The sequence below is a fragment of the Ictalurus furcatus genome, chromosome 5, assembly GCF_023375685.1.
Source record: "Ictalurus furcatus strain D&B chromosome 5, Billie_1.0, whole genome shotgun sequence".
In the NCBI taxonomy this organism is placed as follows: Eukaryota; Metazoa; Chordata; class Actinopteri; order Siluriformes; family Ictaluridae; genus Ictalurus; species Ictalurus furcatus.
Window position 1 is genome coordinate 20,523,581 of NC_071259.1, and position 126,139 is coordinate 20,649,719.

Sequence of the window (126,139 nt, forward strand, 5' to 3'; positions counted from 1 at the left end):
AGTGTGGACCTTGAAATTTGAAGGCTCTGGAGAGATTCTGTATGGAGGAATGGCCTCAGATGCCTTGCCATGTATTCTCCAGCCTCATCAGGCATTGTAGGAGAAGATTATCTTGCTGTTATCTTGGCAAAGAGTAGCACAAAGTATTGACTAAAAGGGTGTCAATAATTGTGGCACACATATATTTGTGCAGACTTTTTATATACACTGTACAGTACATGTTCCTTCTGTATCTTGGAATTCTAAAACACAGTAAATGATACTCCACTGACCAGTTGTGAATTACAATTGACTAGGTGGTTTATCAACACTGTTTGCATAAGCAGGTAAAGTGCCATAATTACTCTATAATGTTTATTTAACCCTTTCCATTTTATTTGTTCAAGTAGTTTTCATTGGGATCATTTTACTCTTGTTTGAGTAAATTTGTAAGCGCAAAAATATCTTTTTTTGACCATTGCCCATTTTTTTCCTGCTAGAATCTAAGTTTTTTTTTTTTTTTTTTTTTCGTATGGCTGAATCCGAAAATGGAGTTGAGCATATAGTCCACATCACAGCATCTAGAACACTATTATAATTATACCCTATTTAGTGAGCATATGTAGTGAATATAAAGACATGTGGCTTAGATAAAACACATTACTCTGTGATGGTGAACTGAAGATGATTGAATTACTGTGGGCAAATTCATTTTAAAAAATCAATCTGATTTAAAGTTTATAATAAAATTATATAATTTATAATTTATAATAAAATTATATCACCTTCTAGTTGTTTTTCTTACATAAGAGCATGATACAAATTTCACTATGACTGTGTTATCTGTGGCATAATTAATATACAAATGCATTCAAATACTAAATCTTTTTTGCAGTTATTATTCTGTATAATGAGGAGCGCACTACTTTTTTAAGAGACTTTTTTTTAAAAAGCCATGGTTGTGTGTTGTTGATGACCCAAGACGGATGGTAATACCAGGTTTGAAAAGGATCTTTAAATAAGCTGTGCTCTCACTTACTCCTTCAGATTTGTTCCCTCACTGAGCCACCCTCCCGCTGTCTAGTCACTGCTGTAACATCTCTGTGCAGTCGTTATCCGAGGCCAACCTGTCAGGCTCTTATAGAACCGCTCATAAAGAAAGGACAAATAGGTTTGGGAAAAAATTCTATTTAAAAGTCATTCTGAAAACACACAACACAATCAGATGTTTGCATTTTAAATCACTGTTTTGTGCCACAGGTAGTGCTCAGGCTGAGCTGATCTGTCGGCTGGTAAAAGACTGTCTTGAACCCCATCACAGGCTTCTTGTATTTCAGTGAGTCAGCACACACATGTTAACAGGTTTTATAGGACACTTATTTCTGATGTTTGCATAACATTCCACATAATTTAAAATAAATTTAGCAAATTACCTCTTTCCAGGATGGCACTTGTGGGTTCCTGGAACGAGGGTATTTTGTCAGTCATCCATGACTTGCTGGATTCAAAGGTAAGTTCTAATTATTTTCATTTAGGCCAATTCCACCGTGAAGCACATTAAATATGTTTATATTGAAATATTTGTGATTGTGCTTAGTGGATTTGCTGAGTGAAACCATAATGGTCTACTCAGAATTTAATCATAAAATTTTTGCACATTCGAAAATCACATGTTAATTACAGTATACAGTGGTGCTTGAAAGTTTGTGAACCCTTTTGAATTTTCTATATATCTGCATAAATGTGACCTAAAACTTCATCAGATTTTCACACAAGTCCAAAAAGTATCCCGAGATCACAATGAAACAAATGAGACCTAAATATTATACTTGGTTGTTTATTTATTGAGAACAATTATTTAATATTACATATCTGTGAGTGGCAAAAGTATGTGAACCACTAGGATTAGCAGTTAATTTTAAGGGGACATTAGAGTCAGGTGTTTTCAATTAATGGGATGACCATCAGGTGTGAGCGAGCACCCTGTTTTATTTAAAGAACAGGGCTCGAACAAAGTCTGATCTTCACAACACGTTTGTGGAAGTGTATCATGGCACAAACAAAGGAGATTTCTGAGGATTTCAGAAAAAGAGTTGGTGATGCTCATCAGGCTGGAAAAGGTTACAAAACCTTCTCTAAAGAGTTTGGACTCCACCAGTCCACATTCAGACAGATTGTGTATAAATGGAGGAAATTCAAGACCACTGTTACCCTCCCCAGGAATGGTCGACCAACAAAGATCACTCCAAGAGCAAGACATGTAATAGTCTATGAGGTCACAAATGAACTCCTTGTAACCTCTAAGCAACTAAATACTTCTGTCACATTGGCTAATGTTAATGTTCATGATTCCACCATCAGGAGAACACTGAACAATTGTGTGTATAGCAGGGTTGCAAGGAAAAAGCCACTGCTCTCCAAAACGAACATTAATGCCCATCTTCAGTTTGCTAAAGATCTGTTTTGCGGATGGATGAGACCAAAATAGAATTTTTGGATTAAATGAGAAGTGTTAGGTTTGAAGAAAGGAAAACACTGCATTCCAGCATGAGAACCTTATGTCATCTGTGAAACATGGTGGTGGTGGTATCATGGTTTGGGCCTGTTTTGCTGCATCTGGGCCAGGACAACTTCCCATCATTAATGGAACAATGAATTCTGAATTACACCAGTGAATTCTAAATGGAAAATGTCTAGACATCTGTTCATGAACTGAATTTCAAGAGAAAGTTGGTCAAGTTGTTCTACCAAAGAATGGTTAAAGAAGAATAAAGTTAATGTTTTGGAATGGCCAAGTCAAAGTCCTGACCTTAATCAAATAGAAATGTTCTGGAAGGACCTGAAGCAAGCAGTTCATGTGAGGGAACCCACCCCCCCCCCCCCCCCCCCCCCCCCCCATCCCAACATCCTAGAGTTAAAGCTGTTCTGTACTGAGGAATGAGCTAAAATACCTCCAAGCTGATGTGCAGGACTGATCAACAGTTACCGGAAACTATGTAATATGTAATATTGGATCATTTTCCTCAATAAATAAATGACCAAGTATAATATTTTTGTCTCTTTTGTTTAATTGGTTTCTCTTTGTCTACTTTGAGGACTTGTGTGAAAATCTGATGGTGAATATATACAGTATATATAATGATATGCAAATAATTCAGGTTGGATTTTTCCACTTTAAATCCACTATCAGCTTATGATTGGTTGTTATCTTTAATTTTCTTCCTAGTACTTTCCCTTTATAATGATGTTTGTTTTATGAGCATATATTGTCTTTTGGTTACTTCTCACTTTCTAAAGATTGAGCTGAGTGAAGAGATTTTTTCGCTATTCACTTATCATCTGAGCAGTCAGGCTCCACACTTCGCCAAGTCTATGAAGTTCGCCAAGATGACGCTCACTGTCCTGACGAAGTTCCAGTCTCATGTGAGTCAAATAATAATGGACCTATTTACTCAAGTCTAAAGACCGTGGTGTTCTTGTGTTGGTTTGTTGTTTTTTAATATCATATCACATTATTATCCTTGTAGGTGTGCTTTTCATGATTAATTTGAACATCTACAGTGTTTATTCTATATGTAAAACATTGTTGCTCTGTATATTTGATTGCATTTAATTAAATAATAATGGTGAATGAGAAATTGTGACATAAATGATTACTCATTAAACACAAAATGGTCACTAGTGCAGCCCATTTTAAGAAATATTAATTCGGCCAATTAAAATGATTATATTAATATTTCTCTGCTTCTGCTGTGTTTCTCTTTCAGGTGAATGCTGCCTGTCAACACACACTGTCCTGCTGTATTTCATTTAATGAGACATTCCTGAAGAAGTCCCTCCAAGCTGCTTTAAAGTGCATTTGTCATTAATGTATATTATATAGTTTTGTTAAAAATTAAGAAAAGGGATTTTATAGGGATCTATTTGTAATTGTAATAATAAGTGTAACTATATAAACATGTTGCCTTACTTCATAATGGCACTGAGGTGTGCATGTTTATCTATTTCTGTTTTGTACATTATAAGATTGTCTCTGTAAAATAACTATATTTTTATTAAATGAACATTCAAAATTATTAAAACATTTTTTAAAAATACTTGCACTGTATATGGGACATTTATTAAAAAAAAAAAAAAAACAGAAGGATTCTAATGCAAAAGTAACTTATAAACACTGGTGGAAGGACTGTGACTATTGGGGACCCTCAGCTGAATTAATGTATAGACAACATGCTTGCTAAATATGAGAGAGGTCAGAAATGGTCAGATGATTGTAGAGGCCTCTTTGTGTATATATCTGATGTCATAGTTATACTGAAAGATATTTATAGTATGTGAATTTGTATAAAGGCAGCATGAGATCCATTCAGCCATCTTGCCTTCAGTGGAGACCACCCTGTGTTCATGGATTTCAGCTGTTTTGGAAAGCCATTTTTGCATTTATATGCTTGTCCAATACAATATATCCAATAAGACTCTAGTTTTTGGGGGACTTTGAGCAAAGTATGTATGCTGTTTGAGTTTAGTATTAGTTCAAATAGTTAAGAGAACACTGATTTTGTTTTGGATAAAGACTCTAGGTAAAACTAGATAAGACTCTATTTTTTGGGGGGCGGGGGCGGGGGGGGGGGGGGGCAGAGAACCCAGAGAACCCAGAGAAAACCCACACGGACATGGGAAGGACATGTACTGAAACTCTACGCAGACAGTAATCCGAGCTCAGGATAAAACCAGGGACTGTGGAGCTGTGAGGTGGCAACAATACCTGCTGTGTCACTGTGCCACCCTGTAGATGTAGCTGTACTTCACAATAACACTGAGCTGTACATGTACTGTACAGATACTGCAAAACTTTACTTGCTCTGTTCTTTATTATTATTATTATTATTATTATTATTATAAGCTTAATTTAAATGATTAAACAATTGTAGATAAAAAAATAACTTATTTTGTAAATACCGTACATTTACAAGAGCTACATTTTTATGTATTTGATACAAATACAAAAGCATTTTAATGGCGGATTTAATCATTTAGAATAGCAACACTCAAAGATTAATAATGTGTATAATACGTACAGCATAATATTCGTATTATAAAATGACCTTTTTTGGCCACAACAAACATGGACGCTTCGGCAGTCCGTGTTTGAACATTGGACGCGTATAATCATCGTCACTTCCTGCCGTCCTTCCTTTTTCGAGCTCCGTGTGGCTGGGGAAGACGAGCTGAAATGAGGTACGGTAAAAAGCGAGTTAAAAACTTATTCAATTGGTTTAGTTTTACTTTTCAAACGCAAATGTTTAGACTGAGTAATAGACATGTGTTGTATTTTGGTGGTTGTGCTGCCAAAGAGGCTTCAGGAAATTTACAAAACTCAGTTTTTATGTTGCACCTTTGGTGAACTACCGGCTCCTCGTAATTTAAACCAGCGCTCAAAATCTTAATCCAGTGAAATCTAGGCACTATCCGACTTTAAGATAATAATATACATGTTTATCTTCACACAACATATATTTAACATATATTTGGTTACTATATTGGGTTGTCTAAGACTACGTTTAGTATTATTTTAGCATTAGTAGCATAGATCGCGCCGATTGAGTTGTTACAGCAGTCACCATCTGGCACAACAACCGAATCGGTGTGTTTTTTCCCCTCTGTGGTAGGAACTGTAACTTTATTTTTCATTTTTAAACACCGTTGAGATATTTGTGTTTTAATTCCAGTAAAGTCTCAAGAGATACGTTGTACGAGGCTGTTCGGGAGGTCCAGGCTGGCTCCATTTCCAAGAGGAGAAAGTGAGAATCTGATATTTATATCTTTTTAGTACCTTTCTGTTGTTTTACAGTAACATTGAATGTGTAGTTTCTTTACTGAAGTTACAATGTACAATCTCAAGTGTTTAATTACTTGATTGTTGCATCATGGCATGAATGCCTTGCAATAAGTGTAATCCATGTAATATCGTTTGTCTCTGAATATTACATGACTATTAACCATCCTTAATTGTTCAGGTTTCTGGAAACTGTGGAGCTGCAGATCAGCTTGAAGAACTATGATCCCCAGAAGGACAAGCGTTTCTCAGGCACTGTCAGGTTCGGACCTTTACTGTTTCACCCAACCTTCTCTCAGCCTGCACCCTACCCTGCCTGGGTGTGCCAATAAATTATATAACATGTATTTATATGTACGTATCTTAATAAAATCATGCTCATCCTGAAGGTGAGCTTAATTACTCAGGTAGGCTAGTAGTAGGCTTGGAGAAGAGCCCTGGGTAGTCTGCCTACATCCCAGAGCTGGGCTGTTAAAGCAGACGGACCCCTACCCTGGGTCTTAAAACATGAGGGGAGGCTGATGGGTTGGGCATTGTGTGTGTGCTTTCATCCCTAAGCCGACCATTTAATTATGACCGTGCTTTCGGCACCGTACACCAGACAACGTGGTATGGGTAAGACTCCAGTTCTGCATCACTTGGCCTGCAAGCATTTGCTGCTCTTTGTGGTATCAGTGGGTTTGTTCCTTTTGTTCTTGACAGGCTGAAGACCACTCCACGTCCCAAATTCTCAGTGTGTGTTCTCGGTGACCAGCAGCATTGCGATGAAGCCAAGGCTGCCGAAATCCCCCACATGGACATTGAGGCACTCAAAAAGCTCAACAAGAACAAGAAGATGGTCAAGAAACTGGGTATTTCTTTTTATTTCTTTATTTTTTTTTCTAATGTTATTTTCTTTCTAAATACATAATTTGCATATAATTTAAATGGTTAAATAGAACAGGTGTTCACCGTAATATTTTTGATTTAATGGTTAGTAAATCAGAGTGACCGCAAACAAAACCTTTTTAAAAATACGAGTGATGTGGCATACTGCAACCTCTCCAGCATGCTTCTCCGTTCATATCGGATACGTCTTAAAAGCGGCATGTGGGCAATGGATTGAGCATTCATCCCCGTGGATTCTTGTAATATGTTCACGATACACTGTAAAACTGTAGTGCTGCATATTACTGCAAGTGATACATCGAACCCGAGTTCAGCAATGCCTTTATTTGATATTTACAAAATTGTTGAACACACAAATATGAACAGCAATTGAGCTACTTTAGTATGGGGTGTCTTATGGTATTGGTCATTTTGTGGTTTGAAGCTGCTGCATGGCCTCCCTGCTCATGTTTGGTTGGTGGGCATTTCTGTGAGGTTTCACATGATTAAGTGCAGCGGCATGGCAATGTTTGGGTTCAGCGACTTGTGAAGTTTGCATTTGCGTGGTGAGCCAGGTTTTGTTGAGCTGTGACAATCATGAACTTGCAAAGTTGCAAGTGGGTTTGTTGTGGACATGAATTGTCCTGCACAATCACAGTATTGAACGATCAGTGTCCTGGTGTTGCTACTTCAACACAACTAGGTGATTTTAGAAGCTTAATAGACTTACAAATCATGGTTAGGTTGATTAAAACTTGCCTGTGCTCCACAGCGAAGAAATACGATGCCTTCCTGGCTTCTGAGTCCCTGATTAAGCAGATCCCTCGTATACTGGGCCCTGGTCTGAACAAAGCCGGAAAGTTCCCCTCTCTGCTCACCCACAACGAGAACCTGAATACCAAGGTGGATGAGGTCAAATCCACAATCAAATTCCAGATGAAAAAGGTACAATTTGTTTGTAGAACTGTTAAATGTAGTGATTGTCTATGAATTCCTTGATGTAAACTGTATGTTAATGTCTTTGTGTATGTGATTTGCTCAGGTGCTGTGTCTGGCTGTGGCAGTGGGCCATGTAAGGATGTCTGAGGATGAGCTGGTGTACAACATTCATCTTGCTGTTAACTTCTTGGTGTCTCTGCTGAAGAAGAACTGGCAGAATGTCAGAGCCCTCTACATCAAGAGCAGCATGGGAAAGCCTCAGCGTCTCTATTAGGGATTCTGTCTTGTACCTTTTCAATAATAAATGTGGAGTGATCCAAGATCTGTTTTGTCTGTCTTCTCTCTTGCTCTTTATTGAAACAACTTAGGAAATTCTCTAATCAAGTCATGGTTGTGTCATTAATAATGTTCTTCTTGAGTCAAAAATGTATATAAAGTCACTGTCTAGTCATGGTAGATGCCTGAAAAATCATCAAAGGAGACTGATATTAGTGAGGTCTGGGAAAAGACTAAAATTATTTGAGGCACTTAAGGTAATATAGGCTGCTCTTTTAAATGTGATTCTTGTACAGATGAATCTCAAAATTAGAATATTGTGGAAAAGTAATTTTTTTTTCTCTAATTTGAAAAATTGGAACTTAAATATATTCTAGATCCATTACACATAAAGTGAAATGTTTAAAGCCTTTTTTTTATTATTTTAATCTTGATTATGGCTTACAGCTCATTAAAATCAAAAATCCAGTATCTCAAAATATTGGGAGCAGGGAAAATGCTAAAATATGTAGAATGTGGGGTACCCAGGACCTGGGTTGGGAACCTGTGAGAACAAGTGAACTCGACCCATGCCATCAAAATATCCCTGGTCACATAACAGCTGCTCACTGTCAATTATTCAGACCTGTACTGTTGTTTTCATGAAGGATGACTTATTTGACCATGTTACTTGCTTAGGGATAATGTGGATCCCTGGTATCAGAGTAAAACACAGTCAGTTGGAACTAAGAGTGGTCTATTTGGCAATAAAATTATTTTGTTGCTCTTATACAGTCCCACTATGTGTTGGTCCACAAAGATAACGTAATGGTAAGATACATCAATCACTAGGGTGGCACAAATTCAGATCATGCTCTCTGCCTTAAACTAAAGCTCCTCAGGTGGTCCCTCTCACAGTTAGCCCCACTGAGTGCACTTTGCTTGGCAGGAGAGCACAATGTTGCAGCAGACATGCTGATGAAAGCGCATGTGCCTGGGAGAGTGGAAACCCATATCTAGAAAAAGTTTGACAGGGCACAGTTGGGCTTCTTCATCAATGTTGTTATCCCTGGTAGAGCTGAACAGTCTGCTAGATCAGAACACACAATGAACCACAACTGTCCTTATTGTCTACAGCATGTTTTTCTACCTCTATTACTGATTCTCCCTACACTGCACAGAATTAATCTCTCAGAACACAATGTCCTGTTTGTGCCTTAGTTTTCACTGCTGCTGTCACTTGTCACCTTGGCAGCTTCCTCCCTGAATACATCTGTGGTCCCAAATGGGAGGAATGGTTTGGCTCCATTAGCCTGGTTACTTGAACAAATAAGTTTGGTCCTTTGGAGTGAAGAGCAGGTTGAGAACCATGATCATGAATGCTTGAGCCCCCAGTAGACTTCTTTGAGTGGTGTGCACTCCAATCATCTTGATTTAATGCACTGCCCAGTTCCTAGAGTACTAACCTTCAAGGACTGCTAGACAGTGGAAAGTCCCCAACTGTGTTGTATATTCTGTATGTGGCAACATTACGGATATCACAGCACCGTGGATGGGGTCATAAACTGGTCACAGCCTTTCTGAAGGGAGCAAGGCTTATCTCAGACACCACCTCAAGAGCCCAGTGTGGGATCTGTTTGTACTGAAGTCCCTTACGTCCCTGCCTTCTGAGTGCATACAGGATGCCAGCCTGCATCTTTTAAAGTTTGTTTTTACATCATTTCTGCAAAAAGAGTAGGACAACTATGGCAACTGGCAATTGGCTTGCATGTGTTGGTGTCCATTCATTCTCACAGCCCTTTGCAGTTATCTGGTGTTCATGGAACCATAGATGCTCTGCTTGTATTAAATGCAAATTTCTTGCCTGAAATTATATTTGCATATCTATGATGAGTCAAATTGTTTGTTGATGTTTCCCCTCAATCTAGCCATCTGTTCTAGACACTACTATGACGGTAAATGGAATTAACTGTGGTTACTGGCCACATTGATGCTCATCTTTATCCCCTAACAAGATTACATAGTTTGTCACGGTGTGAAGCAATAGATGGGATGGCCAGAAAGCACAGATGGACCTGGTAAGAGCCACAAATCTTATTTCTCAAGCTTGGGTTTCTTCTGTGTTCTAGCAGTTAATTATTCCTTGCATACTGACCATTTTTACCATGTCTCTAAAATAATTGCTAAAAGAACTTCCTGCACCTTGCGGATTTGGCAATTCAAAGTCAGAAGACTCTTGCGTTCAGTATGACAGTCAGAAAGGTCCAAGTAAAAGTTGAACACGAGTTTACAGATAAGTTGATTTGAATACATTTTGTAAGTGTGCTCTACTGTTCCCTCTGTCTAATTACTTCATATTAAAATGTCTTCAAATTTGTTTCAATTGTCACAGGAGACAAATGGAGACCAACACAGTTACAACAATCAAAGAGCAGTGGACAGTGAAGAAGAAGGTAAATGTGGCTATAGATCTTAAAATGGTATATGCAGGGTAAATTTTTATAGTGAAGATGCATACTGCTTATAGAGGAGAACTGCATTTCTTGTCTCGGGAACAAACATTACATACATTGCAGGGTCCAGACGAGAAGACTGGAATGAATGGTCCATTATAGAGAGCCATGGGCCAAATAGGTGATATTAGACCCATCATGCATAATGTACAGAACAACACAAAATCACACACGTCATCATAAAATACTCTGAATCCCCATGTTTTATATGATTTACAACCTCAGAGGGTTCGATTCCTGTCTCCACCCTCTATGCATGTTTGCATGTTCTCGCTGTGCTTCAGGGGTTTCCATGTCCAGTCACAAGATATGTGCTGTAGGCTGATTGGCATTTCCAAATAGTAGTGTGGGAATGTGTATGTGAGTGTGCCCTGCATTGGATTGGCATCCTGTCCAGGGTGTACCCCACCCTGTGATAGGCTCCAGGTTCCCCTAAAGGATAAGCAGTATAGAAAATCAATGGATGGATGGATGTGTGAATGGGTGTGTGAGTAAGTGTGTGTGTGTGTGTGTGTGTGTGTGTGTGTGTGTGTGTGTGTGTGTGTGTGTGTGTGTGTGTGTGTGTGTGTGTGTGTGTGTGTGTGTGTGTGTGTGTGTGTGTGTGTGTGAGTGATTGTGCCCTGCGATGGGTTGGCAACCTGTCCAGGGTGTCCCCCGCTTCGTGCCCCGAGTTCTCTGGAACAGGCTCCAGGCTCCCTGCGACCCTGTATAGGATAAGCGGTACAGAAAGGGGATTTATGGATGGAATTGCTGCATAGAGCACTAATGAATGAAATGAATTAAATAATATAAGGGGTGGGGTGGAAAGGTTGACCTATCATTGGATGAAGATAACGTAGAAAACAAGTATTGGCACTTTACATATTTTTTCATCAAATAAGTGTAATCCATGTATATCCCATATAATAAAGATGGCAATGTTTTATACAAGAGTCACGTTTATCGGTTGCAGTTGTTTGTGTGGTAGGAGATGGTGAAATGATGAGCAATCTTGATAGAGTATATTTTATTATAAATAACATTCCATACATATTAAGTTGTTAGTACACAAATATATATTATAGTGAGGAATTGCCGCTTTAGGACATCTGAATAAGGAAAATATCTGCACTCATAAAATCTAGCAGGCAGTTTATAAAACAGGGACATAGTACCAAATGGCATAGCAGCACCTAACAAGAATATTGTAAATGTAGAAACAATAAAACCTGTAAGAAAAGGACTGAGATTAATCTTAGAAGAGTAAAAACAACATAAATATTATATTAAAGCATAATGTATTACTTTACATAATTGGGGATCCAAAATACTAGGGTATAAAAAACTGTGTACCAGACACAAGCATATACTTCAAAATGTACTTTTCATGAGACTATTTTTTTTAGAAATAGTAACTGTACAGATGGACCAATAATAATAAATAATAATAATAATAATATAATCACTGAGAATTTGGCATGATGCCTTACGATTAAGTAATTCTTAGACTTGAATTTCAGTCAGTGTTTAAGTGATGAAGGGCTCTGCACTTGGTGAAAATCGGTGCCACATCAATTTGGCTCAGCTTCACCTTTTACTCAGAATCAGCATTTTACTCTCAGACAGCATCAGAGTCCATTGGCTCAATAAATAGACTTAAAAAAGATATGTATTAATGACATGTATAGAACAAAGATGGTGAAAGATGCTTCTGCATTTTAGCTGACTGTGGTCTAGACCTGGCTTACGATCTCGCAGTCTTCTTCTTCATACCACTGCAAAGGAGTTCCATCATGATCTCGCTGTAGGATCACTTTCTGAGGAGTCTGCAAAAGAACCAGAACAACAATGTATCAGACACAGCTTTGTGCATTCTTTTTCTTCTTCTTATTATTATTATTAGAAACAAATATTAGTTATTAATTCATACTACTTTCCTCAGTTATTTTATCTATTTATGATCAGTTCAGCACATGCAACGTGTATAATACAACAATTAAATTCTTTACCTGTCTCCGAGACTGGATCTGGTGGTAGGGTGGTGGCTCTTGATCTGGTGAGCATTTAACATGCATAGACCCTTGTCGTTCCAGTGGCTGAAGCTTAATTTCTCCCACATTGTTCCTCGCATGCCATGCCCTGAGGTCATTTGTGACGACATCTCGAGGAAGCAGCCTGCTAGGATGATTGGGATACTCCTTCAATGAAGGTGTGCGAGCCGGCCTATGGTATGGTGGAGGGGGTTTAACTATACGCTTAGGTGAAGTCACATCTACCTGCTGCTTATTTGTATTTGTGGAGGTCAAAGCCAGGTTCAGCCTTCTCATATCTCTCTCTGGCAGCATCCTGTCATGGTTATTATCTTGACAGGGGCTGGTGACAGTTGGTTTGTTTATTTGTTTGCTCACAGTGTGGTTGTTTTTGGGAAGGATGTTGGTGCTGGAGTGCTGGACTTGGGACTTGTTTTGAGCGATGCGGTGGAAACCGTAAGGAGGTGGGAGGGATTTGGCTACCTCAGATGTTAACTCATGGCTGGATGAGCTGCTGTAGGAGGATATGGAGTGCTCTGAGCTGCTGTCCTCTGAGCTGCACTGATACAGACGCTGCACTGAGTAAGCCAAGGCAAAGTCAGTGACTCGGCGACGTGGGAGCTTCGTCCTTCCACGGCTCAGATCTAAGCTCGGTTTGCTTACTTCTGGCTTGGTTCTGGGAAACCTGTTGTAAACATCATAACATCATCTAACTGCATCAGATACTTTAAAAATCCTAATTATGACCTATTTAATAATCATAAATAGGTAATAGGTCATTTAGAACTTATATGAAATATGTAAGATATACCTTTAGTATGCCACATGAATGTGCTTATCCTATCTGTTAACACTAACATCTTCTATTTCTATTATTATATTCATCAATAAAGCTAAACTCCAAACGCAGTATATATAACAGTATATTGTATATCGGTGGTAATCTTTATTAGCATTATGCTCTACTCATATAGATGATGTTCACACTTCTTGATGCAATACCTCATGCAATATTTGTAAAACTTGAATATTCTGAAAGAACAAACATCAAACAAAAATGTTGTTGTTTTTTTTTTTTTTTTTACAATGTTTAACAACTGAATGCGGAGAATGATCCTCTATATGAGCTGATATAAAAATGATCCCCTGAAATGTTTCCCTTACCAAATATTATGCTCTTTGGCAATGGGTAATTGAAAGCACATTCAAAAATATTGAATTCTGTATTTACAGTATACTTTAAATTTGTCATTGTGTTCTGCCCAGGAGTTAATCTGGGATTTAGAAGGTGGGGCGAGGCCTGCTTATATTATAGGCACCAGCACTGTGGGAACAGCAATGTTCAGTTTATGGATTATTATACAGAGCTTTCAGCATTGACGTAATAGAAAAGAGATTGAAACGAATATTTATGTTTCTGTATTAAGAGCTTAATTGAACTACAAATGGGTAGCCAGACCTTAGGTTTTGACCTTAAGTCTGATTCTTTCAATATCTGATTATTGTCTACAAGAAAATGACAAAATAACCACATTTTTTTTCTTAATTTTGATTATATGTACATAGAGATGTAATAACTGCCTTGACTGAAGGGATATATTTTTCTATAAAGGAGTGTGAAACCACATTACTGTGTAGTATGATTCAAATTTCCATCAAATTCTACCACTGAAACTCAGCTATGCTTAGTGTTCACATAAGCCAAAAGTGTGGGGGCTTAGCCGTCTTTTGCACGCAATTTAATCCTTTGTTCTCTTCCACACCAAATACAGGTTCAGGTACATTTCTGTCTGAAAATTATTCAACTAAACACACAGCTTGAAATTATTTTGAATATTGGAGTCCAAAACCCATATAATAAAATTTGCTGGATTCTAAATCTGTGGCATTTGGATCGGCTCAGACTGGATTACCTGAAGGACTGGGAGATGTGGCGGCGCAGTGGTAGGTCCGGGGTGGAGGGAGCGCTGTTGGAGTTATTGTTGCGCATTGCCAGGCTTTTGAACACAAACTGGGGAGCAGGAGGAATGTCATCGAGTCTCTGGTCTATCGAGGATCCGGTTGGACTGCTGCTGACACACACATAGTGTCATAAATCACACTCATTCTACAGTGTATGCTAAACCGATTGACCTATTGATTTTTGTCTTTATGGAAACATTAGTGACCCTGGCTGTGATTTCATCATCAATAGCCTGATGCAAGCTAATTGATTTAATTATTAATTAATTACTATTAATAAGGTCCAAAAACATACAAAAGCCTACATGGGAAATTAATGAATTACTAATTAACGACACTAGTAAAGGCCCTTAGAAACAAGATTCAGCAAAATGTTTCATTAAAATGGTCAGATTATATGTTTGTCATGTGATCAGCCACAAGGATGCAAATTGACCATAAAACAATGGTGCACTTATAGTTTTGTACTTAAAAAGTATTTATATGTTTAACAGAAATTTAAAAAATGATTATCGTCTTTCCTAAAGACTTAAATCACTTGAATGACTAAGTTAGTAAATTTTCCATAGCTTTACCTTGACCTGCTGCTGCTGGCAGAGGGAAGCTTCTTCTGTTTCTGATATGGCTGATCTAGACTGGATTCTCTCCATGGCATGTTTTGGATGGGTGATCGCTTGTATTCCAGGCTGAAGCTGGAACCTTCATGTTTTGCTCCATGACAAGGCAAGAGGGTCAGCACATGCTGGAAACCAGTCACAGAGTCCAAAGCCATTGGGGACATTGGGCCTGGCTCTAAATCTGTGACAGAAAAATGCCTTCATTTAGATTGAAAATGTTTAAATTTAAATTTCAGTTATATGAGTTGCATAAAAGGATGTGGCCTTCACCATCATCATGGGCAGCGGCATCAGACAGCGAACTGTCATCAGACATACAGAGGTCTGGAAATCAGAACAAAAGTAATTCTGTTAAAAAGTTCATTGCTAAATTATGTATAACTATGCACTCAGAAATATACTTTAATGTGTTCCCGGCACATTACAGGCATTATAGATTCATACCATGTTCATTATTCTGCAGTTAAAAGCTTGTTGAATAATTATTTTTGACATAACTCCCTATTGGTCAATTCAAAATTCATACATAAATAAACAAATTAAATAAAATAAATAAGGTGAAATGGTTTTGTGGCAGCTTTCCCCTTACCCTAAATGTAATCAATCAACTAAGATGTGTCGGTGTCTGAGAACTAATGTAGCTAAAAGGTGATGGAAGTCAGTCTCACCTGACACTCAAGATATCCACTGTTGCTGCCTAACAATGATATCTGAAGCATGTATATACAGAATTTGTTATGTGTTTATTACTTGTTAGCTATAGTAGTGTTGTTGCTCCAGTGCAAAACTAAAGAAGCGAAAGCAAGACACCAGATATGTCTTTGCGGATTGACTATATTTTGTGAAATATCAAGTTCACAAAACATTTCTCCAAAATGGCAATTCAAAACGAAACTGAAATGTTAACCAGAATCTCAACAAAGTGCCCACCCACAGTGTGTCGCAAGTTTACAGCAAATCTTATGATTGTAAATGCAATAAAAATGTCCATTACACATCTACACTGATATTGTGAAGTTTCCATCATAATAATAATAATAATAATAATAATAATAATAATATCACACATAATAATATTGGGGGCTTACCTCTCTGCCTGGAGGAACGGCAGGTCTTTGGTGAAACACAGCTGTGGTTAATGCAGTGTTTTATCACAGCTTCCTGGAGCTCCTTCATTTTCTTTTCCTCACGTTTGCATTGTTGCAGTCGACTCTTCCTCACTGGCTTACTGATGTGTTCCTCAAGGGACAGCCTTCGGGCTGCTTCGTATATCTGCCTCTGGAGGGCCAAATCAGCCTCAAGTGAATGCAACTCTGATTCCTAAATGGAGCCCATTCAAAGTAAGAGCAAGCAAAGTGTGTTAAAGGGTATTTTATAAATAGTTTGTCATCTGAATGAATATCTGAGTACTAAACTAAATAAAATCAAATCTGGCAGCATACTTGACCACAGTGGTTTTGCTTATATAAAAAAATGTGTCCAGTCATGAAGGAAATATCAGCTTTGGTTCCTGTACCTCTCCATCTCCATGGGGAAGCAACCCTTCATCCAGTTTAAAGGATGCTCCAACGCGTCGCCTGATCTGTGGTGGTTTCTCGTTCGGCAGCAAAGGATAGTCAGATGACAGCTTTCCAGTAAGTTCCTTTAAAAAAATAAAACAAATTTATTTATTTTTTGTTTAAAAATACATTACATTTACAGCATTTGGCAGACACCCTTATCCAGAGCGACTTACATTTCTCTCATTTATACAACTGAGCAATTGAGGGTTAAGGGCCTTGCCCAAGGGCACAATAGAGGTAGCTTGGCAGTGTTGGGGCTTGAATTCCTGACCTTCTGATCAGTCACCCAGAGCCTTTAACCACTGAGCCACCATTGCCCAATACATTAAATTTAAACAAGAACAAAGTCAGCAATCTCTAGCTTAAGGTGTATTGGCTATCAGTCATTGAGCAGATGTTTACGCTGTACAAAGGGATTTTTATGGTGGAATACTTACTAAATCTTGAAATTGGCCCTATGTGAACAAGAAACACCCAGACTATCTTGCAAAAAAGCATCTGTTTCACAACTGCCCACTGCTGACTCGCTCTAATGACTCCATTGAAGAACAAAAGAAAGCTCACCAAAGGCACAGTGCTGCACCCTGACTAGTTGATTGGTTCAAAGACTCACATGAAGCAACTCTTAAAATCTTCAATCACATCAACTACATTTTTGCACTTGTAAGGCCTTTTTCTTCTTCTACAGTGTTTATGACGCACACTAATTGTGTAATCAACTCACATGGAATCTTTTATTTATAATGGTTTGAGATATCGCAAATTACAAATGAACTGAATTCCCATCATCCATTAGTGAGAGTGGTTTATGTAACAGTCTACAGAATATTACTCACTGCCTCTCTGATGCACAGTTTCTTTAGCTCCAGAAGACACAGCTCCAGTCTGTCCTCCAGAGCCTGGTGCTTAAGCCTCATGGCCCGTGTGTGAGTGCTGAGGTCCTTCACAGGAGACGTAGGGCTGTCTGGACCTGCACAAGTGAGCACAATGCATTTATTATGAGAAGTTTTCCTTCAGGCCTAATGAGACTTTCTTTTCTCATGGACCTTTGCTTCTATATATGAGGTACATCTGTGCATAAATGAGGTGCTAAAACTCTGTTGATGTTAAGCTAAGTAAAACGAATTAAACGAACAGGCAGAGATCTTGCAGAATGTAAAGTGATATGTTAATGTGAAACTGAGAAACTTGGTGAATAACTTCTACATTGGGTATAGAATCAGTCCTCCAAAATATTGTTAATACCTTTATATTTCAATAAAAGTTCTTAATCAGGATGCCAGTCATACATTTCGGTTTTAAAGTTTACATCTGATGTTGACAGTACTACAGAATTGAATGCACACTGTTCATGCAGATGTGTCCATCAATACTATTCAAATTTTGCAGATAAATAAACAATTTCTGCAGCATTTCACAATGTAGTTTTAAGTGCTTACCAGAATGTAAAATGATTCCACTGTCTGAGTCACTGATTTCTTCCTTGCAGTCCATGTTTTCTGCTTTGAGATAAGTTGTTCCAGAGTCTCTGTCGATAAGAAACACAGCATGAAATCCAAGTCTATTTCCTGTTTTCAACATGTACACCTTGTTATCATATTGCTCTCAGTGTAGGAACCACTTGTTATTTGTCAACCAAATTTGTGGCATGTGATATGCATAGCCTACCCTTCTTATGCAAATGGTGAGCACAGTGGCTCCTAAGAATCTACCCAACAACTGAGGCTAGAGAAAGTGCAACTGGTCTCTTTCTGCATATCCACCCATCCTTTAGTTGACATAAAGCCCACACCTCCTCCACTGCTTTAATGTCTCACAACACAATAGAAACACACCCCATGATTGACCGTGCACATGTGCCAGGGCTTATTCTCTATACAGCTCCATGGCGACCTGTCCCACTGCAGGCATATGTGCGTGTGTGTGTGTGCATGCACATGCGCTGATGTGGTGATGGAGTGTGGGGGTGAATGTGTTTGGAAAACTAAACACCCCGTAAGAAAACAGATGGCTATAGGAGCGCTCCCCCTCCCGGAGCCTGCACCTGTCGTCCCCCACACCAAAAAAACTTCTTTTTCAGCTATAAAGTTGAACAATGTCTGAGGTCTGACTCTGCCTCAGGGAGAGGGTGCTATTATTTCCATTAAGGCCTCTCTTATTTCAAGGATCACAACATATTTCTTATAACAAGCTTTCGTGGATCTTAAATAGTCAGAAGTATAAAGAGGTCTGATTTTGTAACATATTTATTCCTGCATGATTTCGATTGACCCAATTTGATTAAACTGAACATCAATAAATACCTCCCTCATACTGTCACATGTCTGTAAGACTGTAGACTAACCTTTAATAACCTTGAAATAGATGAAAAGTCCTTTTCATATCCAGAAAATGATCTTACACTGTCTCATGTCCAGTCAAAGCTAGGTCACCCAAAAACAAGTTTTGAATTGTTTCCAAATCAACAGCGTAACACACTTTTGAGACCAGATATTATGTTGATATAAAGATATTATTTTGATTTCCTGAAGTAGCCTCTTCCTGAATGACTTACGTTGAACAGGATGCTATTGTAGGATCCCTTATAGCTTTATGATCATTCAGGCCCAGAACTCATATAGGCATTTGCAGCTTTGCACAGAATGAATGTAAGAAAAGACCAGCCTGCAACTTATGTAGTGCAAATCCTGAACTCCTTTATCAAAACAGCAGTGTGGCCAATTTGCTGAGAAAACAGTATTCATTGGTAGAATATGCCTCAACCTAAGAATGCAGAGTATACAATTATTTCTCTATTCTCTCTTTTTAGCTGTGTGTGAGAATGTGCTAAGAACAGTGGGATGAATACTGTCAATGCAACATACTATTCAGACCACTGCAACCTCTCAAAAAATGCATACTATATTTATACTACACTCCACCCCACCCTGAAAATATGACTTAATGTCTGTCTAGTTAGTCACCAAATTGCCCTAAATGAACAAACAGGACATAGCAGTGATCTGCTCATCTGAAGCAAAATGCTGTGGTGTAGTGACCCACCCATCCTCATATCTCATTGAAGCATAACAAAGAGACATCACAGGAAACGGGTGTTTATGGAATGTAGGCTGTGTTGTCTCCTCCGGCTTTTCCACCATGCTTTACTTGTGGAGCTGCGATCTTTTGGATTGCATCCAATGCCATATTCATTACCACTGTGGTTAGGGTTTGGAATTCCCAAAGTAGGCTAGATGTTGGAAAGTCTGAGGGGAGACTTGAACCTGAACCAGCATGTATGCACAGCCTGTAATTAATGGGGTGCTGAATTGCGTACATGCTGATGTTATGGGAGAGGTAAAATGACTTTACAGTATGACTTTTTTCTGTGTCTGGTGAAAATCCCTAAACTACTTAAACCAAAAATGATGTGTCCAGAACAGATTTGGTAGAAAGAGGACAGAACAGGAAGACACAGAATTGTACTGAATTAGATGTTCCATTCAGTGCTGATTAAAAAAAATATATTAGGCAAGAATTAAGCCTCGTATGATACTCTCTTTAAGCAATAAATAATGCAAAGTGCAAGTCCTTTTGTTTAACTGAAGTTCTTACTCCAGTGCTGCTTTACATATTGCTCTTAACCAGTGTACTTCTTGTTTACGACAAGCCAAATTATATTACTGTGTCAAAGAATACAAAGGATGTTCCATATTATTTTCCTTAGATTGCCTGTGTAATAAAACATTTAGGTCAGCACACACCAGGAAATACTAACAAAACTGTCATTAACATAATAGCTGTGATGATTTAATCAATTGTATATCCCTGCATTCAACAGGCCCTGTGAAAATAGGCGACCTAATCAAGCTTATGAATGCAACATCTGCTGCATTGTTCTGCTTACTGTAAACACATGGTAATCGGGCCTCTTAATTGTATTTGAAAATAGTAAACATATATGTAGTAGAAAAATAGGCTGTTCTCTAAAATGCACAAAGTTTATCTTCCAAAAAGACTTGTCTCTTTGAACAACCAAGCTGGATTTTTGTAGGTTATATTACTTATAACATAATGAACATTTGATTTTTGTTGTTGTTTTCTTACAAGGATCAGAGGGCACCATCATCATCATCATCATCATCATCATTATTATTATTATTATTATTATTAACTTGGCATTAGGCCTACTGCTGTGATACAGTTCACAATATCTTAACGATTTCACAATTGCACGTTATTAATAATAAATATAGACAGAATAAGTCTAAACATAAATGATTAAAGATGCTGATTATTGATAATGGTAGATATTATTATTGCAGTAGTTACAGATTACAAGTAAAAAAAAAAATCTAACAGCTGATATCAAATATCTATCTATAACTTCTACTCAGTCATACCTTTTTTAATGTTCACTCCGAGATGGGTCTGTAAATGAACTTGTCAACTTTTTAATTCATTAGCACAGACGCTCAGCAGGATACACTCATACACTCACACACACCCACAAGCGCACACACAGGCGCACACACAGGCACTCCGGTGTAAATGCTGGTGAGATGCTGGACCTACTCAAAAGACACTACTGCCTCTGGGCCGTACCATTTCATTTCGAAGCAGGGGGAGTCAAAATAAATAAGACGCGACTCTTGATGATAATTGACTATCAAAAACCATACTAAAGCAGACCTGATTAATTTTGGACAACTAAAATAGGTAGGTGAGAAATTTGTTTTTGTATATAGTTGGTTCAGAATTAAAAAAAAAATTAGATCTGTCTCACCTCCGTACTCCCCCTAATCATCCTAACAGAGTCCCTGTCCCTGTGAATACACACGCTTTTCTGTTGTGTTGTTAGCTTGAATAGAGCAAGCGGGAAGAAAGCGGACACAAAAGAGCTAAACAAGAGGCGAGTGCCTCAGACAGCTGACGAATAGTTCTGTAGAGCTGATGAAGTGGATCCATGATGACAAAGAAAATAACTTTATTGTGTCGCCCCCTTCCTCCAACAAAACTCTTTTCAAACACTGCTGCCAATATTTCACAAAGTCACGTTAACCTGTAGCAAAACAACAACAAAACAAGAAACACTTTCAGTATAATCTTCATGGAAGGCATCAAGTTTCGCACTCCATTTGTTGGTTTTATGGTCTCGTCCGGTCGGCAGATGGTCAGCTCTCTTTGCCCGTATCATTCCCTGAATTGAAAGATCAGCTAATGAAACGAGGCTTGATTTCCATGTGAAAAGCAGCGGGGAGTCCGCAGGGAGCTCTTTATCGGTGAAGGCATTAGAGCGTCTTCCACCTGTGAATGTACTGGCAGCTTGCGACAAAAATCACGCAATGCAACAACAACACGACGAAAAGTAACCCTGTCCCCGACCCGAGACAGCATGCTGTGCACAGTTCAGAGCAGTGATACAGGAAATCTATTGTCACAAGTGTGTGTGACACGGGGCAGTGTCTGCCTTTAAGTGGAATGGTGCAAACCTCATGGGTTGGATCTGGTGCACTGCCAAATTCCTGTCATCCTGACTTCTTCAGAGACTAACTAACTCAGTCCCACAGTCTTAGAAAAAAGAAACCATGAAGTTTTTTTCTCTCAAGGAATGGTTAAGGGTTTCTGAAAAGTTCTTGAAAAAATGTCCTACGTGGAATTTTTTTCTGAAATAGAAATACTAATTTGTGGGGTTCTAAATATAACTTGCAGGCCATGGTGGTCACCTGGTTAGCACGTTTGCCTCACACTTCCAGGGTTGGGGGTTCTAATCCCAGCTCAGTCCTGTGTTTGTGTGCTTTTCTCTGGGTACTGCAGTTTCCTCCCCTGCTCCAAAAACCAGAGCTGCCAAGACGGCTTATAATGCACAACTTTGGCCTATTTTTTCTGAAATCAAAAATCACAGGTTGTGGGTTGTGGTTTTTTGGGCTTGTTTTTTTTTTTTTTAAAAAAAAAAAAAACAGTTGCTTGTTTGGAAAATCTGACAAACAACTTGGTTTTTTTTTGTTTTTGTTTTTTTACATTTATGGTCACTATTTTCCCCAATGCGCTGACCGTGTCTGCTCACAGCCTCACAATAATATCAGTGCTGTTGTGTATTTAGCCCCTCCCACAATTATTACATTTTATAACACAAAAGCAAGCATAACATACTCATATATACTAATAGTAGATATGGTTATAATGTAATCTCCTTTTTCATTTCTCCAATCATATTCTGCTCACAGGTGATCAGGCATGGGTGGATAGTGCCTGTCCTCCCTATAAGCTTTGTTGCCATTTGTTTATTTATTTATTAAATAAATTCTGTTTTTGCTTTTCAAACTACTGGTGGTTTCAGTTTAATATGTTGCAGGCTCATTTATTGAGTCTGTTTACATTGAGGCTGTAACAGGCTATAACAAAATTGAGCTTGTTTTTGAAGCTGTTGCTTATTTGTCTTGTGAGAGTTGGAAACACTGCCAAAGACGTGTTGTAGGCTGATTGGCAATTCCAAATTGTCTGTAGTGTGTGACTGTGTCTACGATTGTACCCTGCGATGGTTGACACCCCATCCAGGGTGTCCCCCACCTCGTGACCCGAGCACCCAGGGTTAGGCTCCACGCACCCCTGCGACCCTGTGTAGGATAAGTGGTATGGAAAATGGATGAATGGATGGATAAATACAACTTTATATATTTCTCCCAGAGGACAACCAAAGAACCTTTAAGGTTTCAAGATTTAACAATTTTTTAAAAGTGTAATTGATCAATGTTTTGTGCTCTGTTAGATGAAGAAACCACTACAATATGCAGCACAGAAGAAAGATTGGCTAAATGGTTATGTACTTATATATAACCTCATATAACCTCTATTTATATTATCTTATCTGTCTAATGCTGTAATATAATACAATAACTATAATACAAATGAACATAAAACCATAATTAAACGAACAGAAAATGTAACTGCGATTCTTAGTACTGGGATTCGTATTAATAAGTTTGCTGAAATTGAAAATGTAATGGGGAAAGTTACACAGAGATCATCTGAAGTTTGAATATGTTTTTCATTGTAAAGTAAAAATAAAAAAACAAAAGAAAACCTAAAACATTGATGTACTTTATATAATTTTACAATTCTACAATTACATTCAATAAACAAACAATACTTTAACTTTATTTAGTATTACACCCACATGGATTGGTGTGTCATGTGTCTGTAATTACATTCAAGGCACATATGTTATATGGCCAAAAGTATGTGGACACCTGACCACAAGTTTGCCACAAAGTTGGAAACACACAACTGTTCTACATGTTTTTGTATGCTATAACATTAAGATTTCCTTTCACTGGAACTAAGGAGTCTAAACATGTTCCAGCAGGACAATGCCCCATGCACAAAGTGAGGTCTATGAAGGCATGATTTACCAAAGCTGGAGTGGAAGAATTCGAGTGACCTACACAAAGCCATTACCTCAACCACACTGAACACTTTTAGGATGAACTGGAACACTGACAGCACACCAGGCCTTCTTGCTGGACATTAGTGCCCAACGTCTTGCGCTCTTGTAGTTGATTGAGCACAAATCCCCACAGCCATGGACCAAAATCAATAGTGGAAAGCCTTCCCAGAAGAGTGGGGGCCGTTACAGCGGCAAAGGGGTTGACCAATGTTCAGTGGTCAGGTGTCCACATACTTTTGACCCTATTGTTTTGTCTGTGTCCATATGTGAGCTACACAATATATATACATATGTTGTTGTTTTTTTTTGTTTTGTTTTGTTTTTTTTAGAAATTTTGCAAACTAAGCAGCTTTATTCTTTAAGTTTAACACAGTAGTTCTTACATTTCCAGTGGAAATGGAAGCCATATATTGTCCTATTATTTTGTACTGATACTTGTATACATATATCCCAGTCTTTCCTTGACCAGCACAAACTAACAGATATTCCTTACATGTTCTATTGCTGCTCAGGTCTAACAAGTGTGTACATTATCATTGCTACTGTGCAATGGAGTTTTTGGTTTCCTCTACTGTAGTGTCTAATGGTTACCATATTGTCTACTGTATAGTATAGTCTATTGTCTTTATCCAATTTTGCACTGTCTGGCATTGTGTTAACGTCTGATGTTTTATTATGTTGCCCTGTGTTTATTGTAGCACTGTGATTCTGAGAACTATATTTCATTCCAAACGTTACATCTGTATGTGATGAGAGAAACGATGATAAATGCCTACTTGACCTGACCTCTGACCCTCTCGCTGTTTCATCTCTAACATGTCATACTGTCATAATGAGATTGGTGGGGAATTGTGGAATGGGGAGGGGAAAAAATTATTAAGTAGACATATAACTTTTATATTATAATATTTATTTAATTTGATATATTTATAATATTTATAAGTATTTATTATAATACTTGTAATTTTTTTATGTTAAAACCCTGAAACCAACTTATACTTGTACAAATGTTAAAAATGACTATAACCACTTCTTTTGAACAAGTGCAGTCTTTGTAAAATTTATACAAGTAAAATCAAATTTGTGAAAGTTTTATTTATTTCAGGGTTTTAACATCTGAAAATATTCAACCACTTATAATTGAATATCAAACTGTGTAATTTTATGGAAGGTTTCTAACTATTATACAGAAATTCCATATCTAAGTACTGCTCCGAAATTCTCAAAGTTTAATGCAAGAGCAACAGTGAAAAGTAAAAAAATAAATAAATAGAAATCCAAAAAACCTGCATGTACAATATATGAAATGCATAGTGTCCCATGACAAGCCACATTGTCCCATATTTGTTTTCAATATATCACTGACTAAAATATCACTGCCATGACAGTCTCTGTTCCTACAGCACACACATCATCAAGCAGATTTTAGTTCCCATTTCAGCACATTTTCCTACAGAAACCCCCTAAATACCACTCACTCAACACATGCCATTGTTTGTTTCAGTGTGCCTGATGGTGAAGCCACAGGGTTTCACAGATGATGTTTCTTCAATGTGGCTATTAACATGGGTTGCATTCATTGCTTGCAATCCCATTACACCACCCAAGATTAACCTGGAATGAAATCCCAGATTAACTGCTCCCTGTCAACAGTTAGGTGTAGTCATACAACAAACAAAATAGATTCCTGAACTCCTGATTCTGCTTGGCAAATATAGAGATGTAAAAATAGCAAAGACAACTGTATAGGATACAGTCTATTGCTAAAAATCTTGTAGGGCCTTGACATTTGTCAAAATTCATGGCAGGAGGGCTGTGTTGAGAAGCATACAGTATCTGTTCATTTAAGTGGAGTCATGATGAATATTGAACTACAACTGGGGTTCTTCTATGGTTTTATCAAATTGTTAAATATGGCACTTTTAGTTATTTTGTCAGGTATTATGTATTTTGTTCCAATGATTTCCAATGATTTCCTTTCCCTGTTACCATTTCCATTCTAGTTCTGAATTAACATTATGAAGATAATGAAATTAAAAAATAAAGATGTTTATTATTATTAATTATTTTTTTCATTTATTTATGAAATTTTATCTATCACATATGCTCACTGAAAAATTTAGTCATGCCATATGATTTTTATTTATTTACATTTTGGCTGGATTGTTTGTGTAAAGATTTTGTGACTAGGGCAAAATGGGGGATTGCATTTTCATTTTCATTTATTGTCTTAACTACAATATAAAAGTTTGGCTGGGTTTCCACGCTCATAGAATGAGGAGCATGAATGCGAATTTCTCTTCCTTGTAGGACCTTGGACACTAACATTTTAGGCTGCAGTGAAAAGTTAAATTCAAAAGGTTTATATGTCGACAAAAACAACAACCCTGAACTTATCACTAAAGATCAACCGATTCGATTTTTTTGTGAAAGACATTTATTTCCTATCAAAGATCAAAGCTAGTCAGCTTTTAAAGCAACAAGATTTCAGAATATAATAGTTTGTTTTAAACAACCAATTGGAATCAGTATTAGTCTAGATATTGTTCTGCATGTTGTCATAATTTCGTCGTTTAGACCGCACACTGATCACAAGGGGGCACTATTAATTTTTTTTTGCTAGTTCAACCGAGTGCTATAAAACGCCGCTGACCCGGAAACGAACTCCTATTGCGTGAGTGTTGTTGGCTGAGTGTGTTGTGTTTGAGTGATGAGTGTTTGTTATGGTTGAATGTTTATATGAATGTGTTTGTGTGTGAATGCTTAAGTAGTTGTATCTTTAAAAATCTACACCATGATCTTATTTGATCTGATCCGTGTTGCTGCTTTGCTCGGATTCAGAAATGATGAGAAGATACTCGTTAGCCCGCTGTGGCGATGAGCGTTTGGGATTTTTATAGCCGCATAGCAGCTTCAGGGCACCGCAATGGAGATTGTGGTTAGAAATGATGAATTGATCAGATATACTAGTGCCGGGGAGATTCTGGAGGTTTTCCTCCAGCATTTCCTCTCCGGTCTATGAGTATAGAGGCGATTCTGATCTTCACCAAAACTCTTTCCAGCAGCTGTGTGTCCGGAGCTAGCTTGGGCTAAACTGTGTCTTGCACTAGCTAGCTAGAATATATTATACGTGTATTACTTTCGGTTCAAAATTTTAAAAAATGACTAGTGGAAAGTTTATTTTTCGTTTATTTCTTTGGATTACGGCAGTGTGTGCATGTATATGTATTTATTTATTTATTCATTTTATATCCCAGAAGTTGCTAGTTTACTGTAAACGAGTCCGAATGAAAAGGATGTAGCTTGGGCGCTAAATTGAATAAAAGCCGCCATCCTGCTTCCTGGAGTAGCCTCGGTTTGTAGAAGCGTCATGGTGAGACACTGAAAAGAAAACAAACAGAAACCGATTAATTCACTACTAAAAATCAGCGACACGTGCACTACGAGGCAACAAAACGACCGTGTAAGTGTTTCATACAGCTGTAGAAATGTTTGGCTGGTCCTGTCGGATTTTTACTTAAATAAATCCAACCAAAGATGTAGGGAAATAGTAGGTGTAACTGTTAACTGGTACATAGTCAGTTCTAAGTGACAAAGTCTGTTGTAAAATTTTATTCGATATTCTAAATGAAACCGGTTCAGACTGGGACCTTAACTCTGAGATGGCGGTCTCAGCTATGACCTGTTCAATAAGCTACATTTTCACGCCCGTGATTCTATGGAAGTCCGTCTCCCCCACGGAGGAAGAAGTCCAATAAAGCGTAACTACAGGAGCGCCCCCCCCCGGAGGTTTTATCTCACCATTCAGACCTTTTTTTCTTCTTCTTCCTTCTCACAATTTAGACATCCGCTTGATGCAGTACCTGAAATGTGACTAAGCATCTGGCACACTTATTTATTTTACGCGTACACAGTCGTACGCATAGCCTTTCAAACTGTACTCCATTTGACCTATATGCGTATACAGGCGGTCGACGCATGCGCATTACGGCAACTTGCACTACCCCTCCTGGCCTACAAGTCAGTACAGAGCAGTAAAGCAGGACTTCTGGCGTGAAGGACGAGGAAGAATCACAACACCACGAAGAGCAATGCTTGGACAATCTCTTGCCACTATCAGCACCTATATACAAATCCTTGTACTCTTTAAGGCTAGAATTATAGAAATGCGGGTAATTTCTAACCTGCACTCGTTTCCGTCTCTTCCGTTTAGTCTTCAACTACGTTGAGAATCAACGGTTCTGGGTTGCCACCTTGTGGAACAACTAAATAGTGCAACAACAAAAAAATTAAATGCGCCTGCGCGACCTGCCTATACAAAGTAGAAAAATCTGGCGACGCACGTACTCTGCTGATGACGAAATTTGCGTCACGCACACTTTACGCAGTTCCTAGCGTGCGCGTAAAAAGTGAAGCATAATTTCTGCCTGCGCTAGGGTCCGGCTTGTCTTGATTAACTGATGAGTTCAGACTGTTTATAGCTTATTTATAGAGATGATTTAAGACTTTGTCTATTCATAATTTTTGGGAGGCAACTCGCTAAATGTTAAGTGGATGATAAATTACGAGGAGGGAAAAGTCAGAATTACGAGATTTTAATTTAAAATTGCGGGAGTTAGTTTTTTTTCTTCTTCCTCGCGTCAGTGGACGAAACGGACTTCCACATAGTCCCATAATGAATTGGAGATGTTTCTTACCGATCGCTCCTTCAGTGTTATAAATGGAAGCTTTCTGGGGGTTTACCCACACTCTTATGTTCATATTGTTATCATCATATTTTGGAGCATCATCACTGGTACCCCTGGAATTAAATTAAAGAAAATTTCATGGTAAAACAATGCCTGGTATTTCTTTTATTAATAATAATAAGTTTGCAATGCTTGGGATCCTCACCCCCAGTCTTTCATCAGAGTCTCTCTCTGTAACACAGTTTCATTCTTATTCAGGAGGAAATCCAGGTGGTTATCATAGGCAGCACTGAGATGGAAATCCAGGCTGTCTTTTGGGGCCTTAAATGCGAAATACACGTTATGCCCGTGTAAATCACGTGAGTGATCTTTGTATAAAAATCAGAATAGTGTTCAACATGGATTAAGATCAGCTCACCTCTTTATGATACAGAGCACTTCTCCTCATGCTGGATACAGTGGGGTTGTCGTTTAAGCGGCTCCAAGGCTCCTCATTTTGAGCGATATGTGTGGGCTTTGTAAAGGCCTGTTTCTGTACATTATCAACAAAAAGCTTCAGTTGCATTTATTACGGAAGAAAATAAAACGCAGTTTAGTTTTATTAAAGGAGGGCGTAAAAAGTTTACCTGGCATGGTTTACGTCTGGTAAAAGTGTGGTCATTTTCGTTTTTGGGAAAAGGGAAAGGGTCTCGAGCTCGCGGCATTACTGCAGTTGTTCTGAAAAACTTAACAGTTTTGCGTTGTCATGCCAACCGTTGCTGTGAGAAACAACAAACCTCAACAGTGCCGCTCTGTGGTTGAGTGCTTCACTATCCACTTTATTATTATTATTATTATTATTATTATTATTATTATTATTTTAAAGGATAAATCCTCTATCCTGCTGGTACTAAAGGTTACAAAACCAGACATAAAAAAGTTATAGACATTAAGACAGTAGTCTAGGTGATTCCACTACTACCATTACAAACCATCAGCTAACCATTAAAACCATCACCAAATGGTTTACGTTATGCAGTAGGGGATGTTAAGGTCCGTAATAGTATCCACTAGACTTAACATGCCACCAACAGAAGGCAAGAAGTTACCAGTAGAGACCCACAAGGACCATTACAGTTTCCATTAAAACTGATACAATTCCCATTATAATCATTAACATTCAGCAGTTAATTTTTATTTCACAGGTCTTGCACATGTATAGAAATACTGAGGATATTGCACATGTACATATAAAAACAGAACTCAAGCATATGTACATACACACACATCTGTTTTATTGTTTCTTTTGTATAGGTATTTATGGAAATGATTTTCTTTATTTCTTTGATGTTACTCATCCTACTTGTTCTGCTGTGTGAATTGGAATTTCCCCTATGGGGGATCAATAAAGGTACATCTTATCTTAAATCTATTACAAATTTTATCAGGGTTTTTTCTATTGTTTGTTTTTCTTCAGCAGGGATGTTGATAATATTAGTTATTAACTTTCTATTCTTTTGCAAAGACTGCGTTTGATATGAACTTTCCTACTCCTGTAGAAACCTATATGGGAAATCAGGGTGGTTTTCCAGAAAGCTGATGTAACAAACATTAAATTTCTGAGTGAATATGATATACGTCCTGAGTTACAGGTCCCAGCAAATTACAATTTTGAATTGGTTGCTGTTCAAAACGCGATCTTGGTGATTTTGACCGTGGCATGGTTGTTGGTGCCAGACATGCTGAGTTAAGACTTTCAGAAATCCCTATTTCAGATTTTCAGCAGAGCACAGCAGTGTCTTGAAACATTCAGTGAGCAGGAGTTCTGTGGTTAGAAACACCTGTTGATGAGATGGGTCAGAAGAGGGAGGGCAAGACTGGTTTGAGCTGACCGGAAGGCTATGGTAATGCAAATAACCACTCTCTACAACCATGGTGTGCAGAAAAACATCTCAGAATGCACAGAAAATGTCAAACCTTTAGTCAGATGGGCAGGACTGTTTCTGAACATTTGGGGGGCCCCACCAACACCAATCATATTATTTTATAAGCAAGAATAAACTGAATTAATACTTCATTCCCTTCATTAATGTCTTTCCTTATCCAAGATAATTATGTATGTATTGTCTTTGGAATTGTTATGTTTTATTGTTACTGTATATATTTAATCTGTACTTGGGTAATACAGTCCAAAATTGCAATAATCTGCTTAGTGTCACACTAAAATTCTTCCTACTTGTTAAATTTGGCTAACATGACTGGGATGAAACGACCTAGTTATATATAGTCAAGTTGAATTTGGTTTAAAAATACACTTGCATCACTTTTAGTTGGTTCCAACAGTGACAATGCCCTGAAACATTTCTTTATAGCACCTGAAAAATGAACATCAGGCTACTTAGCATGGTGAAAAGTTTTAAATCAGGAAAATAATTTCTTTACTGGTTGTGATCATTTGAGTTGCTATAGATCTGAAAATAACAATGTTTTGACCACCAAAATGGTGATTATCTTTAAAGTCAGAAGACTATTGTTGTTGTAGCTAGTAATAATGAGCTAGCAACTTAACGTTGGTTTGCCTAATGCTCTTAGTCTACCTAAGGGGTGTCTGATCTTGTCCACAAAGGGCCAGTGTGGGTGTACGTTTTCATTCCAATCAAGCAGAAGCCAAAATGATTGGATACCCCTGGTCTAGATACTAGCCATATTTTGCAGACAATATTCAAAAGCAATTGCACTTCCTATTTGTGGACGCCTAAATTGACTCGTATTTGTGGTGAAATCTCAGTATGTTCGATTACTTCCGCCGATCATAGAGTGCTATGCTACTACAGGAACACTACTCACCAAAACCAGCCAAAACAACCACAGCTAACTTTGATGATGCTTGTTTGCTTTATATGGATATATGTATTTATGTTTACTTAATATCATAATGACATGTAAATGTATGAAAGTATAATTTCAAAGACGGGAGGACAGCACTTCTAGCCACCACTGCTATATTCCGCGGTGTACAACTTCTGCCCAGTTTAATGCTTTCCTCAGTTTCCACATGTTTCCCAAAGACAAGGAAATAGACAATTTTACAGTTACAAACCAGACAACAGTGTGTAGGCGACATCTCCAAAGTACAGACCTGATCAAGCCTCCAGCTGGACGCAGACGTCAGAAGAACGGAGCTGTTCCGGTGCTTTTTCATTGGAACAACTTCACTCTTCCAGCACCATGGACCGGAGTTTGAGGAGATAACCCTCAGCAGCAAGTTCTGTTTGGAGAGGTTTGCTGCCTCAGATTAGGACATTACGTTTTACACAAGGTAAACTGACAACATCAACAGTGTTTGTCACATTAATATAAAATTACTAGGGCTGTCAACAACTAGCAGTGCACTGTGCTTTCAAGAATAGATGGAAATGAAGGTAAATAAACTTCAAAATGTTTGACTGTCTAGATGATGGAGTTATGAGTGGATGTGTGGTCCAGTTTCTGTTCTTGTTAAATTACTTATTCTGTAAAAGCTGACATTAGACTTTTTATTCTGTTTTTAATAATTTTTTTAATTTACTTGTGCATTTTTATTCAGAAACTTGTTTGCATATTTTTGATTGCAACTTTGGGCAAATCCAGCAAAGAACGAATAAACTTCGATGACTTTGCCATGATCCCGTTTTCCTCCGCTTTAAATCTCCCGTACTGGAAACTGAAGAACGGCCTTGTGTCAAACGCTGAAGTTACGCCTATTCAAATGAAACTGCAAATGGTGTATTAGCGTTTGCATTTTCATTTACACGAACATACAGTGTCTGTCAAATTTCCAGTGGAAACGCAAAGTCCATGTGCAATTGCGTTTCTCATGTGGTGGCTTGGTGGTTAAGGCTCTGGGTTACTGATCGGAAAGTCGGGGGTTCAAGTCCCAGCACTGCCAAGCTGCCACTGTTGGGCCCTAGAACAAGGCCCTTTACCCCCTCTGCTCCAGGGGTGCTGTATCACGGCTGACCCTGTGCTCTGACCCCTGCTCTAACATGCGAAGAAAAAATTTCACTGTGCATATTTATATGTGATCAATAAACACTCGTCTGCGTTATGAGCCTGTCATATTGAAATAACAATAGCAATACCCCATTTGCTATTTCATTTCCTCAGTGTGGCATAACGGAGCCTGATAATATTCAAACAGTGTCGCAAATCCCTTTGCATGTGCATTTCCCACGCCTTGCACAGAAACCCGCCAACCAGTGTTGGGGGTGGGAGTATACTACAGGGCATGTTTGTATTTGGAAGTGATGTCACTCACAGTCGACTGCATTTTAGACTGGCTCGCTGTCACCGGAGATTCATTGCACATTCGAGATTCTCTCTTCTATTTCTCGAACAATAAACACACAGAAAGTGTGGAACAAGAACCAAGTACAACTGAATACATTTGTAACTTTTCTCCCATTAAATCCCCCTGAAGGTAATCTCTCAGAAACGCAACTCAACAGCGCTTTATAGTAATGGAGTCAGTAATGGACCATCTAAAAATTGCATGACCTGGGCAACTGTGTAAAGACATTAAACTTCAAAAAATCTATCACTAGGTATTATTTAAATAATAAAAGTATGAAATTTTATTGGTTTAAACCAAAAACCATGCGATGTCCATACCAGTGGGTTAAAACAAAAATCTTCACTTTGTCCACAGGCTTTACTCACCCCAAAATGGCCTCCCCGAATGTGCTTGCTTGAACGTGGTGTCCCTGAGGCTCTTAAAAATGATGTTAGGTTACTAAATTCCAGATTAATGTTGAATTCACTCAAAATTATTTATTGACTCTGAGTACAGTTAAAACTCAATATTATGTGTCACAAATATAGCTTCGAATTAAGTCAATTTAAAAACAACTTTTTCAGCAAAATGTTTACTTTAATGAGCCATTAAATGTGTTTATATATTTATTTATTTTTAATCAAAGAAATCATTGCTAGCTAGCTAACTAGCATCAGGTATTAAAGCACTCTCTTTTTTATCCTCCACACAAACATCCTTATCTTCCCTTCACAAATCCTGTTCCTACAGAAGACATTCTGTGCCTGCGTAAACATTAAAATGTATGTAAAGGATTATTGTTATTATTCTAAGGTGTAAATCACAGTTTAATCATGTTTAGCTGGTTAGCATTCCCACAAGGAAGCTGACGTTAAAAAAAAAAAATCTGGTGAAAATCTAGTTTAGAGAATAATGTTTTAGTCATTTAGTTGTCCTCTTTTCTGCTAGTTTTCAAGTCTTGAGTTTAGTTACGAGTCTTGGCTTAGGATAGAGTAAAACTGGCTCATAGTTAGTTTTCTTGTGTGTGTGTGTGTGTGTGTGTGTGTGTGTGTGTGTGTGTGTGTGTGATTGCACTGCTGTTGCTTACCTGGAAGCATGAAAATGGTTTAGCAAACTAGTACTGTTGCCTAAATTCAGCACTCACATGGGCTCTAATTCATTAGATGCGTTTTGTCCAGCAATAATAATTCTCTTGCATCATCACTGAGATTTCCCATTTTCAAATTACATGTAAGTTTCTTCTAAGTATTGAAGCTATTCAAGTTAATATTAGTCTCTTGCTAGGGCTGGTTCTGTTTCATCATTTTTGGGATTATCACCATATCCACAGTATTTCAAAATCCATGTTGTGGCACTGCATCATACCGGTATTCACTATACCTCTCAGTCCTATTATAAACCTTGAAAGATTTGTGGAGCCATCATCATCATCATCACCAGGAACTTCATTAGCAAGGTTAGTGTTAGTGCAATCACTAAAGCTCCCACTCCGCACCAACGTTGCATCAAACATGAATAAACAGAATGAAACGTCTCTGTTAGTGAGGCATGTGTACTGTACTCACCTTGAGTGTCTGTCCATCTTATAATTAAAAAACATAGGATAGTAACACAAATGTCACTTAAGGCAACAAAACACTTGAAACACAAGCATAGTATCAAAGGAGTGAGTAACAAAAAGTTAATTTGGGTGATCAGAACACTTAATGCAAGCATATGTCGATTATGTAAAAGTTTTATAAAAGTCCATCAGCTATAATTGGTAAGAAAGAACAGAGGCAGTGTGATTGTCACCTTCTTTCTGTTTATTTTTTATTTATGTTTTACTGTAGCTTATGATGTACAGTGGGGGAAATAAGTATTGGATTAGCAACACTTTTTTTCAGTAAATATATTTCCAATGAGGCTATTCACATGAAATGTTCACCAGACATCAGTATTAACTCAAGAACTCTGTAAATTTAAAGAATTCACAACATTAAAGTCCATAAATAAAGTGGAATGACACAGATGTTCCTTCTTGATGGCCTTTTCATAGACCATCAACTAACCCAGCTAATATTAATTTGCACAGATAGGGGGTATGATTACTTATGGATTTCAGCTGGTTCCTAGCCTTACCTTGCCTTGGAGAACTGCTTCTCCTTAGCGTGTTCAATAAATTTTTCCTGTGTCATTCCTCTTTATTACACATAACTTTATTTATGGACTTTAATGTTGTGAATTCTTTATATTTCCAGATTTCCTGAGTTAATACTGATGTCTGGTGAAAATGTCATGTGAATAGCCTCATTGGAAATATATTTACTGAAGAAAATGTTGAGTGGACTTATCCCCACTGTATCAGGGTCTTCATTTGATTACTCAGGTTGTAGTTCTCTGCCTCCACCTCTGAAACCGGATCCACAGCCCTCTGGTGTTGCTCCTCAGTTTCTGCCAGGGAGTCTTAAAGTACAACAGTTAAGCCTTGTATATTTCTGTAAAAGGACAAAATGTCCCCAAAAAATTAGTAAGCACACACACACACACACACACACACACACACACACACACACACACACACACACACAGAGTTCACAATAGCAGTCATGGTTTCATGAAAAGGAAGTTTACCTTCAGTAATTCCTCTTTTTCCATCAGAGTCTGCTTCATCTCATTGTTCTTCATCTCAAGCTCCTAAATACAGACAATAAAATAAAAAAAATGTCCCTAAAATGTGAGTAAACAAGCACACACCCACATACACACAGAGTTCACAATAGAAGTCATGGCTTCATGAAAAGGAAGTTTACCTTCAGAGTCTTCATCATCTCATCGTTCACCACCTCAAGGATGCTGTTAGCCTCCTGCACTCGCTCAAACTCCTAAAACACACACAAAATACGATTAAATTCGAGTGCTTAATGCTTAAACATAAATAAAATCCTCATGTTATTACTATAGGAGCTGCTTAATGCAAGGACTTTTCTCATGTTCGTTAGTGCTTCACACTCCCTGTGAGTCTCAGTGAGTATGTTCCCTATGTTCTGCACTGTTCTGCGCAGTGTTTCCACTTGGTCTTTCAGGTCAGACTTCTCCACCTCCAGCTGAGCAATGGTCTCCACAGCCTTCTGGTGTTTCTTCTCAGCTTTCGCCATGGAGCTTTGAAAGTACAACAGTGAAGGCTTATTGGATTTATTTACTTCTACACACACATTCAGACACTTTTAGAAACAGTGGGAAAAATGACAAAACGTCACCAAAATATGAGTAAACAAGCACGCACACATACAGACACACAGTTCACAATAGCAGTCGCAGTTTCATGAGAAGGAAAGTTTACCTTCAGTAACTCTGTTATGTGCATCAGACTCTTCTTCATCTTATCGTTCTTCATCTGATACTCCTAAAACACACACATGGGGCAAAAGATTTTCACACCTGCAATGGGCCACTTCTATTAATTATTAAAATCTAGCAAACTTGAAAATTCTATTTAAATTTTAATTCAATGAAACTCATCATGCAGCAGAAACATGAAAAGTCCTCATATTATTTCTAAAGGACACTTTTTTTTTTTACGTTTTCTCACGTACATTCATTAGATCAATAGACACCCTGCATGTCTCAGTGAGCAGGTTCCCATTGTCCTGCACTGTCTCTTGCAGTGTCTTGACCTGGTTGGTCAGGTTCGCCTTATTCACCTCCAGCTGAGCAATGGATGCCTCAGCCTTCTGGTGTTTCTCTTCAGCTTCAGCCAATGAGACCTAAAAAAGTACAACGATTAAGGCTTATTTCCTTTATTTACTTCTTACAAAGTTTACAATAGCAGTCATGCTTTCATGAAAAGGAAAGTTTACCTTCAGTAACTCCTTGTGCATCAGAGTCTCCTTCATCTCATTGTTCTCCTTCTGGAGGATGATGTGAGCCTCCCGCAGTCACCCATACTCCTAAAACACACACATGGGGCAAAAGATGATTAAATTCGAGTGCTTCATGCTTAAACATAAATAAAATCCTCATGTTATTACTATAGGAGCTGATTAATGCAAGATTTTTCTTGCTTACATCTGTTAGCTCATCACACTCCCTGTGAATCTCAGTGAGCATGTTCCCCATGTTCTGCACTTTTTCTTCTAGTTTGGTCCTGGTTGGTCAGGTTCGCCTTCTCCACCTCCAGCTGAGCAATGGACTCCTCAGCCTTCTGGTGTGTCTCCTCAAGTTTCGACATATAACTCTAAAAGTACAACAATTAAGGCTTATTTACTTCTGCACACATTCAGACACTTTTATGGTTTGGAAAAATAAAAAATTATTCGGACAGTAAACACTAAAGTTGTGCCCTAAATGCCGTACTATACACTTACACTATGCATATGTACTACCGTCTAGTGCAGAATTTCCACGGACCCCCTAGTGTTCACTTTGGCTGAGCTGACGATCGTTCATTGATGAATTTATTTTAAATTTGTGCAGCCCTAGATTACACACACACACACACACACACACATATACACAGCGTCCCTCAATGGTCGGAGGATGCTTTGCGTGTACAGACTGGGAAGTCTTTGAGGGAGAGCTTGATGAGCAGACTTCAGTTATCACTTATTACATTAAATTCTGTATTGATTCCTTCATACCAGTAAAGACTACCAGAACATACCCAAATTCAAAACCATGGATCAACTCATCAATAAAATCTCTTTTCAACAAAAGAAAACTTGTCTTTAAGCAGAAGGACTTTGCTGGTCTCAAAATCCAACACCAGGACATCAAAACTGAAATATTTAAGGCTAAAAAGAAGTATAAAAACAAATTGGAGCAGGACTTTGCAAATATGAACACCAAACAGGCTTTTCAGCAAGTCAGGGCTCTTACTGGACAAGCCATTAAACAGACTGTTTCTGTAACAGATCCCACCACCTTTGCTGCTGATCTTAATATTTTCTATGCCTGTTTTGATACTTCTGATTTTTCAGCAGAGTGTGATAGCCTTTTGGATTCTTTGCCTTCTCAAGAGCTGGATTATGAGTCCCTTCTAACTAAGCAGGATGTCTACTTCCAGCTTATTAGGTGCAAACTGAATAAGGCTCCCGGGCCAGATGGAATTCCAGGTCGGGCCTTGAAAAACTGTGCTCTGGAGTTAACCCCCATTCTTCATACTCTTTTATTTCGATCACTTTGTAATTCAACAATACCAGTCACATGGAAAACATCAGTTGTTATTCCTGTTCCCAAAAAATCTCATCCAACAGAATTAAATCACTACAGGCCAGTGTTATTAACTTCGATCATAATGAAATGCTTTGAGAAAATGGTTCAAAACATTATGCTTCCATATGTTTCACCCTTTTTGGATTGGTTCCAATTTGCATATAAGTGGAAGTGAGGTACAGAGGATGCAGTGGCTTGTCTCTTGCACTGTATTCCTGGAAATTATGCCAGACTTCTTTTCATTGACTTTAGTTCCGCTTTTAACTCAATTCAGTGTCATCAGTTAATCAGTAAACTACAGTGTCTGCAAGTTCCATCACCACTAGTACACTGGATTTATAATTTCCTTTCTAAAAGACCACAAGTGGTAAAGGTGGACAATGCATTATTGCCCATTATTGTTCTCAACACTGGCGCCCCCTCAGGGGTGTGTAGTTAGTCCATTTCTTTATATTCTCTATACAAATGACTGTCAGAATCCAGTCACCACCACTCATTACTTTAAATATGCAGACGATACTGCCATTCTTGCATTGCTTAATAAGGACAATGATTCTTTTTTGGACTATTAACGCTCCATGGTACATTTTTGATAACTTTCTCCAGCTTAATATCACAAAGACTAAGGAACTGATTTTTAGCTCTTCCACAACACTGACGCATCCTTCCAGAATTATCATTAACGGAGAGATGGTTGAAAGGGTGGAGCATTTCAAATATCTGGGCATTACATTGGATAAACATCTCAACTTCAATCAGCACACTCTAGGTATTTACAAGTGCTGTCAACAGAGACTTACAGTTATTCATAAACTTAAATATCTGTCTGTTCAGCCTAGTCTGCTTCTTCTTCTGTATCGAAGTATTATTGAGCCGGTTTTTATGTATGGTGCCATTTGTTTTTTCCATATGCTAACAGCTACCAATAGAACAAACTCTTGAAGATAACTAATTTAGCGAGAAAAATTATTGGCATTCCCACGCCTAATTTATCAGACTGTGTCATTTCATATATGCTCCAGAAGGTACATAAAATTTTAAATGATCCAGACCACTCACTTTATCAATATTTCAACCGCCTACTGTCTGGCCGCAGGTATAGTCTACCCAGTGCAGAAAGACCAGCTATGGTAGGAGTTTTGTTCCTATGGCTATACAAGCGTTAAACACATAGGTAATCAGCCATTGTGATGCCATCTTATGCCCTGGCATTTGTTGTATGATCCTGATGTTTTTCTTTTATCTTTCCTCTATGCTTGTGATTGTTTATGATGGTTTATATGTATGGTGTTGTTGTGTTTATGTTTTTCTACACACCCACGGTGGAAACAAATTTCTTCTTTGAGGACAAATATATCATCCATCCATCCATCCATCCTCCCTCACAGGCCTAAAACACAGCCATGGGGCAAAAGAGGTTAAAAATCGAGAACTTAATGTTCACTGCAAGTTGGTCCAACACCATTCTTATTATGCCATGATGATAACAATAATAATAAACCTGATAATATATAATTAACCTCATGATATAATACATTACATAACTATTATCCCTAAGAGGTTCATGGTATGGAATGGTAGCTGTTTAAGTCTGTTATTGTGTTTGCGTGACAGTTGATTCATTTAATATTATTTTCTCTGTTTTAAAAAAAAAATGTATTTAAATTCTCGTATTTTGTCTAATTTTACAATAAGTTTTCCATGTGTTTGATGTGATCTTGATTAAATTAATTAATTAATTAATATATATAATGTATCATTTATTTTTTTATTTATTTATTGATTTGCACTGCTCTTAAGGCAAGACACAACAAGTGAATAGGTTTTTTTTTTTTTTTTAAACAATCTTAATTAATCTTGTACAGTTGACAACTGATATAGGGAATGATGTAATGTGTAGGGAAACAGGGGGCTCCACGTGGGTTAAAGGTGGGTTATTGTGGAACAGCAGCAGGGTGTTATGGAGGCTCCTGCATGGGCTGGACATGGGCAGTAACAATGTGTTAAAACTATTTTAGGACACACTTTATCCACAGATTCAAAACTCTTAATAAACAAACAAACATATGGTACAGTCACACATTATAGTAAAGTTGAGGCTTATTGTTAATTGTTACACAGTAATTTGAACTGAAGCTTTTTTTTCCTTATGCGTTGATGTTTTTCTCACCACCAATAACAGTGTCTGTGTAGATCTTATGATGAAAGGATAATAATAAAAGTATCTTTTTTTTTTCATTTAATTTTAACAGGGTACCTGCAGGTATCAGCACCTCAAATTCAAAACTTTTTAATACAATATTCAAGACATTTTCAAAAAATGTAAGACCTGCATGTCACTTCAGTCATGTTACATGATACATCAGCTATAATGGATTGTGTTCATGCATATACATCCATTTCTGGATGTAAGTAAACTATAGCAGGGTAAACTTCTCTAGAGGTAGATGGGAAACCATCGCAAATATCATTTTTGCATTACCATTTACTCCAACAGTGAAAGAAAAAAAAATCCAGTATTTCCTTCGCATGACTTTCCAAGAGAGGAATAAAAAACTATAGAGAGATGGATTAAGGCAGTCAGAAGAGAAAAAAATGTCAAATTTACCATCTCTCCCTCAGCAGCTGTATTAGAAACCCCCTCGCAGCAGTGTTTACCAGTTTAATTGTAATTTAATGCCAGGGCAATGTAACAAGTAGTGTTATAAATGTACAGAAATTTTTATAAAGGGATATATATATATATATATATATATATATATATATATATATATATATATATATATATATATATATATATATATATAAACCTTTGCTATTTTGTAATACTACTGTTGCATTGAATAACACTCAATAATAATGATAATAAATTTTTAATTGATGTACAAATAGTAATGCAACAATAGTAATATATTTCTGACTTAATTCACTTTTATGCGTTAGACCTTGTGGCGTTTATTTTGGTGGAAAACTGCAGGAAGTCTTCCTTTTAGTTGGCAACAGTTTGTTAAAATTCCCTTCTCATTACCGATCAGGTGAAATGCTGTAAAACTCTGCTCACAAAAATGTCTAAGATTACGCTAACATAAAACCAAAGTGAATCTGGTGCTTGTCGTGTCTAAATGCAGGTTATAAGTGACTCAAACTCCCAGCACAGACAGAGAGGACATTGGTGTGGAGCGTGGTTCACTGTGGATCGAGCCGCTCTAAAACACTGAGGAGCCGCATACACACTCAGAGAGTAACACAATCACACAGGTTTACCATCTCATACAGCAACGGGCCAAAATAACATCCAGATCTGCTTTATGGTGTCGGTTCAGTTGCATTTATAAGACCTTTGAAATGTGAATTTAAGACATTTTAATGCTAATTAAGGCCATTGTTTTAAATTAAGTAATTTAAGACTTTTTAAGGGCCCGTGGAAACCCTGATTTAATGTAAAGTTAATTAGAAGCAATGGAACAGTACCTAGATTTTGAAGTTGTTAGCACTTAAAAGTATTGATCTAAATGAGCTTAAAATGCATAGTGGGGTACAAAAAAACCACACAGTATTTCAAGTAAAAATTTTGCTGAGGAAAATAATAAATTTGGATATTTACAACTATTGTATTTTAGATCATATTGCTTAAACTTGCACTATATTTGTAAGTAAATCCAGCACATAATTTTTTACATTATAATGCTGTAAGTTTTTGTTCTGTAATATGTTCGTCATGATGTTATAATTTAATATAAAATTTACATTTGCTTTCTACCTAACAATTCATTTGTAATCTTATTTCATGATTAACACGTTTTCAATTTTTAAAAAAAACAAAAACATGCCATCTCATTTTAGAATAAAATCAAGTGCTGCTGAGTATAAAAAGAGGTAATAAACATAAGGAAATGTTTCAGTTAAAACTGTATTTGGGTCCAAAGATTGATGGATACAACCAGTGAGCATGTTTCTTATGATTTTCCTGTGTTTTTCTTTTATTTTTGTGAGGATTACAAATGCACTTTTCACAAAGGCAGGGAACTCATGACTAATTTAAACATCTAATGAATGATTTGGTTTTATCTTTTGCAATCTACGCGTACAGTACTACTTTGTTCTTATCTTTCTAAACGTTTTGAGTCTTCAGCAGAGTAACAGTTTAAATAGTTCTAAACCTCAACAGCAAGGAACACTTTCTTTTGTTGATAGGGTCTGACGGTGTTTCTGTATTCAGTCTGTGGTCAGCAAGGATTCCTTAAATAAACAGAGTCAAGAAGAACTCTTTGCCCTGGTCCACTCTTATTTAGTCCCACATTTCTTTGTTGATTACAACAGGTCTTAAACGATATGTTTAAAATGGGAATTGCAGTCTATGGAAGTTAGTTAGCCACCAACTTTTTCCAGTTCAATTACATCAATAAGTGAAAGAAAGTGGACAAATGGACTAAATGAATTTAATTAGCATTAGTTTCTTATCTGTATTTTGTCCATATCTCCTATTCTGCTTTTTTCTTTTTATGTTTTTCTACTCCAGATAGATATGAATCCTTCATGATTGCTGTATCGTCATGGTCTTCTGATGTTAGTTATGCTACACTGTAAAAAATTTTTTTGCTCACTCAACTTAACTTATTGAGTTGTCTTTTTGTTTGACTCAGTTAAGTTGTATTTATGTAAAATAAGTAATTTCAACTTAAAAAGTTTTGTTGACATAATTAAATAATCAACCCAACTACTCGTTTCAAGTAATGCAGACTTCCCAAGTTCAATTGAAATACTGTTATAAAAGTAAGGTGAACTTAACTTTTTCAAGTTTTGTGTACTAAAATTCGAGTTCATTTAACTTAATGTGGCTTGTTTTCTTAACTTACATTAGCAAGTTCAACCAAATAAATAACCCATTTTCCATATGAAAGACTATCAATTGTTTCCCTTATAATTTTACAAATGTAAACATAAGTCAAACAGGTTCAAATATCCAGAGCCAGTATTTCTTTTAACAATTCAAGCAAAAGGTTAAAAATGTAATATTGTGGAAATATCAATCTGAGTAAACAAATATCTATCGCAATTCTCAAAATAAACAGAAAAAGCAAGAAGAAATCTGTTTTTGCATAACAAAACTTAACATGTTAAGTTGACTGAAAAACTAAAAAAAAAAAACAAAACAACAATTTGTTGTGTCAACTTAAAAATTTACTTGGGAAGAACTAAAACTAAAACTCTAAAAAACTAAACTTTTTTTACAGTGAACTAATTTTGTCACATAAATTGCAGTTTCTATTCTTTCCACACCACAACTGGGACCAGTACAACTACCTCATGTATGAACACCAAATGGCAGTAAGGTGTGCTTTTTTTGGCCTAAGTAACTGTATTGCTTATAGCAAGAAACAGCCTTACAGGAGGGCTACAACACTATCAGGTTCCACACCTGTCAGCCAAAAAGTGGAATCTGAGGCTACAGTAGACACAGGTTCATCAAAACAGGACAGTTGAAGACTAGAAAAGTAGAAGTTGCTAGTGCCCATAGATTTTGGCACAACAGGATGACATTAATAAAAACGTAGCCTTAAGCAAAATTAAGTTGCGAGACTATCACACTTAACAGGACATTAGTGAATTTTTAGCATGACCCCATAATAGGTAGTTGAAAGTTGACATCAGTCATCTGGCATAGAGCCTAGCAGTTCATTTTGAACAGTTTTAGACATACATGTGCTTATACAGTCCATGTGTTTCTTGTGTGCACACCAAACACAGTAGAGCTAATATTAGGCTGGTTTCTGCAAAATGTCCAGCCCAACTAATCGCGACAGCCACACGAAAGACTTGGGGAAAAAACTAGCCCAAACAATTCAGTATTGGCAAAGGGTGACATGTTTCTTCTTTTTTCACAATCTTTGTGTGGAAAACATGGCCACCGTGGCACGCACGTGTTTCTCATGAAAATACATTATCCACTTATCCTATAAATAAATAAATAAATATATATATATATATATATATATATATATATATATATATATATATATATATATATATATATATACAGAAATGGTTATGTACATCATAAACATACAGTCTGCATTTCATTAGATTACTTATGTTTATTTGCTATAAAACAGGATCTGAGTGGCTACAGAGCATTTGTAAACTTGCCCAGTCTCCTCCCCCTAGCATGGGGCAGCATACTTTTTACCCCAGTAGGCCTCTATTAGCACTTGTTGACCATTAGGTGTAATAATAACTCTATGGAGCTAAATGGGGCACTGAGCACTCTGTCCTATGATTACACATCTGGAACGATGAGCAAATCAGTGCAACATCGGCTTATAACTGACAAATAGCACCATTTTGAAAATCATCGGTCACTCAAAAGATAATTAGCATTTCAGCTGAATTTAAAACAGAAGGCGCTGTGAATGAGGACTTTATGAAGATGAATATTTTAATGTTCTGTTGTCGGATGTGAACCTGTATCTGTATGATCTTACGCACTGAGCTGCTGCATGATTGGCTGATTGGATAATTGCATGAATGAGCAGGGGTCCATGGGTTCCTATTAAAGTGTTCGGTGAATGTATATCCATATAATGATGTTTTGTAGCCCGTTGTATTCCTCATGAAAAAGACTTTTTTCACGACTTCCCAAGTACTGTATGTTCAGTTTAAACAGTTCATTAACTGCATGAAAACAGGAATCGTGAATGAGAGATGTATTTGGCAAGAAAATATAAAAAACAAAAACTGTGAAAATCTATGTCTGTGTCTTGAAAGGATTCCCGTTAAATCCCATGCCTTTCCAGGCTTTTCAGATCTGCACATGAAGTCTCTCTCTCTCTGTAGTGTGTGTGTGTGTTTTGGGGGTTTAGGCTGTGAAGCAGTATGTCACAGCGGGCGAGGCGCTAATAAAGCGCGCGCGCGGCAGCTCCAGAGTCAAAGCAACAGCTGTCACTCTGACAGGACGCTCTTTTCTTTCTCACTCACCAGATTTTCTGTTCACACACCGTTATTTCAATGCAACGATGTTACTGAAACGTTTACATTTTACAGTTATGTCACAGTGCAGCTTGTCTGCTCCGAGACTATTTTTAATACTCCTGTTATTAGATGCGCTGGAAGCGAGGGAGCTGCCCAGCTGCAAAGAGGTAAGAGCTCTACATGACAACTAAAAGTTCAACAGTGAAGTTTTTAATGTCTTTGGAACTATTTCTCTGAGTTATTCTCAGTTGCAAACTTAGCTACAGGCATATAGGACCATATGTTTGGTGATGGATTGCTGTCACGCCTGGAATCTAGTTCAGAAACCGAAGTATCGCGATACATCCTTTAAACCGTAACATCTCGGTGTATGTCTCCTTCTTCTGGTCGTTTCCTCTTTAAATATAAGACTGATATTATAATAATGATGCGAATAAGCGCCTAGGTATGATATTAATTGTTTAATTTTATATGTTACAGTTGTTATAGCCTACAGAAACAAAAGGTTTTGACTTCTTGATCAAGTTCTCCCCTGTTCACTTTCCCAATCCGTATATTTTATAAACAAAAAAGGTAAAGGGAAAATTTGAACTATTATTACTGTTTCCTTGATGGGCTGAGACTGCTCTTTCACTCTGTCTCTATCTCTCTCACTCTGTCCATCTGTAATGTTACCCTATTGTCAATACACTTATGCCCTGCTGAAAACAAACAAACAATAGAAACCATCACAGAAATTCTAATGGTTTCCACTACAAACACCATTACAAACCATCAGCTAACCATTAAAAGCATTACCATTATTGGTCCTTAATGGTATCCACTAGAGATAACATGCCATCAATAGAAGGCAACAAATTACCAGTAGAAACCCAAATGAACCATTAGAGTTTCCTTTAAAACCAATACAATTCCCATTATAACCATTAAAACCATTACAAATTCGAGGCGGATTTCTATTGTTTTTTTTGGTTTTTTTTTTTTTTTTTGGGGGGGGGGGGTATTTCAGCAGGGCTATGATCTAAGATATGTATTATTTGGTGCTAGGGATCATGTCCTGACACAACTTGTGTATATGTATGTTCAGAAAAATCCAAGTTGGAATATCAGCACACTTTAGGTATTTACAAGTGCTGTCAACATAGACTGACAGTTATTTGTAAACTTAAACATCTGTCTGTTCAGCCTAATCATTGAGCCAGTTCTTATGTATGGTGCCATTTGTTTCTTTCATATGCTAACAGTTACCAATGAGAACAAACTCATAATTATAACTAATTTAGCAAGAAAAATTATTGGTATTCCTACCCCTAATTTATCAGACTGTGGCATTATATATATATGGATATATGAAGGTACATAACATTTAAATGATCCAGACCATCCACTTTATCAGTATTTCATCCCCCTTTCTTCTGGCAGCAGGTATAGACTACCCATATGCAGAAAGGCCAGCTATGGTAGGAGTTTTGATCCTATGGCCATACGAGCATTAAACACATAGGTAATCAACCACTGTGAAGCCATCTTATGCTCTGGCACTCGTTGTATGATCCTGTTTTTTTTTTTTCTTCTCCCCTCAATGTCTGTGATTGTTTTGATGGTTAATATGTATGGTGTTGTTGTGTTTATGTTTTCTATGCACCCATGGTGGAAAACATTAACTCTTGGAGGACAAATAAACTATCTATCTATCTATCTATCTATCTATCTATCTATCTATCTAATATTCCAACTTTTGAAGGTCTTTTTGTTGTAAGTATGTACAATGTAGCCCATGTAAGTACAAACTCATGTCTAATTTACATGCTTATGGGAAAAGGGTTAAATATAGACCCTTAGAGGTACTTAATTGTCCCTTCAGGTAAACCTTTAAAGGTAGAACCCTACAACTGAGTATCAGCAATGTGATCCAAGTAGAAGTTCTTTGACGTAAGAACACATCACTACTCTAAGAACCTGTAACAGTATCTTTCGTTAAGAATGCAAAGCTAAAAATCCTAAGAATGACAAAGGTATAGCAGATTGGCTGCATGTAGAATTTTTCTGTAGTGTCATGAAAACTTGAAAACATATGAACTTAAAATTATCCCACACAGTGTCACATTTGTGCTGTGCATCCTATTAAAGTATTGTTTTGGTGCTAAGGATCTTATCCTGACACAACTTGTGTATATGTATGTTCAAAAAGTCCTCTGGTCTTATGAAACAGCTGCAACTGTACTGGATATTCAACATGCCATTTTCTTGTTTCCTAATTACTTGCATAATTGATAGGTGGTTGTTCTAGCAGAAGTCATGAATATGCACAGAAAAGCACAAAAAGAGTTGATGTTGACTCACACCTGTTTCTAGAATAACACTGATGTGAGTTTAGCTCGCTGTTCCCTACTTTTAAAATACTGTATAAACTGTATATAATGTCTGTTTAGAAAATATGATATATAAATTATGTGGCAACATGGGAATTGGACCATACCAGTTATTTTTCTTCAGCTGTCATGTTCACATGCTGCAGTTACTTCAACTATTGTTTACTTAGACAGTAAAACTGTTGTTTACTTAGTGAGTTGATCATATGCAAAGAGAGGGCAAATATCATAAAGGATAAGTTTTAAAGGGTTGTGGGATAAATGTCAATGTAATGTGAACGAACAAAAATTGATACAGCAATTTTTATGTTTGGATCAATGATGCATCCATGTCCATGCATCTATGAGCAAATGCTGAAACTGACCTAATTTTACATTTAGGACGAATTTATAAGCAGCCATAACTGAGTTAAACTGAGTTAAGTGAGTAGTGTGTATGAGTAGTGTGAAAACTGGCAGCCTGAGGATCTTATCAGAAGATGATAAGAATACAGGTTTCATTTCAACCTGTGTGAAATTGACATCTGGTGAAACAGTTACATTGTGATTTGACACTATTTCCTGTAAGCCCTGTTAAACCAACGCATTGTATCTTTATACTTTTTAACTGGCCCTATATTACGAGAATAGCACAGTGCAGTACACAGCATTTGTTATGTTATTCACCCTGTACTCTCATGAAGGTTAAAAGGCCTTGCATTTGGCCCAGGAGAGAAGACAATGTAGGCAGATACACCATAGAAACATGGGTCACTCTGTCCTGTTGCCTTGGATTTATCATAATAATTTGAATGCCTGGATTAGTGCTAGCGAGTAGATTGCCATTAAGCCTGACTGATACAATTAAATACTTACTTATTTTCTCCTCTATGCTCTTTATTTTTTCCTCTTTTATATGTGTGTTTAGAGTTTTTGTCTTCTGTGTCATTATGCACAGAACTAATGTAGCTTCACTAATAGGAAACAGTTTCCAGGGAGAACCGTTCAACCCCCCCCCAACCGGGCCCTTCTACTTTGTTAACTATTAATCTAGTTCTGCTTCACATAGGGTGTTTGAGTGTTCTTTGTTTAGTTCTTATGGTCTAATCTTACTCCAGGTGCCATTCTGTCAGGTTTGGATAGGTGCTAGTTGATTCGTTCCTACTGTTACTCAAAGCCTTGTGTAAATGTTCTGAGGAGTGGGCAACATACAACATCTAAAGAACCATTCTAATAAAATTTAAGAAGATTTTTAAGTAAGTAGTTAATAGTGTTTGCTAATGTTTGTATTTAAATGGAATAGAATAGCATGTTTGGTTAGGAATGTGCTTTATCAGTGTCTCCCTCAGCATCATGGTAAGTAAATAATTCCTGTTAAGGTGCTTGTGAGGACTGGGAATTAAACATCCTAGTTGAAGGTAGTTGTCAAAGGGTGCGGCGGATGCCTGTGTAAATATTGATCTGATCCTGTATTTAAAAAGGGGGTTGAATAATTAAACATGCAGGGATGTAACAGAGTTCCACAGACAGTGGTTCACCAGTTATCAACTGTACATCATCAAATATAGATTTTCACATCTAAGTTACTATCTTTTCTTCTCAACCAGATGCATTTTTTTCTCAACATCTTCTAATGAAACGAGTGTGTGTGTGTGTGTGTGTGTGTGTGTGTGTGTGTTTGTGTTGTTATCTCAGTCAGATTACCACTTTGAGTACACAGACTGTGACGTTCTGGGGTCCAGATGGAGAGTGGCGATACCCAACAAGCCTGACACATGCACAGGCCTCCCTGACCCAGTTAAAGGAACACACTGCAGTGAGTAACAAGACTTTGCAGTGCTTTGTTCCAGCATTCATTAGCCAGATGATAATGTTTACAGTAAAATCTAGAACCCTTAAGGCTTAAAGGTTCTAGGTAGAACCCTACAACTGAATGTTTCCGTATTAGAAAGGGTTCCAAGTACAACCCCAATTCCAAAAATGTTGGGATGCTGTATAAAATGTAAATAAATGTAAATATGAACAGAATGCAATCATTTGCAATTTTCATAAACCCATATGTTATTCACAATAGAACATAGAAAACATATCAAATGTTCAAACTGAGGAAATGTACCATTTTAAGAAAAAAAGAAGGTCATTTTGAATTTGATGGCTGCGACATGTCTGAAAAAAATTGGTACGGTCGCAACAAAAGGCTGGAAAAGTAAGTGTTACTAAAAAGAAACAGCTGGAGGAACATTTTGGAACTAATTAGGTTAATTGACAACAGGTCAGTAATATCGTTGGGTATAAAAAGAGTATCTTAGAGAGGCAGAGGCAGAGTGGCACCCCCATACCATCAGAGATACAGGCTTTTGAACTGAGCGCTGATAAAAAGCCGGATAGTCCCTCTCTTCTTTAGTTTAGAGGATGCGGCATCCATGGTTTCCAAAAAGAATTTAAAATTTCGATTTGTGTGATTACAGAACAGTTTTCCACTTTGCATCAGTCCATTTTAAATGAGCTTTGGCCCAGAGAAGACGGCAGCGTTTCTGGATCAAGTTCACATATGGTTTCTTCTTTGCATGATAGAGATTTAACCAGCATTTGACGATGCCACAGAGAACTGTGTTCACAGACAATGAGTTCTGGAGGTGTTTTTGAGCCCATGTAGCATTTCTTATTACAGAATCATGCCTGTTTTTAATGCAGTGCCGCCTGAAGGCCCGAAGATCACGGGCATGCAATATTGATTTTCCCCTTGTCCCTTGCGCACAGAGATTTCTCCAGATTCTCAGAATCTTTTGATGATATTATGCGCTATAGATGATGAGATCATAGTCTTCAAAATTGTACATTGAGGAACATTATTCTGAAATTGTTCCACAAATTGTAGAGACAGTTTTTAGCAGATTTGTGAACCTCTGCCCATGTTTACTTCTAAAAGACTCTACTGCTCTAAGATGGCCTTTTTATAGCCAATCTTTTTTGGAATTGGGGTTGTAAATCCCTTTTAGGAAGCTATAAAGCCTGAATAATATTTGAAAGTCTTTTTGTTGTAAGAGTGCCCTATGATGCTCATGAAAGTACAAAAGCATGTCTTATTTGCAGGTTAAATATAGACACTTAGAGGTACTTTAGTTGTCCCTCCAACCCTACAACTGAGTGTTTCCATATCAGGAAGAGTCCCAAGTAGAACTAAGGACCCATTACTATTCTAAAAACCCTTAATGGTTTCTTTCTTTCACTATGTGAAGCTAAAAATCCTAAGAATGACAAATGGTTTAAGACATTTTAGACTGTTTAGCTGTCCATTTTAGGTGTTAATAATTTGATTCATGCCAGCATATAGGCTGCATGTAGAATTTGTTTTGTAGAGTGTCATGAAAACCTGGAAACATTTGAACTTTAAACTACACTAACTATTATTACCCATTGACAGCATTTTCCTGTAAGGAAGGTGAATACCTGGACATGAAGACACAGGAGTGTCAGAAGTGTGCAGCAGGGACCTACTCCCTGGGTACAGGAGTGGCCTTCGATGAGTGGGACAATCTACCTGCTGGTTTTATCAGCCATGGCATCAATATGGACATAGGAACCAGCTACTCTAACTGTTCCAAGTGAGTAGCTGGAATGGGGATTTTGTTAAATTGTGGCTCTTATTGGTTAATAATTATTTTGCTCTGTTTTTTGCATAACATTTTAGTTGTTATGGCTGTCTGTTCTATAATATGGTGTTTCCTGTTGGACTGTATGTGGGTGCATGTGTGATTATGATCATTATTATAATATATATTTTTTGGTAATATGTCAACAAACATGGATTACACTACTATATAAATTACCAGAGAATGTAAAAAGAAGGTATATTGCAAAAAAAAAAAAGCTACTGTCAGTTTCAGATCCAAAGCTCATACAATCAGTCAGTTCCCAGCATTACTTCCACACATGAAAGCAAATAAGTAAAGAATAAAACACAGTGGTGTGTGCTGTTATAGGAAAATAATCCACAGTATTGTGGATATAACAGTATGTCCTGAAGTGTATAATTCCTCTTGTACTACAGCAATTTTCCAACAATTGTAATTTTTCATTTATTAATGGATGATACATTGTGCTTTTTAACCATTTACAGTTACATTTAATGTTGTGGAATGTCAGTGACAAGTTAGTTGCTTTTATCCCTTATATTAACAGCTGTTCCCTCACCAGCCTTTCTTTTTTTCTAAAAAAAAAACGACAAAAAAAAAACACAACAAACTCAGCTTGTCACGTTACCAAGGAACTCTCTACACTACCAAGGACTCTGCAGTGGCCAATAGCTTACTGACCTTTAGAAAGCACGGACACCCGAGACATTAACGTTAAATAAACATTTCCTTACAGAATGCTTTGATTACATGTCTTTCTGTGTTAAATAACAACACGCTGTCTTAATTTGTTATGAAGTTTGATATGAAGTGTCTACCATCCAAGTCCTCATGAGTTTGTAATTATTGTGGAAATAATAACTTATTAGAATGAGTGCATTAATATAAACCTATCATTTGAATTACAGACAGAGCTGCGATGTTATTTATAAATGAATCCACAATCATGCTGTGGTATAAATGCAAATAAATAGTATTTAATTACATGAAATTATTGTAATGTTAAATCCAAAAGACTTTCAGTAATACTTAATACTTTCAATAATGTGTGTGTGTGTGTTTGTCTTGATGGGGTCCAGTTCAACTTGGACTCCTAAGGGGGACTACATATCCTCTAACACAGACGAATGCAGCTCCACATTGTCGTATGCTGTGGATTTGAAACAGCCTGGCTCTGTCACTTTCCAGTACTTCTATCCTGATAACAGCATCTTCTTTGAATTCTATGTGAGTATTATAATGTCAAACGTGTGCAGCTGTCATCAGCTGCATTGCATTCTGGTCCTTTAAGGCCAACTTTTGTTATCTTAAGTTTGGTGGTGAATTTCTCATTAATATGACATTGAACATTGCTGAAACATTTGGAGTGTTTTTAAGACCTAACAGTGTAACATGACCCTTATACCTTATGTTTGCGATTGCTAAAAATCTTTCTGCTTTTAAATAATAAGCAGGAATAATGAAAGCACCAATATTCAAATTAGCATCAAAATATGATTCAGGCTGGAGTTTGTCTTTCAATAGACTGAAGAATTGTTTCTAAAAATGAAATGTATGAAAAACATTCATGTGGTAACTACACTATATGGCCAAAAGTATGTGGACACCCGACCATCACATCCATATGTGGTTCTTCCTCAAACTGTTGCCACAAAGATGGAAGCACACAATTGTTCAGAACATCTTTGTATGCTGTATCATTAAGATTTCCCTTCACTGGGACCCAAACCTGTTCCAACATGACAATGCCACTGTGCACAAAGCAAGGTTTACTAAGGTTGGTGTGGATGAACTTGAGTGGCCTGACCTCAACCCCACTGAACACCTTTGAGATGAACTGGAACACCAATTGCATGTCCAACATCAGTGCCTGACCTCACTATTGCTCTTGTGGCTGAATGGGCACATATCCCCAAAGACATTATCGAAAATCTAGTGGAAATCATTCCCAGAAAAGTGGAGGCTGTAATAGCAGAAAGAGGGGACCGATTCCATATTAATGCCTATGGTTTTGGAAAGGGATATTCAATAATCACATAGGGATATGATGGTCAGGTGTCCACATACTTTTGGTCATATAGTGTATAATGCTCTGTTTATCCATGTCCTATGTGTGTGGGTTGTCAGGTTCAGAATGACCAGTGTCAGTCTACTGATTCTCAGAGTCGCTGGATGAAGGTTTCTGAGAATGACTGGGAGTATCACTATGTAAGTGTGTTTGTAGGCACATTTGTGTGTTTGTTTTGATGTGTTTTGTGAATGCTCTAGTAGCAGTGAATGTTTTAGGAGCCTTTCACTTTGAGGCTGATCCTGATTTTGTCCTGTGTTTCCTAACCAGGTGCAACTGAATAGTGGGAACAATGTTCTATACTGGAGAACCACTGGGTTCTCTCTGTCTTACAGCGGTGCTGTTAAACCGGTTCTGCTGAAGAACATCGCTATCTCAGGTTTGTGTTCAATCCATCATTATCATCATTATCATCATCATCATCACACTTACCCAAAAATTTGTAAAATCTGACACTGATTAATAACGAGCTACACTGTAGATAATGTTTAATCAAAGTTCTTTTTTTTGCTTATCAAAAAAAAGTACTTGAGTATAACCTTAAACCTACCCACTTAAAAGGTTTAATGCATCATCATGATCATCGATTAATTAATTTATCACAATAAAATTTTGCCTTCTTCAGTTTTAGAAAAAGAGAGAATAACATCTTTCCAACACTTGGTCCACTCTCCTCAGGGGTTGCGTACACATCTGAATGTTTTCACTGTAAGCCTGGTACCTACAGTGCTGAACCTGGAGCTGCCCACTGCACCCCCTGTCAAGCCAACACCTACTCCAATAAGGGAGCTACTGAATGCCAGCAGTGTGAAGAAGAGAAATATTCAGGTATGTGTTTGTTCATATGTTTAACTTAGTCATATACAAGTAATATTCCAATGATTAGACATGTTTAGCCCAGAATGCAAATGCTTTTGTTACTTTTTTTGTGTGATCATATTGTGGAGAAACAGATGAAAATTCCTTTGAGTTACTATAGCTCTTATGACAATTATAAAGATTGAACATGTGCAAGTACTCACCCCTGTGTAATGGGTATGAAAATGAGTTGCATACTGTAGGAAAGCAGCTGTAGGATTTGCCTACTTAGCTGCTGATGTGTGTGTTCTATCACTAGATCTAAATGTGTGCTCTTTCCTATGTGTTTAGGGATCGGGTCAGGAACATGTCAGCAAAGGCCACCCTGCACAACCAGCGACTATTTTTACACTCACACTCCTTGTGATTCCAGAGGACAGGTATTGTTGAAAGCCATAATAATATGAGAAACTCTTCCTATAACAAATAAAATATTCAAGTATTTCCTACTAGTATCTACATGGCTAATATAGAAACCACATTCCATCAAGTGCCAAAGTTTCCATCACCATGTTTTTATTAAATAATAAAAAAAAGAAAAGTAAATGCATCCTGTAATCCAAACCATGAGGCACAATCAAGTGATAAATAGATTGCAATGTAGGAAAAGCAAAAAGTTTAAGTTTTGCCATGACACCATTGACTGATTGTCAAGGCCTGATTTGACAAAGGCAGTGTATGACATTCTTAACAGACATGTCAAAAAGGATGGACAAAGATACGCAAATAAATAAATAAATAAATAATTGGAGGCTTTTATAGTTTCGGTTACATTGTTTATAAATAACAATCCAAAAGGGGAATACAAACATTTGGATTGACATTTTGATATAAAAATTCGGGGAGCATGGTGGCTTAGTGGTTAGCACATTTGCCTTGCACCTCCGGGGTTCGAATGCTCCCATGATTCAAGGGTTTCCTCCAAGTACTCTGGTTTCCTCCCCCATTCCAAAGGCATGCATTGCTGACTGGCATTATCAAGTTGTCCATAGTGTATGAATAGGTCTGATGGATTGGCACCCTGTCCAGGGAGTACCCCGCCTTATGCTCCAGGTTCCCTGCGACCCTGAAGAATAAGGGGTACAGAAGATGGATGGATGGATTATATAGAGGAGATACTCTGTAGCATGTAGTCTTATTGTATTTTCTTTTTTCATGTACATTTTCCTCCTTGTCTTTTCATAGACACAACTAATGTATAAATGGATTGAACCAAAGATCTGCAATGAGAATGCAGAAGGAGCAGTGAATCTTCCAGCGTCAGGAGAAATGCAAACCTGTCCCCCATGTAATCCTGGATTCTTCACTAGCAATTCTTCATCTTGCCAACCCTGTCCACAAGGCTTCTACTCCAACGGAACAGGTGTAATACACAAACAGTACACCACATGCCTCTATTATAAGTTACAATTTCAAGTTGAAGTTAAACTGATAGAATAGAAAGAAAGAACTCACCAGAAAGCACCCAGACTTAGATGTTCTGTTGTGTTTACAGCATGTTCAGAGTGTCCTGCTGGAACAGAGCCAGTGATGGGTTTCGAGTATAAATGGTGGAACAGGATGCCCAGCAACATGAATAGCTCAGTCTACAGACGAGAGTATAGCGGCACTCAGAGAAGCACAGGTAAACAAAGCGTTACCAAACACACGTTGTTTGCAAATTCATTGACCCTCACTATCTGTGAAGTAGACACTATACAGATTTATTAACAAAGCCTTGTAGTGGTAGTCAGGCAGAGATTAAACACTGAAGGGACAAAAGAATCATTCATTCAGAATAAGGCAGACAGATGGGTTTATGAATAGATGTAGAACAAATTTAGTTGTGAAGAAGTTAAATCAGCTCACTGATCCTAGACTACTAGTTACTAATTCAGAATAATATAACTCGAAAGATTAAAAATGATGTGCTCAATCCAAATTTGGGGATGCAGAGACTGGTCTTTTATATTTCACCAGTTGTTCAGATTTGTAATTAAAACTATGCTTTGTTGCAACAGGATGGGAGGTAGCTGGAGAGTACGTCTACACCACACCTGGAGATTTGGACTCAGACTACATGATGCTAACACTTTCTGTACCTGGTTATAGGTAAGAAATGGCGGATATAAACAACCCCTAATATTCTACACGAACGAAACAAACATGTATGATCTATGGATATTACGTAAGTAGTATTAACTCCCTATGTTTGATGTTTTCTTCTTTGAAGGTGAAACTTTCTTATCTTCATGTTTTTCATATCTCTATCTTGCTCAGCTTGCCCTACTCTTTGGATAAAGATAATGAGAGGGGAGAACTTTCTAGAATCACATTTGTCTTTGAGACCAAGTGCACATCTGACTGCGCACTTCATTTCATGACAGTAAGCATTTAAGTTTTTATACAAGTCATACAAGGTGATTATAAGCATAATGATTTTCATGATTTTCTTATCTACTTATATTTGTATAACCAATAACTTTTATTTGTATGACCAATATAAATAAGAAATTCAGTAACTATTCCAGATTTGCAATCACTTTTGTGGTTGAGCAATGCAAATAGAAATGTGCTGGTCTCATGCACTTTAAATGCTGTGTGTGTGTGTGTGTGGTCACAGGGCTTGAATGAGAGGAACAATCGTGTGGTGGAGACCTGGAGAGGCACTATCGGGAAGCAGTCCTATTCTTACCTTATTAAGAGCAATCTTACTGTGAGCTTTACCTGGGGCTTTCAGCGCACTGATACCTACAGTATGGTGAGAACAGGAGAAGAGCTTCCAGATGATTCTTATTAAAATATGTGTATTTACATATATATCTCATTATATATGATATTGAAGAGAGGGCTCAATATGCAAAAATATACCACTATCTATCAGTTCTTTATAAAAGATGATGTGCAGGCTGAAGTTTATAATTTTCCTATAATAGCAAGTCCTGATGTGTTTTATTCCTCTTATAGCACAGCAATTTACCAAAGATGATAATTTTTTATTTTTTAATTTAAATTTTTTACAGTTTTATAGTGGGGCACTGTGACTTAGTGATTAGCACTTTTGCACATTCCTGCCTCCGCCCTGTGTATGCAAAGTTTGCATGTTCTCCCCATGCTTTGAAGGTTTCCTGTGGGCACTCCGGTTTCCTCCCCCAGTCCAAAATCATGTGTTATTCGCTGATTGGCATTTCCAAATTGTCTGTTGTGTGTGCACTTGTGCTCTGCAATGGGTTGGTACCCCATCCAGGGTGTCCCCTCTCTTGTGCCCCGAGTTCCCTAGGATAGGCTACAGGCTCCCTTTGTGACCCTTGTGTAGGATAAGCAGTATGGAATATGAATGGATGAACAATTTTATAGTTACGTCTAATGTCGTGTTGGGGAATGTCCATGAGACAAGATACCTCCTGTTATCACTTATGTTGTAGTAGCTATAAACAATCATTCCTTGACTAAACTCTTTTTTTCTCTCTCTTGACATTAATAAGAACACAGCTTCCTGTGTTACAGAGAAACCTCAAAGCCCTCCACACTGAAGACTTTTCCATAGCTGAAAACTTCTTGACTGTTACAGAGCACTGCCCACCCATTCCATAAATGTTAAATGAACTTATTTGTGTTATTGTTAAAAAAACAAACAAACAAACAAACAAAAAAAAAACAGGGACCAGGGTGGCTTAATGGTTAGCATGTTTGCATCGCACCTCTGGGGTTGAGGGTTTGAATCCCATCTCTACCCTGTGTGCGCAGTGTTTGCATGTTGCATGGGGTTTCCTCTGGGTACTCCGGTTTCCTCCTGTAGTCCAAAGACATGTGCTGTAGGCTGACTGGCATCTCTAAATTGTCCGTAGTGTGTGAATGGGTGTGTGTGTGTGTGTGTGTGTGTGATTGTGCCCTGCGATGGGTTGACACCCTGCCTTGTTCCCCGAGTGCCCTGGGATAGGCTTCCCAGATAAGCGGTACAGAAAATGGATGGATGGATAAAAAACAATTAATTATTAGATAAGTAGATTGTGTGATATACAAGTCATTGTGAACGAGTTGTTACTACAGAATGATAACATTTTGGAACAAGTGCGTTAATATAAACCTGTGGATTCACCTTGCACCAATCAGATTCGAGAATTCAATAGCACTGTGGTATAAGGTGTCATATAATGCTGAAGTTCATGGTTTGGTAATGTTAACTAATATTGCCAGCTAAGGGAACCTTAATGTCAAGTATTACCTTTTAATAATAAACATTTGTCTCCTTTGTTTGCAGGAGAGGCAGTACAGCTCAGACTTCGCTAAGATCTACTCTATTCAAATTAGTAATGTGATTGGAGGAGTGGCCTCTCAGTGTCGACAGTGTGCACTAGACTCCTCTCAGGCAGACTCAGCCTGCGTCTCCTGTCCTCCTGGACACTACATGCTACATGGCACTGGAATATGCAGGAGCTGTCCACCAAACACCTTCATAAGGCCTGAGCAGCCTGTGGGAGAGGAAGCCTGCATCCCATGTGGACCTAATACTAAGAGCAACCAAGTAAGCACTGCTAAATGTTTTTCTATCACTTCATTTATTGCATCACAGGAGGTGTTGGTACTAATTTGTACTATATGTGGTCAAAACAACAGACATGTAAAATGCATAACACATTAATGATATTTCTATTGTAGTACATTTATCATACACAGTATTCATGAAAGTACTGAGACTTTGACATTATCTCTTCCTATTGTCTCATCCTATTTTCAGGCCCGCTCAGCCTGCGTGAGTGACTGCACTCTGGCTATGCAGCATAAAAGAGAAACTCTGCAGTATGATTTCTCTCACCTGGCCAGTGTTACTCATTTTCACAGCAGTCCTCGCTTCACCAACAGAGGCCTTCGTTATGTGCATCAGTTTAGTGTGGGGCTTTGTGGTACAGAGGTAAATTCAGTAGTTTAGATGAGCTGTAACGAGCTGTAACAAGTTGATTATGATCCTGATCATATCATTTTAAAATAGTCTATCTTTTGTATTAACCTATAGTATCAAATTGTTTCATGTGTTTCTAATGCTCAAGGTCTTACTAAAACTGGCCTAGGATCTTTTTTTTTTTTACACTTTTACCCTCATTAAAAATGCCAGGATGTGTATACAATATGGTAATAGGGTAAGTTTTCAGTATCATAGTCTTGACTTCATTCATATTCTCTGCTCTTTATTTAACACTAACCAAATCTGTTAATCTATACAATAACAATAAAAAAACTACTTTGTTCATCACTAGTATTAGCTATATTTCTTATTGTGTTATTTCTGTGGGTAAATGTTTCTGGGTACCACTTCCATTTTCTAATCATTTGCATATGTGACGTGATTGGATCACAAACACTGAGCCTATTTTGTTTTAGTACAAACTGAGCTTGTACATAGCAGGCCTTGGTTCTTTTTTTGTGGAAGTGCTAAGATTGTTTAAAATAGACTAATGTGACCTTTGCAAATGTGACAAAAACACCAATGTATATAATCAGAATCAGCCATCTGAGAGGAATTGTTTAACCATCAGCTGTGTACTCTTAGGACCGTGTTCTGGCTTCCTGTGTTGATAATGTAACGGAGAGCAGGAAGGAGGTCAATGGTTATGTCTGCCAGTCAATCATAGTGCCTACCGATGTCAGAGGTCAAAGTGTGGTGTCCTCACAACCCTTTATTATTGGAAGCACATTGATTGGTGAGTTTTAAGTGAAATTACAGCCAAACTGAACAGCTTTACAAAGTGACCTGCTGTTTTAATTTTCTGGGGGTTTTTTGTGTGTGTGTTTTTAACCATAGGTGTAACCACTGACTCCACACTTGATCACATCTCATCTTCTGGGAGTACCTTCCCTTCACAATCTGAATTGCCTGATGTCATATTTTACTACCGGTAAGATCAGAGACAAACTGTACATAAGAACCAGGTAAATTTAAATAACTGTGCTGAAGAATTGTCGTTAATCTTGTGTCTTTCGTTCTTTTTGTGTCTTTAGGGCAAGTGAAACAACACAGGCATGTAAAAATGGCAGATCATCCTCTATCAGACTCAGATGTGATCCCACAGTGACGGCAATGGATCAGATTTCCTTACCAAGGTGCACTGCAGAGTTAGAAAATGAAGGCAGTGAGAGAGAGAGACCAACTGCCATAAGCATAGGAGCTAAAAAAAAAAAAAAAAGGAATCCCATTGTGTGCAATCTCCTGTAATCCACAAATGTGGTGTAATCGCTGCTGATTCAGTTAAATTGTTTTGTGCATAGCAACATCTTCAGGTCAAAGCAAGGAACTGTGAGTGTTAAGGCTACTTCTTATTCTCATAAGATCCCTCTCTTTACAGTAAATGTACAGAGGGAACATGTGATGGCTGCTCCTTCCACTTCCTGTGGCGTTCTCAGTATGCCTGTCCTCTATGTTCTGAGAGGAACTATAAAGAGATAGTGAGTGCCTGTATAAATGGAATTCAGGTAGGTTTAATTTCATAAAATCCTAAATAACAAAAGACATAGCAATAATATTTGACCTCTAATGCTCTCTGTGTGAGGTCCAGGAACTTCCAGGGATCTGTGAAATATCATGATTTTAGTATTGTAAGGCTCTCTCTGGGTGAGGAATCATTTTGAGATACAAGTTTTGACATATCAGCTAGCAAAATTCAAAAGTAGTGTAATTTACATTTACAGCTCAACAAGGCCTATACTTTAAAGTTACTTCAAATTTACATTATTGAAATTCTGAGACAATTACAAAGTTAGTTTTTGAACACTAGGCGAATACAGATCGAACCTTATTATTCTGTAAGCTCAAATCCTGTTTGGTCAATCTGACCATTTCTTATTATGCAGTCTCTGTATCTCATTAAATAACTAATAAATGGTAATAAACTCAGCAGAGAAAGACATTTTGAGCCTATTAAGATGAAAATACAAAATCAATTTTTAAAATCTGAAGATGTCCCTAAACATTTTCACCTTGAATTTTCATTATATTTCATAATATTAAAATACATTATAAAATACAATAAATTAATCATAAGGAAGTCCTTGGACCTTATTGTTACACTAAAAGCCATCCATGAGTAAAAAACTGTTTGAAAGCCATGCTCTGTGTGTGTGTGTGTGTGTGTGTGTGTGTGTGTGTGTGTGTGTGTGTGTGTGTGTGTGTGTGTGCGTGTGTTCAGAGGACTACCTATGTGTGGCAGCAGCCTTTGCAATGTACAGGTGGAGTGCCTCTGCCAGATCCACAGGTTAGTGCTTGTGTCACTTTGGACTTCTGGCTCAAATTTGGTGTTTCTTTTGGATCTGTGGCAGCGATACTGCTCATCACCATCAGCTGCTACTTCTGGAAACGGACACGCAAGTGAGTGCTCGCATCAGATCATGCTTTGATGTTGAAGTTTCTTCCCATGTTGCATCTGTTTTCCACTCACTGTAGGTCTGTCTATAGCTCTGGAATGATTACAGAAAAGCTACACTGTTTGTTTTAATGTGCTTCAGGCATGTTTGGAAGAGTTTGCTTAGTGCTCAATTCTGTGTAAGCAACTATATGGCCAAGGGTTTGTGCACACTTGACCATCACAACCCATATATGGGTGTTCCCTAAACCGTTGAAACAACGTTCTAAGCACACAATTGTCTAGAATGTCTTTGTAGTCTGTAGCATTAATATTTCCCTTCACTGGAACTAAAGACACAGTTTGTCAAGGTTGATGTAGAAGAACTCGAGTGGCCTGCACAGAGCCCTGACCTCAACCCCACTGAACACCTTCGGGAACGCCGACTGCCTGACTTCACTAATGCTCTTGTGACTGAATAGGCAAAAATCCCACAGCCACTCTCCAAAATCTAGTAGAAAGCCTTCCCAGAAGACTGGAGGCTCTTATAACAGCGGCGGGAAGGGGGCGGACACAGGCATAGTCGTTAACTCCTTGTTAATGCCTATGGTTTTGGAATTGACACATTTGTTTGTGATAGTCAGATGTCCACATACTTTTGGCCATATAGTATATCTTTAATAGGCATGAGTCTGTTTTGCTAAAATTTGGATTTTAGAAGAAACATGCACTTCTGAAGTGTTCAAGCTTATAAAAAATGTTTGCTTTAATCCCAACAGTTCCTAAAAAGCAATAAAACAATAATAAAAAAGGCAAGAGTGTTCAAAACACTTTTGTTTGTGCATGCAACCAGTTTTAGAACATCAAAATACTATATGATTTTACTGAATGTTAAATCTAAGTAGAATTTCACTTACTGCATGGTGCATATAGTGCTAATGTAAATGTGGTGTGTGAACGTGTGTAAATATACTGTACATATACACTCCACAGGCTGGAGTATAAGTACTCAAAGCTGATGAGTGCAGAGTCAAAAGAGTGTGAGCTTCCTGCTGCCGACAGTTGTGCCATTATGGAGGGAGAGGATGCAGAAGATGATCTCATCTATCTCACCAAAAAATCATTTTTCACCAAAATTAAATCTTTCACCAGAGAGGTAAAGTGATCTTCTACAGCCATTGTGGTACAGACTGAATAATAATGATTTGACGTTTGAGAGAAATTTACACTGAGTGAGCAAGTTATGATTGAGGTTATAGACTCAGAACCAAGGATTATCCTCATTTTAATTTTAAAATGTAAAAGTAGTATACTGTAGATTATAGTGTTAGAGTAATTTAGATGGCCTTGTTCCTTTGCAGAGAACATCAGATGGCTTTGACTCTGTCCCTTTGAAGTCATCCTCAGGCATGGAGATGGAAATGACCTAGACCTTTAAGCCGGTAATAGACAATGGGAGCTGCTCTATGAAATCCTCACACTCTGAACATCATTGCTTCTTATGATGGCCTCTTCATAAATATAAGAAAGAACCACCAGGAGTGATTGGAGAGATCCATATTTCATAGGGATATTTTTGAGTTTTCATTTTAAAGTTTTTTTTTTTATTGAGCACAGCAATTTGTTTGACCTTCTTTCATTTATGATTTGTGTGTCAATATAAATAAAGACAAGAAGCATGAGAGTTCTGTAAATTCTTGATCACAGACAGTCTTTGAGGAAAACCTATTTGTCCAGTACATCATGTCAGGTTAGTTAGTGTTAGTTAATGTTAAGGTTAGCAGATATGAGGACTTTCGTGAGAAATGTTTACTTCTGCATTTGTTCTCTTTCTAGCACTGTATGCAGAGCAGGATTGCCTTCTATAACATCACTGTAACCCTAATAACTACTGTTTCTAATGTAAAGCCATTTCACTTGATTGTCTTGATTGTTGTCTGTACAGAATGTGAGTTATATAAAAACATATTTGCTCCAATTATGCCTTTTTGGTTATTATAAAAAGTGTGGGTGCACACATATAGGAGCTTTTTGACTGGTATGCAATTATGATCTGTTGTCCTGCACATTTGTGCATCCCTCTTTCATCTATCAATGGATAGGGACCAGCCTAGGACCTCTGCTTATTTGGGTGGTGACCCATGTGACATTTGTGCAAATCATCCTCTAGTTCTTAATCACTGCCCAGACAATGGTATTGCTAATGGCTAGATATTTTTTTGTTTGTTGGTTGACTATTTTCAATCCAACAGTGACACTGAAGGGCTTATAAAAATCCCAGGAATTCTTCTCTACCTGATGGACAGTGTAGAAGTGGGCTGACAAATTAGCAGCACAGTTATTATACTATAGTCAGACATGTAAGTGCATGGCAGCTGCAGGTAAGTGTGGCAGGCATGGCAGGTAAGTATTGCATGGTAAAAAAAAAAAAAGAAAGAAAAGAAAAAAGAAGTGTAACTATAAGGTAGATGTAGCTAGTAAAGTGGACATGGAATGTATGCATACATGTGTGATAAATACTCTAGTCCACCCTGATGAAAATTTTAGCTTGGTCTGATCAAGCTAAAGCACACAGATAGTGTAGACCATCTATGCCAGCTGGAAAGTTGTTTTCCAGCTTCCTGATTACTTGATCAGTTGATTTTTTTTATTGATTAATAAATGTTTGAAATTTTGCAATCGGCTTAATGTTGTGTTCCATCCACCATTTTCCATACTACTTATCCTACCTACCCTAAGCCTCCAGCCTATCGCAGAGAACACCCTGAACCAACCCACCACAGGACACTGTTGTGTTATTTTCTTTAAATGAAGTGTCTACATTGTACTTGAAATTGGGCAGTAGCAGTAACACAGAAATGACTTCCTTTCTACCAGCACTTACCAGCTGGAAAAGATGGCCTATAAACTTGGTGAGACTTTTCAGCAAGGCTGGGGTGACAAATAATAGGCCCGAAAGGGAAACAGAGAGTTTAAGACACCGAATTTTGCCCATGGATGTAATTAACTGAGGTGCAGAAACATTATCAAATGAAGAAAAAAATGCTGTGTTACGGTACTCGAGAACAGGTGATCTTCGTGGCACATCTGCATGAATAATGTAGCTCTATTTTTGTATTCTCGCGAGATTTCAGAGTTTCTGGCGGGGTTAGCGCGCGAAGGAAGGAAGGAAGGAAGGAAGGGAGGGAGGGAGCGAGCAGCAGCAGGGAAGTGATTAGTGTCAGGACAGGCACACGGGAGAGTCCTAAAGTTACCCGAAACAGGAGACGAAGTCCTGAAGGACTGCTAAATTCCAGGACGTTTTTTGGTGCTGTTAGTGCGAATTAACCTTGTAGGAGGTGAAAGGGTGCTGCAGCACGTCGTGTTTCGGCTGACTGTGCACTTGTTTTTCACACTCGCTACATTTCGGCTGCACGAGACTGAGGCGGCTGCGGAGTTAAAGCAGAAGTTTGCGCGTGCCCGCGGGCTTTAGCTCTGCAGGAATGTCGCAGAAAGAAAGAGCCACGTTTTACCGACAGGAGGTGAATAAGACGGTTTGGGAGGTCCCGGTGCGCTATCAGAACCTCTCTCCAGTCGGCTCTGGTGCATACGGATCTGTCTGGTAAATGTTTTATTTTGGCTTATCCTCAAGGGCAGGAAAGAAGAGTGCTCCATTCATTCCTGCAGGCCTTCGCGTGTAGCTTGGCTAGCTAACTTGGCTAGCAATCGGACAGACAAGTATGTTTTAGTGCTGGCAGATGCTAGAGTTCAGTTTCTGTGAACAGATGAGATGTCTGAGATTGTTGTTTCAGAAGGCTACTTTGTTGATTACATGTTTTGCTCTATTACTGACTTAAGTAACAATCCATTGCACGCTGTGATCAGTTACATGACATATAGTATCGTGTAGTCACCAAATTCTGTTATAATCCCACTTCCTTGTCTCATCTGGCTGTGATCACCTGATCCTTTTGAGTTGTGTCACCCTGTTGATTGCTGTGATGATTCATACTTGTTTTCACTCGGCTTTACTTGAGTTTGGGCAAATATTCAGCACTGATTGCGAGTAGAGTACATGGCTACACCTTGATCTAAATTTAGATGCCTGTATGATTTAACTATCCAGACAGGCACTGAAAAATCTCCATTCTTGATCTCAAATGCTTTTTGTTTTGGAAAAAGTTTCTAAGTTCTCATGCTATCATTTAAATATCATCCACATACTCTGATACCAGGTTTGCATCAGGTTATCAAGCTGATCAAACAGCTAGTTGATTCATTTTTTTCTAATAAAGTTGTGCAACATTATTGCGTATTGGCAGTGTCCTCACTCTTATGTTTACTGATAAGTGTCTTTTAATGAAAACAGGCATGCCCTAATTGTTTGAACACCACAACACATTTGCTAGATAACTCTGTTCCCCAGGTAGACAGCGTGTGCTTATGTGTGCCAAAGAAGAATGTTAGGTGCTTGTTGCTAGGCAACAATGTCACCTGGGTTATATTTCATGGACCTTTACATCACCCACCATTAACCTTATGTAACTGGATCTCTGAAGAACAGACAGGGTTGGGTCAGAGTAGCTTGCCTTTTTTTTTTTTTTTTTTAATCTCTACAGTCCATGAGATATAAAGTCTTAACTCTGTGGTGATGCAAAATGTTAATGTCAAATCTGCTGCTACCTGTTTGTAACTTATTATTATTCAAATATAAAAATTTATAAAACAAATCACGATGTCTGCAATATCTCAGAGAAGTGTGTTGTCCATATACCCGCTGGTCACTTGAAAAGTAGGAACACCTGTACCCCTGCTCATTCATGCGGTTTTTCAGTTAACCGATCACATCCCTGGTCATCTTACAATCCACAACTTCTCAGACAGTACGTTTACAACAATAATCCGATATTTACCCGATTAAGACAATACTCTGATTAAGAAACTACCATGTGAACAGTCAGTATGTTTACATGGACAGCAGTAATCTAATTATTGACCTTATTCTGAATAAGACAATATTGTGGTTAAGATGTTTACATGAGATGATTTTAGAATATTCCTTTCATGTTCCCCTTTTACATGTTATAGTACATAGATTGATTAACGGTGCATGCCATTACGTCCCCACACCACGCTGTCTGACGTTCCCTCCAGAACGTATTTCACATATCAACATACAGTTCGTCTTCGTTATGGTACTGTATACAGTTTTGGGTGTTTCATTTTTAATTTTACAACAGCTTTAAATGAAGTTAATTATTTGTCATGCTATACGTGCAAATAGACGACTGCTTGAAGCCATGGGCTGCATCTGAAACCACATACTTACCTACTATATAGTAGCTGAAATGCGTGTATTTAACTTACTATATAGGAGGTAATTACATGGTTTAGGACGCAGCCATGCTTTCTTGTTTGCCGTCAAACGGTTGAGCACTGCCGTGTGTGTACGTGTTCTGTCACAAAATGCGGTGATAACACCCACAAGATGTTAATAGTGTGATTAAGACGTTTATATGTCTGTAATGCACTTCAGTAATGTGACTAAAATAGGAATACTCCACATGCCTTAAGTTGATTTGATTTTAGTTCGAGTATGACTTTAGCTGGATTAAGGTACCCAGAAATCGCTGTTTAATGGTAGTTTCTTAATCAGAGTATCGTCTTAATTGGGTTAATTTCGGAATATTGTTGTCCATGTAAACATACTGACTTTCAGTGAGCCCGCGCCTACTGTAGCCTCAGATTCCTTCAGCTGGCTAACAGGTGTGAAACTCTGTGGTCTTCTGCTGTCATAGCCTCAAGGTTTGATATGTCATGTGTTCTGAGATGCTTTTCTGCCCACTACGGTTGTAAAAAGTGGTTATTTGAGTTATCATTGCCTTCCTGTCAGCACAACCCAGTATGACCATTCTCGTCTGATCTCTCTCAACAAGCCATTTTCCTGAGCAGGTGTACCGGTGTTCCTATTAAACATTACATCAGACTTTTACCACATTTTTGACGGGAAAGGTTTGAGCAATACTTCCAACCTGTCGCTGTTCATACCTCTAATGTCTGTCATCACTAGCTCTAGGCTCAGTGTTACAATAAGAGTGACTACTTAGAATTTATGGCAGTTCTTGCTTCTAACTCAGTGGAACAGGATTATTATGAAATTCGTATCAACATCACTGATGTATTACAGTAAATGTATTAAAAGGAAGACAATTTTTTTATTACTTCAATGTCATGGCTTTGTCTTTTCCAGCTCAGCGGTTGATGAGAAGACAGGTTTGAAGATTGCTGTGAAAAAACTCTCAAGGCCATTCCAGTCCATTATCCATGCCAAAAGAACCTACAGAGAATTGCGGCTTCTCAAGCACATGAAACATGAGAACGTAAGTGTGGATGTTGCATCAGTGGCTCTCAGCTTGTTAAACCTCAGAACTCGTGTCCGTTATCATTCGAATCTTAGTCTCCTTTATCATTTAAATTTAAAATCGAAACAAAATTTACCTATATTATTGTAATCTATTCCACAATATACAGTCCATACAGGATTTCAGAGTTTTTTTGTTTTTTTTGTGATTGTTGTGGCCAAAAATGCTCCATTTTGCCTCAGATTTTTTCCAAATTTATGATGCAATTTGCAGCGATTTTTGTGCTTTTTTTGTTATTTATTAAAAAAAAATATTTACAGGATACTCCTTGAATTGGTGAATTTGCAATTGCATGAAATTGTTTTACATGGTCTTTCACAGCCATGTATGTTGTAAATGCGACCTTTTTAGCTGTTTGACACACGTGAATCGCAGAGGACTTTGGCTGAATGTGCATCATGATGATGTCACATGTCTCGTCTTTTCCAAATCTGCTGGAAAATCTGCTGTAATTTTGAAACGTTGCGAGCTCCTGCGAATATCGTGGAGTTTCCTTGATTTTTTTTCTTTCATTTCTGTTATCGCAAAATCCTGGAGGGACTGAATATAAATCTAAAAGACCATGAAAGTGCTGTAACAAACTGCTGGGTGTCTTGAGTGTATTTTATTAAGCTGAATTTATTTAGCGGCCTTCTTTTAACATTAGACTACCAGTGAAAAGTAATTTGGAGTTTGGAGTTCCCTTCTATTGCAAATGAAAACTGCACAGTTCTGTGAAGTTCTGTAAACTTGTAAAACTACAGCTAATATTTTCGACAGGGCCCAGTGGTAATATGCGTGCATGTGTGCGTGCATTTTCTTTCTTTTTTTTTTTTCTTTTATTTTGGTGAGACCCTCCAGTTGCGAACCATTGTGCTAGATTTACCAAACCAAAGTCCTGTATTCACAGTTCCTCTGAACACTTTGTGCTAGTCCGTCACTTTACTTCTTGTTCCCTTTTCTCTTTTCCTTCTTCTTTATCATGCTTGTATGTTGTGAAAGTATGTTTTGAGAAGCAAATGTGTTTGTGGCCTTACTTGGAACAATAATGACCAAAAGCCATTTAATATCGCATTTTTAATATTTAAAAAGATCAGAGTACAATCAAATTCTCCTGCGCCTGTGTTTCTTGTACAAATGCTACACTGGTGCCATGTATTTTGATCAAAACAGTTTTAAGATCAGCTGGCAAGCAAACCTTTTGTTGCTTCCTGTTTTGCTTTGAGATTGTGTTGTTCATGCCAACAGCGTACGAGTTGACCCCGTTTTTTAATTGTTCTGTTTATGTCTTTCAGTCGCAGTCATTGTTTCAGGTGCATTGTAGGCAGGGCAGCGATGCTCGATGAGCTGTCCACACTCTTATCGATCTGCATTCCTGACAGAAACGTCAGAAGTTATGCTCGGCTGTCTTGCAGCGTGAGCAGTTTGACTTGTTTCCTCAAAGTCATGAACTGATTTTGTGGGTCTGTGCATGTCAGTAATAATAACATTAACAGAAGAGAAGATGATTTGTGCACAGACCGCATGGACACCACATTGGTTGAGCTCCGACAGCAACATACAGTACTGTGCAAAGATTGTAAACACCTTATTTAATTTTTTAATACAACTCATGTCTCACAGAAAAGCAGTTGTATGTTGTTAAAGAAAACAAAATATTAAGTAATGGACCAACTTTCAAACAACTTTCACAGCCAAGATTTGCAAAAGAGCCGCATTTGAAAATCCTACCAGCTGATTTCCTTATAAAACTGTGTGCTTAAAAGAACTGGGCTAAATATCGATTTGATCAAGTTTGTTGCTGTTTCCTGCTTTGTAGAATCATTTTATATAAGTAGAAACTTTTCACTACTTTTCAAGGCATCTTTGCACAGCACTGTATGTGTCTGTTTGACATATTTCATCATCCTAATATGATGGGAAGAAAATGTTGGCCGAAGCGTGTTTTTATAACCTGAGCCAAGTTTGAGTAATGCTATCTTATCCACTCGCTTTGACAGATCTACAAAGCGTAAAGGGAAGAAAGACTTCTTAACTCTTGTCACCCAAGCCCCCCATAAGAATGACTATAGGGGCACTGGTTCATGAACATGGTGACCGTGCATGTCACTGTGTGTAAATCGAACAATGTGAGCATATAATTTGGTCGTGCACAACAGGCATTTTCAATGTGTAGTGTTTGTATGACATTTGAAATCTTGTATAGTGTGTGTCTTGCTTTAATGGATACAGAAACTGGACAATAAACAGCCCCTCCAATATTTTAGCGATTGCAGAAATGAACGCAAATTCAAAGAAACGCTGCAGTATTCGCAGGAGCTTGCAATTTTTCGAAATCACCACAGGTTTGGGCTAAGACGAGTTGTGTGACATCACAATGCACATTCAGCTGAAGCCCTCTTTGATTCATGTGCGCTGAACATGAGCACAGCTAAAAGGTCTCATTTACCAACAAACATCACTGTGAAAGACAAAACAATTTTGTGCAACTGCAGTTTTGCCAATTCAGGTAGTTTTCCGCAAAAATAAAGCATAAAAATCTCTGCAAATAGCAAATAAAAAAAGACGCAACAAAATTAAGCATTGTAGTCTGCAACAATCACAAACAAACTCCACGAAGTCCTGTACAGATTGAATAAAGAATCTTAATAATGCTTCTTGTTTTTCCAGGTAATAGGCCTGCTGGATGTTTTCACACCTTCCACCAGTCTGGAGGAGTTCAACGATGTGTAAGTGATGCTCAGATACAGTCTTCTTTCTTTAGCAATAAGTAATGATTGACATTACACACATTTTGTGGACACTGATGTTCGTATGTGTCATTTAACTTATATTTATAGATCATTTCTCACACCTGTACAGCTTTACTATGAGATGCAATGCTATGTTCTTCAATTATTATCAAGAAATATTTCATGAAATTACCTCATTTGTTATTAAGTGGGGTACAGTTTATTTTTCAGACATCTCCCAATATAATCAATATTTTCCTGTTTGGTTCCCTGATGGACTAGTGGCTAGCATGTGGTGCTCTCACTGCTGAGGCCCGGGTTCGATTCCTGGTCAGGGAGCCAACCCGAGCCACTGGAGATTTACACGAGCTAGTGAACTCTCAGTGCTGGTCCCAAGCTCAGAAAATGAGGAGGGTTGGATCAGGAAGGGCATCCAGCATAAAATTTGTGCCAGAATTAAAAAATGCTGATGAATATCCAATGTGGCGCAGCCAAAGTGGGAAAGGAAATCAGAATTTTCCTTTTCCAGTATTTTTTTTTTAATTGAGGGGAGAAAAGCTATGTGAACTAAATCTGATGCCATAGTAGTAAAAACTCCTTGCTTTCTACAGATGCATAAAGCGATTCTTCCCTTGCTGTTTTAAATGTCTTAAATTTGTGTGCTGTTCTTGGTAAATCTTGACATTTTTTAAAAAATGTTTTTCTTATGTGCGGATCGTAATCACAAGCAAAGTTATCATAGTTTAAAATTAAAATGTGGAAAATTGAATTTAAAGATTATAGTTCACTGAAAGACACCAAACTAATTTAAGATGTAGTAATAATAATAATAATACAAATAAATGACAATGAAATGCTTTGTTTTTGTTTTTGCAGCCTTTTTTTTTTTGTTAAACTTGCTCCTTATCTACCTAACAGGGTCTCCACAGTAAGCCTGTTTAATAAAAACATTTAAATTTGTACATTGTTATGGGGGTGTATGTATGTATGTGTGTGTGTATGTGTGTATGTGTGTGTGTGTATATATGTATATATATATATATATATATATATATATATATATATATATATATATAATATATAAAATGTGTGTATATATATGTGTATGTGTGTATGTATATATGTATATATATATATATATATATTTTTTTTTTTTAATTTTTATTAAATTTTGTTTTTATAATAGGAGTGTCAAAGTATGTGATGGGCTGAAAAAGTCAGTTTTGGTTGTTGCTTAGTGACTTTGATTTTTATAGCTACAGCATTAATGCAGATTAATTTTCCCCTCACATTAGATGTTACTACTGCTTGTGATCCCTAAAGTTCTTGGTGTCTCAAAGGGCAGGGGCTCATGCTTTCACCCCTTAATCCTGGTTGATGATGGGGCATCTTGACCATGACAGGCTCCAGACAGGCCTGAGAAAAGTGATGCTGTGCAGTTTATATATATATATATATATATATATATATATATATATATATATATATATATATATATATATATATATATATATATATACTTCAATATTAGGAACCCTATTATGATAGTTGTTTATAGTATATTTATAAATTCTTATATCAGCATGTACTACAAGGCGAAAGTTTGTGGACAACTAACCATCACACTCAAATGTGCTTGTTGAACATGCTATTCCAGATTTAGTAATTAAGTAAGTAAAATTTATTTATATAGCACGTTTCACACAGCGAAGCTGACCAAAGTGCTGAACAGAGTACGGAAAGTAAAATAGAAAACGGAATAAAACCAAGTAAAGATAGACAATAGTAAAAATTTGATTAAAACACCTGGGAGAAGAGATATGTTTTAGGCCTATTTGAAAAAGTGGTAATTGAAGGTGCAATGCCAGTGGCAATTGATGCCATAAATGAGGGGCAGCAAAATTGAGGGGCAGCAAAATCGAGGGACATGCAAATTAAACCTATCAGAAGATTTTGGAAGTCTGTTAGATAAATGTGGTGTAAGAAGATCTTTGAGATAGGACGGAGCTTGATCATTAAGCGTTTTAAAGACAAACAGAATCTTAAACTGAATCCTACAATGGACCGGGAGCCAATGGAGCGATGCTGAAATTGGGGTGGTATGATCATATTTCTTTGCCCTGGTCAACAGCCTTGCAGCTGCATTCTGAACCATCTGGAGACGAGCAAGAGATGACTGAGGAAGACCCGAGTACAATGAATTACAATAATCTAAGCGCGATGTGATAAAAGCATGCATAACCTCCTCCAAATCTTGGAAAGACAAAAATGGTTTAATTTTAGAAATAATCCGTAGTTGATAAAAACTATTCTTAACAACCGAATTTATTTGCTTGGTTCAGCATAATTCTGAGTCCAGGATGATACCAAGGTTCCTAACCTGGGAAGAAATTGAGGGGAAATGGTTACGAAGCTCATTTGTGAGACCACCTCTCAATCTCAGGAGACCAAAACCAGTTATTTCGGTTTTGTCTTCATTAATTTGGAGGAAGTTATTTGTTAACCATTTTTTAATGTCGTCCAGACAGTCCAACAATGGCTGAATGGAGTCACCAGCTTTCAACGGTATGTACAACTGGGTATCATCAGCATATAAATGAAAAGAGACATTGTGTGTTCTAATAATATTCCCCAATGGACGCATATATAAGTTAAAAAGAAATGGGCCCAGAATGGAGCCTTGAGGTACACCACTAATAATAGGAGCGGAAGATGAGGAGAAATTACCCAACGCTTCCGAAAAAGACCTGTCCTTAAGCTATGAGCTGAACCATTGTAGGGAGGTACCCTTGACACCAAACAGATGCTCTAAGCACCAAAGAAGTATGTTAGGGTCCAAGTATATTATTATCTTTGCTGTTGTTATAACCTTCACTCTTCGGGGATGGCTTTCCACTAGATTTTGGAATGTGGTTGAGGGGGTTTGTGCTCATTCAGCCACAATGTGAGTTTGGGCACTGATGTTGGGTGAGGAGGCCTGGGGTGCAGTCGGCGTTCTGGTTCATCCCAAAGGGTTTCACTGGGGTTGAGGCTGGGGTTTAATGGGGTTGAGGCCAGGGCTCTGTGCAGGTCAGTCCAGTTCTTCCACTCCAACCTTGGCCAACCACTCCAACCATGGAGGTCAATTTGTGCACAGCAACATTGTCATGCTGGAATGGGTTCGAGGCTTTGTAGTTCCAGTGAAATTGTAATGCTACAGCACATGGACATCTTATACAATTGTATCCTTGTGGCAACAGTTTGGAGAAGACCCCCATACGGGTATGATAGTCAGGTGTCCACAAACTTTTGGCCGTATGGTGTATCTTTAGCATATCTTATCATATTTTAAGCTTGTCTTAATAAATGTCTTGCCAGGCTTTCACATTTTTCAGGCTTTCTCACATTTTAGAGGCAATTACTTGAGCATTTCAATTAATGTTCTTATAGTTAAGAGCAGGTATGAACACACTACCTGAGCCAGTCAGCACCATGCAAAGTGGCTTGACCTGAACTTTGCAATGTAAAATTTGGCTGAATTCTTATCTACTCATTATCCGTGTGTCAGTTTTCATGAACAGCGCACTATAGTCTTTGCCATATCCTTGGTGATTGATATTCTTGACGTCAAAGCCAAGTATAGAGAAAACTATTCAAGGCTCAGAAGGTTTGCATTTTAAAATGTAAAAACTGAAACGGTGCTATAGAGTTTTGGTCCAGATGGTTCTTGTTGCGACAGTCATTCAAAATTAGCACGTGATGATGTAAGGGCCACATCGAAACAACTAGCTAGATGTGCCGTGAGTGTTGCTGGGGACGGCAGTTCAAGAAAGGGCTTGACTTGCTATGGTGTCTGCTGCTGCCAAAAATATGCATGTTTGGATTCACTTCACTTAGTGAAGGCACACACATGTACCACTTGTCCCTTTTACACTGATTTATCTGTACTGGTGGGAAAAAATTTGATTTACAGTGGGGGGGGACATGACTCTTCTCATTAATACCACTGAACCTGACCAATGAGCTGTAGCGTGAGCTGTAGCGTGAGCTGTAGCGTGAGTGCGTGTGCGTTTGTGTGTGTGTGCACATTATGTGTAAGCTGATTATATATGATGAGATTCTTTGTGTGTGGATGTATGTGTTTGTTGGTGGAGTGTGCATTTTTATCTCTGAGGCTTTGTGTGTGTGTTGGTGTATCACAGAGAGGGCAGCATTATTACTTTTGTGTTTGTTTGTTTATTGTTTTAGATACCATTTGTGCAGAGGGTGTGGAAAATCTCTCTGTTGGCTTAAGCAGAATTTATTTTAAGCTTTTCTATGTAGTGCCAGCAAGGTTCTGTTTTATATAATGCCACGGACTGCGCATGTCATCTGTTAGGGGGTGAATTATCTGTTGAACAGTGTGAATCATCTGTTAGGGGATTGTGGTTAGCATTAACTCTGTGAACAACGGAAACTGAGTTGAGTTACTGGGAGGTAATTACCAAAGCAAGCATTGGACTCTCCACTGCACCGTAATTAAGTCTGCATAGGCAGTGTTGAGTTCAGTGTGGCGCCTCCATGTGTGGGAGTTAATGGCAGTAGCCACGATAATACCAGCTGCTGACTCATGTTTCTGCAGCAGTTTCAGATGTGTTTTTTTGGTTTTTTTTTTTCTTTTTTTTCCCCTCAGATATTTGTACTGGCACTGTTGATTTCAAAGTGTTATTTGATGCATCTCGTCTCACGCATAGTCACAAATACGTCTGGTGACTGATCGTTGTCTTGTTTAATCCTCTGTGCATGCTCAATTATCAATGATCAGAAAATTTCCATGTTCCTGGCCAAAGTTCTATCGCACGTCTTTAAAAGCTAGATGTTATCTTATGTGTGGGAGATTTTATGTTGGTCACTTGGATGAAGTCCAGAGTATGACCACATACTCTTCTGTGATTGGCAGGTACCTGGTGACTCACCTGATGGGTGCAGACCTAAATAATATAGTGAAATGTCAGAAGCTGACTGATGACCATGTGCAGTTCCTTATCTACCAGATCCTTCGAGGGCTTAAGGTGAAGCAATGTGCACAAGATAGGTTGTGAGAGTAAATAAATTCATGTTTAGAAATTTTCTGATGTATTCTGAATATTGCTATATGTGTGTTTCTTTTGTCTTCTGTGTTGCAGTACATCCATTCAGCAGACATCATTCACAGAGTAAGTAATTTTATATTTCTAGATTTACAGGGAAAAGGCATAAAGTATTTCTTTAAGCCTCGAACAGACTACAACCCCTGGCAACAAAAATTATGGAATCACCACAATTGGAGGATGTTCACTTGGATTTTTTATTTATTTTTTACTTTGTAGCAAATAAACAAATCACAGATATGATACAAAACAATTTTGTTTAATAGCTGAACATTCTGGCTTTGTGAAACATACCTCAAGTTAAATTAAATTATTTAAATTAATGGCATATTTGTTTTCTAGATCAGATAGAGGAAAAAAAAATATAGAATCACTCAATATTGAGGAAAAATGATGGAATCATCTTGTAATATGCATTTCTAAAACAAATACCAGCACAAGTCTAAAAATGCCAATTAGTCTGCAGTGAAAAGAGAGTGCTTACAGACCTTAAAAAATGCTTACCGACCTAATCCGTTCACGATAACTACTTTTCGTCGGGCAGTATATATCGTCCAAGAAATAATTGCGATAAACAATATTATTGTCATTATAAGACCATTTTATGCTCCTGATTATATAATGATAATATAATAGCATAATAATGCAAATACACCCTTTCAAAGAACAAAGAACTTTTCATTCTTAAGAATATTTAGACATTAGAATTTTTCAATAATACTTTTGAAATTATTCTCTCTATTCCTAAGGACCTGAAGCCCAGTAATTTGGCTGTGAATGAAGATTGTGAGCTTAAGGTACGTCCGCTGTTTTCATAATATTCCCAGGCATGAACCAGAACTTTGAGGTGAAGTTGGTCTAGCACTTTGCTATACCTAGTCAGGAAATAAGGAAATCTTTTCTTCCTGTCTCAAATTGGTGTTTCCTCTGTAATACTGAAATGTAACTCTGAATTCCTCTGGTCTTTCTCTCTCTCTCTCCCTCTCTATTACAGATCCTTGATTTTGGCCTGGCACGGCATACGGATGATGAAATGACAGGATATGTGGCCACCAGGTGGTACCGTGCTCCTGAAATCATGCTTAACTGGATGCACTACAACATGACAGGTAGTGAAGGATTATCTTGCATGTGTAGTACAATTTCTCAGGGCATTTAAATATGATGAAATTATTGTATAATAATTTAATTTATTATTGTATAATAATTATTGAATTACTGAGGGGGAAAAAAATTACACGATTATTTTAGAACTTTTAAAAGCACAAACTACTTTACTTTAATACCTATCGCTGTAACATTAGAACATTTGGTCCACTGCATATTTCAAACTGCACCATTTGATTAAATATAGATTTTCTTCATTTAAGAAATGCATGTCTATTTCCCTCCTTTCATCATTCTTATGCCAGCTGTCCCCTCACAATTGAAATGACAATTGGCTTTTGAGGCTGGTTTATACTTCTGTGTTGAAGTGTATTTGAGTTGCAAGGCAGAGAGATTTCTGAGTAAGTGCAGTGCAGTCCTTCAAAACCCTTTAGATGAAATTAGTTGAGGCAGGGAGGTGTATCCAGTTGTGTACCAGATTGTGTGACAGATGTTGTGAAGGGCTTTGAAGTAATACTGCCAATAAATTTTTACTCTGGCTGCAGATTAAAGCCTTAATCTGAATGATTGAACTTTGGCTTTAAACCCTGGCACAAAATGCTTGCTCCCAAGCTCCCAAGTTTTATTGTCGTCTTTTTGGGTTGTTCATTTGTCCATGCATCCATCTGAGATTCTCTTTGGTGCCGTATCTCAAGAACGAGCTGTTGAATGTCTGTAGGATTTGCATGGACTTATGACTGTAACCAGCAGATGAACTGATTAGATTTTGGAATTGATCCAAGCAGGGTCAAGGTCACAGCAAGGTCAGATGTCTGAAATAATAGTTTTTCTTCAATAGATTCCTTCCTGTTTGAAGTGTAGTTTGAGGGTATTTAAGGAATACAAACTGAACGACTAGATGAGGATTGTCGAGTTCTACTCTCTGTGTGTGTGTGTGTGTGTGTGTGTGTGTGTGTGTGTGTATATTGTGCAAAAGTCTTAGGTGCATGCAAAGAAATGCTGTAGAGCAAAAATGCGTTCAAAAATAATTAAATTTAAAAACCCAGCAGTCAGGGCGTAGGAGCGATTTTGAACCTATGGGGGAACACTGACATGCTAAAAAAAACACTTAAAAGCTCATTTATAATGACTTTTGGGTACAGAATGTACTATTTAGTGTGGTTGTAAGAGGGTACTTGCAGTGACAGAAGATGAGACTGGGGAGGGGAGATTATAAAGACTCAGGAGCACAGTCCGAGATACGGACTGTCATATAATTAGAACAAAAACTACTACATACCATAAAGTGCATAATATACTTTATTTGATAAAGGACGTTTTCCAGAATCACGACAGAAAATGAAAACACAGTGTCTCCAACTCGTAGATCCTCACACAATGGCCCCTCCGTCCCAAACATCCAACGTAGTGTGAACTTACAAGCTCGTCCTCCTCAGTCTTTTCTACTCCTGTGACCTGCTGTTCATCCTCCTTTGTCCTCTTCCTCTTAAAATATTGTAGGATGCTCATCTCTGGGTGAACATTTTGACTAAAGTTACCATTAAATCGTTTATGGACACGTAGCAATGGCACATACATGCAATTTTGGTGTGCTAGCTAGTTTGCAAACTTGTGCATATTTGACTGTTTCATAGGCAAAATAATTATTTTGACAACAAAATTGTCGATCAAAACCAGCAAACAATCAGTAATTTCATGCGCTACCTCAAATAGAAAGTGGTAAATCATCTATACATTAGTGTGCTCAAGAGTGTCTGAATGCTGTGTTGTAACCGCCCTCACATTTTTTTTTTCCACGGATGGTCACGGAATGTTCGAGTCATCTCCAAATGAATCCTTTCCGAAACCTAGATTTTGAAATGTATAATGGCTTTATTATGTTTTTTCACCTGAAAAGTGTCTCTTATGTAATATGCTGCTTTCTTTACTGGCATACAAACTTTTTTCTGTAACATTTCATTTTGTGCTGGAAAATTAATGTTTGGAAATCTAAAATGTTTTTGTACTGACTCGATAATGTAGAAGTCATAAAATTAGAATGTATAAGAAAGTTAGTACAAAAAAAAAATAAGGTGCCTAAGACTTTTGCACGGTACTGCATGTGTGTGTAAATTGCATGGTATTGATGATTTTGGGGGGGGCGTGGTGGCTTAGTGGTTAGCACATTTGCCTCGTACTTCTGGGGTTGGGGGTTTGAATCCCACCCCCATTCTGTATGCGCATGTTCTCCCTGTGCTTCACGGTTTCCTCCAGGTACTCCGGTTTTCTCCCCCAGTCCAAAGACATGCACTGTAGGCTGTTTGGCATTTCCAAATTGTCCATAGTGTGTGCGTGCGCACGCGATTGTGGCCTGCGATGGGTTGCCACCCCATCCAGGGTGTCCCCCGCTTTGTGCCCCTGAGTCCCTTGTGTAAGATAAGTGGTATGGAAAATGGATGGATGGTATTGATGATTTAGTTAGTAGTATTATTGCATCCATTACTTTGCTCCTTCTCCATTCATATAGTGAAACAAAAGTTTAATTTAGTTAATTTGTGGTTTTAGTAATTTAAGTTATTTTTCTGTCACTACTGGGCACATTCATGTTCCATGTAAATATGAAGACAGACACCTATGCAACTGCCAGTGCACATTGCCCTGATGTGTTCACAAATATGCAAACACAGAAGTATAAGCCATGCAGGCAGATTTTTGATGCAAAATCTGTTCTTTAGTGTCAACTTAAGTTTCAGATCCATCGTTCATGTCAAAGAGCTTTAAGATCTGATTAGAGTAGTGGAACATAAGCTTAATGTTCTGCTGATGTGTTTTTGCCTGGCTTTATTTTTCCAGTGGATATTTGGTCTGTTGGCTGCATTATGGCTGAGCTGCTGACGGGGAGAACGCTATTCCCTGGCACCGACCGTATCCTTCAACCTTCTATATACATGCAGCTAAACAATGGAGCATTTGGCTTATGCTTGTTTGAACTTGCTGGCTTATATGTGTATAAATATGAATATTTCTTAGTTTTAAGTCTTTCCCTAGGCTATTGTGCGGTCGGTATGTTGCAGTACAGGAGTGAATGTCTTCATATACTGTTTTAGCCTCACCGTGTGGCTCTTCACCGCAAGGAGTGCTAATAAGGAAATGTGATCCATACTTCTGAGAAAGCAACGAGCAGCCTTGCAAAGAATGCCATGCCTCTCCTGGTCCTGCTATCCCACATTCTCTTCCTTTCTCTGGTGTCAGTGTAATGATTAATGCTCTTGATTTACCATTACCCTACCACATTTTTGTCCCACACATGTCTCGACTACTTCTTAATACCACTAATGACTGAACCTCTTAATTCAGTTAGCTCTGTGGTAGGCTGAACACACCTGGGCTTGTTCTTTTTGCTCTGGGCAAGCCTTTGCTATTTTTACTGATTAGATCATGCAGTGCTATCCACAAATATGGCTGTGCTTAAAATATACATTTTGTAGTATAGTAAAATGAAACCCGTAGCTCTTCACATGGAAAAAGAGTAATGGTTGGAACATTTTGTTTGTTTGTTTATTTCTTTCTTTATTTTTGTCTAGCCTGTTTTTTTATTTGGCATGGCATATTATTATTTTTGGTTTAGTATTTTAAACTAAAACACCTATTTTACATGTGTTTACCAGTTTTATAATTCTTTGACCTGCACATTGTATGTTCACTAATATGAAATTTCTGTTTTCATTTTTCACAGTACCAGCAATTTTTTTTTATTTAAAAAAAAAAATTTATTTGATTTATTTATTTATTATTATTTTTAAGGAAAATTCCTGAATTCCTGGGAACCCTTCTCTGGGTTTTTCGTTGCGTTTCTTAAATGCCCCAATGTTAATGTTTAGTACAAATGGAGACAGTGTTGGGTTTTTTTTTTCTTTTCTTTTTCCTTCTTCTTTCTTTCCTAGCAGCTACATTTTGCAGCTTGTCAGATCCTGTCCATGGAAATGCCAGTGATGACAGCTGCATGGTCATGGCCATGAGGCTGTGTGGCAGCAGTGTCTCTGCTTTGCCTCTGTTTTTCCTTTATGTTCCAATGTAGACATTGACCAGCTGAAACTTATCATGCTGCTCGTTGGAACTCCAGGACCTGAGCTGTTGACGAAAATGTCATCAGAATCTGTGAGTGTAATGTTTGGAGGATGCTACACTGTATGCTTTGCCACACGAAGCTAATTTGGTGCGTTTCTAAACTGTACACTGATTTTATTACTTTTTTTTTGGGATTTCACCAACAAAGAGACCTTTTCCTGCAGCATGCTTTCACATTCTTGCATAATCTGTTGTACAGCTTCCATACATAGCCTTCCATGTTTTTCTGCTTAGATCTACCTAATGGTATGCAATACATTTTTCACAGATATGAAATCTATATATGTATGAATTGATTATTGTGCAAAACTTTGTAGTGGCTATTTTAATGTCTCTTAATTGGGAAAATAGTGAAGGCTATGTACAGAGCATAATGTATACCAGTAGTATTGTACTACATGCTTTACTAATTTTTTCAAGATGTAAACTGTGGTGATTTTTAAACCGGATAATTGGCTTGATTGTGATTTGTAATGAATTAATGAACAAAATGTTGATTTTAGCTTTGCTGGTGCCGGCTGTGTTTTCTCTGGGAATGACCATAATGCACAATTTCAAGTCGAGAGAGTTGTTCTTTGCAGCATTGTGTGTCCCATATGTGCATGTCAAACCTCTGTGTTGCTTTCTGTCTCTTCTTTCCATTCTTCTCTCCTAAATAGGAGACAAACAAAAGCAGGTAATTTGTAAAACGTGTCTGCTATAAGCCCTTGACCTGGCTGTCATAGATATAAACCAGCTACAGCAGATAATGCGGCTGACAGGAACTCCCCCTGCCTCTCTAATAAGCAGGATGCCTAGCCATGAGGTGAGCTTTCTGTGGCCCCTGCCCCCAAGTACAATATCTTTACAATTCATGTTTTTTTTTTGTTTGTTTGTTTTGTTTTTTTTGGGTGCATAGGCCTGCTCATGCTCATAAGGCTGTATTGCTTATACTTCTTGGGGTCACTACATTGGCAGCGGTTGTAGAGAGGAAAAAACATTTTCATATAAGTGCAATCATTCACTGTGATGGTGAAAGTGCACTAGAAAGAGCGACGGCATAGAATACCATTATTAGTTTACTCCATATTGAGGTAATCCTTGATGTTGCCCCAAAACCATCCCTTAACATGAAAATCCACTGATTCTGAAACATAGCATGTGTTGTGGAGGGTTTGTGCTTTTTCACACTTTCTTGTTGTGACTGGTCTTATTCTGAATCTAAGCTCTTTGCTCTGTATTAACTGGTGTGCATTGAAAATGGAAGCCGTGTATGTGCCATCCCAAAGCCTGCTGTATTCTAAGGAGAATCTTGCATTAATTATGCAGTGCTGCATACTAATAAACAATTTCCTGAGACACAGTATTCATTGAAATGTTGTTGTTTTTTTTTGGGGGGGGGGGGGGGGGGTCTCGTACAAGCATCCAATCATACATCTTAAGAGAGTGTATGGAGATTGAGATGAAAACTCTACCACTTTCTAACATGCATTTAAATTAATTTGTCTGAGATCATAAAATTCAACAATTGTTAGGAAGCAAGTTGGCCCTGAAATGATTCGTCTTAGTCTTTTTCCTTGCTTTTTTCCACCTCTGTTTGCAGATTCTCTCGCGTTTAATGCAGCTTTTTGCGCCCTAATCTGGTCTGTTTAGAAAGTCTGACTGCAAGTATAAATAGCTTAGACAGAATCATCTTTGCGTAAATCTTACGATTTCCCTAATGCTTACCCTTAAATAATCAACCCTTTTCTTTTTTACAGGCCAGGAATTACATTCATTCTCTGCCACAAATGCCTAAAAGGAATTTTGCTGATGTATTTATTGGGGCCAATCCACAGGGTAAGAGAAACTTACCAGTATGCATCAGTGACTATGGAGTTTCCTGTCATATTAATTTAAATATGTATTACTATTTATTCAATGGTATTCAAAATCTACAACAATATTTAAGCATCACTATGAAATTATTCTTTTAATATCAGAATCAGTGATATTAAAACATGTATATGGCATACTGATGCGTCCTACTAGATCAGTGCATCCTTTGCATGTATATTTATCAGGTTTTTTTTTAATGGCATGTATGAACAGATTTATTACTCTGTGTACCTTACAACACAAGCGATTTATATTATGTGCTACTTAAAAAGCAAATTTTCATCGTTGCTATACACTGTTGATTGGGGTTTCTGTACTGTCACAGCCGTGGACCTCCTCGAGAAGATGCTGGTTTTGGATACAGACAAGAGAATAACTGCAGCTGACGCTCTGGCTCATCCATACTTTGCCCAGTATCATGACCCAGATGATGAACCAGAAGCAGAGCCTTATGACCAGAGCTTTGAGAGTCGGGAACTAGAGATTGAGGAGTGGAAACGTGAGTCGTGACTGCAGGTTGAAGTGATTTACTTGAGGGTGTGGGGTTTTGTAACATTTAAGGTTTGAAACAGCATCTGCTTCTAAATGTGTGTGCAAATTTATAGCATTTCTTTGAACTCGGCCCTTGTTGTCTAACAGTGTGTATGCATGAATCTGTGTTGAAAAGTTTGTATACATGCCAGGTTACACAAAATGAGCATAGATTTATGTGTATATTTTTGCAAAGCGCCTAGCAGAGAAAAACAAAGCTGCAGTGAACATTGACATTAAATTACACTGAATGAAAGTAATTGTCATATACAAACAATGGCATTAAAGGCTAGCAGTCAGTGTGTTAATGTTTATTTGGAGGATTGCAGTTAGATAGTGTGGTTTCAGGGACCAGACAGGTTATTTATTTATTTATTTATTTATTTTTATTTTTTTGGCCGAAAGCTTAGATTGGCTTATAGCAGACACCAGTTCCCAAACTGATAGATTTGTGTCAGCTTGAGACCTAAATTCTGGAGGGAAATGAGGTGTACAGGTACCTGTGCATGTCCACGACCTTTCAGTCATATGATGTTTTGGCTACATGCACATTTCTGAGAGAAATTGAGCATATAGTGTAGAGGTCGGGAACCTTTTCAGCTGGCAGAGCCATAAAAGCAAAAAAGAAAAATTATGATTATTTTTCCTTGAAGATCCAGAGAAATTTTTTTTTTTCTGTCATTTTTCATGTCTTCTTATTATAGTTATTATCTTTACTATTATTGCATAATTAGAAAAAGTGGCAATGTAATAAAGGCCATTTAACTTTTTGCATGTTCTTGACCTAACAGCCTGCACTTCAGCCAATAGGCCGGTAGGTGGCACTTGGCCTTCATTTAACCAACTATGATAATTTCATCAAATGGCAAATCAATATAAGATGCAGTACATAAGTAAGAGTAAAGTGAACATTACTTATCATTAATGCGACTTCCACAAACGTAAATTTGTATGTCCATTCGGACCGGAAAGAACGATACTTGCCTTTTTTATTTTTTTTATTTCACCTTTTGTTAAAATATTGAAGACAGACTGGCTATGTAGTTTTCAGCCAATTTATGAATTAGACCCGGAAATTAATGCTTTGCTCCACATTGTCCAATGAAATTTGAGCTTGTTGTGACACAGGTTGGTGTCAGACAGGCATTAGTTATGAGTTATGTAATATTTTAGAATATGTAGGGTTTTAATTGAATTTACCCATTAGCCTTCGTGAATTTTTTCCCCCCCTGCCATTGAGCCATAGGCAATCACTGAAAGAGCCATATGTTCCCGACCCCTGATATAGTTGGTATTTCATAACCATCATAGAGTACGATTATGCATGCAACGTTGGAGTTTGATTTCTAATATGCCCAGATTTAACCACTTCCCCTATTGCAAATGTGAAACAGGACTTCCACGAAATCACTTGCTTTCCTTATGCCAATGGATTTACTATTTCATGAACATGATGCACATTTCTTAAAGTTCATAGAATTTTAATTAAGAAATAAGAAACACAAAAAAAATTAAACAGTACACAAAGTCTTTTCCTTTTTTGGCACAAGTCCTTTTCTTAGAAACCTTTGAAAGTGACGCCTACATTCCAGATATGGTTAATTGTGGGTGTGTCTACAGTTTGAGTACATTTCAGTGCTCAGTTAAATATAAACAATGAACAGCTGGTGTGTATTGAGCTTCACTGCTTACACTTGTGCAGATGATATCCCAGTTTTATTGCAAATACAAGACTTTTCAGTGTTACACGTAAGACTCAATTTAGATCTATTTCTACACAATGTTGGTGAACGTAGGCACAGGATTACTTAATATTGCTTTATATGTGTAACTGGGTCTGGAGAATGCTTCTGCAGCTTAGGCCGTAACACTTCGTTCTTCATCCCTCATCCCTGTACAGGTTTGACATATGAGGAAGTCATCAGTTTCGAGCCACCTGCCTTTGATGTGGATGAAATGGAATCATGAGAATCATACAGGACGGGAACTTCAGCAGTCTTTCAACTTTGTTTGTTAGCACTGTAATGTTTTGCAGTTCTCTAACCAGACCGACAGTATGATTTTTTTTTTTTAAGTGCCTGCCACTTTATTTTCTTTGTTCTAGTCTTTTTAAAAAATGTTTTGTATATTAAAAAAATGGCATCTACTGAAATGGGGAGCAAAACACATTATGGCAGAAAAAGGGATAGATTTCATGAGCGTTATACATAAGTGGGGTCTCCAGTAGAATTGAGTAGCATTTGAGCTAACCCCCTGCCATGTTTCCATTCATTTGTCAGGCAAATGAACAGACATGTTAACATTTTCAAGCTCACACACACTTGCATAAAAACATCTGACCCGGCAACAAAGCTTTATGCTCATTACGTTATGTCCCAACCCGGCAACTTTACAGTTCAGGGGATTGAGAATTACAAAAACTATTAACACTGGAAATGTCGTGGTTCTTATTTGTAAATCGGAATTTCATCCAAAGGCAACACAACTTTGGTATCAGTGATATGACCAAAAATTTTTTTTTTTCAATAAAATAGTGTTTCTATTGCTATTTATAGTGTTATAATCTACATAGAAAAAAAATACTCCTGCCACCAATGTCTTATCTGACATTTCCTCAATAACATTTTCTGAGAATTAAACTAGCTGGCTAGACCCCTGACTGATAGGTTTTAAATAAGGTTTCATTTTTAGATATAAAATATTTCCATTTAATTCTCTGCTAGTAGAATTATATTTTAGAACAAGGTACTGAGATCTGTGACACATGTAACTAAACTCATGTTTTGTTGAACAGTATGTGCATTAACTTACAGTTAGAAACTTTGCTAGAGACATTTGGCAATCCCGGGGAGTCCCCTGTATAATTCCCAGAAATATTTGTTGAAAAAATATTTTGATGTGTGCCATTTAGTTTAACTTTGAGAAACTAGGGTGACTCTGCCATTATTTGGAAGACTATTGGCACCAGTGACAAGGTTCTTCTTGTAATCTTTTTCATCATCTGTATATTTTATGGTGTGTTCACCATTCTGAGCTGTCACCGTGTGCAGGACTGTGTGAGAGAGAAGTGGAGAGATTGTGACTGCATGATGTGAATGGGGTTTTTCCTCTTTTGTTTTTGAGCTGTCATTTGAGAAGTTATGAAATGAATGTCAATATTGTACCAGTGTGAGATATTTATATACTGCAGAGGTAATATTTACTGGAGTGGCTGCTTCTGTCTGCTTTTTCCCTACATTAGACTGTAGAGATTATAATCAAATAAGCAAAGTTTATTAAAGAAAATAAAGGCAGATATTTTTCAGAGATAAGGGGTTTCATTTGTCAAGTGTGACCAAAACATTTCATGTATAGTGGAGCAAGATGGTATTGGTTAATAGTTGTTTTTATTTGGTTTATATTTACAGGTATAATGTGTTAATTTGATAGTTATATCAGATGTAGATAATACAAATCAAAGCTATAATGAAAGTAGTTTTTAGTTGTTATTGAAAACAATTTGTTTTGATTGTTGCACAAATTACACAATTATAGTTTATGGGGGAGTACAGAGAACATGTTAACATAATCAACATGTCATGTTAACATTTCAAACAAATTATGCACAATAAACAGCACGATTCCATAAAAAGGGCAGATACATGGATCAGCCATAACATTAAAAATATCTGCCTAATATTGTGTAGGTCCCCCTTGTGCTGCCAAAATAGCTCTGACCTTTCATGGCATGGACTCCTGAAGACCTCTGAAGGTGTGCTGTTGTATCTGGCACCAAGATGTTAGCAGCAGATCCTCCAAGTCCTGTAAGTTGTGAAGTGGGGCTTCTATGCATCGGACTTGTTTGTCCAGCACATCCACAGATGCTTGACTGGGTGAGATCTGGGGAATTCGGAGACCAAGTCAACACCTTGAACTCATGTTGCCATGTTCCTCAAACCATTCCTGAACAATTTTTGCAGTGTGGCAGTGCGCATTATTCAGCTGAAAGAGGTCACTGCCATTAGGGAATACTGTTGCCATGAAGGGGTGTACTTGGTCTGCAACAATGTTTAGGAAGGTGGTACGTGTCAAAGTAACATCCACATTAATGCCAGGACCATTGCCCAGATTATCACACTGCCTCCACCGGCTTGTCTTCTTCCCACAGTGCATCCAAGTGCCATCTCTTCCGCAGGTAAGTGATGCGCACACACACCCGGCCATCCAAATGATGTAAAAGAAAACATGATTCATCAGACCAGGCCACCTTCTTCCATTGCTGCTTGGTCCAGTTTTGACGCTCACATGACCATTGTAAGTGCTTTTGGTGGTGGACAGGGGTCAGCATGGACACAAGACCTGTTGTTTTGGAGATGCTCTGAGCCAGTTGTCTGGCCATCACAATTTGGCCCTTGTCAGTGTTGCTCAGATCTTTATGCTTGCCCATTTTTCCTGCTTCCAACATATCAACTTCTAGAAGGGATTGTTCACTTGTTGCCCAAAATATCCCACCCCTTGACAGGTGCCATTGTAATGAGATAATCAATGTTATTCACTTCACCTGTCGTTGTTTTTAAATATTATAGGTACATCTCAGAAAATTAGAATATGGTGGAAAAGTTCACTTTTTTTCTGTAATATAATTCAAAAAGTGGAACTTTGATATATATCCTATAATATTTCAAGCCTTTTTTGTTTTAATCTTGATGATTACAGTTTACAGCTCATGGAAATAAATAATCCAATATCTCAAAATATTAGAATAAAGAATTTATAATACAGAAATTCTGACCTGAGAAGAGCTCTAATCAGCTAATTAACTCAAAACACCTGGAAAGGTTGCCTGAGCCTTTAATCTCTCTCTCTGGTTCAGTACACAACCACAATCATGGGGAAGATGAAAGTAAATTTTGCATTTCATTTGGAAATCAAGGTCCCAGAGTCTGGAGGAAGAGTGGAGAGGCATAGAATTCAAGTTGCTTGAAGTCCACTGTGAAGTTTCCACAGTCAGTGATGATTTGGGCTGCCATGTCATCTGCTGGTGTTGCTCCACTGTGTTTTCTCACGTTGAGAGTCAATGTAGCGTCTACCAGGAGATTTTAGAGCACTTAATACTTAGATCTGTTGAGAAGCTTTATGGAGATGCTGATTTCCTTTTCCAACAGGACTTGGCACCTGCCCACAGTGCCAAAACTACTAGTAACTGGTTTGCTGACCATTTTATTACTGTATTACTGTGCTTGCTTGGCCAGCCAACTTGCCTAACCTGGTATTGTCAAGAGGAAAATGAGACACCAGACCCAACAATACAGATGAGCTGAAGGCCGCTAACAAAGCAACCTGGCCTTCCATAACCCCATAAATTAACATACTTTCAAGAAGGTTGATATGACATTTCTGTATTATAAATTCTTTATTATAATATTTTGAGATACTGGATTTTTTATTTCTATGATCTGTACGCCATAATCATCAAGATTAAAACAAAAAAAGCTTGAAATATTTAACTTTATGTGCAATGACTTTTCCATCCATCCATCCATGCCATGGATGGATGGACTTTTCCATGATATTCTAATTTTTTTAGATGCAGCTGTACACACACACACGTGTGTCTAGATAGATAGATAGATTTATCAATCTTAGACATCTCTCTCTCTTTCTCTCTCTCTCTCTCTCTCTCTCTATATATATATATATTATACACATGTATATGTGTGTGTGTGTATATGTCTTGTTCATATATTCCCTTGTTTCTACATTATCACTGTGGAGGTTTTTTTTTTTTTTTTTTTTTTAAACAGACACAACCCACACAAGCGTGCTTAGTAGCACGTAAGAATAGGACGCTCACACCATTTGAATACTGTTTCTCCATACTTTTAGTACGGGTAGTATGCGCTTTCGGATCCAGGCTCGCGCATAAGCACACAGCTGCGTGCGTGCACGAGGAGCTGCGCAGGCGCGTGGAGCTTCGAGCCACCAGCTACCGGGCCAACATGGAGAGAAAAGGTAATCTCTATTAACATTACCTACTCATGTTTTGAACTTTTCGGCTTGATATCACTATTGGCGTTAGTATACTAAACGACGTGAGGTCGAATTTTAGCATGCTATTTTGATATTTAAGTAGAAATATCTCGTTTCGTTCACGGACACGTCGATATGTGCGACAGGACGCTAATGTCACACAGCGGTTAGCTTTAGCTTTAGCCAGGCACCTAACGATAACGTAGGGAGCCGATGCACCAGGCAGGCGCTTGGCTAGGCGCTTTTCATCACAGCTCTCTCGTTAATCGCATTTGTAGTCGTGTTTGCCATGTGGTAAATATGTGACGGTAGTTTAGAGGCACAGTGTTTGTACAGTGTAGCAGAGGAATCTTTGTGTAAGGATAAATGACCCCATACAGTCTTGTCCGTGATGGAAACTTCAGGAATCTTCTCGTTTAGCTCCTGGCCTTCTACCAGAGCCACATCCGCATGAGTTATTCTGCATCCCTGTTCATTTGTGTAAAATGGATATTTCTAGAAGCTAGTGCATTTTCGGGAAGGTTTTCTCACTACAGCTTGCTAACTGGCTAATAACAATGCCTGATAAAACAGTTTTACGTTTTCAGCTAGTTATCCATTTTCTAAAATGAAACGCCAGTTCATCATTCAGTCGCAGAATATTAACCCAGTGTAAATAATCCTTGTCTGATGCGTACTGTGGTTTTCCAGTGGCAGTCCTTCGTTTACAGAAGTGTTACTGGTGGGTGTGTTTGAGTTAACTATAGCTGTTGTGTTCTAAATTGGGGTTTCCCCTTTTATCTCCCTAACAGTTCTCGCCCTCCAGGCCAGGAAGAAAAGGGGCAAAGCCAAGAAGGCAACCAAAAAGTAAGTTTGCTTCTTATTTACATGTTTCTGCTCAGTCTGTAGCGCAACGGGAAAATACTGGTTTGTTTTGGTTTGGGTACGTCATGCATACAAACATGGCAGCATGATGTCTACAATGCTGATTATTTCACTTGTAGTACATTGTGCTGCTTTAGGGTTAAGTCTCATTTATTTGTCGAAACTCTGAAGTGGTTTGTGTCTGGACACTAAAAATGGAGGGCTCTTTATGGCCCTTACTGGCAAATGCATTCCATGCAGGTCCTCTTCACTGCCATAAATACACATGCAAATCTATGGATAACTTTGTGGTCCACTAGCGTGCCATGTGCGCTTTGCAAAGCAGATTCCTGCAAAGGGACAAATAAAGTGTACCTTGCCTTGTCGTGGATCTAAACTGTTTTGATTTAACAAGATGTTTTATTCTAGAAATTCTATAGCCAGAAATGTTATGATCAGTGATGGGATTTAGCTAGTATGTCAGTGCTATACTGTGTTATTGAAGCCAGCAAAGTACCTGTAGATAAACAGGGTTCCCACGGGTCATGGATTTTCTGGAATGTCATGGAAATTTAATAAAGTCTATTCCAGTCATGGAAAGTCAGGGAATTTGATCGTTTTAGGGTTGAAGTCAGGGAATATCAGGGAATTTTGTTTGTAAATTTTTCAAATGTATTAGCTAAAATGTGAGAGAGAGAGATGGAGAGAGAGAGAGGTATGTGTGTGTATATATGTATGTGTATATATACAGTGGCAAGAAAAAGTATGTGAACCTTTTGGAATTTCATTGTTTTCTGAATAAATTTGTCATAAAATGTGATCTGATCTTCATCTAAGTCAAGGGTATTGACAAATATAATGTGTCTAAAATAATAACACAAAAAAATTCTGATCTTTCATGTCTTTATTGAGAACAACCAAAAAAACCCTCAGTTCTTGTGGAAAAAGTATGTGAACCCTTGAGTTAATGACCTCAAAAAAGCTAGTTGGAGTCAGGTTTTAGCACACCTGGAGTCTTGTTAAGAAAACGAGTTTGGAGGTGTGGACTACAACTACTGACTGATAAAAAACCCCTCAAACTTTTGGAGTTTGCGCTTCACAAGAAGCACATGCTTATGTGAGCCATGCCTCACCAAAAAGAGCTTTCAGAGGATCTACGATCAAGAATTGTTGATTTACATAAAACTGGCTAGGGTTACAAAGTGATTTTAAAGACTTTAAAAATTCACCAGTCTACAGTTAGGCAAACATTGTACAAATGGGGACACTTTGGTACTGTTGCTACTCTACCAAGAAGTGGGCGCCCAGTCAAAATGACACCAAGAGCACAACGAAGACTCATCATTGAGGTAAAGAAACAACATCGAATGACAGCCAAAGATTTGAAGGCATCATTGGAACTGGCTAACATCTCTGTTCATGAGTCTACAATATGTAAACCATTGAACAAGCAGGGTATCTATGGCAGGACACCACGAAGGAAGCCACTGCTTACTAAAAAGAACATTGCTGCATGCCTGAAGTTTGCAAAAGAGCACAATGACACTCCACAGCGGTATTGGCAAAATGTTTTGTGGACTGATGAAACTAAGATTGAACTATTTGGAAAAACCACACAGCACTACATCTGGCGTAGAAAGGGCACGGCATATCATCATGAAAACATCCCAACCGTACAGTATGGTGGAGGAAACATCATGATTTGGGTCTGCTTTGTTGAATCAGGGCCTGGCCAGCTTGCAATCATTGAGGGGAAGATGAATTCCCAAGTATATCAGACAATTCTTCAGGATAATGTAAGAATGTCTGTATGTCAGCTGAACCTGTGTAGAAGTTGGGTGATGCAACAGGACAAGGACCCAAAACACTGGAGCAAATCCACAACAGAATGGCTTCAGGAAAACAAAATTCGCCTTTTGGAGGGGCCAAGTCAGAGCCCAGACCTCATCCCACTAGAGATGCTATGGAATGACTTGAAGAGAACCATACACATGAGACGTCCAAAGAATATGACAGAGCTAAAGCAGTTCTGCCAGGAAGAATGGGCTAAAATTGCTCCTGAATGATGTGCAGGTCTGATCCACAGATACTGGAAGCACCTGGTTGAGGTTATTGCTGCCAAGGGGGGTCAACCAGTTATTAATTCTAAGGGCTCACTTACTTTTTCCACTGCCATTTTGAATGTTGAAGGAGTGTGTTCAATAAAGACCTGAGGGATCAGAATTTATTTTGTGTTATTATTTTAGACACATTATATTTGTCAATGCCCTTGACTTGGATGAAGATCAGATCACATTTTATGACACATTTATTCAGAAAACCATGAAATTCCAAAAGGTTCACATACTTTTTCTTGCATATATATATATATATATATATATATATATATATATATATATATATATATATATATATATATATATATATAATGATTTTATCGTTCTACCACCAGGAAATATAATACTCCATGGTGACATTGGCTACACTATTAAATTGTACATGCAGAAGTTCATTTATTTAAAAAAACGTACGTGAAGGAGATTTACCTTTAAGTTTGAACGTGAGGTTTTTTTTTTTTTGGGACTGTCGCATGTAAAGCACAGGCTCATGAAGTTCCTTACACATTTCCCCCAGCCCTTTAATAACAGCCTCTATGTTCTACTTTTTTGACTTAATTGCACTGCTTGCCTAAACGTTAAAGAGAGGAGTAGTGTTAGCCTTTCTTAGATGATTTCCATGAAAAGACAGGGTGTCTTTTAGATTGTCAGATGCTTAAGTGAGATTTGTTGAGTGTATATACTGGGAAATACCCCAGGGATGGATGAAATGATCTTGAGGCTGAACTCTGGCTGTATTCACCATAACTAGGTCATTGGATACAATAAAAAGTAGACTTTAGTGCTTTGTGCTTATCTTGCAAAACACAGTGCAGTTATCTGTATCGTATAAAATAATGCCTTAATAAGTATCCTAATGTGGGGTGTTTTTTGGCTATGATATTACCATCAGTCCTGGGGCATTGTACTAACATTATTCTAAATTGATTGTGTTCTTCCAGGCCAGTTCATCAACCGAGAGGAGTGTCGCAGCAGCAGCAGCTCCTCCCTGCAGAACCTCAGCAGCAGGAGCCTGATGAGGAGATTCTGGGATCCGATGATGAGGAGCAGGAAGATCCTAACGACTACTGCAAAGGTAACCTGCTTGATATTGTATGTTTATAATGTGTGTTGTGCTCCTTTAAACACAACATCTCCTGTTCTCTGTCTGATGTTGCCACTTCCTTATAAGAGGGTAGTAATTCTTGCATCAGTGAGTGAAAACAAGGAAGAAAATGAGTTTGTTTATCTGGTGCTTCTGTTTGTCTAGGTGGCTACCACCATGTGAAAATAGGTGACCTGTACAATGGGAAGTACCATGTGATTCGTAAGCTGGGCTGGGGCCATTTTTCCACTGTGTGGCTTGCCTGGGACATTCAGTAAGTTCTGTTTTCATTACACAGGAATAATCAGAAGCTACATAAACGCATGTACACACACCTACACATACACACCCTTTCCTTGTTGTTTTCTTTGTTCCCTGTCTTATTTATTTTTATAATTCAATGATATCTTCTCTCTGTTCCCTTGTTTGCACATTGTTTCTGTCTATTCAGAGGGAAGCGATTTGTGGCAATGAAAGTGGTGAAGAGTGCAGAGCACTATACAGAGACAGCCCTGGATGAGATAAAGCTGCTGAGATCTGTGAGTACTGTCTCTGTGACATGCACTTGAATTTTACACCAGGTCTGTGTACAGTGCACTAAGTCTTTGCTGTTTCTGTTTTGTGTTCAGGTAAGGAACACTGACCCTGATGATCCAAACCGAGAGATGGTGGTTCAGCTGTTGGATGACTTCAAAATCTCTGGGGTCAATGGAACTCGTATCCTTCCCATAAAGGACCCTATGTATGTGTGCATCCTGGTGTGTCTGTGTGTTGTTTAAAATGCGTTCAAGAATGCTGATGCCTAATACTGGTGCTACAGACCGGACTGAGATCAGCATTTTTGTTGATCGTCACTTCATGACTGGAGCAACCACACAGTCTTAAGAGCTCAAGAAATGTATTTTTTTGGATAATCTGTTCCGGTAGCACTTGAAGCAAAATTGATTGCGTGTTCACAGGCGAGTTATTGGCACTGTATTACTGAAGAGTTTTAATTTGATTGTATTGACAGTAATATTTTTTTCATGTGAAGGTATCCTCATTAGTTTGAATAGTTACTTCTTAACTTCGTGTCTTAGATGTGTGCATGGTATTTGAAGTGTTGGGACACCATTTACTCAAGTGGATTATCAAGTCTAACTATCAAGGTTTACCCCTCCCTTGTGTCAAAAGCATCATTCAACAGGTAACCCCACCCATACGTTTGAAGTACACGTGGTAAATAATGGACAGTAAAATGTCAACACTGCAATAGCAGGCAAACCTTTTATTTACTGCACATTCTCAGCACTTTGTTTTTTGTAAAATGAAATAAGACTATAAGAACTAGGGTGTGTGGCTCTTGTCCAAGTAAGTGTACTGATTCATTTACTGTGAAATGCCATAATAGTGACTAATGCTGTTTAGTAGGAATAAATTGTAATTTTGTTGTAGGTTTTGCAGGGCCTTGACTACTTACACACAAAGTGTAAGATTATCCACACAGATATAAAGCCAGAGAACATTCTGATGAGTGTGGATGAGTCATATGTGAGAAGACTGGCAGCTGAAGCCACAGAGTGGCAGAGAGCTGGCGCCCCCCCTCCCTCTGGATCAGCAGGTCTCTAGCTGACTTTCACTCTTTCCGTCTTTTTTTTTTCTGCTGATCACTTACTTACTTTCACATGCACACACAGCTAGGCTTATGCTCAGTGTGTTCATTTATTTCCACGGTGTATCAATCTGACTTTGAGCTGTTTTCATGATGCGTTTTAGACATGAATGGACTTGCCTGTGAACTCTGTTTATTCTTATTTTCAGTATACACGTTGATGTTGACATGGGGCCTGTACCATGAAGGTAGTTGAACAAACTTAGGGTTATGTGATTAGTTTCGAGTTGACAAAACCAAACCAATCCAATCAGGATCTTTTGGTACCATGACGCCGGTTATCAACATACTGTGAACTCGGGCTTTGATCCTTAAGCTACGATTAGTCATAAACGTGTGACGCCGGCACCGAACTGCCAATAGCATTTAGCATGGGGAAAAAAGCAGGTGTGTATACTTCCGGTTGAAAAGCAAGAAATTATTTTGTGGAAATATGAGGAATTTAAACCTACACTAACCACAAAAAGCAGCACCGTTGCGGCTGCCAAAGCTCGGCAACATTGCTGATTGTGTAAATGCATGTTTACTTTTATAGGCTCACAATGAGAATAAACGAATTGAAAACTTATAACCCCAACGTATTTCATGTAATTTCATTTAATATAAATTGTAAAGTGATTTAATTAAATGTTTCTCTGCAAAGTGCTGCCTTACAGTTTGCACTGGGGAGTTGAATTAGTTGAATTCTCTTACCCAGAACATAACCTGCCCCGGAGCAGGTTAGCCATGGAGCGTAAGTTACTATGGCGATGAACACCAGTAAAAGCCGAGCCGCTTTCATGGTACGTAAAACCCAGGGTTGGCACAAACTAAACTGAATCTTGGGTGGCTAGCCACCTAAACCAGCTTCATGGTACAGACCCCTGGTCCCCTGAGCTCTCTAACACGGTCAGTCTGATCACTTTCTTTAGTCCTGCAGCATTGCTGCTGAGTAACTGTGAAATTTGTGATGATTAACAATCACAGCTGTTTGTTGTGCTGAATATTATCCATTTCTGTTTCAGTGAGTACAGCACCAGTACCTAAACAAGTAAGCATGCCTTTGGTTTCATAAATGGTTATAAACTGCCACAAACATGGCTTGTTCTAGCATTTGTTTCTTAACTATAAAGAATCTGAGTATAAACATGAGTAAAATCCCTTGACGAGTTTTGTTCTTTTCCTCATTTGTACAGTTGCATTGTGCCACCCTAGTTCTCCTTCTGTTACTTATTTTAGCCTACTGAGCATTAGTGAAGTTTGTCTGTATCACTTTTTTTTTCTTCTCCCCAGGCATCCAAAATGTCGAAGAACAAAAAGAAGAAGCTGAAGAAGAAGCAGAAGCGACAGGCAGAGCTGCTGGAGAAATGCATTCAGGACCTGGAAGAAATGGAGAATGGGCTTGAGGGTGCAGAAGAGGAGGAGGATGACCCACAATCTCCTAAGTCACCTATTTGTGCACCTCTTAGACATGCCTCTATGCAGGACATTGGTGAAGAGGAAGTAATAGGTCAGTTTTTAAAAAAAAGATTTATTTATTTATTTTTAGGTAAAGCTGGTTTTATACTGTTTTTAGTATGTTTTGTCACTTGTCACTTAGATGGACACAATTTTGTAGAAATGAACGATGCAGTTTAGGTGCACAAGTGGCCAGGGAGCTACTTAGTTCAAGCTATCAGACAAACATGCCTCCTGCTCTGCTCCTGGCTGCATAGAAATGTGCTTGCAGATTGTCTTGAAACATTTACAATTTACATTTATTCATTTAGCAGATGCTTTTATCAAAAGTGACTTACTCTCCCTGGTACTTGATGTAGCTTCAATCTAATGGTAGTGGCCTAGACTGCCAGATATAACTAACTAGCTAAAATACAGTTGAATTAACAAAATGATCACATCACGTTCATGATTTCTTCTGTTGTGTTTTTATTATGTATTTTGGTTCTCACTTATCAGATGTGTAATTTGTGCTCCACATTGATTGAATTCTTTTGTACTGCCTGTCAAAAACCTTTCACCTTTCAACTGTTGGCATACTAACAAGCTTAGAAAAAAAATCGGAGACCAAAAACACACAGTTTCCTGTAACATTTTTAATAATTCGACTTTTTCAAAATTAATGCTTGGATGAAAATTAATACTTTTTGTGCTTGGTTTTACATTTCACAATTTATCATTTGGTTGAAATAATAATAATAATAATGATGATGATGATAATAACAAAAAAGATCTCTGATCATTGTTCAGAATAAATATTTTGGATTAGAATGTGCTCAGCATGGGATGGGCTTTTTATACTTCTCCATTTGGACTGGATTTTTGTTCCTCTCTCTCCTCTAGACCCAGGTAACCCGAGAGAGCGTCTGACCTCGGTTGCCTCAGATGAGCTCAACTGTAATGGCTTCCTGCCTGGCAGCAAAGCACCACCTGACGAAGAAGTAGATCAAGTCAAGGAACTGCAGCTGAAGCAGGAGGACCAGCACAATGCTAATGCAGGACCTTCAAGGGACCTGTCCCAGAGCCCTTATGAGTACTGTAACGGGCTGTACTCTGATGAACCTGGTCAGAGCCATAGTAATGGAGACGTGAGGGAGGAGGGAGAAGACGACAAACTTCAAGAAAGGCCAGTGCCTGCCAGAGACAAGCAGTCCTCACCACAGAATGGTCAGCCAGCTGCACACTTAATAAATGCTTCTTCTTAGTCTTGTTTTAATCTAATCACAAACTTGTGAATACATGTTTGTTTATATCCCTTCTTCCTGCTTGCATTGGGTAATTCTTTTCCTCTCATCATTTTCTTTTTCTTTTTTATCCTCTCTCAGCCAAGCAGGCAGCAGGGAACCTTCTAGTCAATCCCTTGGAACCGCTAAATTCAGACAAGATCAAGGTCAAGATTGCTGACTTGGGCAATGCATGCTGGGTGGTAAGAGGTCTCATCTTTCCGTTGACCTTTTATGGATTGTCAGCATATCTGATATCCAGTTGAAGATGTTTTTATGCTTGTGGAATTATGATTTTAACCAGCAGATAAACTAAATAGATTTTGGAATTGATCCAAATAGGTTAAATACCTGGAAGAAACATACCTGAACAAAGTTCCTTCCTGTTTGTCATGCGAAGATGTTACTTACATGTTCAAGTTCAGGAACTCCGTGCCCCTTTTTCATTTAATTTTGGGCATAATTCTTGGGCTTTGCAGGGCAATGTTTTGTTCTTTAGCCGCTTTCAGGTGAAAATGGCTCCTGATAAATGCACTCATTGCATGCACCATCTCGCTCAAAACTTGCCAATCATCGCTTGTTTGCTCTGTTCACCCTTTTAAACAAATGAGGCATCGTTTAAGGAATTGGAACAAATTTTTTGCTTATTCAGTGCATAATATTTGTTTGACAAATTTGTTCCTTCTTTGTTTCAAGTGGGTCTTTGGGTCTTTTTAAAATTCGCAGTGTCATTTTCCAATGTTGTTTCTTTTGTTTTTTCTTCAATAGCCTGTACTTCTCAAACCTTAGGTGCATGTGTGAGGTCATGTGGTACAACATTTATAGTTAAAAGTCTCAGTGAATAAGGAGCAATAGTGGCACTTTTTTTTTTATGGCTGCATGAGTGCAAATGGTGTAGAAAAGATATGCAATGTGGTTAATAGACTGAACATTCCAGTGTGTCCAGGGACTGACAGTTAGCTAGCAGACTTGTAAGACATGTTTGCATGGTTGAACAGATATAGTATCTCACAAAAGTGAGTACACCCCTCACAGTTTTGTAAATATTTCCATCCATCCATCTTCTATACCACTTATCCTTTCTTCAGGGTCACGGGGAAACCTGGAGCCTATCCCCGGAAGCAACGGGCACAAGGTGGGGTACACCCTGGACAGGGTGCCAATCCATCGCAGGGCACACTCACATATACACTCACACACCCATTCATACACTACGGACACTTTGGACATGCCAATCAGCCTACCATGCATGGTTTTTGGAGTGTGGGAGGAAACCGGAGTACCCGGAGGAAACCCCCGCAGCACGGGGAGAACATGCAAACACAGGGCCACAGTGGGCCCCACACACAGGCCGCACACACAGGGCTCACACACAGGGATCGAACCCCCGACCCTGGAGGTGAGGCGAACGTGCTAACCACTAAGCCACGTGCGCCCCTTTTGTAAATATTTTATTCTACCTTTTCATGTGACAACACTGAAGACACTTTGCTACAATGTAAAGTAGTGAGTGTACAGCTTGTGTAACAGTGTAAATTTGCTGTCCCCTCAAAATAACTCGACACACAGCCATTAATGTCTAAACTGCTGGCAAAAAAAGTGAGTACACTCCTAAGTGAAAATGTCCAAATTGGGCCCAATTAGCCATTTTCCTCCCCGGTGTCATGTGACTTGTTAGTGTTACAAGGTCTCAGGTGTGAATGGGGAGCAGGTGTGTTAAATTTGGTGTCATCGCTCTCACACTCCCTCATACTGGTCACTGGAAGTTCAACATGGCACCTCATGGCAAAGAACTCTCTGAGGATCTGGAAAAAAAGAATTGTTGCTCTACATAAAGATGGCCTTGGCTAAAAGAAGATTGCCAAGACCCTGACACTGAGCTGTAGCACGGTGGCCAAGACTATACAGCGGTTTAACAGGACAGGTTCCACTCAGATCAGGCCTCGCCATGGTCGACCAAAGAAGTTGAGTGCACATGCTCAGCGTCATATCCAGAGGTTGTCTTTGGGAAATAGATGTATGAGTGCTGCCAGCATTGCTGCAGAGATCAAAGGGTGGGGGGTCCGCCTGTCAGTGCTCAGACCATACGCCGCACACTGCATCAAATCGGTCTGCATGGCTGTCGTCCCAGAAGGAAGCCCCTTCTAAAGATGATGCACAAGAAAGCCTGCAAACAGTTTGCTGAAGACAAGCACACTAAGGACATGGAGTACTGGAACCATGTCCTGTGGTCTGATGAGACCAAGATAAACTTATTTGGTTCAGATGGTGTTAAGCGTGTGTGGCAGCAACCAGGTGAGGAGTACAAAGACAAATGTGTCTTGCCTACAGTCAAGCATGGTGGTGGGAGTTTTATGGTCTGGGGCTGCATGAGTGCTGCCGGCACTGGGGAGCTACTGTTCATTGAGGGAACCATGAATGCCAACATGCACTGTGACATACTGAAGCAGAGCATGATCCCCTCCATTCAGAGACTGGGCCACAGGGCAGTATTCCAACATGATAACGACCACTGCCTTGCTAAAGAAGCTGAGGGTGAAGGTGATGGACTGGCCAAGCATGTCTCCAGACCTAAACCCTATTGAGCATCTGTGGGGCATCCTCAAACGGAAGGTGGTGGAGCACAAGGTCTCTAACATCCACCAGCTCCGTGATGTCGTCATGGAGGACTGGAAGAGGACTCCAGTGGCAACCTGTGAAGCTCTGGTGAGCTCCATGCCCAAGAGGGTTAAGGCAGTGCTGGAAAATAATGGTGGCCACACAAAATATTGACACTTTGGGCCCAATTTGGACATTTTCACTTAGGGGTGTACTCACTTTTGTTGCCAGCGGTTTAGACATTAATGGCTGTGTGTTCAGTTATTTTGAGGGGACAGCAAATTTACACTGTTATACAAGCTGTACACTCACTACTTTACATTGTAGCAAAGTGTCATTTCTTCAGTGTTGTCACATGAAAAGATATAATCAAATATTTACAAAAATGTGAGGGGTGAACTCACTTCTGTGAGATACTGTATATTAATTGGATGTTCCAATGCATTTTAATATTGTTCAATATTTTCCAATTGATTTTGAAGGTAAACATGTTTAGGAAACCTTAAACTGAAGAAAATATTGCTGCAGTGTAGTCGTGTGAAACTTTTTCGAGCAGCAAAATATTGGTAATTTGAGTTAACATGTGACAGTATTAGATCACTTTCAGCTGCCTCACACCACTTATAACAACTGCCTTCTATTGAAGAACCACATGCAATTTGCTGTCCTCTGTATTAGAGCTGAAAACATAGATACAAAATGGCAAAACATCACTACCTTTATTTATTACACAAATATATTTTTTAAAGGTCTATCAGCAAATTTTACTCTTACACATTTGTGGTTAGCACACTAAATAAAGTGGTGCAGGAATGAGCCCTAAAACCTGGTAATGGGTTACTGTTTTAACACTTCCGGTTCCATCGTCCCAAATTCAGTGGGGTTTTTGAATGGGTTTTTGTTTAAATGCCTGAAAATAAGGTCTGCAGTTAACACAAGCTCAAGATATTTGCACGGTTTATTCCACTACATAAAATACATCAGTAATACCCCACTCATGATTTAAAAAAAAAAAAAAAAAGCCTTTACATGTCTTGAATAAGGCGGTTGCTAATAAGTGGACAATGGGACTACAGAGGTTGTCTGGGACATTAAACACCATCACGCTGAACAGGAAAACTCCTCCACTACAGCCTCGTTGTTTTTATACTCGCGCTCTTTCCAACTATTCCAACTCAAATTTTCCAATTTGTAGATTTATCAATTTATAGTATTTTCCAAATGTAGTGGTTTAATAAAAAAAATAAAAAAATAAAAAAAAGATTGAAAGAGTTGTCAGAAGTTTAGTGGTGGTAACTCTGAACTCATGCGACCGTGGTGTAGTTTGTTTAAAGCCTAACTTTAGCTTTTTACTTCTCGTGATTGTATTTAGGCTTCAAAATTCATAATAGTTATTCGTTTGTGAAGATCATCTTGATAAAAGTGTAAATCATAAACTTTTGTTGGTCACAGAGCTTATTTTATGCTGTAATCCCAAAGCCAGTGGAAAAATCCTATTAGATTTTTGTCGAGAGAACCAGGGTGATGCTAACTTCTGGCCTGGCCAACAAAAATGTCATCCCTGCAGCATGCTATTAAACTTTTCTTTAAAAAAAATATATATATATTATTAGAGGAAGTACTTCTTTATTGAGAGAGATCTTTGATTACATTAGTCTGGATCAGTCTTGTGTCCAGGAATTGTATAGAGTGTCTGAAGTTTAATGAATATCATTGACCATGATTTAAACACAGAAATTAATCACAAAAAGCTACACACATGTTTTGATCAGGATGCAAGTGTAGAAGTAGTAAGTCCAATAATTTTAACATCAAGATTAATTTTATGTTAAATTGCAATTGGAAGCAACAATGCAAATAAAAGGAAAACATTTTAAGTAGTATTGGCAGATGTAGGGTTTTGACAGGTGAGTTAGAAAGAATTGAGAGGTTTGGGTTACAGGGAGAGAGTAACCTAGTATATTTTAACATAAAGGGACACCCAGGTATATTTCAAACCTGTAGGTAACACTGCTAGTTATTGGATTATTTATCAGCTTTTTCCCCTGGTGCATGATATTAAGTGCACACTTACCATATGGTTAGGCTGAACCCATGAATGAAAATGTTGTTTTCCTGTAGCACAAACACTTCACTGAGGACATACAGACGAGGCAGTATCGCTCCCTGGAGGTGCTGATTGGTGCAGGTTACAGTACACCAGCTGATATATGGAGCACAGCTTGTATGGTGAGAGATGTACAATACAGTACTCATATCAACACTGAGCAAGTGTGTACTTTTAACAGTGCCGATAACTACAAATAACTTATTCGCATTTACTTAACGTTTCTGTCCAGTGCCATTATTTCACAATAGACATTAGTTGGTTTGTAAAAAATTTGAGCTATCCACTACTTAACCTAGATATATTTTTAATGAGTACTTCACTATCCTTAAACATTGAAGTAAAGTTGCAGCAGTTTTGTGATTCTTTCCTGAGATTTCTTTGTCAAAATAGAATCTCTCTTCCTATATGTCTCCTTCCTCTCATTGCAGGCATTTGAACTGGCCACTGGGGACTACTTGTTTGAACCCCACTCTGGTGAAGATTACTCCAGAGATGAAGGTAAAGCAGATTCTTCTTGTCTCTAATTTGTTTGCTTTTGACTTACTTTTCCAAGCAAACCATGATGCTTAGTCCTGTGTGCTGATGCTAGACATTTTTAGCCATTGACGTGCAAAGAAGTGCAGATATACTGACGTAGAGAGCTGTCCTATGGTTGGCTAGTTTAAGGCTAAGCAAAATCTCTTTAAATTTCCACTGCATATATAGATGCATCTCAAAAAATTAGAACATCATGAAAAAGTTCATTTTCCCTGTAATTTAATTCAAAAAGTGGAACTTTTCATATATTCTAGATTCATTACACAAAGTGAAATGTCAAGCCTTTTTTGTTTTAATCTTGATTATGGCTTACAGCTCATGGAAATCAAAAATTCTGTATCTCAAAATATAAGAATAAAGAATTTATAATACAGAAATGTTGACCTTCTGAAAAGTCTGTTAATTTATGCACTCGGTACTTGGTCGGGTCTCCTTTTTCATGAATTACTGCATCAGTGGGGTGTGGCATGGAGGCAGTCAGCCTGTGGCACTGCTGAGGTGTTATGGAAGCCCAGGTTGCTTTGATATCAGTCTTCAGCTCGTCTGTAGTGTTGGGTCTGGTGTCTCCCATAGATTCTCTATGGGGTTCAGGTCAGGCGAGTTGGCTGAACAATCAAGCTCAGTAATACCATGGTCAACAAGCCAGTTACTAGTAGTTTTGGCACTGTGGACAGGTGCCAAGTCCTGCTGGAAAAGGAAATCAGCATCTCCATAAAGCTTGTCAACAGATTGAAGCATTAAGTTCTCTAAAATCTCCTGGTAGACGCTGCATTGACTCTCGACTTGAGAAAACGCAGTAGACCAACACCAGCAGATGACACAGCACCCCAAATCATCACTGACTGTGGAAACTTCACATTGGACTTCAAGCAAATTGGATTTTGTGCCTGTCCACTCTTCCTCCAGACTCTGAGACCTTGATTTCCAAATGAAATGCAAAATTTACTTTCATCTTCCCCACGAGTGTGGTTGTTTACTGAACCAGACTGAGAGATTAAAAGCTCAGGAAACCTTTGCAGGTGTTTTGAGTTAATTATCTGATTAGAGCTTTTCTCAGGTCAACATTTCTGTCTTGTAACCAATATTTTGAGATACTGTATTTTTGATTTCCATGAGATGTAGGCTGTAATCATCAAGATTAAAACAAGAAAAGTCTTGAAATATTTCACTTTATGTTTAATGATTATATTTTATATGAAAGTTCCACTTTTTGAATTAAATTACAGAAAAAATGAATTTTTACTTTTTTTTTTTTAGATGCACCTGTATGCCTACTGTAAGTTCTTCAATTCAGCAGTACCCCTCCTGATATGACTAATCAGTGAAGATTAGGAATAATTAATAACTTGCTTAATAATATCTTGCAATAGGCAGTATACTAATGAATTGTGATCACATCACATACTCTGTATTTGTGATCCAAGCTACATATATTGAGTATTTGGCTCTGTTTTTTTTGGTTCCAGCACAACACTGAGACTTATCATTACAAAATATAATGCAGCTGCCTGTATTCCTGTGTCTCTTTCCCTTCTAACAGAGCTACAATAAAATCTGAACGAATGTCTTCACTTTCTCTACTTGTGTTTCCCTTCTCACTCAATTTTCTCCTCCTTTTGTCATCCCCTACATTTTGGTTGGACTAATACCTGCTGCCTTTTTAAATTACATGCTATAATAGCATGCAGAAGATGTTCTAATTCGAGCCTTATTTCCAGAGATGTTTTAAAAATGCTCCAAATTTATGGGTCCTCCCCATGCTTTTGTGATGCTTATAACATTCCACATCATGCTGTTTCTGCATGCGTCCAGGGAGATCAAAAGTACAAAAGATGCTTTTGTTCCTTCACAAATGCTACTGCAGTTTTATTGCCATGTCAGTAGTAAAAGCACCTGTCCTTTTTGTTTTTACCCACAAATAGTGAATCCATGATTGTGGAATATAAATATCATCTGTTTAAACGTACTTGGGAATAAATTTCTAGAAGACAGGAAATTCTATTGGAAATTGCCTGGATGTTTTGTGTATGTGCTAAATGTTAGAGTGCAGACGTTTTATTTGTCACAGTAATAATAGTCTTCCTAAACATTTGTCTCTCATCTGTCTGCTTGATATTTTACAGCATTTATACTAGAAGAATGCCGGTTTCGTCTGCTGTACGAGTGCTTATGATTTTTTTTTTTTTTTTTTTTTTTTTTTTCTTCAGTATAAAAAGTATAAACTTCCTCTGCCCCATGAATTGAAGTTATTCTGTAATAAGTCATTTGCTTGTTGTTAATGAACTTTTATAGTTCATATATGATGACTATTGGCACAGCACATTCTTAATACCCAACAAAGTGACCATGCTCCCAACCCCCAAAAACACGCTTTGATATGTTGTGATGGATGGAGAAAGCGTGCAGTTATCAAGGCCCAGATCACTGCATAGTGCAGTTTTTACCCTGCTGTCTGATTGGAACCAGATTCAGTGCTTTGACTTGTGTTCTGGTATCCCTGATCTAGACTCAGTGTTCTGCATACATTCTTGCTTAATCCTTACTAATCCTAGACAGCATTTACTTTCCATCTACAGTAACATTTGTCTTGATATGCACATAACATACTTTTTGTCAGCCATCATCAATATGTGATTGGCTTGTAACCTTTATAGGTCATGCCTATTACCGTTCATCTTGCTTTTGTCCTTGCTACTGTCATTCTCTCTCTCTCTCGCTCTCTCTCCCTCTCTCTCTCTTTCTTTCCCTACTCTTGACTTTCCTCCAGACCACCTTGCTCTGATCATTGAACTGTTGGGTAGAATTCCCAGACACTATGCTCTGTGTGGGAAAGTCTCACAGGAATACTTCAGCCGGAGAGGTACGCGTGAAGAATTCCACTCTGGGCCTCGAGGCCAAGCGTGAGGGTGTTTTTTTTTTTTTTTTTTTTTTTTTTTTTTTGCAGCTTCTTTTGATGGTGCATTTTACAATTTAATTTCAGCTAGCATTTCTCAGACATCACAGTTAAAGGCATGAAGTGTCAGTGGATTCCTAAATTCTTCAGCTACAAGTTCCTTTTTTTAGTTGATGAACTAAAAGTATTCTGAGTGATGCTTCCAGGAAAAAAAAAAAAAAAAACACCAGTAGTTAATTTATATAACTCATTATGGCATTAATGTAGCTAATATAATCATATAGCTCACCGGCATTAATGGCCAGTGAATGCTTTCTAAATGAATGTGGACATTCAGGGCTCTTATTAACAGCTATCACAGAAACTGTACTTAAATTATCTTTCTGGCTGATCTTGAGCTTCAGAGCTAGATAGAAAATGGAATAATGCAACCAGTCAGACTGCTGACTTTTATCTCTGTGCTGTCAGATTTGAGCTGTATGCTTCCTCTCTGCACCACCCTACTCCCAGAGTGGATAAATGACAATTAACCATGTTTGATCAATATGTGGTTTGTTTTGTCTCCTCCAACCCCTGCACCCCTACCCCACCCCCAACCATCACAACAACCCTCTTTTTTTTTTTTTTTTTTTTTTTTTTTTTTTGTTGCCATGCAAAATGGCAGACCACATTGCTTTGATCATTGAGCTGCTGGGGATGGTCCCACGCAAACTCATAATTGCGGGAAAGTACTCCAAGGACTTTTTCACCAAGAAAGGTAATACTGTTTTGTGAATTATTTTATATGACCTATTTCAAGTAGAAAGAAAGCTTGAAAAATCCTAATGATTTCACATACAGACTGTATACTATATGGATGGTGGTGATAAGTTCTGTGAATATTTCTGTGAATAGCACTTAAATGTCTGTAAGGATTAGCTTGTCTTTGTACAGTAAGTGGTTGTAGTTCTTTTGAGCTCCATAGCGTGATGACTGAACATTATATAAAGTGGAATATGAAATGGGTGAAGAGGGGGAGGAGGATAAAAGCATTACACTGAATAATGGCTGCTCATTAAGGCTGATTTTATACTGGAAGCATGGTGTTGTATACAATGATTTGTACATGCGTTCACATGGCTTCAAAACATCCCTGGTTGTTTTGTATTGACTTGTAAATAATGATTTTACAGCAGCTGTTCTATAACGTATGTTACCGGTGTGGAGACGTACAAATACCAGCACTATTAGGGGCTGTTTACATGACAACATTCTCAACTAAAAATGGAAAGCTTTTTATGTGTTTTGGCTGTTCGTTTACATGACAATGGCATTTTGGGGCATGAAAACGCAAAATTTCTGAAAACGGGTTTCAAAGTGCAAGTTTATGAAAATGATGCCATTATCATCTACGTGTAAACGTACAAAAGCGATTATCTGTGAAAATGATGACGTCGTGTGCACGCGTATTACGTGTTCAGTCTATAGGCCTGCGAGCGAGATGTTCAAAACTACAGATTTTGAGTTTGACGCTTCTCCAGCAAAGTGTAGGTTTACTGCATCATTACTACGACCAGTGGAGACGCATTTGTTTCATATGCCAAATTATTAACCAACATGTACGCAGACGAAGGGAATTTAAAATCTTATAATTCTTTGTAATTGTCTGTTTAGGAGATATCAGTATCCTTTTATTGTAAGAAATATTAGAAAGCAGACTGAGTGCCAGTGTCTCCATTTCTATTTTTTGTTTTTTTGTTAATGAGCTTTAACAATTCTGACCTGAAGCAGATGGGGTCGAAGACAGAAAAATCCATTTCCACCATGAAAAAACCTTTTATGCACATTTCATGTACATTATATTACATTAGGGACCTCTCAGCATTTATTAACCAAAAAAATAAGGCAAATCTATGCTTGGCCAGTGGGAGTTTTCACAATTCCTTATGACATAATTTTCCAAGTCTAACTATCGAGATTCTAAGTAACTGGGGAGGGGGACAGAACTTTTTTTGTACTCCACATAGATCATGAACCATTGAAGTCATCTGAGAAATGTAAACGTTATTGTGCTTTTTATCCAGAAAAAACACAGCTCCCTTGTTTACATGTATTTATTTATTGGGCAGTCTTGCCTGGATCAACATAGCGGACCCGTTAACGTGAGTGCTTATGTGCGCATATGCGTAGTGTTTCTTTACAAAGTGACATCACCAACTACTGGCCTCGCATGCATAATACAGCGTTTTTAGTTAATTTTGCGAATCCGTGTGAACGGGGATCGTTTTGACAACGTTGTCCTCTGTATGTGAATCTTTTCTGTCTTTAGTACATCGTTGTCATGTAAATGTACCTGTAGTTTCCCTCAATTGGCTGTCATACAAAGGCATATTTAAATATATTTAGTGTGTACCGATCTAGCAGAGTAATACATAGACCTACTTTTAGGTTTGGTCAATTCAAACACTAATCATTTTGTAAGAAAATCACGTTAAAATCCATGTGATGTAAAGACTTTTCCAAATAGTCTAGATAGTACATGTGTATGTGATTGGAGACACACCTACAGTTACCAGTTTGCTGCTACTGCTGTCACGTCACCTTGTGTTTGCATTGATATTACGTCTTGCGAAGGGTTAGTTTGAATTGTGCGCGCACACACACACGACCAATGTGTGGAACAACCACAGGATACATGGAGAGCCATATAACAGATGCATTCATTTAGTTCAAATGAAGGAAATTACGGCCTAACAGCTTAGAACAAGTGGTTCTTGTTGCTATTGCTATGATTATTTAATTTGAATGATCGATTTAATAAAAGAAAACCAGCAGCGGAATACAAATCATATTAAGACACTCTTGTGGGGCATCACCCCATTACATCTAAGTAAAGAACTTAAAATGTTTACATGTGCAAACAATGAACTTGTTTACAGCATAAAACAGAATAAATTACCTTCGGCAAACGTGAAATGAGGCAGACAAAAATGCTTGAGATGAGATAGCAAAAATGTCATAGATGCTTATCAAATGATGAATGTTTTTCACTGCCTTATCAAAGAATATTTCTAACTTGCACCCTTTTGTTGTGACAACCTTGCATGTAAATGATCGAATGATAAATGGTTAAAAAATAGTTCAATCAGTTGGGTAAATTTGTGGAAGTTAAAGGCTTAGTTGGAAAAGTGTAGATAATCTGAATCATTTCATAAATTCATTAACAAATTTGTTGAGTTCATCAAATATTTGTTGTAGCGCTAAGCATGTTTCATGCAGCTTAACAATTATAGCAAATTTGTATTTGGTATTTAGTAAAAATATTAGCCAATGATTTTTTATTTATTTTAAATAATCATTTATCATTTTTGTCGAAACCGTAGAGCCCCTTATCATGTATGCATGCTTTACCGGTTAACCCATATTGTGTGCTGGTGAGTGTGTAGAGAGGGTATTATGTAGGTTCTAAATATGTGCCCTGTGCAGGTGATCTGAAGCACATCACAAAGTTGAAGCCGTGGGGTCTGTTGGAGGTGCTGTTGGATAAGTATGAGTGGTCCCGTGAGGATGCCGAGACCTTTGCAGACTTCCTGCTCCCCATGCTTGAACTCATCCCCGAGAAACGAGCCACGGCGGCTGAATGCCTGCGCCACCCCTGGCTCGCCCTCTAGTGGCTCTCATAAACCACTGCAGCCCTGTTTTCCTCCACTTCCACCCAAGAGACTGCAACATATCACGTTCCAGTTTGAGTGCTTACCTGAATAGTACTTGTACTTATTTGTTTGTGTGTGGTTTTTTTTTTTTTGTATGTTTCACCTGAGAAATGCTGTGTTTTCCTGGTGGTTTTATGTCTTGAGACTTATTTCCTGAGGTGGCGTTTGTCCTCAAACTCTACTTTTCCCTCTAAATTTGCACAACAGTTTTAGGGAACAGTTCTTGTATTATTCAAGCTGTGCGTTACATGCTAAAAGGTCAGATTTCTGTATTTTGCTAGGATTTAACTGAACATGGGGTTGATGTAAGGGCACATATTGTGGGTCACTTTGTTACATGTTTACTAGTTTAGGGAGTACGCTCACCAGAGAGAGAAAATTAACCATTAGGTTTGTCATGACTGTAGAAAATGCATTTAAGTGATTTGTAGTTTATTTTAGCAAATGCCATACCACTGTAATTTTGTCTCAAAAAGTGTCAGTTACATTTTTTGTACGCATCATTTTTTTTTATCAAATCTGAGTACACTTGGAGGGTTGCTTTCTCTGCTTCCAGAAAATGAGTAGCTGTTAAACACCACCCAGATGATTGTTGTGAAAAGTAAGTGTGTGTGTGTGTGTGTGTGTGTGTGTGTGTGTGTGTGTGTGTGTGTGTGCGCGCGTGCGCGTCTTGTCAGTGTATATATGTGTACCAAAGAGTTTGCCTTGATCTGTATATTACAGCCATGTACAGTTTTTAAAGAAATCGTACTATTGACAACTAAGGTTATTTAGCTGGACAGTAATGTTTTAATAAAATATTTGGAAGATGGGTGAAATTTGATTTGTTTATTTGTAAGTAGGTTCAGTTTTGTGTAGTCTACAGTGTTTGTCCTAATGGCAAAATGATTTAAAATTGGTGAAACCCACATATACTACAAAGTGTCTCAAAGACTGAATAAAATTAAAGCTTGTAATGTCTTTATTTGGATTTTTACCAGTTTTAGTATTCACCGGTCTGCCTCAGTGGTTATATACTCGGTGGCTTTAGGATGCCTATTGTGATTCTTTGCAGTTGTCAGAACAGCTTCTGAATTCAGCTTTTTCCTGTAGTGACAAAGCATTATGTTGTCATTATTTATTTGAAGCCAAAACTATAAAACTAAACCTATAGGTTTTATATATTTTGTGACATTTCTTTGAACTATTATACCTAGCTTCATCAAAATATTGCATTTAAATACTGAATTTAAGCAGTGCTTATTATATAATCCAAACACTTAAACTGGAAACCTCTAGCTTTATGAATTTTATAGTCTAGGCTGAATTTAGCAGCGAGACACACTTTAAATCAAGTGTCCAAGCTCACCAGTAGTTTTTCGAAATAATTGTTGTTCTTACCTCCTGTCTCCAGTTCAAATTCATCAGGCAGCAGTTTGTCCTGTCGGTTTCCCAGTGTGAAGGCCACAAGTGCAAGCATGAGTGCATCCAGGATGCAGATGAGGGCCAAAATGTAGGCCCAGCGCACTGTGCAGTTCCCCAGTGTGTACTTGCTCGTCCGCTCACCGCACATCCGCTTTACTTCAGGAGAGTCCCATCCATCAGGGTAAATCATACAGCCCATCACCAACAGCACAGCTACAGGATGGAGAACACATTGAGCAGAACATGCATTCACCAAGTATGGCAACATTATTTTTTGTGAATTCCTTGGTTATTTTTAATGGTTTCTTGGCCAGTACACATCTTATCTGTTGGTAGGAATAGAACACTGAGCTTTTATTCACAGTGGATCCAGAACCCATCCTGGGAACACTGGGCATGAGGCAGTAACACCCTGGAATGGAACGCCAGTCCATTGCAGGGCACCATGCATGCATGCATTCACATCTAGGGGCAATTTATCTTAGCCAATCCACCTATTGGCATGTTTTTGGGGGGTGGGAGGAAACCAGAGAACCTGAAGGAAGCCCATGTGGACACTGGAGAGAACACGCGCACACATTCCACAACGATGGTCACCTGAGATTAACATTGAACCCGGGGCCCTGGAGTTTACTTAAAGGAATACTTAGTTGAGGATTATTCTGTTTTGGTAGGGTTGGAAATGAAGTTAGGAAGCAAACACAGCTATTGCTTGGGGCCCTAGGAATCTCAGGATCTCTGACGTAACTTATGCTATATTTTAGCCTATAGAGGAGGAGTTGTTGTTTATTTTTTTTTCTTTTTAGAGTAACCCTGTATTAGGCAGTTGAGTCAATAGCATGCAATCATTCAGCATCCATTTTAGCAGCTTATTATGAGTGGGTTTAGACTTGCCTCCAGCGGTGTTTGAACTAATATTATTAACCAGGTTTGACATGTTTCAGCAAAATTTCCAGCTCATCTACACCTCAAAAAACCACACAAAATACCTGAAACTAGCCCAAACATTTGGACCTTGGAAAATGGAGAATTTCTTCTTTTTCTCAGCCTTTGATTTACTCGTCGTTTGAGGTGCAGTGTGTTGTGTTGGAGTCGACCTCTTCCACGCTATTCTGTGCTTTGATCTATAGGCCACCTAACCCGGACAATGCCTTTTTAAGTGATTTTTGTGATTCTTTAACTTCTATTGTTCCGTTGTATGATCGTTTGTTATTATTGGGTGATTTTAATGTGCATGTCTGTTGCCCTGGTCGACCCTTGGTTACTGAATTTTGTAATATCTTGGATTCCTTTGGTTTTATTCAACACATAAATCAGGCAACTCATGTCCTTGGTCATACACTAGACCTTATATTGTCATATGGAACCGCTGTTGATAATGTTAATATTGAAGATGCTTCCTTCTCTGATCACAAGCCCATTGTTTTTAAGGTCCCTGCTGCCAACTCTGCCATTATGACTAGGCCTTCAGGATATTATTCTCGTTGTATTAATTCACTCACTGCCTCTCAGTTTAGTGAAAGTTTTCTAGCTAATGCTGTTGAAACATCTATCTTGAGTGCTGTAGAGTCTTGATGATTTGATTGCCTTATTATACTCATTTTGCTCCAATATTTTAGATTCCATTGCCCCTTTTAAACTGAAACAACCAAATCGTAAATCTTATTACTGGCTGGACGATAATACTCGTTCTCTCAGACAGACTTGTCGTAAAGCTGAGCGGAGATGGAAGCATGATCAGTTAACGGTGTCCTTCCAGATCTTTAAAGATTGTTTAAGTTTCAGAGTGCAGCAAAGTCAGCTAGGTCTAGGTATTTCTCTGACTTAATTGCTACACACTGTCATAGACCAAAGATCTTATTCACCACGATAAATTCAATTATTAATCCGAGTTGCCAATTCCATGGGGAACCTTCGGCTGAACTTTGTGAGAAGTTTTTAAAGTTTTTTGCTGATAAAGTAATTACCATTCGTTCTTCCTTCACTTTGCATTTATCAGACCTGTCCCTGAATTCACTGGCTTTACCGGTTTCATTTGATCAATTTGAACACCTTTCTCTAAAGGAACTTTGTGATCTGGTTAACCAGATGAAAATATCATCCACGCCACTTGATATTGTTCCCGCTGTGCTTATGAAAGCAACCTTTTCTGAAATTGGTCCCAGTATCCAAGTGTTGATAAATTCTTCTTTGGATGCAGGGGTGGTCCCAAATTGTTTTAAGCATGCTATTGTTCAACCTTTGCTTAAGAAACAGGGTTTGGATGAAGGTTACCTTAATAATTATCGGCCTGTCTCTAAGCTACCGTTTCTGTCAAAGCTGCTAGAGAAAGTGGTACAATCTCAATTGCTCCTGTTTTTAAACTCAGCTATGTTATTTGAACCTTTACAATCTGGTTTCACTGCTTTTCATAGCACGGAGTCTGCTTTGTTAAAAGTGTCCAATGACATTTTACTCACAGTGGATGCTGGAAAAAATACTGTGTTGATGCTATTAGATCTTACAGCTGCCTTTGATACTGTAGACCATAACATACTTCTCTGGCGCTTAGAGCATCTGTTTGGTATCAAGGGCACTGCCCTACAATGGCTCAGCTCATATCTTGAGGACAGGTCTTTCTCGGTAGCGTTGGGTAATTTCTGCTCTTCTTCTAGTCCTATTATTAGTGGTGTTCCTCAAGGCTCCATTCTGGGCCCACTTCTTTTTAATTTATATATGCGGCCGTTGGGGAATATTATTAGGGCTCACAACGTCTCTTTTCATTTATATGCTGATGATACCCAGTTGTACATTCCTTTGAAAGCTGGTGACTCCATTCAGCCATTGCTGGACTGTCTGGATGACATTAAAAAATGGTTGACAAATAATTTCCTCCGACTTAATGAAGACAAAACTGAAATAATTGTTTTTGGCCCCCTGAGATTGAGAGATGGTCTCATTAACGAGCTCCATAATAACTTTCCCTCAATTTCTTCCCAGGTTCTGAACCTTGGCTTCATTCTGGACTCAGAATTATGCTTAACCAAGCAGATAAATTCGGTTGTTAAGACTAGTTTTTATCAACTACGGATTATTTTGAAACTCAAAACGTTTTTGTCTTTCTAGGATTTGGAGAAGGTTATTCATGCTTTTATTACTTCTCGCTTAGATTACAGTAATTCATTATACTCGGGTCTTCCTCAGTCATCTCTGGCTCGTCTTCAGATGGTTCAGAATGCAGCTGCAAGGCTGTTGACCAGGGAAAAGAAGTTTGATCATGTCACCCCAATTTTATCATTGCTTCACTGGCTCCCAGTCCATTTTAGGATTCAGTTTAAGATTCTGAGGTTTGTTTTTAAAACTCTTAATAATCAAGCTCCTTCCTATCTCGAGGATCTTCTTAAACCACGTTCATCAAACAGATGTCTAAGATCTTCTGATGGGTTTCTTTTGCATGTCCCTCGTTCCCGGTTAAAAACAAAGGGGGATGGAGCTTTTGCTGTTGCTGCTCCCCGTCTATGGAATCAACTGCCACTGGACATCCGCCTTGCACCTTCTATTACCACTTTTCAAAATAGGCTTAAAACTTCTCTCTTCTGCCAGGCTTTTTGATCAAATTTTTAATTGTTTAAACAAATTTTTAATCAATTTTTTTCTATTGTCTGTTTTTATTTGGTCTAATTCTGTTTCTATGTTATTTTCCTTACTCTGTGCAGCACTTTGGTCAGCTTTGCTGTGTGAAATGTGTTATATAAATAAATTTTACTTTACTTACTTACTTTGAGTCCAAACAAGTATTTCACACATTTCTGAGATAATGACATTATTCCATAATCCCCCTTTCCCTCTCCCGGTATTTGTAATATGTCTGTACATCCTAGATGCACTGTCTGCACTTACACAACAAGATATTGGGGAATGCAGAGTATTTAATCCAATCTGGCAACCCTGTCACTAACCATGTCCTGTCCTCTTCCTCCACTGTAAATATTCACGGAGCATGGGAAGAAAAATAAATGGCTATATGGATGTCTATTAACGTTTGCTATTCCTAGAAATGTGATCAAATCAACAGAAAAACAGTTTATATCTCAAGTGACAAGCTGGAGACTTAAAACAGGTCATTAATAATTTAGTGGAATTTAAAATGTGTAGACTTTATGAGGACTAATACTGTTGAATGGCTGGTCTGACTTTATGCGGACTAACATTTGTTTAATGGCTGATCGAAATGGGGTTTTCCTACACCTGCTCCTATGGAAGAGCTGCCACAACGTTTCACCCTTACTGCTTGGCCCCCAATGAGAACATAAAAGATCAGAAAATAAAATACTTCTGAAGCTGTGTTTGTGTGTGTGAGTGAAAGAGATTCACATTCTTTCAAATGCAAACACTGACTCTCCACATGAAAAGATGATCAAAGGGGTTTTAAAAGCTGCTTGTGGAGGTAGTTTCTATCTACAGTAGGTTCTGTCTGTCCTCATACAGTGCTACATGTATGGAGTGGCATGAGCAAACATCAAATCATTTTTTTTTTCAACATCCACAAATGGCTTAGTTGCATACTGACCTTTGTATGCCGAAGGACAAAAAAAGTTACGTATGTTACAATTTGTATAGAGGCAAGGTGGCAATAAAGGGGTAAAATTATTTTAGGGTGAACTCTAATGATAGTGGACAACACAGGTGCTGCGTTTATACTCTTTTCAAACTACTATCTCTTTCTCTTACTTTGACAGTGGTTACAGTACCTGAAACCACCCTAGATAGCTAGTTTAACGTGTTTTTGAAAATAAAATGAAGTTCAACAACCTGTGATAACTTTTAAACATAAGAAGGATGACTATTATAGACAAAATATTGTAAAATAGGAATAAAACTGTGTAAGGATAGAGTGGTAAAGGAATAGTGATTTGCCAGTAGATGGAGAAGACGGTATGTAGAGGGTGTTTGGTGGGGGTCATAAAAGTTCATTTATTATTTTTTAAAATAAACACCACTGGATAGATTAACTAAGAAAATTACCTGTACTGCTGTTGATCACTCATACTATGCTAAGCCAACAAGGGCCCGTTTACACCGTGTCTTAATGTACATTCTGTATACATTCACTGTATGCATTGTGGTGAAATATTCCTCCATGTAGATTGTAGCAGCTCAACATGGCTATATGGCAGGATTAGAATAGCCAGATACTATTTCATACAACAGTGCGGTTGAATTCTTGAGTCTAATTGATATGTTTATATGCTGTCTTCTATAACAGCAAAACTGTTATGTTTTGCAAGGTTATTATGGATGCAAACACTGTACAGATTGGCTTATCACTTTTTGTTAAGTGCACTGGGCAGCATTTAATATTTACACTTTATGATCAATGCAGTTTGACAAAAACTGTCATTTTGACGTTAGTTATCTGGATGCAAAAATGTGACACTACTTTGAGAGAAATTCAACTATTTAGAACTGATTCCTTTAAGATTGTTCACAAACCAGGAAAAAAATAAAAATGAGTCTGCTTTATTGGAGAAATCACAAGTTACTGCATTTAACTTTCAAACAAGAGAACCAAACTTCAACTTTGAATCACACTATTAAGTTTTACCTGAAGAGATCTGCACCCATGCACAAATCTTGTACACACTCGCTGCACTGCAGAAGAAGAAAAGACCGAATGAGACCATGGTGGCCACATTAAGCAGCATTGAGGTTCCCACGAAGAACATGGCAGTCTTAAATGCCCCGGACGGAATGGAGTTAAAGTCGAGAACACTGCCCTTGCAGACAAGTTCTGAGGTGATGGGGTTGCCTATGCAGTAGTAGAAGAGCCCGAAGTAGCCAGACTGTGGGGTGTTGACACTGTCACCGATCCAGTAGGGCTGAATGAACACCACCACTGTGATGATGGCAAAGCAGATGGTGAAAATTGCCCACAAGACACCAATAGCTCTGGCATTTCTCACATAGTTTGTCTGGTAGATTTTGACCGCCTCTGTGGCAGGAAGCATTTTCTCCATGTTGATAATGATTTAGACTTGTCCAATAAAATGTGAACACCAGAACACCTGTAACTAGCTAACAAAACTTCAGCAAAACCCTTATCTTGCCAAAGCTACTCTTCAAAAACCCACTACCACAGATACCAGGTTGATTCTTTTGTCGTTTACTTTCTTAATGCCTACTGTTACACTCTCAGGAGACCTATGCATTCTCTGTAATTGGTAAAGTTCACTAGTACAGAGAGGTATCTTCAAAAAGTGACCGATGTGACACCAACACTTGTTCTTTTGTGTCCTAGCCAACAGAGGTGTCATGGGGTATAAATTTTAAATGGTAATGTGAGAAGAATAAGGTGATTAAACCGTTGACCAGAGTAATCAGATATAGAACAAGCCTTGGTGTAAGTGTACAGCTACTTCCTGAATGTCATAAAGAGGACTGAGTCAGCGTTGGGTGCTTTGTTTGAAACTGGTTTTAACGTCAGTTTCTATATTTTGTATTTTGCAAGTACTCTGCTTTGTGTGTGTGACTTTGAGAAGCTCGGAGATATGTTGATGTCTGTGATAGATAGTAGTACCATAACTGAACATTTAAATGGTTTGAAATGTTTCTGTAAATCCAGACTAATAATTACTTCAATACCTTCACAATCCAGCGTAATTTTATACATGCTTGAACATTTTTTATACATACTTGAAATAAATGGTGTTTGATGGTACGAGTTGCTAGCTAGTAACTTTAAGTTGTGTATAAAAACCATATTAGATCTAACACAAACACCTTCTAAACCTCCCCAGTCCGAGCACAAACATTACTCCACCATCTCTGCATCACACCTGGAGGAAACACTGCACATAAATAGATTTGAATTCATTCAAAACAAGTGTGGCAGTGAGGGTGTGGCCAAGTGTGCACCGTGAACCAGCAGATGAAGCTGTGTAGAAATAAAGGTTTGTGTGTGTGTGATTAATGAAAACCTCTTCTTTTTCAGAGAGTGGTGGGATACCAGAGATATCAAGTGAGGGTTTATCAGAGATTTCAGTGTTGAGTGAGCTATTTTTATGTTGGCTCAAACACGGCTGAAAAACAAACAGTGCTTGGAAAAAAGAATAAAGTATTCAGCCCCTCTCTCTCTCTCTCTCTCTCTCTCTCTCTCTCTCTCTCTCTCTCTTTCTCTCTCTCTCTCTCTCTCTCTCTCTCTTTCTCTCTCTCTCTCTCTCTCTCTCTCTCCCCCTCCCCCTCCTTCTCTTAATGAAGGCTTTACCAAACCCTAGGTCTTTGGTATGTTTTGCTATTAGATGCCCCAAGTGCTTGATTTGTTTTGCTGTTAGGTGTCCTAGGTGTGTGGTGTGTTTTGCTTTTAATCTCATCAGGCTTACTTTACAAGGCCAAAATTTCTGAACACTAATACATTGTTAGTAAAATTCATATAAATACTCTTTTTCAACATAAACAAATACTCAACACGTTTATAATTTGAATTCATTAATTTTAAGTAACCGCTTTATCCTGGTCAGGCTCGTGATAGATCCGGAACCTAACCCATTAACCAGTTCATACAGGATTTCACGGAGTTTTTGTTGTGATTGTTGCTGCCAAAAATGCTCGATTTTGCGAATTTTTCAAAATTTCCTATGCAACTTGCAGAGTTTACGTGCCTTTTTTTGTAGGAAACTGCTTGAATTGGTGAAATTGCTTTCCACGGTCTTTCACAGTGATGTTTGATGGTAATTTTTTTAAGCTGTACTCATGTTTGATTCTCGTGAAATATCGCCAACATAATACACTACCCATTATAGAGTTTTCTGGGAATAAACCTTCTGTCATTAACATGGACTAATGGGAAAATATCTGTGTTTGTACAGTTGTCTAGAACCAAGAGCTTGGTCACAGATGTACTTTAGCTTTATTTGAGAAAGATGACCTTTGTTAACACTGGCATGGTGCAGGATGGGAGGTCTGATATATAGGAAAAAAATGCAGAACTGTGTAAGCTTCTGTGGATCTAGACACAACACGATGAGGGCTGTGGTAGTGTTTGCAATATGCCTGATGGCCATGGCTATGGCCACTACTCCTGAAACTTTTGATGAAAGAGGGATTATCATCAACCTGGTAAGAGCACTGAAACCTGAGCGCAAGCAGCTGAACTGAATTATTAAAATTGCCAGAGTACATGTTTTTGTTTGGATGTGCCACGGAACGCTAAAATATAAACTGTCCATATTTCCTTCCTTCCTTGGGGTCTAGGATGACTGATCTTGCATTTTGCAATGTATGTATCTGTTTGCCAATTAGCATTTCTTGTTGAAATGTCTGCTCTGTAGAATAACGGAGAGCTGTGTGCCATCAGTCTGCAGTGTAAGAGCTCCTGCTGCCATCGTAGATCTGCTCTCGACCTGGCTCGCTGTGCCCCACGCGCTGCAGAGAATGAAGCATGCTCTAAAAAGGTAAAGGCTGTGCCGGAGACATTTTTAAAACAACTTAAGCAGCATAACTCTACTGCCTACACTCACCATCCACTTTAATTGGAATACCTGTACACCTGCTCATTTATTCAGTTATGTGGCAGCAGTGCAATGCATAAAATCAAGCAGATACAGGTCAAGGACTTCAAGTTCATATCAAACATCAGAATGGGGAAAAAGTGTGATCTCTGTGACTTTAACTGTGGCATAGTTGTTGGTGCCAGATGGTCTGATTTGAGTATTTCATAAACTACTGATCTCCTGGGATTTTCACACCATAGTTTACACAGAATGGTGCGAAAAACAAAAACATCATGTGAGCAGAGGGTCTGTAGGATGAAACACCTTGCTGATGAGAGATCAGAGGAGAATTACCAGCCTGGTTTCAGCTGACAGGAAGTCTATAGTACTCAAATAATTACTCTACAACCATGGTACAACATCTCAGAACGCACAACACATACACCTTGAGGTGGATGAGCTACAACAGCAGAAGACCATATCAGGTTCCACCCCTGTCAGACAAGAACAAGAATCTGAGGCTATCATGTGCACAGACTCACCCAAACTGGATTGTTCAAGGCTGGAAAAAGACCAGGTGATTCACCCCTAATCTTTAACTGTCCAGTTTCGGTGAGTCTGTGCCCATGATAGTCTCAGCCAAGAACAGGAATCTGTCTCTTGATTTTTTGCATTGCACTGCTGCCACATGAATGGCTGATTAGATTACTGCATGAATGTGCAGGTGTATAGGTGTTCTTCATAAAGTGGATGGTAAGTGTTCATTTCAGGTCAACTTAAAGTACATGATCAATTTCTTCGTATTTAAAATGACTGAAGTTTTAATAGCAGCATTTTCAAAGGGAAAAAAACCAAACAACCATGGAGTTTTCACACTGTTGCTGAACTTGTACTTGCCTATTGACACAAAGAAAGCAGACTTAAGCATAAAACTCTAACAATGCTGTAAAAGCAAAGGACAAAACACTTCCTCCATGGGTAATGCCGTCGGCTCAACAAAGATGGACTCTTGCAGTACCCACCTGCTCTAGAAACAGTCTATTAAACCTTAATAGACATTTAATTGTTAATTTAATTTTGTCAGTTTAACAAATGAGGGAAAATTAATTGCACAGAAAATGTAAACATTTAGTCCTTTTAAATGCTTTCATTTATTTTAATAAATGTAAGATATCCTTGACTAATTAGGACTTATTGAAAAAAGCAGTTCAGAATTTGGTCCTGCCAAAACATGAAACCTTACTATATCACTTATCATATTTGCTGCACATTTTCCATTCTATCTATCAGTAAACAGTGGCATTCTTACATAAATGCTTAACTGGGGTTTTAATGCAGAGTGTTTCTCCTGTTCACTGCCTTCACAGTGACGGAATGATGGAAGCACTTTGTAAAAGTACTTGTATGTAGTGCAGCGGTAGAGCCTACAGCTGGGTTTGAGAAGGTTCAGGTGTTCCAGTCGATGCATAGCATGACCTGAAGTTTGATGATGATGAAGGAGGGCCTGCTGGCCTTTTCCATAAGTTTATATTAGCTGACTGTTTGCAGCTGACTATCCTCACATTAGAGAAAAGAAAAGCACATATTGTGTTACTCTTCTTAAGATCCCTAAAAATGATTGACTGTCTAGTTGCTGTATCTGTCTTTTTTATAGTGGTCTGTTAGTGTGCAGTTTACTATAAGTTGGATATTGCAGAAGTTACACAGAAGTTTTGATACTTAATTAATTGTTTTCTCTGCAACATAGAGCCTGTACGGTACATATTACTATTGTACTTGTGAGGACGGACTTAAATGTGAAGGTGACTGGTCCATCGGAGGCTCCATCGTCAACACCAACTTTGGAACCTGCGTGGATCCTCACAACTAATGCTCTCTACACAGCACAGAATGGAAAAACCTTAAAACCCAAATTTCAGATAGGCAATGCATTAAATATACAAGGAAATATTCAAATGCAAAGATATGAGAAATTATTAATTACTTTAAGGCCAAGTCAAAAAGAGTAAATGCCACACTACATCAGTCAATATATCAGTGAAAAGCTTAGATTTTTTTTGTGGAATTTCGGGAAAAAAGATTATAGTACACTTTAGTCATATCTCAATTTATAACACAACATAACAACATATTCAAAGTACATTATGTCCAATGCCCCATTGTATCAAAAATAGAAAGGTCAAGGTAAACACTGATGTCATTCAGAATCTCAGACTGAAAGGGGCATTTTTGCTCATGCTAGCATAAACTGATCCATGATGCCATTCTGTCATAGAATTTGAAACACTACAATCAATAAACATATATCACAAAAATCTCAAGAGTCAAATTACTGTGTCCCAGCTAAACATATCCATTTTTGTATGTAGTCTGTATCAAGGTACCAAGCTGTCTATATCTGAACATGTAGATGGTCATTCGCCCGTACATCAGAGTGGTGCATGAAAGGTGGAATACCAATACAAGTTAAAAAAATAAAATAAAATAGGAAAACAGCAATTAGTGCAATGATGCAATGACTTCCTCCATGTAAGATTGATCAAACACTTCAGAGAAGCAGCATGTATTTTGAGGTTTGAGATTTGATGTCCTAAGGGTATACAAACCTTTGCACAAAATTGGTCTGGAAACCTGTCCAAAATCAATGTTCCTGGACCAGGTTTGAATGAGATCAGGGAAAGTGATCAAAGCAAGGAGATCTGCTTCTATATCTACATGTCTACCCACATTTTTACATTAAAATGAAGTAGAAATCATACATGCAGAGGTTATTGTCTAAGAATAGAGTCACTACATAGTTGTAAGCTTGCCCATATACAGCTCAAGCAGCCCAAAGTTAATGATACCTTCACTTTCAATAAAACCCAAGGCTGCTGCCAGGCTGTACTGGAATAAGTTGATTTACTCACCAAGATCAAGTTGGAGTTATAGCATTTTATCCTGAGTAGTCCATCGGAGACAAAACATTTGCCCTTATCTGATAGCCATACACACTGCTTCTGAGAGACAGCCAGGTATAAATCATGGGTTTTGGTAGCATTTAAGAATTAATGTGAAGATCTACATAAGACAACCCAAGCACACAAGATTTAGTGATAAGCTTGCTACAGTAAGCCAGAATAATTGCTTCATTGTTTGCCTCAAATTTTCCAGTAACCATGCTCAGCTTATTCATCTTCTGGCACCTATGCTATTTAATTTTAGACTGCTATGATGTGTTTTATGTAATGTTATGTTATGTTATGTTACTGTACAGCATACTGCTTAGCAAAACAGCACCTGTTATTGTGTAAGACACATTTGTGCAAGAAACTCTTTGAATCTTTAGTACTTCATGTTTCACTTGGTAAAACATTAATTTTCAGAGTTTAAGAAACAATTCAAGCAGGATTCCAGTTCATTTGAGAATGCTCAGATACTGTGTAGTCTGGAATGGCAGTAACACAGGGCTAATACCATTGTGGTAGCTAGAAAGACTGATTTAGCTACTAATTATATTTTTCAAATGAACACAATGATTTGTGTAAAGTGTTTTTCTGTAAAATAAGATACTTTTGGTATGATCAATTTGGTGTTATTCAGTAGCGATTACAGTAGTATACATGCTTCACATTTATTGTCCTAGTTAGCATATAAACTTTCTCAGCAGGTGTTCATAGTTATTCAGCTATAGGTGTTGAAATATTGCAATAGATTTTTAGTAGATGTTTTAGTTTTTGTTTAGGTTTTATTTTTGTGGCCAGGCAATTAACTCTTTTTCTCAAAATAAAATCCTTGAAGTTAGTTATAGAGATTATTTTTTTTAGGATATATTAATTTATGTGCACAATTGAGTATAATGTGGCCATGAGAGAAAAAAAAATTGTTGAAAAGAAATTGTTTATGCTTACGTTATGCTCTTCATTCACTTTTTTGAGTTCTCAAATTAAAACAATTGTGCCCACCTTTTGGTTCATTTGTGCTTTCCTCTAAAGAGCTTCAACTGAGTATCATGTTGGTCACGTTAAACTTAACTGTGTGAACAATGTTATACATCTGACACACAAACTAAAGATTATTTTTGTGGCCTCTCAGGCTCTGCTAAAAGGGAAAGCTTTCCAAGTGTTTTTATTGCAATTGCAGTTTGTCTTGCAGGCAACAGGGGCCACTGCAAATCTAGATTATGTATACCATGGAGAGTTTTGGGACACAATGTAGAGTGAACTGATTATATGTTTCTTTAGGAATGTGTTGACATTGAATGTTAATGATAACTGCCTAAACTTACATCACAGTTTACAATAATATTACACTCTATTTAAAAGTTATCCTCAAATGTTTTTTTGGAACCTGTTATGGTTAGGAATCAAAAAGAAGATGGCCTGTATTGCATTCAAGGTGCACTTCAGTGTGTTGCTCAGTAGTTTCTAATCTTAAGTAAAAACACAGTCAAACAGGTATAACTAACACTACTTAGCAGAAAGTATGAAATTGAAAGTTCAAAGTATGAACCAGGCGTTTTGGAATAATGTGCTCTGGACAGATGAATCAAAGATAGAGTTGTTTGGCCACGGTAACAGCAGACATGTTTGGTGCAGACCAAAGACAGCTTTTCAGGAAAAGCACTTCATACCAACAGTGAAGCACAGTGGTGGAAATGTTATGGTTTTGGGTTTCTTCGCTGCCTCAGGGTCTGGACACTAATTAATTCTGCATCATATCAAAGAGTGCTTGAAGATAATGTGAGGCCATCTGTCCAAAAGTTGAAGTTGAACCGAAAGTGGACCTTTCAACAGGCTAATGATCCTAAGCACACTAGCAAATCCACAGAGGAATGGCTCAAAAAGAAGAAATGGAGGGTTATGGAATGGCCTAGTCAAAGCCTGGATTTGAATCCCATTGAAATGTTGTGGGGGGATTTGAAACAGGCAGTACATGCAAGAAAACCCTCAAACATCTTGCAACTGAAAGAATATTGCATGGAAGAGTGGTCAAAAATCCCAGCAAGCCTAGTGGACAATTATGCAAAAAATTATACAAGAAGTTATTTCTGCTAAAAGGGGCAATACTGGCTTCTGAGGCCATGGGTGTACTTACTGTTTCCACAGAAGAATATCACATCTATTGATTAATTGACTGAATAAGCTAATTTTCCTTGTGGCTTTGTTCAAGTATATCAACTTTATTAATAGGCACTGTTTCAAAGATGATCAAATATTTGCTTGTCCAAATATGTCAAAAAAGCCAACAATTTCCATGGGTTGTACTTATTTTTTCACATGAGTGTATATTAATTTTCCATCTATTTGTTTTGAAAATACTGGGCTATGCACCAGACTGTGCGCTATGCACCCCTAAAGCTAACCTTAAACAGATGCATTATCATGTCTAATGTTTCAAAACAACAGAGCTAACTTGAAAACCCTGGAGCCATTTAGAAAACATTGGTAATTGCGTTCATGACCAGATTTGATCTCCACTGCACCTTTATTTCATTTGACAATAATGACTTTAGAGTATGCACAGAAATGAGAAATTTCTTTTGGACCATTGTTGACAGTTACATCTGACACATCGTAAACATTGTTACTGTCACTAAATACTGGATTGCTTCTGACTGTTCACAAAAAAATCTGCTCTTTTTGTAATATATTTGAATTGTATATATTTTAATATTTTGTGTGAGATTAAGAGTCACTCACCTCTGTCAACAATAATTATCTCTGACTTGAAATACTGCATTTCACTTTACAAAAGAATCTCTACTATTTTGAGTTGTTCTTTATTTATTGTACAGGCAGTAATTTGGATTGATCAAGTTCATGGAAAGTATTTGGAAAATGTACTGAAATGCTCAGCTTATGGCGCATCTCAGCATTTTCTTCCAGGTTCCTTGGGACCCCCAGACAGTGAACTTTTTTTTCTCTTCCAGCTTCCAAAACCCCTAAACTGCATAGTCTATTTATGTGTGTAGTATTTTTCATATTCTTGAGGATAATTAGCAATAGTGCTGTGTATAGCAGAATCAAGTCCCTGCTGTGTTCAGTTGTGTGTGTGCAGACTTTTTTCTCAGATCAATGGGCTATTCTTGCTTGCGCTTTTGACCTCCATACAGGTTTCTGCAGTCTAATTACAGCATTGCGGCTTCGATAACGGCCTGGGACCAATTTTCTTTCACCTCTTGGGTATGTTTGATGGTACTCGCTGCCGTTCAGTGGATTTCTGAGTCTCTCAGCCTCAAGATTCATTTCAGTTTTCTCTTTGATCTGAGGTCTGAGGAGAATAATTTAAGGTAATGATAAAAATCATTTATTCAGTGTAATGAATTGTGATTCTGGATGGAAATCGTTAATAAGCTGAGAATAGGAGAGAATCAGAAATAAAAGAAAAGTTCATGCCATTTTAGTGTGAAGAAAATGAGGCCTGACCCTAGTTAGGTGAATAAGTACTCTGCCAGTCATGGGCCATAAGAGGCCACTGTTTAATTTTGTAGGGGAAAAAGGAGATGAGAGAAAACTCTGATGATGTTCATTGACGTACCACAATATTGGCACAGTCAACAGTATAAGTAGCAACTCAACATCTAGTATTACTGGAGAGCCATGATATAATGGCTGTACTTTAATCTGGTAATGGCTCACGTCTGTCTGTGCTGTGTGAAGATGGATAGGCTGGGCTCAATACCCAAACTCTTCATGTGGTCATCTGTTACATCTAATGACAGCAAAATCTCAGCCAGTGATTTTGTTTATGGCGGCTGCTAACAGTGACTGGATAACAATTTTATATGATTGAAGTGCAGGGAAACATTGTTGTTATTCACACTCTCAAGCTGCCTTGCAGCCTACTAATTAGCAAACATCCACAGAAGCCTAGAGAGGAGAATTTAATGCTGCCATTAC

General features: G+C 38.0%; 9 protein-coding genes and 1 non-coding gene across 13 annotated transcripts in view; 7 read left to right on the forward strand and 3 right to left on the reverse strand.

The window, feature by feature from the left end:
- fance (FA complementation group E) overlaps positions 1–4,087 on the forward strand; it is an 11,466-nt gene extending 7,379 nt beyond the window's left edge. Inside the window, exons 6-10 of the mRNA XM_053625123.1 lie at positions 1,027–1,150; positions 1,240–1,315; positions 1,423–1,489; positions 3,277–3,402; positions 3,747–4,087. Coding sequence (XP_053481098.1) covers positions 1,027–1,150; positions 1,240–1,315; positions 1,423–1,489; positions 3,277–3,402; positions 3,747–3,848 — 495 coding nt within the window. The 3' untranslated portion in view covers positions 3,849–4,087. The remainder of the gene's footprint in view (positions 1–1,026; positions 1,151–1,239; positions 1,316–1,422; positions 1,490–3,276; positions 3,403–3,746) is intronic.
- A 1,082-nt stretch (positions 4,088–5,169) lies between these two features.
- Positions 5,170–7,941, forward strand: rpl10a (ribosomal protein L10a). Its single transcript, XM_053625124.1, has 6 exons — positions 5,170–5,217; positions 5,709–5,780; positions 5,997–6,077; positions 6,518–6,666; positions 7,455–7,627; positions 7,725–7,941. Exons 1-6 carry the CDS (start codon positions 5,213–5,215, stop codon positions 7,893–7,895), a joined length of 651 nt encoding a protein of 216 aa, XP_053481099.1. The 5' UTR covers positions 5,170–5,212; the 3' UTR covers positions 7,896–7,941.
- Positions 7,942–10,885: 2,944 nt separating this feature from the next.
- On the reverse strand, positions 10,886–21,596 carry inavaa (innate immunity activator a). Its single transcript, XM_053625125.1, has 10 exons — positions 20,922–21,596; positions 17,979–18,067; positions 17,376–17,509; positions 16,494–16,619; positions 16,066–16,297; positions 15,248–15,301; positions 14,936–15,158; positions 14,312–14,467; positions 12,378–13,083; positions 10,886–12,194 (listed from the first exon to the last, which is right to left on the reverse strand). Exons 2-10 carry the CDS (start codon positions 18,031–18,033, stop codon positions 12,102–12,104), a joined length of 1,779 nt encoding a protein of 592 aa, XP_053481100.1. The 5' UTR covers positions 18,034–18,067; positions 20,922–21,596; the 3' UTR covers positions 10,886–12,101.
- Positions 21,597–26,602: 5,006 nt separating this feature from the next.
- LOC128608364 (small Cajal body-specific RNA 2) lies at positions 26,603–27,010 on the forward strand. Its single transcript, XR_008386064.1, has one exon. It is a non-coding gene; the product is annotated as a small Cajal body-specific RNA 2 (non-coding RNA).
- Positions 26,729–29,395, reverse strand: cfap276 (cilia and flagella associated protein 276). Of its 2 annotated transcripts, XM_053625127.1 has the most exons (6): positions 29,280–29,395; positions 29,072–29,185; positions 28,859–28,974; positions 28,663–28,766; positions 28,150–28,230; positions 26,729–27,346 (listed from the first exon to the last, which is right to left on the reverse strand). In XM_053625127.1, the coding sequence occupies exons 1-5, from the start codon at positions 29,355–29,357 to the stop codon at positions 28,175–28,177; spliced, it is 468 nt and encodes a 155-aa protein (XP_053481102.1). In that variant the 5' UTR covers positions 29,358–29,395; the 3' UTR covers positions 26,729–27,346; positions 28,150–28,174. The 2 variants fall into 2 exon arrangements, with proteins under 2 accessions (XP_053481102.1, XP_053481101.1); XM_053625126.1 differs by lacking the exon at positions 28,150–28,230.
- Positions 29,396–44,993: 15,598 nt separating this feature from the next.
- On the forward strand, positions 44,994–63,303 carry elapor1 (endosome-lysosome associated apoptosis and autophagy regulator 1). Its single transcript, XM_053625129.1, has 22 exons — positions 44,994–45,273; positions 49,153–49,273; positions 50,882–51,062; positions 52,172–52,319; positions 53,220–53,300; positions 53,431–53,539; positions 53,839–53,988; positions 54,310–54,398; positions 55,204–55,381; positions 55,514–55,642; positions 56,019–56,109; positions 56,278–56,383; positions 56,621–56,758; positions 58,259–58,522; positions 58,736–58,909; positions 59,546–59,696; positions 59,798–59,891; positions 59,995–60,096; positions 60,339–60,465; positions 61,179–61,357; positions 62,325–62,487; positions 62,693–63,303. Exons 1-22 carry the CDS (start codon positions 45,151–45,153, stop codon positions 62,759–62,761), a joined length of 2,967 nt encoding a protein of 988 aa, XP_053481104.1. The 5' UTR covers positions 44,994–45,150; the 3' UTR covers positions 62,762–63,303.
- A 1,201-nt stretch (positions 63,304–64,504) lies between these two features.
- Positions 64,505–86,464, forward strand: mapk14a (mitogen-activated protein kinase 14a). 2 transcript variants are annotated; one of them, XM_053625131.1, is made up of 12 exons: positions 64,505–64,932; positions 67,561–67,690; positions 70,382–70,440; positions 75,362–75,473; positions 75,588–75,617; positions 76,301–76,348; positions 76,546–76,660; positions 79,491–79,562; positions 81,491–81,570; positions 82,505–82,583; positions 82,948–83,121; positions 85,054–86,464. In XM_053625131.1, the coding sequence occupies exons 1-12, from the start codon at positions 64,814–64,816 to the stop codon at positions 85,119–85,121; spliced, it is 1,086 nt and encodes a 361-aa protein (XP_053481106.1). In that variant the 5' UTR covers positions 64,505–64,813; the 3' UTR covers positions 85,122–86,464. The 2 variants fall into 2 exon arrangements, with proteins under 2 accessions (XP_053481106.1, XP_053481105.1); XM_053625130.1 differs by lacking the exon at positions 81,491–81,570 and adding an exon at positions 80,716–80,795 and having other exon boundaries at positions 64,507–64,932.
- A 2,476-nt stretch (positions 86,465–88,940) lies between these two features.
- Positions 88,941–112,517, forward strand: srpk1a (SRSF protein kinase 1a). 2 transcript variants are annotated; one of them, XR_008385977.1, is made up of 17 exons: positions 88,941–89,144; positions 89,954–90,008; positions 93,064–93,197; positions 93,372–93,480; positions 93,658–93,745; positions 93,836–93,923; positions 94,286–94,392; positions 94,641–94,806; positions 95,862–95,887; positions 96,130–96,346; positions 97,177–97,500; positions 97,659–97,759; positions 102,276–102,383; positions 102,693–102,762; positions 106,359–106,451; positions 109,160–109,987; positions 110,780–112,517. XR_008385977.1 is itself a non-coding variant. In XM_053625132.1 (16 exons), exons 1-16 carry the CDS (start codon positions 89,132–89,134, stop codon positions 109,342–109,344), a joined length of 1,884 nt encoding a protein of 627 aa, XP_053481107.1. In that variant the 5' UTR covers positions 88,941–89,131; the 3' UTR covers positions 109,345–110,346. The 2 variants fall into 2 exon arrangements, 1 of the variants encoding a protein (XP_053481107.1); XM_053625132.1 differs by lacking the exon at positions 110,780–112,517 and having other exon boundaries at positions 109,160–110,346.
- On the reverse strand, positions 110,325–116,921 carry LOC128607888 (LHFPL tetraspan subfamily member 5 protein-like). The gene is made up of 3 exons (XM_053625134.1): positions 116,375–116,921; positions 110,767–111,003; positions 110,325–110,472 (listed from the first exon to the last, which is right to left on the reverse strand). Exons 1-3 carry the CDS (start codon positions 116,784–116,786, stop codon positions 110,462–110,464), a joined length of 660 nt encoding a protein of 219 aa, XP_053481109.1. The 5' UTR covers positions 116,787–116,921; the 3' UTR covers positions 110,325–110,461.
- A 1,763-nt stretch (positions 116,922–118,684) lies between these two features.
- LOC128607890 (colipase) lies at positions 118,685–121,591 on the forward strand. Its single transcript, XM_053625141.1, has 3 exons — positions 118,685–118,884; positions 119,097–119,219; positions 121,006–121,591. The coding sequence occupies exons 1-3, from the start codon at positions 118,720–118,722 to the stop codon at positions 121,126–121,128; spliced, it is 411 nt and encodes a 136-aa protein (XP_053481116.1). The 5' UTR covers positions 118,685–118,719; the 3' UTR covers positions 121,129–121,591.
- Positions 121,592–126,139: the final 4,548 nt, after the last annotated feature.

Coding starts and splice junctions, on each gene's coding strand:
- rpl10a (XM_053625124.1), top strand. Junction 6,078..6,517: donor CGTTTCTCAGGCACTGTCAG/GTTCGGACCTTT, acceptor TGTTCTTGACAG/GCTGAAGACCACTCCACGTC. Junction 7,628..7,724: donor TCAAATTCCAGATGAAAAAG/GTACAATTTGTT, acceptor TGATTTGCTCAG/GTGCTGTGTCTGGCTGTGGC.
- inavaa (XM_053625125.1), bottom strand. CDS start 18,033: ATGGACTGCAAGGAAGAAATCAGTGACTCAGACAGTGGAATCATTTTA. Junction 14,468..14,935: donor GCCAGCAGCAGCAGGTCAAG/GTAAAGCTATGG, acceptor GTGTGTCAGCAG/CAGTCCAACCGGATCCTCGA. Junction 13,084..14,311: donor CACATCTCCCAGTCCTTCAG/GTAATCCAGTCT, acceptor TGTTTACAACAG/GTTTCCCAGAACCAAGCCAG.
- cfap276 (XM_053625126.1), bottom strand. CDS start 29,357: ATGCCGCGAGCTCGAGACCCTTTCCCTTTTCCCAAAAACGAAAATGAC. Junction 29,186..29,279: donor CCAGACGTAAACCATGCCAG/GTAAACTTTTTA, acceptor GATAATGTACAG/AAACAGGCCTTTACAAAGCC. Junction 27,347..28,662: donor TAACACTGAAGGAGCGATCG/GTAAGAAACATC, acceptor TTTTCTTTTCAG/TGTCTCACCATGACGCTTCT.
- elapor1 (XM_053625129.1), top strand. CDS start 45,151: ATGTTACTGAAACGTTTACATTTTACAGTTATGTCACAGTGCAGCTTG. Junction 58,910..59,545: donor TGGGGCTTTGTGGTACAGAG/GTAAATTCAGTA, acceptor GTGTACTCTTAG/GACCGTGTTCTGGCTTCCTG. Junction 59,697..59,797: donor TATTGGAAGCACATTGATTG/GTGAGTTTTAAG, acceptor TTTTAACCATAG/GTGTAACCACTGACTCCACA.
- mapk14a (XM_053625131.1), top strand. CDS start 64,814: ATGTCGCAGAAAGAAAGAGCCACGTTTTACCGACAGGAGGTGAATAAG. Junction 67,691..70,381: donor AGCACATGAAACATGAGAAC/GTAAGTGTGGAT, acceptor TTGTTTTTCCAG/GTAATAGGCCTGCTGGATGT. Junction 79,563..81,490: donor GCTATTCCCTGGCACCGACC/GTATCCTTCAAC, acceptor TGGCTGTCATAG/ATATAAACCAGCTACAGCAG.
- srpk1a (XM_053625132.1), top strand. Junction 93,481..93,657: donor TGGCTTGCCTGGGACATTCA/GTAAGTTCTGTT, acceptor CTGTCTATTCAG/AGGGAAGCGATTTGTGGCAA. Junction 95,888..96,129: donor CAGCACCAGTACCTAAACAA/GTAAGCATGCCT, acceptor TCTTCTCCCCAG/GCATCCAAAATGTCGAAGAA.
- LOC128607888 (XM_053625134.1), bottom strand. CDS start 116,786: ATGGAGAAAATGCTTCCTGCCACAGAGGCGGTCAAAATCTACCAGACA. Junction 111,004..116,374: donor ATGGGTGCAGATCTCTTCAG/GTAAAACTTAAT, acceptor TCCATCCTGTAG/CTGTGCTGTTGGTGATGGGC.
- LOC128607890 (XM_053625141.1), top strand. CDS start 118,720: ATGGGAGGTCTGATATATAGGAAAAAAATGCAGAACTGTGTAAGCTTC. Junction 118,885..119,096: donor GAGGGATTATCATCAACCTG/GTAAGAGCACTG, acceptor TCTGCTCTGTAG/AATAACGGAGAGCTGTGTGC. Junction 119,220..121,005: donor ATGAAGCATGCTCTAAAAAG/GTAAAGGCTGTG, acceptor TCTGCAACATAG/AGCCTGTACGGTACATATTA.